The 144,179-nt window shown below is 40.4% G+C and overlaps 2 protein-coding genes across 2 annotated transcripts; both read left to right on the top strand.

Annotated features, from left to right (window-relative positions):
• The first annotated feature begins 38,397 nt into the window (after positions 1 to 38,397).
• Positions 38,398 to 51,322, top strand: LOC115470299 (filaggrin-2-like). Its single transcript, XM_030203341.1, has 8 exons — positions 38,398 to 38,558; positions 39,059 to 39,151; positions 39,768 to 39,860; positions 41,351 to 41,443; positions 44,154 to 44,246; positions 45,285 to 45,380; positions 48,887 to 48,991; positions 51,091 to 51,322. The coding sequence occupies exons 1-8, from the start codon at positions 38,453 to 38,455 to the stop codon at positions 51,144 to 51,146; spliced, it is 735 nt and encodes a 244-aa protein (XP_030059201.1). The 5' UTR covers positions 38,398 to 38,452; the 3' UTR covers positions 51,147 to 51,322.
• Positions 51,323 to 75,712: 24,390 nt separating this feature from the next.
• Positions 75,713 to 107,945, top strand: LOC115471285 (hornerin-like). Its single transcript, XM_030204987.1, has 18 exons — positions 75,713 to 75,864; positions 76,334 to 76,444; positions 76,559 to 76,669; positions 77,402 to 77,512; positions 77,627 to 77,737; positions 77,852 to 77,962; positions 78,077 to 78,187; positions 78,302 to 78,412; positions 79,199 to 79,306; positions 91,167 to 91,264; positions 100,630 to 100,814; positions 101,942 to 102,189; positions 103,618 to 103,728; positions 104,076 to 104,186; positions 104,810 to 104,923; positions 105,042 to 105,152; positions 106,797 to 106,901; positions 107,806 to 107,945. The coding sequence occupies exons 1-18, from the start codon at positions 75,759 to 75,761 to the stop codon at positions 107,859 to 107,861; spliced, it is 2,130 nt and encodes a 709-aa protein (XP_030060847.1). The 5' UTR covers positions 75,713 to 75,758; the 3' UTR covers positions 107,862 to 107,945.
• Positions 107,946 to 144,179: the final 36,234 nt, after the last annotated feature.

The raw sequence follows: 144,179 nt of genomic DNA, 5'->3' as shown, positions 1-144,179 counted from the left end.
ATATCTCTATGATAGTTCATTGTATCACACTTTACAATTTAGCACACGACAGGACTTTGCACAAGTCAGACTTATGTTGCAAAAGTGCCTGGTCAGGACATTTGATGATCCAGTGCACTCAGAACCATTGTCCTTGAATGTTCTATTTTCTATTTTACATTCCAGGTTTTGATTTTCTCTAGCTCATTTAATATGAAAAAATGTTTAATATATTTGCAGTGGACTAAATTTGGAAAATGATTTATTCTAAAAAGTAACCATATATAATTTGCATATTAAGTATGCCACCTTGTCATTTAAAAAAATTAAAATGAGAAATTACATTGGGCAACATCCATTTTACCTTTGGGACAGAAAATAATTAGTGACTATAATTATGTGGGTGATTGCAAACTCCTGTTGGCTCATTAAGGGCTCCACCAAAAAACTCGTAATGCCATTTGACACAGGGTGGAACACTGCATGTGTATATAAATGGCATGCTCATGCAGACAAAACGAACGCCTCACAGAATCACTACTCCTGTTCAGTGCTACTCTACCCATCTAGAGGTAAACATGTCTTCCAAAGGCGGATGGGGTCAAAAAACATGCCAACAGGATGATAATCCAGGCCAAAAGAAAGGACACGAACATGAACGTAAGTTATGTTTAATTATAATTCAATTAATAATGAGGTTTTTTTTATATTGAGAATTTACTAATGTTATGAGATCATAGGAATACCATATTGGGTCAGATCAAAGATCCCTCAAGCCCAATGCCCTGACTCTTAACAGTGACCAGTCCAGGTGTCAAGTACTCTACAAGATCTCAAAGAGAAAATCCTTTCTTTGTTGCTTACACCCAGAGGTAAGAGGTGACTTTCCCTAAGTCTACATGGTAACAATGGTTTATGGACTTGCCCTTCAGGAATTTGTCTAAACCCTTGTTAACCCCAGCTATGCTAACTGCCTTACCACATATTTGGCAACAAATGTCTTAGTTTAATTGTTGTAAATGTGAAACCTATTAGTTTCATGGAGTGTTCTCTAGTCTTTATACTATCTGAAAGAGTAAACAACCATTCTGTTTTTACCCATTCTATCCCACTCATGATTTTGCAGACCTCTGCCTCCTCTGAGCCATCCCATTTTCTAGCTGTTTATCCTTTCTTCAAGAGGTTGCCCTTCACTGTATCTTTTCTAGTTCTGCTGGATAGGGTAACTAGAAAGGCTCAGAGTTCTCAAGGTACAGTTGCACCATGAATCAGTGCAAAAATATTATAAAATGTATTTATTTATTTATGACATTTATACCCCACATTATCCCAGCAACCTGAGTTCAATGTGGCTAACAATGCAGTTAATTTAGACTAAAGTACATAAAACAAATTCCCTGTTTTATTCTTTCCTTTTTGAATAGTTGCTAGCATTCTATTTGCTTTTCATGCCCTTCACCACACACACTAAACTGAGGATTTTCCCTCAAGAGAAAAGGCTCATATTGTATTTTTAACAAAATTCTTCTTGACATGAGGTACATTCTGTGATGCAGTGGCAGTGTGTCACACTGCTGCTATATAGGATATCTGGTAGCAATTCCTAAGCTTAGCACTAACTCAAAGCTACCAAGTTGACCGGTTCCAGGAGGGAGACTTTTTGGCCAGTCCAGTTTTTAAACTTACGTATGATATTTGCAGTCTAATTCTACCCATTGAAACCAATGGTGCAGGTCTCATAATGCATCATGATGAGGTTGGCAGAAATCCAGAACTAGATAACTTAGTGGTTAGTGCAGTGGACTTTGATCCTGGGGAACTGAGTTCAATTCCCACTGCAGCTCCTTGTGACTCTGGGCAAGTCACTTAATCCTCCATTGCCCCTGGTACAAAATAAGTACCTGAATATATGTAAACTGCTTTGAATGTAGTTGCAAAAACCTCAGAAAGGCGGTATATCAAGTCCCATATCCCCTCATTGCAGCTTGAACTGAAAATGCTGCAGAGGAGGAATTTACAGTCCCTGGGATGAAGGGAGTTCTAGGCATTACTGAAAGAGTGACACCTACTGTTCAGACTCAGTTCCAGAGGTATTTATGAGGTCTGTGGCTTCTAGCCCAGAATGGAGCTATTGTAACTTGGCTAAACACAGATAGATTAAACAGGAAGGGTATGTGCGTGTGTGAAATTCCAGGTAGTTCTGAATGATGGGTCCAATATTCAAAAACAAGCTGAGTGCATAAGTTTGTTCTAAGATATGCTCCTTAATTTCTGCTCCATTTTCAGTCAAACTTATGAGCATACATTTTCAACTGAAAACTCATCTTAATTTAGGAGCTTAAATGTTAGGTTTTTAAATTTAGCCCTGCCATTCATTTGTCTATATTTATGAACCTAATTTATGAGTTTAGTGCTGAAAGTCCTAACTTTTTTTCCCCCCTGCCCTAAATCTACCCCTGTTGGCACACACTTTTTATGCTGTCCACTAGGTGTTTAAGGCCTGATATTCAAAAAAGCTGAACTTCTTCATTTAATCCCTCCCCCCAGGGAAATTCAAATGCCCAAAACATGATGTGTGGAATTCCCATACTATTTTACAAGACACTCTGCCAAAAGTGAAACCTCTTGTAAAATAGAAGCAGTGCTGTACATCCAAGCCCCACCACATCCAGAAAAGGAGCAATCTAAGAAAGCTGGACACGGGGAAAAATGTACATTCCCTATCCACATAGACATGGGATAGACATAGTTAGCCACAGGCCCCAATGCTAGCTTTCCCAACCCCACTTTGGTAGCACACTTTCTCCCCACCCTCATTGCACAGCCAACTGTGCTCGATAGCACACACAACCATCCCAACCTCACAGCTCAGCATATCATGACTGCCAGATCCTCAGAAGCCCCCATGTGTGAGCATAAACCAGACATATGGCAGCCTTCCCCTGGGGCCCAAGGCCTACAAAAAAAGCCCTTGAGCATCAAGGTCTCCAATCCCAGCTCCAACTCAGTTCTTGTGCTTATCAGGGGTGCTGGTGTCTAAATGGGCAGGAGTGATGCCTACTCATTCCAGCTTCATGTCATCCAGGCTTTAAAATGGCTGCCAAGATCTATAGAGGTAATATCACAATATTACTGACAGAGGTCAGGCTTCTGGAATTTGTTGCTAAAGAATATGTTAAAAGCAGTTAGCTTAGCAGGGTTTAAAAAAAAATGCTTGGATAACTTCCTAAAAGTCCATAAGCCATTATTAAGATGGACTTGGGGAAAATCCACTACTTATTTCTAGAATAAGCAGCACAAAATCTATTTTACAGTTTGATTTTGACCGGTACTTGTAACTTGGATTGACCACGGTTGGAAACAGGATACTGGGCTTGATGGGCCTTCAGTTTGTCCCAGTATGGCAACACATATGTTCTTATCTAGATTGTCCACAGCGTAGACCAGTCTCTGGATTCCTTTACCCTATTCTAGTAAGAATCTATATCATGCTTGTCCTTAATCAGTTTTATAACTAAATACAAAATTGGAAACATCTCAATGCTACTTTCTCTTCCTACTTGTGCACAGTTTGGGTAAGGGGGTCATGGACTTGATATACCGCCTTTCTGTGATGCAACCAAATGGTTTACATATCCTATGTAGCTACTTTCTCTGTCCCTACTGGGCTCACAATCTAAGGGGCCCTTTTACTAAGCAGTGGTAGGGCTAACGTGCGGGTAGCATGTGCCAAATCGACACTACCATAGGGGTAACGTGGGTGTGTGCCATTTCCCATAGTAGAAAATAACTTTCCTGGCGGTAATTGGCAGCACAGCCACATTGGCACACACTACCTGATTACCGCACAAATAGGGAGTGAGCCCTTACAGCAAGGTTAATGGGTAGCGGTAAAGGCTCAGTCAGTAAACAGCCATGCACTAGTTTTAATTTTAGTGCACGAACATTTACTGCGCCATTAAAAATGCCTTTTTTCCCCAGCTGCGGAAAAAAATGGCCCAGCGCGCACCAAAAACATGCACACTACTGCAGGCCACTTTTTACCACAGCTTAGTAAAAGGACCACTCAGTTTTGTACCTGGGGCAATGGAAGGTTAAGTAACTTGCCAATGGTCACAAGCAGCAACAGTAGGAATCTAACCCAGTTCTCCATGTTGTCAGCTGACTGCACTTACCATTAGGCCACTCCTCCATTTGCTAGTAATTGTGATTTTTTTTCCACATTTTCTCACAAAGTTCCTGTCTCAGAGGATATTTAACTACATCTGCACAGACTTGGGAATCTAATTGTGCCAGACTTGTTGAGAAATCCTTGTTAAAATGGCTCTCCCATTTGACATCCTGTGCTTGCAGTTCCTGAGACTGTAGGGGTTTAACAGAGGGCAAGCTCTGCCAAACCCCAGTGGGCCTCTTTGTTTCACAGTCACACAACCAAACTTCAGGTGATAAGTTTTGGCTGCAGTTTCGTTTTTGGCCAGAAGTGGTCAGACAGTTTCGGTAGCAGTTTCAGTCTCCCCCTTCCCATCTGGATGTACTCAACTTCCCCATGACTAAATGACCTGTCTGTTCAAATGGCATTTATATATCTGGTCTCTCCAAACATTTAAATGCTGCCATTTAGACATAGGGATGCTTCTAAATGAGAGTCTTAGGAGGGAAATTATCAAGGTTAAGATGTGTTATTTTACTGTTAACTAGGTCTCATTGCTTAAAATGGGACCTGTGGTAAACTAGTACCAATCAGTGATAACATAAAATGTCTTAACAGTAGGCTATGTTGTTATAACTACATCCCTTAGTGAAATGTTGAGTCTAAAGTTATGCACTTGACCCTAGTGAATTTTCAAAGAAACCAATTTATGAGAATATCGCTCAAAGTTAAGATCATAAATCCTTTGAATATGAGTGTGAAGTTTTTTGGCATGTTCAAGCAGACAGTACCAAAGTTTCAAAGTATCACAATTCTTATTCTGTTCTGTTTCACCAGAAATCAACAAAGGTAACCAGGGCAGTGATTGTGGAGGACAGAAATGGATTGACGAACCACAGGTTGTTGGCGATGCCTCCTGCCATCACCAAAGCCCTGGCAGTAAGTTTTAATTCATTATAATTGCTGTTTCCATGGAAACTGATTAAAAACTGGTACATAATCTTTGTGGATGTCTGCATTCAAAAAATTAAAAATATTTGAATCAAAGGATTGACACATCTGTGACTGACAATGCAATTTTATTGATTTCATTCAAGATTGAAGGTTCATAGTTTATTTCTAATGGTATGTTTTATGACCCAGGTTTGGCACAGTGATCCAAGATACGGTGGTATATGCTTTATGGAAGACCTACATTCAGAGGCCCTTTTACTAATTTGCAGTAAGCACTAATGCGTGCTTATCGCAGGCTAAAAAGCACTGTAATGAGGCACTCAGGCATCTTGCAGTACTTTTTGGATTGGTGCATGCTTCCCACATGCTAAGAAAAAACTTTATTTTTTAGCACTTGGAACATGGTGGAGAGTGGGTCTGCCTAGTGCTTATCAGTTAGCGCAGCTACATCGCTGCACAATAACTGATTAGTGCAAGGTTAGTGCGGGAGCCCTTGCCGTTTAGAAAATAGGTGTCGGTAAGGGCTTCTACGCAAATGGCCATATGCTAATTGGGAAATTAGTGCATAGCCATTAATGGGGGGAAATAGGAAATGTGACCATTTTACAGCCATGCTAAAAGTACCTTCAGTGTGTGTGAAACCCATGCACTAGTCATAGCGCAGGCCAAAGGGCCCCTTAGTTTGGAAGTCTGGAATTCAGTTCCTCAAGATAGCAATTCTGGTATTGGGGAGGAAGTGAGCCTTAGGACTGTAGTTATCAATGTGGGCTACTGTTCAAGACATGCATTTTTTTTTTACCTCTAACTTGTGCTATTTTAGCACCGATCTCATTTTATGGAATGAGACCTATTTACTAATAACTGGAGTTACTACTACTACAAATCATTTGTATAGCACTACAAGTCGTTCGCAGCGCTTCACAATTGAACATGAAGAAAGACAGCCCCTGCCCAAAAGAGCTTACAATCTAAATCAGGACAGATAGACAAGACAAATAAGGGAAAGGGTAGGGCAGACAGAAAGGACACATCTTAATGGTAGCCCACGTTGATAATTGCCCTCACAGTTATTTCTAAAAGAGTGCCTTATACAGGTTCAGTTTCGGGCATAGGAGCCAACTTTTCAAAATTATTGGGGGTGCTAAGCCCAATGGAAATTACCTCTCCCTAGACACATACAAGGAATTTTCTCAATATTGGGGGTGCTCAAGCACCCACAGCACCCACAGAGTCGGCTCCAATGGTTTCGGGGTGCATATGCACTACAGTAGGTCTCAGAAGGAGTTGCAGTCTGCCATTTCTGGCTCTTTTAGATCTGATGGTTTTGCTACGGGTGAAATGGTTAAAAATGGGAGTGGAGTGGGGAAGGTGAAACGACAGGTTGTTGTTAATGAAAGTTTGTGATATGTTCAAACAGATAATACCAAGGTTCTACAGAATTACAACTCCTATTCTGTTCTATTCTCTCAACAGAAACAACTATAACTACAACTACAACTAGCAAGGGCCATGACTGTGAAGATCAGAAATGGGCCACGCAGACCTCTCAGTCCTCTCATCAGACTATAAGTGACCCAGGCCAAAAGACAATTCAAACCCCTGGATGTAAGTTTTAATGCCTTATAATAATTTTTCCCCTAAAAACCTGTTGCATAATATTTTGAGATCTTAGCATTCCTAAAACTTGATAATATTTTCATATAAGAACAGTTGATTCTGCTATTGACACTATAGTTTTATTAAATTGTACTCTGTCTGAAAGGAGTTTTATTTTACATTGATATACTTACTGATCCAGGGTTGATCCAATGCCAGAGTGTCAAACTGCAAAAAAGGAGACGTATTCATTTTCCAAGCCCGGGTTTAGCCTTTCTGTGCAGTATGAACATGAAGGCTGAATGGAACAGATGCAGTATTACTGTCCCTGACAGGAAGGAAGTGACACCTATTGCTCCCATAGATTTAAGATGCATGTATAGTAGGGGAGTCTTTCATTAAGCAGCAAAAATTAAAACACAATAATGGGTAAATTCTTTAAATGGCACCTAAAAATTGATGTTAAAAAAATGCTTAAGTGGTATTCTATAAGCCGTGCCCGAAGTCTGGCGCAGTTTACAGAATACATGCTTAAGCGGTGAGTTGCACATAAATTTAGGCTTGGCCATTTGCATCAACAAATGTCCGTGCCTAAAGTTACACATGGAGCACCATTATTCTGCCCCGAAACACCCATGACCCTTCAATTTCCACGTCCCCTTTTCTGGACCGTACGTAAATTTTAGGCACAGATCCTGCACCTCACTTTATGGGTGTTGGTCCCAATTAAATCTTAGTGTCAATTACTTGATAAAAAGTCAGTTATTGGCATTAATTGGCTTGTTATTCAATTAAATTGTATGTGTGAACTGGGAAAGCACCTAAATTTGTGTGCATAAATTTTGGTGACCTTTACAAAATTAGGGGGTAAGTGTAAAGGCTGTGTAATAATTGTTGGGGGTGTGGAAAGCAGGTCCTTTACAATTTCTGCACTGAAAAACTTTATTAGTGCACTGAAACTTGGTTGCAATTAGCACGGAGGCACTTACTCCCGGATTCTATATAGCGCACCAAGAGATCTGCACTGAAATCCAGGTGCATTCTATAACAATGCGAGTAACTTAATTGGCTCAACAAGGTAATCAGCTTTGATAACAGCACTTAACAAGCAATAATGAGCACTAATTGGCAATAATTAGAATTTACATGCCCAACTTGCTAAGCGTATTCTGTAATGAATTGCGCCTAAATTCTAAGGCACACAGTTCAAAAAGGGCATGGCTATGGGTAGGGATATGGGCATTCCCAAATTTATATGTAGTTATAGAATATGGCGCAGTAAGCGCAAATCTACGTGCAGGGATTTACGCCACATTTTCATTGGCATAAATGGAGGCTCTGGGATATCAACTAAGCATATTCTGTATATCGTGCCTAAATCTAGAATACGCTTAGGTGGAAATGTTTACTGTGTGGATTTTTTAGGCACCTTAAATAGAATAATGCCCTTAGTGCCTCCGATAGGGGAGATACTAAATAAACCCATGCTAACAGCAAATATGACAGTGCATTGTAAGTACTATCCCCCAGATTCTATATAGCCCACCTAGAGATCTACACCAAAATTGACGCAGATTCTATAATAACGCACGCAACTTAACAAAATTAACAAGCGAATGAGCGCTAATAACAGCACTTAACAAACAATAATGAGCACTAATTGACACTGATTAGAATTTAGGTGCAGAAGTCACTAAGCATATTCTGTAATGATGTGCTCTGAACTTCTAATTGCATGCAGGCAAAAAGAGGCGTGGTTATGAGCAGGGAAATGGGTGTGTTGGTGGCATTCAGAAATTTACATGCCTAGTTATAGAATATGGCCCAGTCTGACCACATCTACACGCTGAGATTTACGCCACATTTTTATTGGTGTAAATGAATGTGTACAAATTTAGGCACTGAAATATCAACTAAGTATATTCTATAATCGACGCCTAAATCTAGGCACCGATTATAGAATACGCTTAGTCAGCATTGATTTCAGTACCGATTTTTTTTTAGGTGTCATATAGAACCTCCCCTTATATGCTAACTGCAGTATGCAGTCCCAGCCTATTCTCCACCTCATTCCTGCCCCCATAATAATATGAGGTTAACACATGAATTGTTGCACAGTGACTGTCATGGGACTGCACAGTAGGTATGCTTGTGCGGTAGTGTTAATGCATGCTAATTTCATGCTTTAACAGCTTGACACCTCTTAATGAAAGGGCTCCTAGGTTACGATAGAGAACTATGGTCTGTGGTTTCTGATCAAAGACTGTTGCTACAATGGATCAGTTACTCAGGAACAGGTTAAAATTGTGGGACAATGTCCAAGCACTTTTGAATAAAGTTTTATGAATGTTGAAGCTGACAGAGAATAGCGCCTCCTACCATTTGTTATTTCTACAACAACAGTGATATCCACCTCATCAACCTCAATTGGAAAGGGTAGCGAATGTGGAGGATCCACACAAATTGAAGTTGAGCAAGGCCAAAACAAAAATCAAGACCATGGCGGTAAGTTTTTATTATACACATTTTTTGTCATTAGAAGCTGCTTTGTGATTTTTGGAGACACTGGCATTCAGAAATGTTAAAAATGTTTTATTGATTATATTGTGAATTTATCTATTTTCATCTAATCTGCAAGGTTACTTATTTATTTTTATTTATATATTTCTAGACTTGGGGGAGGGAGGGAGGGAGGACTCTAAAACCACTGGGGTATTCCCTAGCCAGTAAAGTTTACATAAATATCCACAATAAATATACATGAGGCAAATTTGCATGCATAGTCTCTCTTGTATGCAAATATGTATATTCACTGGAAACATCCTAGAAAACTTGACCAGTTGAGCATTTTCCAAGGACTGCACTGAAAACCATTGTTCCACACCCACGGTTAACCTGATTACTGAGGGGCAGTGCCACACCTTGCTATGTGGGAGACCTGGGTGCAATTCCCAAACTTGGCTTCAAGTCTTCATGTCAGGATAAGAAAACTGTGGAAGTAACCAGGTCAATATTCAGCCCCTAGAGATGAGCATTTCTTTAAACACCGACCGCTGTGTTTAAACCAGCGTTGAATATCTGAATATAATCCAGCTTATTTTCGAACGAGATCGCCGGCCATCTTCCGACACAAATTGGGAGATGAGCTGTGATCTGCTGAAGCCGGCCAAATCGGTATAATCGAAAGACGATTTTGGTCGGCGCCCAACTGCTTTCCGTTGAGGAGCCGGCCAAACTTCAAGGGGGGCTTGTTGGTAGGGAAGCGAAGGCGGGACAGGGGCGGGATGGAGGCGTGGTACGAGGTGGCCAGCTTTGCCCGATAATAGAAAAAAGAAAGCCGGCCTTGATGAGCATTTCGCCGGCTTCACTTGGTCCCTTTTTTTCCAGGACCAAGCTTCAAAAAGGTGCCCCAACTGACCACATGACCACCGGAGGGAATCGGGGATGACCTCCCCTTACTCCCCACAGAGGTCACCAACTCCCTCCCACCCTAAAAAAAAATATATATATATATTTTTTTTGCCAGCCTCTATGCCAGCCTGAAATGTCATAGCCAGCTCCATGACAGCAGTAGGCAGGTCCCTGGAGCAGTTTTTAGTGGGTGCAGTGCACTTCAGGCAGGTGTACCCAGACCCTTATCCCCCCTGCCTGTTACACTTGTGGTGATGAACGTGAGCCCTCCAAAAAAAACCCAAAACCCAGTGTACCCACATGTAGGTTCCTCCCCTTTAACCTTTAAGGGCTATGGTAGTGTTGCACAGTTGTGGGCAGTGGGTTTTGGGTTTTTGGGGGGACTCAGCACCCAAGGTAAAGGAGCTATGCACCTGGGATCAATTTTTGAAGTCCACTGCAGTGCTCCCTAGGGTGCCCGGTTGGTGGGACCAATGCACTACAAATGCTGGCCCATCCCATGACCAAATGCCTTGGATTTGGCCAGGTCTGAGATGGCCAGCCTCGGTTTCCATTATCGCTGAAAACGGATGCCGGGCCATCTCAAATCCGGCCATCTCTGACATTTGGCTGGCCTGAACCGTATTATCGAAACAAAAGATGGCCAGCTATCTTTTTCGACAATACGGTTCGGGACCGCTGTTTGTGGCGCCGGCCAAAACGATGGCCGCCCATATAGGTGGCCGGCGCATTTCGATTATGCCCCTCAATGTGGCCACTGGCACTTATTTGAGTACTGATGATATTCAGACCAGTATCCGGATGCAAACTTTTTGCTGTCCTAACTTTATCTGAATATCACTGCCCTTGAACTGTCCTCCCACTAAATGGATAGTCCGAGGCTGTCTGACTGGATATTTAGTGGCATTATCTGGGTACCCACTCAATATCAGCTCCAGCATTTACAGTCTCTGAAATGAAGTGAGTCACAACTACCACTGAAACAGTAACACCCACCATTCAGATTTACTACCCCTGTTTACCAGACTGTGGGAGGGAGTCATAGTGTATAGAATCCAACCAAACTAGTGGAATGAAGGAGTGGCCTAATGTTTAGTGCAGCAGGTTGTGGACCTCGGGAACCAGGTTCAATTCCTGCTGCTGCCTAATGACCAGCAGTGGGTTGAGATCCTGGGGAACTGGGTTCAATTCCCTCTGCAGTTCTGTGTGACCCTGGGTAAGTCACTGAGGGGCCCTCTTATAGAACGTCGGCTTACCGCTCGCTCTTTCGGGACTACCGCCAGCCCAGCGCGGCCGCCTGCGGTAGTCCTGCCCTGAGTGCGCACCATTTCTGAGGGAAAAAGAAAACCCCTGGAAATGACTTGCATGACAATGACCTAGCGGGGCTCTGTTACCACTGGGTTAGCGCGGGAGCTTTTATCACCACCTCAGTGGGTGGCAGTAAGGATTCCCCGTCATAAGGCCACACAATAAGAGTTCTCTTACTGCATGGCCATGTGTGCCTGGGATCTTTTAACCCGCTGCAGTAAAAAGGGCCCTGCTGCATGGGAAAAACAGCCCCTGATGCCAGCGCAGTACCCTTTTCCCCACAGCTTGGTAAAAGGCCCCCTGGCCCTCCATTGTCCCAGGTGCAATATAATACTAGATTATGAGCCCATTAGGAACAGTAGATTGTAAGCTCTTTGAGCAGGGACTGTCTCTCTTTGTTAAATTGTACAGCGCTGCGTAACCCTAGTAGCGCTCTAGAAATGTTAAGTAGTAGTAGTAGTAGTAGTAGTACCAGTACCTTTAAAAGAAAATTGTAAGCTGCTTAGTCTAGGCAGTATATAAATACTAAAACAAACAAACAAAGATCCAAATACATACTGTGATGACCACCTTACATAGAAGGAGATTAATAATGAAGAAAAACTCCAGGTAGTTGTGAATGAACGTTCTCAAGATATAAAAGAAGAAAAAAGGTCATCATATCTTAAAATCACTAAATCACTCTTTCTATTCTGTTGTGTTGTGCATGTCTAGTTTCAATTGGACATGAACAAGTAAAGAGTGGCCAGCAGCACAATCAGCCCTCGCATCATCAGATACCGTCACAGTGTGATGACTCTTCCCAAAAGAAAGGATTCGGTAATGAATTTAAGATATATTTTATAATAAATTATTTTTAAAACACTGTAGTAATTGCTATTGCAGAGGTTATTTTAACAGCTCCCCCATTAACATTATTCTGAAGGCATATTTATAATTTGTACTGCAATTTTAATAAATTATTGTAGTTGTACCCCTGATGAATACTGGCCATGTAGAATTGATGTTAGATCAAGTTGATAAAATCTCCATGGGTTTTACCCTGGGTTATTTTTTTTGTGTTTTGGATCCTCTTCTCCTTATGATCTGCGTGAATCCATTCTATACCTCTGATTTTCTCTGGATTTTTAATAAACTGCGCATCAAGCACCTGGGCTATTTTTATTATTTTTTTTTAATTTTAAACAATAACTAGACCAATTTATGCCTTGTTGAACTGATCAAACTTTTATATAAATTGATTTAGACATGGAAATGTTCATTGATGAAGGAAAGAATAGTTCAAATTATATAAAACGTTTTTTTAGATAAACTGAAGAGGGATAATTTCTCAGAACAAATACACTTTTATCCACAGATTATTTTATTAGAATTTTGAATTACCGTCCGGCTACCACGTGCGCCCCGGAAAATTTCTGGCACATGGCACTAACTGGGCGGTAATCATCATTCTACGTGTGCTGACGATTACTGCCCAGTTAACGCAAGAGTCTTTACCACTAGGTCAATGGGTGGCGGTAAGGTCTGAGGCCCAAAATGCCTTTTTTGTAGGTGCGCTGAGAAATGGACCTGCGCGCATTGGAGCTGACTCTGTGGGTGCTGTGGGTGCTTGAGCACCCCCAATATTAAGAAAATTCCTTGGATGTGTCCAGGGAAGGGTTATTTCCATTGATCCTAGCACCCCCAATAATTTTGAAAAGTTGGCTCCTATGCCTGCGCGCATCCAATACACGCGTCTACACCAGCGCAGGCCATTTTTCGACGCACCTTAGTAAAAGAACCCCTCAGTTCCTGGACTCAACACATGCAAATATATCTGAGGAATATTTTTTTGGATATCCTAAAAACCAGGGGGTCCTTTTACTAACGTTTGTTTACTGTGCAGGAAAATGCACTACTGCAGAATACACTCAGGTATCCTGCATAGTGTTGTCATCTGTGCATGACGATTCCTACAAAGTTCTCTTGAGCAGGGACTGTCCTTCCCCATATTTAAACTTGTACAGCGCTGCGTAACCCTGGCAGCGCTATAGAAATGCTAAGTAGTAGTAGTAGTAAAAATACTTTTTATATTTCAGTGTTGGGGCATATTTGGGTGGTGGAGTGTAGGCATGCCGAACGCTAATCAATTAGTGCAGCCACATTGCTGCATGCCTACCGATTAGCACATAGTTAGCTTGTGAGGCCTTTCTGCCTACTAAATAGGTGTCATTAAGGGCTCAAGTGCTAATAGCCATACTCGAATTGGGAAATTAGTGTGTAGCTATTAATTGAGGAAATGAAAAATTGGACATTTTGCAGTGGCCTTAGCATGTGGGGAAGCACAGGTTACATTTTAGCACAGGTTAGAAAAGAGCCCCCAGATCTATTGCAGTTCTGAAGAGCTGTTTAGAAACACTTTTATAGACAATGAGGGAAAGGCACCCCCCCCCCCCCCAGGATTTCTTTTTGAAATTGCATCTCTAAATATACTTTTTTCCTCTCTAATATTAATTCCTGATAAAGCTCCTGGAACTGATATATTTCCAATGGTTATTATTATTATTTTTTTTAGCATTAAGGGGTCCTTTTACTAAGATGCAGTAAAAATGTGCCCTAGCACACCCTTACATGGGTCTTTCCAACACACTAAGACCATTTTTACCGTGGCCGTAAAAATGGCTTTTAAAAATTGTTTGCATTATTAGCCATGCACTAATGTAGCCCTTAGCGTGTGACCATTAAAAAATAACATTACCGCATGAGCACTTAAAAAATTGTTACACAGGAAAAGAGGTATCCAGATAAGCAAGAAAAAGTATGATCTGGTATGATTCTACTAATTTTGTGATTCTTGTTCCAGTTGGACAACCAGACCAGCACAAACAACCATGCGGAGGAAAGAAGCACTGAAAACCCACTTAATGCAATCAATATCACGCATGCAAACCTCTGTCTGGGTTTAAACTGCTAATCATGCTTTCTTAAAACTTCAATCTTATAATATTAACTCTGTCACTCCAAATTTTTCTTTTTCATCAAACTTCATCAGGTGATTAAAAACAAGTTTTCTGACACATTAAAGACCTCCTACTGCCTAAGCATAAATGATCTGTCTGCTAGTCTCTTAATACAACTTGTGTTCATTTATTGACTGAATTCTTGGAAATTTCTTGATTCTTATTATCATGATCTATGGTCAGGATCCAATAAACTCCATATACTGGTAGCTGCCTCTAAAGGTTGGTGTCTCTAGACAGAGGTATCTAGGATAGAAACAGGGGGACAAGCTTGGTATGCAGGGAGGCATATCAATTTGACCTGTCCACACATTGCATTGGTTATAAAAAGCAGTATAAGAAAAACTCTCAAGGGTCTTCTCTGTAATAAAGAAACCCCTGGCCAGTTTAAACTAACTAGTAAAACTTCCATGACAATTATCTAATAGCATTATTCAGCCAATTCTTCAATGAGGAGGTGAAGTTTGGGCTCTATACAAGATGGGATAGAACCTCCATTTTTGTAATACACATTACACATCCAGAAAACTTTCCTGAAAATGGGTGCAAAGATAGATAGATAGATACAGATATATGCTCAAATCTGGTGTAACTTCAGTAAGGGCAACAAACTCCTTCCACTGCCAGACACTTTGAGGGAAATTTTAAAACAAGACACTTAGAACATAAGCATTACCACATTGTGACAGACCAAAGGTCCATCAAGCCCAGCATCCTGTTTCCAGCAGTATGCAATCCAGGTCACAAGTACTCGACAGGATCTCAAAGGAGTAAAACAGATTTTATTCTGCTTATCCCCAGAATAAGCAATGGATTTTCCCCAAGTCCATCTTAATAATGGCTTATGAACTTTTCTTTTAAGAAATTATCCATACCATTTTTAAACCCTGCTAAGCTAACTGCTTTTACCACACTCTGTCAATGAATTCCAAAGTTTAATTACACACTGAGTGAAGAAATGTTTTCTATGATTTCTTTTAAATTTACTACTTAGTAGCTTCATTACGTGCCTCAAAGTCTTTCTATTTTTGGAAAAAGTAAATAAGCAATTAACATCTACCCATTCCACTCCACATACCATTTTATAGACTTCTATCATATCTCCCCTCAACCATCACCTAACTTGTGCAACAGGTGTGCATACAAGTTACACCAGTTTTCTAGGAGAACAGTATGCATAGTCTTTCCCTTTAGAAAATTACCCCACAGAAAGTACATGCACACATTTCTCAGCCTATGTCTTTCTTTATATCTACCCGTACTTTGGCAACCCATGTAAAATTGTCATGCCAAACAAAGTTATGTGAATCAGTATATTCCTCTATCAGGAATGCCTACACTCAGGTCAGATAAGCTTGTACACATGCAGGACATGTGGAGAGGTTTTTTTTTTAGAAAGGATGTCCGACTCAGAATATGGATGTCGAAGTCTGAACATCACAAATGGACATTCATCTCACATGTATTTTAAAACAGGAAACAGCCTGTTCTAAACTACATGTGAGATGGATGTCAATGTACTGGAAACATCTGGCATAAACATCCAATTTACAAACTGAAATGTCCAAATGATGAATGAGAGAGGGAGGGGAACAAGGGACTTAGATGGCTGTATGGCAGCATAGGAACATCTTGTCTTATAAAACTGCAACACAGTCAATCATGCAGAGCAATAGCCTAATGGTTAGGGCAGTGGACTTTAAATCAGAAGACCCAGGTTCAAATCCCACTTCAGTGCTTTGCAGCTGCTATTCACCTACTAGGAGGCAACTGCATAAGTGCCACAATCAGTGCTGACCCTGGATATTCAATGTTGGACTATGACCAAAGTTGAATATCTGGTTTCATTTTTGGTCACAGGAACTTAACCAATTAAGTCAATATTATGCATTTTGGCCACAGGAACTTAACCAATTAAGCCAATATTAAGCGCTAAGCGGTAAGTTCCTAGCAGTTAAAGACAGGACTGCTGTTTACGTGGTTCTATTTTACCGCTTAACCCAGCGCTGAATATCAGTGTAACTGGCTATATCGTGTGATATTGAGCGGAGGTAACCAGCTATCTCCCTCTGAATATTAGTGGTTAGCCAGCTAAATGCTATTTAACCAACCAGGAGCCACTCCTGGCCAGTTAAATAGTGCTGAATATCAGGGGGTTTGTGACTTTTTTAAAATTGTGAGCCCTCTAAGAACAGAAAAATACCTACTGTACCTGGATGTACACCACTTTAACAGCCTTCAGGCTTGCAGGTGTCTTATATATTCAGGTACAGTAGATATTTTTCTGTCCTTGGGTAGCTCACAATTTTAAAAAAATAGCGCTAAAGGTGGGTTTGTACCTAGGTCCCTCAGTTCTTAGTCCATTGTACTAATCATTGGGCTACTCCTCAGACTTGCAGGCTGTTCTGTTAAGATTGTCTATAATATCTGACTCTGACTCCCTTGCCGGTTTCACATTCATGTGAGAGGGAAGGAGGCTGCAACCATTGGGGGATTAAGGAGATGTCATGTCTTAATCACTCCAGTGGACAGCCATTCAATCAGCGCAGCTTTCTGTAACCTGGACGTGCCAAGTACCAGGTCTAAATAACAACGTCCATATTTTTAGGCATAGAAATCCCTTCCTCTTCTGTGATCAGAGTTGCACATCTATATTTTGGGTCCTCCATAGTCCTGCCTAGACCACACTTCCTTTGACATCCATATCCTGCCTTTGTAAAATTGGGATTTGGATGGTCATGAAATATGGACATCTCAATGCCAGTTTCCAGATGTGCAAAACAAGAATAGAGCTTTTAAAATAACCAACATAGTCCAGGCAATTTTATAAAACTCTATTTTTGCACATAAAGTACTGTTTTACCTGCCAAAATATATCCTAAAAATACCTTCTTTGTGGAGTAACATAAAGCCTAGCAAACAAGACACTGAGAAGCTGGGAAGTAAACCTGCCATGTCGTAATATAGTTAATTCCGAGTGTTCAGACAAATATAACTCTACCCATGAAAGGGAACATTGCAAATATTATACCAGGCCCTAAAATACCAATATACTTCCTAATGGAAAAACAGACCCAACCAGATCTCTATACAAAAAACTAACATTGGTAAAATATCTCATGTTGGTCACACACACAGAGCATGTGGTCAGCCCTCACCTAATAAGGAATAAAGAACCACAAATAAGAAACATGCAGACAAACTGAAATGGAAACCCAATTCTGCATGCAGTCCAATACTGCAAAAATAGAACTAGAAATGCAATTTTTCCTATCCTGTGGAAAATACATAGATATAATAAATACACAGTCTTTACAAACTAAAAATGAAATGTGTTTCTACCTTTTTTTTTTCTCTTTCTTCCCTACATTCTTCTCTGACATCTCTTTTTCTCCACTTCTCTCTTTTATCTTTCTATCCACTCAAATTCCACCCTTCCTCCTCCTCCACACTCTTACCCTCCAGTCCATAGTCTCCCCTGTTTCTGCCTCTTACTTACCTACCAACTTTCCATATTCCATTCTTACTTGCACCTCAGTCTTCCCATCCTTTTTTGTCTTTTGTGCTAATCCACCTTCTTTAGCCTTTCATTCCTTCACCAGCCCCAGCTACATCACTGCCTCCGGGACCCTTTCTTCAGCATCTTACTCTGTAGCCAGCTTCCTACTTCTCTTCTGTCATCTCTTCCCCTGCTTTCTCATTTCTATCTTCTTTCTCATCCCCTTTCACAGTTCTCTGCCTATCAGCCCCTCTTGATTCTTCACACCATCTCTCAACCTCATCCCCATCTTTCTTTACCCAGTATCACGGCATTCAGCTCATCTAACACACTCTTAGCTATAACTTTCATCCAAATGCCAAATCCCTGGGTACCTACTGAATCTCCTGGTCATTTTCTTCCCTATACAATCCACATTTACCCTCTTAATTTCCTTTCATTCTTTTACCTAATCCACAAATCTCTTCTCTTCAACCCAACCTCTAAGTCCTTATCCTTCCCTCACTCAAGCACACAGCTAATGTCGGTCTCCTTTCCTCAAATACACTCCTAATCCTTGTGCCCTCCCCCTATGTACTACATTACTTTCTGCTTTTCATTAGTAACTTTGAGAGGTCTGAGTAGCTGGAATAAACAGGTGAGAGCAAAGTTGGGAGCAAAGGTAGGCACAGCAGGAAGAGCAGCAGCAGTGAACATGCAGTTCCCAAGATGGGCATAGTGGTGTTGTGATGGAGGAGAGCCTACATGAGTGTGGCCCAAAGAAGGAGGAGTGATTGACAACTATTTCTTAGTTCATGCAGACTATTCCTCTTCCTCCTCCCGTGTACTTTAATGTGAGGTGAATCCTTCAAGGTATTTGTGATCTGGATCGGCCACAGTTGGAAACAGGATACTAGGCTTCATGGACCTTTGGTGTGACCCAGTATGACATTTCTTATGTTCTTGTGGGAGAAGGAAGCATTGATGGCATCTGCAATAACTGAGAAAGACGAAGACGGGAGCACCATGAAACCAGTTCAGGATTGGGGGAAGTAGATATATTGCCTTCCTGAAAATGGGATGCTAAAGGAGTGGCAAGCTAACCCCTACCCATTCTGTAACGATGCCTGTGGGTGGTAGGCACTTGTATTATAGAGCAGAGTATAAAATAGATTGCTATGTTTTGGCCTATTTACACTGTAGTAAAATAGATCATTGCTCACTCAACTACTAGTCTGTCAAGTCCCAATCGACTGGTATCTGGGAAGTGGGGAAAATCACCAGCAAGTGGATTCCCTATGAGGAATTTCAGTTTTATCTGTAGGGTGGAACAATACCTTTCAGTCAGTCAGGATAGGATTGAGTGATCTGTATTGCTGCAAAGAACTCTAGAACTTGAAATTCCAATGATAAATGGGCATGTGTGTCAACCTTAGATCAAGTTCAGCTCATATCCCATGAACTAGTTCTCCTTCAGTAACAGAAGGTCTGGAAAATTTGGTTCAAAAGATGGGGTCTGTTGCAAAATGTCCAGCAGAAACAAGGCTATCCTGATTTTACTAGGGGGAAGTGTATTTAACACACACATGTCAAAAGTACTACTACTACTATTTAACATTTCTAGAGCGCTACAAAGTGTACGCAGCGCTGTACAAACACAGAAGAAAGACAGTCCCTGCTCAAAGAGCTTACAATCTAATAGACAAAAAGTAAAGCATTTAAATTTAAAATATTTAAGCAGTCAAGCACAAGAGAACAGTCACAGAAGGACAGAAGATGTTGAAGGGTGGTCAGTGTGATTAGGTGTAACTCTGGTTGGAGTAGTGGGAGAAGGTGATAGAAGAATAGAAATGGGTGAGGTAAAGTAATGAGCAGGATGCCTCAGAACGCCACCATGGTATGCTATAGTAAGCATGGAGTGGAGGAGTGCAGTGGACTTTGATCCTGGAGAACTGAGTTCAATTCCCACTGCAGCTCCTTGTGACTCTAGGCAAGTCACTTAACCTTGGTGCAAATAAATACCTGAATATACCTGAAGGTAGTATATCAAGTCCTATTTTGCTTTCCCTCACTGCTGCTTGGTAAAAGGGCCCATAAGTTAGAAAGCAACTGAATTTCATCACTCTATACAGCTTTGAACCTGTTCCTGGACCACCCCAATTTAAAATGGATGCCTTCTGGATGTATAGCTACTTATATATAAATTCACGTAAGTGATGGCAATCTTTTGCCACCTAAGTGCTGACCACCTAAATGCTTTTAAATATTGAGCCCCTATATTATAATTAGGACTTCTGATTTTTAGATGTTAACCAATAAACTTTAATAAAATCTTGCCCTACTAATCTACTACATTTCTTTGAAGGGGTGAACGAATATGTGCATAAAGGTGAGCCGGTCGATAGTGTGTATCTGGAGTTTCAAAAGGCGTTTGAAAAAGTACTTCATGAAAGATAGGAAATGGAAAGTCATGGGATAGGAGTTAGTGTTCTATTGTGGATTAAAATAGAACACCACCTCCTAACCAAGGATAGAAAGCAGAGAGAAGGATTAAATGGTCAGTATTCTCAATGGAGAGGGGTAGATAGTGGGGTTCCTCAGGGGGTCTGTGTTGGGACCACTGCTTTTTAACATATTTATAAATGATCTAGATATGAGAATAACTAGTGAGGTAATTAAATTTGTCGATGACACAAACTTATTTAAAGTTGTTAAATCGCAAAAGGATTGTGAAAAATTGCAAGACGACCTTACGAGACTGGGCATCGAAATGGCAGATGATGTTTAATGTGAGCAAGTGCAAAGTGATGGATGTGAGAAAGAGGAACCCGAACTATAGCTATGTAATGCAAGGTTCCGTGTTAGGAGCCGCCAACCAAGAAAAGGATCTAGGAGCCTTGCAGGGGCATAATCGAAAGAGAAGGGCGCCCATCTTTCGACACAAATCTGGAGATGGGCGTCCTTCTCGCAAGATCTCCCAAATCGGCACAATCGAAAGCCGATTTTGGGCATCCTCAACTGCTTTCCATTGCAGGGATGACCAAAGTTCATGGGGGCTTGTCGGAGGCGTAGCGAAGGCGGGACTGGGGCATGATTAAGAGATGGGCATCCTTGGCCGATAATGGAAAAAAAAGGGTGTCCCTGACGAGCATTTGGCCGACTTTACTTGGTCTATTTGTTTTCACGACCAAGCCTTGAAAAGGTGCCCGAACTGACTAGATGACCACCGGAGAGAATCGGGGATCACCTCCCCATACTCCCCCAGTGGTCACCAACCCCCTCCTACACAAAAAAACAAACTTTAAAAACATTTTTTTCCAACCTCTTTGCCAGCCTCAAATGTCATACCCAGCTCCATGACAGCAGTATGCAGGTCCCTGGAGCAGTTTTAGTGGGTGCAGTGCACTTCAGGCAGGCGGACCCAGGCCCCCCCCCCCCCCCCCCCCTACCTCTTACACTTGTGGTGGTAAATGTTGAGCCCTCCAACCCCCCCAAAAAAACCCCCACTGTACCCACATGTAGGTGCCACCCTTCACCCATAAGGGCTATGGCAGTGGTGTACAGTTGTGGGTAGTGGATTTTGGGAGGTTTGGGGGACTCAGCACACAAGGGAAGGGAGCTATGGACTTGGGAGCAATTTGTGAAGTCTGCTGCAGTGCCTCCTAGGGTGCCTGGCTGGTATCCTGGCATGTAAGGGGGACCAGTGCACTACGAATGCTGGCTCCTCCCATGACCAAATGCCTTGGATTTGGTCGTTTTTGAGATGGGCGTCCTCGGTTTCCATTATCGGCGAAAACCGAGGTCGCCCATCTCTAAGGTCAGCGATCTCAACATTTAGGTCGACCATCTCTAAGGTTGACCTAAATGTTGAGATTTGGGCGTCCCCGACCATCTTGTTTCGATAATATGGGTTGCCCCGCCACTTCCCGAGGACGTCCTCAGAGATGGGCGCCCTTAGAGATGGGTGTCCCTGTTCGAAAATGCCCCTCATAGCTGACGATACTTTGAAACCGTCTGCTCAGTGTGCTGCAGCGGCAAAGAAGGCAAATAGAATGTTAGGTATTATTAGGAAAGGAATGGAAAATAAAAATGAAGACGTTATAATGCCTTTGTATTGGTCCATGGTGCGACCACACCTTGAATACTGTGTGCAATTCTGGTCACCGCATCTCAAAACTGATATAGTGGAATTAAAAAAAGGTACAGAGAAGGGCAACAAAAATGATAAAGGGGATGGGACGACTTCCCTATGAGGAAAGGATGAAATGGCTTGGGATCTTCAGCTTGGAGAAAAGTCAGAGGAGGGGAGATATGATTGCCTGACCAATTTACTTCAGTTCTTTGAAGGAGTAAACAAACATGTGGACAAAGGGGAGCCATTTGATATTGTGTATCTGGATTTTCAAAAGGCGTTTGACAAGGTACCTCATGAAAGGCTACAGAGGAAATTGGAGGGTCATGGGATAGGAGGAAATGTCCTATTGTGGATTAAAAACTGGTTAAAGGATAGGAAACAGAGAGTGGGGTTAAATGGGCAGTATTCACAATGGAGAAGGGTAGTTAGTGGGGTTCCTCAGGGGTCTGTGCTAGGACCGCTGCTTTTTAATATATTTATAAATGATTTAGACATGGGAATAACTAGCGAGGTAATTAAATTTGCTGATGACACAAAGTTATTCAAAGTCGTTAACTCGCAACAGGATTGTGAAAAATTACAAGAGGACCTTACGAGACTGGGAGACTGGGCGGCTAAATGGCAGATGACGTTTAATGTGAGCAAGTGTAAGGTGATGCATGTGGGAAAAAAGAACCCGAATTATAGCTACGTCATGCAAGGTTCCACGTTAGGAGTTACGGACCATGAAAGGGATCTGGGTGTCGTCGTCGATAACACACTGAAACCTTCTGCTCAGTGTGCTGCTGCGGCTAGGAAAGCGAATAGAATGTTGGGTATTATTAGGAAAGGTATGGAAAACAGGTGTGAGGATGTTATAATTCCTTTGTATCGCTCCATGGTGCGACCGCACCTTGAGTATTATGTTCAATTCTGGTCGCCGCATCTCAAGAAAGATATAGTAGAATTGGAAAAGGTGCAGCGAAGGGCGACTAAAATGATAGCGGGGATGGGACGACTTCCTTATGAAGAAAGACTAAGGAGGCTAGGGCTATTCAGCTTGGAGAAGAGACGGCTGAGGGGAGACATGATAGAGGTATATAAAATAATGAGTGGAGTGGAACAGGTGGATGTGAAGCGTCTGTTCACGCTTTCCAAAAATACTAGGACTAGGGGGCATGCGATTAAACTACAGTGTAGTAAATTTAAAACAAATCGGAGAAAATTTTTCTTCACCCAACGTGTAATTAAACTCTGGAATTCATTGCCGGAAAATGTGGTGAAGGTGGTTAGCTTAGCAGAGTTTAAAAAGGGGTTGGACGGTTTCCTAAAGGACAAGTCCATAAACCGCTACTAAACGGACTTGGAAAAATCCAAAATTCCAGGAATAACATGTATAGAATGTTTGTACGTTTGGGAAGCTTGCCAGGTGCCCTTGGCCTGGATTGGCCGCTGTCGTGGACAAGATGCTGGGCTCGATGGACCCTTGGTCTTTTCCCAGTATGGCATTACTTATGTACTTATGTACTTATATAAAATACTGAATAGAGTGGAACAGGTAGATGTGAATCACTTGTTTACTCTTTCCAAAAATACTAGGACTAGGGGGTATGCAATGAAGTTACAAATTAGTAAATTTAAAACAAATTGGACAAAATATTTCTTCACTGAACATGTAATTAAACTCTGGAATTCGTTGCCAGAAAATATAGTAAATGCAGCTAGCTTAGCATGGTTAAAAAGGTTTGGGTGGCTTCCTAAAAGAAAAGTCCATAAGCCATTATTAAAATGGACTTGGGAAAATCCACTGCTTATTTCTGAGATAAGCAGCTTAAAATGTATTGTACTGTTTTGGGATCTTGCCAGGTACTTGTGACCTGGATTGGCCACTGTTGGAAAAAGGATACTGGGCTTGATGGACCTTCGGTCTGTCCCAGTATGGCAATGCATATGTACTTATGTACCCCAGGCCAAAAAACAGATGTTTATTGGATAAACACTGGAAAAATACTACTTCCCTTACTACCATCTCACCCCTCTCCAGATTTGTCTTGTATCCGCCACTCAATGTTTGTACCTGGTTTATGTGGATGACTTCTAAGTACAAAACATGCAAATCTGATTCCACCAGAATATATACCTAGCAAAAGCAACTGATTTTTCCCCCTCACGGCACCCTTACTTAGTTGGAAAATTAACACCTAAGTTAGCAAGAAGCTATAGATACAATAATAGACAACTCCTGCTTTCCCTCCCCCCTCATGAAACTATAAGGACCTATAAACATTTTCTGCCTGTAAAACACATTTTATGTGTGAAAAAGGCTCATATAATTTCACATTCAAATACACGCACATGAATTTGCATGCTAACAAGATGGAGTATACAGTACTTTTACACACTTACTCTCTCCTATAATGTTTTGCACACAATTTTACACGTAGCATGTAAAATTAAGGGCACAGATTATTGAATACCTACAGTTCTACATGTAAGTTAATTGACAAATTAATTTCTAATTGGCATTAATAATCAATAATTGGTGATAATTGGAGTTAATTGACTCCTAATGCACTTATGAATACGGTATGGAAAGAGAGGGCAATTAGTAGACTCCCTGACTGCAGAGTCTTAGCTGGTATATAAGGAGATAAATATTTTAGTAGGAACAATGAAGATTCATAAGAACAAATCTGCCCCCCTGTTTACTAAGCTACATTAGCAGCTGCTAGTGCGCTAAAGCTGACACAACCCTAGGGCAGCTTAGTAAACAGGGAGGCTGGTGTACTAATGTAAGGATTTTATATGGAATTCTATAAGCTATTGGTAACCACTGTTCCTTTTGAAGTACCTGTCTTTTAGATTGTAAGCTCCTTGAGCAGGGACTGTCCTTCCATGTTAAATTGTACAGCGCTGCGTAACCCTAGTAGCGCTTTAGAAATGTTAAGTAGTAGTAGTAGGGGTGTCACATGATTCCTTCCCTTAGTGCCCCAAATAACTCTGTTATATTTTTTATTAATTGAAGATGTTTCATATCTTGTACATGGAGACCATGAAGAAGAGAATTGCAATGAGTACATAAATATTGCCACACTGGGACAGACCAAAGGTCCATCAAGCCCAGTATCCTGTTTCCAGTTGGTTCAGTACCAGAGAGTGGGTTAATATGTATAGGGCCCTGTTTACTAAGGCTTGTTAGCGTTTTTAATGCGCCTACAATTAGCATGTGCACTAACCATGTAGGCACCTATATGGATATTGTAGGCGCATACACATTTAACGTGCGAACATGATTAACACGGCTTAGTAAGCAGGTCCCATAGTGAGTTATGGCCAAGATCAAGTATATAGAGCGTATCAGTTTCAACTTTTATGTAAGGGGTCCCCCCACTCAAGAGCTGACCTTACCCTATGATGTACCATACATGAAATGAGGATCTATCATGGGGCTGAGTTTTACCTTGGGTAAAGTACTCATAAAAAGAACCTCGTCCTTCTACCTTGAAGGAAGAAGGAGGAAAGATAATTTGTTTGATAGTTTTAAGGTATTTTGGTTTATGCAGAGAAAATATGTTACACTGTGAATTTAAAATATTGAACTTTTAATTATTTAAAATACATGTTTGGGGAAAAGGAAGTATTGGAAGTTTAGTTAAAGTTCAATACGGTTCTTAACACCTCAAACCTTATGTGATATCTTTTTATTTTTCTTTGAATAAATTCAGCTGAATTTTTACATTAGGATTTTGCTTATTTCTAACCTAGCATTTCACAAAAAAAACAAAAACAAAAAATCTTTTGCCCTTCAATTACTTTTGGTTTCACAAGATCAAGATTCAGAGTTATCTGCGTCAACATCACATAAGTAAATACAGCTTGAACTATGTATGTTTCTTTCTTCAGCTATATCTATTAAATTTCTTGTAATGTGTTGCATCAGGACATCTAAACCTGGACTGTTAGTGTCTCTCTATTCACCCTTTTAGTACCAGAGAGTCTTTAATATATATATAAATGTTTATGATTTTAGCTTCAGTCTCTTTTGGTGATGTCTGTGTGGATGCAAAAGACTTATCTGTGGTTTGTTCAGGCTCTCTTGAATCTTCTTGTAAATGGTAGGTCCCTGCTTCCTTTCTCCCAGGAGTCGATGATGGCAAAGTAGCAGCAGCTGCACCTAGAACCGATTCTTAAAATCACAAATAAAAAGGAAGAAAACTGCCTCCTTATCACTTAATATGTGTGTGTGTGTGTACACCCTATTCTCCAGAGTGTTCCTGCCTCAGCACTGGATACCTAATACACTGTATATAGCTCACTATTTCCAAAATAAAGTCAATTTATTTTCTTGTCTGCTAATTGCTATCTGCCTAAAACTGTATTTCCCTTAGTAGCTTTCAGGTCTTCTGGGTTGACTCACTGTAGCAGGAATTCTCATTCTCACACACAAACCAGTCAGTTATTGATTTCTTAAAATACCAATGTAACAGACACAACCCTTAGAAATTTCTGTGCCAATAAAGACACTGACAAAACAGAACTTCTACCTTTAAAACTATGAATTCTTCACCTTAAAAGTAAAGCACTGCTTAAACAAGTTTATTTTCATAAACACAGCTCTTTTTAAAACCAAAGATTTTTAATACTAACATATAATTAAGATGTTTCCGTCCACTAACAGGAGCTCAACCAACAAATAAACAGCCTCTCACTGAGTCTCACTGTCCCAAATTCATACAGAAGTTTCCCAACTTTCACTAAAGAACTCCCTTTAGAGTACCTTAGAATCAAAGCATAAACTTATTTGAATACTTAAACAAGAATTCAGGAACTCTTTACGTTCACAAGTTCTCAAAAGTCACCCACAAATTGTCAGAAATTCAATTTCAAATGTTCCTAAGCACTGACCTCTTTCTCATTCACACAGTTATTTATCAAATTTCTCACCAAATATTCCAGTCCAACTTGCTTCTCATTCACCTCAGTCTTAAAACCTCCCAGACTCACACACACCCATACCTCTTCAGAGTCCAACTAGTTTCTCCTTGTGCTTTTCCTGAGTGTCCCATAAATAAACTCTGTTCCCATGTGACATTCATCAGCCAATCAGGTACCTTGTAATTACCAATCACTATGCACAGCCCCCAACATTACCAGAATTATAAAGCTTAACATCCAAAACCACTTTTTCTTGATTTTAAACCTCACACATCTCCTTAGAGCAAAATGTGAACTTTTTAAACCTCTGGCAACCCAGAATGGATGACTAGAGTTTTTCACTACATTAGACATAAAAACACCTTTAACAGGTCATAGCACGTTCTAGCCACCTCTGGACACATCAGTTCTCATAGTTTTAACTCTGGCTAAGCTTTAAAACACTTTAAACAATTTAATTCTCAAACAGGTGTGAGTACCAGTCTCCCTGCACCCTTTGGGCTTGCACAGATTTTCACACCATTTCTCAGGTTCTGGGGCTTTTCCTGAAATTCCCCCTTAGTTCCCAGCATTCCCTGGGGCCATTTACTATTTTAAAAAAGTACAATCGCACCTGCTCAATTGCGCAATTGTGCTAATCAAGTTACAATCGTGGCACATCAAGCCTATCTCACTTGGACTTCACTTGCAACACAGGACACTTAAATTTAATAAAATTTTGGCTCCAGAGCCTCAACAATTTTTTAAAAAGAGGCCACTCCAGTCTTGGCTGCCATTTCGGGCCTCTGCTCATGTGCAGCACATGACGTCACTGCCGCATATGCATGATGATATAATTCACATGTGCGGCAGTCCCGCTGAGCTGGCCCAAGGCTTAGGCAGAGCCAGGACCTTTCCTGCTGCAGCCCCCCCTACAAAAACGAGCCAGGGAGGTAAAAAAAAAATGTAACCCCTGGTCATATTAAAGAAGCAGCTCTTAAAATCAATATCATGTCCTGTATATGTATCTCAATTGTACTTGCCCTCCCCAGCCTCTGATTAGGGTGTTCCATTGTTTGTACGGACAGTGTTAGCATCATATCTATGTTATTTGAATGTTTTAATGTGCACTTATTAAGGTGTTTCATTTGTATTGTTATGATAGGCTTAGGAAAAATGCCAGCTTAGTGGATAAAGGATAAAGATAATATCTGCAGCCTACACAAAAAATATGGTGTTGCCATTTTAGTGAAGAGATCTACAGGTATATAAATGCTTTTATAGAAATTAGATTTTAAAGGGAGATGGCTTTTAGCTGTAATGATAGGTGGAGTTAAAAGTAGCAGATTCTGAGAAATGCTGTCTGACAAGAGTCACCTTATTAAGTTCTTTTAATCTCACTACACTAATTTAATGATTCATAACATTGTGATAAAAAATGGAATTGTGAACAGTATCTATGATGTAATTTTAATAGTTATTTGTGCAGAAAATGGGAGCTGCCACCGGTACTGCAGATGGTACCAGCATCGGAGACCTTACAGCAGGCTGATGGCCTTGCAGGGCAGCAGCAGCAGCAAGAGGCATGCTTAGTACAAGTACCCCAGACGCTGATGTACCCTGTTGTAAAATCCTCACCAAGTGCTCATGGAGCATGGCCCGGATGTGCTCTTTGAGAGAGGCTGTAAGAAAAGGCTGGGGCAGTGGGTCACAGACAGTCTGTTGAACTGCTGGTTTCGAAGCAGCTGCCTGATCCTGGCTGCATGGAGACCAGCACATCGGCACCTCCTGTATAGAGGGGGGAGTGGTTCTCCTGGCGCTGATGCTTTTTGGGGGCTGAATCCCTTGGTGCCCTGGAGCTCCCAGCAGTATGCGTCGAGGGGAATCTATGCTGATTCTTCTTGGCCTTCGCACGATGCCAGTCATCGACGCTCCTCAGTACCGATGAAGACTATGTTGAATCCACACATTGTCTTGGTGTCAGGTCTGATGCTGACCCATCCTGGGGGCTTTCCACAGTGGTAAGCATCGAGGTAGGTGGAGACCCACTCAATGTACGCCTACTCCCAGTGTGTGACAAGGGTCTCGCAGTCATGGGTACTAACACACCCAATGCCGGTGCAAGGCTCGATGCAGATTCCAATGCCTACATCAAGGATTTGGACCAGGCTCCAAAAATGTTCTCTTTCTGGCCAGCTGTGTTCTTTCCCCATATGAAGACAAAGAATACAGCGGGTGGTATGTTCAGGCCACAAACACTGAAGGGAATGCACAAAAATGCTGCTGAAAAGCAACTGCAGCAGACACAGTGAGGGTGCTGTGAAACAGCACGTCCTTTCCTCATGGTGGATGGAAGAACACTGCAGATCCCGTGCTCTTGTGGCAGGCGGGAAGGCACTTGTGTATGCACCGTTGGAATGCTGCGCATGCTGTTTTAAAACTGTAATACGCTATCAAGCATTCCATACTGGGCAAAGTAGATGACATCACCCACATGTGAGAATATGGCCTGCTTGTCTTCTGAGAAAGAAGCTTATAATTGGTTTAACATTAGTGCAGGGCCATTAATACAAAAAATAGAAAAAGCCCATTTTTATGGCTGCAGTAAAAATGGCCTTGGCACACAGGAAAAGCCCAAATAAGGGCAATATACCACAGCTTAGTGAAAAGACCCCTAATTTACTTGTTGAAGGGGCAAATGAGTAGAAAGTGAAGTGTGAGATGCAGAGACTGTGCAACTGGGAATTGTTAGATATATGAGCAAATAAGAAATGTTATAGAAATTTGTGAAAGGTGCATTATTACTATTAAAGCTGTTGTTTTTTTTTTTTATTTGTACCCCATGCTTTCCCACTCATGGCAGGCTCAATGCGGCTTAGGTACTTACTTGTACCGGAGGCAATGGAGGGTTAAGTGACTTGCCCAGAGTCACAAGGAGCTGCCTGTGCCTACAGTGGGAATTGAACCCAGTTCCCCAGAACCAAAGTCCACCACTCTAACCGCTAGGCCACTCCTCCACGCAGTTGTTATTTTCAGATCTCCTCTTCCTGCTATTGTTTCATATAGAGTCAGGGTATATGTTTAAAAACATATTTAAATGATTCAGTTTGGTGAATGATATATGAACAAAGGTTTTAGGCCTTCTTCATTTTAGTCTATGCTAACATTACGAATCCATGTCCTACCTCTGCCCTATTTAAGATATTAGCATAATCCAGAAAGTACCTTTAAATGTTCAATAAGGGAGAATGTGAATAACACATAATATAATGGAGATAATAACATATCATGCACTAAAGACTGGGGAGTGTCCTAAAATTGAATATAATTGGGGTCATTTAACTTCTTTAATACATTTTCTGCTTCCATTTTCAAATATAAAATGTTTTTATTCACTTGACTCAACAAGTATCTTTTCCAAGAGCTATTTTAAAGTACTGATTGGGCATGAATTAAGCTTGTAGGAATTTCTTAAACTAGCTTAGAAACCTTTTACTAGGAGAGCTGGAAAAGTACTAGCCCAATTAAAGCATTTGGCTGGCCTGGCACTGAAAGTGATCCGAGAAGAGAGCAAGACTTCAAATACTGATGCTGTATTTCATCTGTGGACAAATGACCTGGCCAACAACAACAAATTTACAGTGCAAAGAGCGTTCCAGAAGCTTGGGGAGGCACTGAAATCTTTGGTTCGGATTGTGGCTTTTTCTGAAGTAATTCCCATATTGGGGAAGGGATAGGAAAGACCTCTCAAAACAGTGGATTTCAATAAGTGGCTTGAGTTTTGGTGTAAAGAAAAATGTTTTAGATACATAGGAGCATGGGGTAACACGTGGAAAAACAACAGGCTGTTCTGTAATGATTGGCTACGTCTTTCTATGATGGGAAAAAGGATCCTTGGGGAGAAATTCAGACAGCATGTTTCTAGACATTTAAGTTAGAAGATGAGGGTGTCAAAAGGAAACATGGGAATTCAGAAAGTCACCCCCAGAATAAACATGATGGCAGAGGGAAAGGTCATCTAAATATAGAAAACCACCTAAACTCACTAAGCACATGGAAAGCAATGAGCACAAATGTTCATAGTCTAGGTAAAAAGGTTCAAGACTTGTAAACCCTAATGTTTGAAGAAAACTTGGATATTGTTGCTATTACAGATACGTGGTTCAATGATTCATATGAATGGGATGTGACTTATACCAGGCTATAATCTTTTTAGGAAGGATAGAGAGGGCCGAAGAGGTGGAGGACTGGCGCTGTATGTGAGAGACAATATCAGAGCGGCTGACATGCGGGGAACCTGGGGAAAGGAAGAAGCTCTATGGATTGTCTTGGAAAGAGAAGATGGAACCTGTATCCACATGGGGGTTGTCTACAGACCTCTGGCACAAATGGAGAAGCTAGACAAGGATCTCATAGAAGATAGTCAAAAGATTGGTATGAAAGGGGAGGTGCTACTGTTGGGAGATTTCAATTTGTCAGATGTGGATTGGAACGTCCCATCTACAGAATCGGAAAGAAATAGGGAGATTGTGAATGCCTGTCAGAGTGCCTTGCTCAGACAAATGGTGACTAAACCCACAAAGTAAGGGTCGATGCTGGATCTAGTGCTCATGAATGGAGGAAGTGTTTCCAATATCCAGGTTGGTGCCCACCTATGTAATAGTGATCATCACACCATATGGTTTGATATAAGTGCAAAGGTGGAGTGTAGATGCCCAAAACTCAAAGTACTGGATTTCAGATGAAATGATTTTGATAAAATGGGGGAATACCTGAAGAAGGAGCAGTTGGCATGGGAAGATTAGGAGAAGTGGAAAACCAGTGGTCAAAGCTAAAGGCTGCTTTAAATATAGTAACTGATCTTTCTGCAAGGAAAGTACACAAAAACAAGAGAAACATGAAGACTATATGGTTCTCCAAACAAATAGCTGAAAAAAATAAGAGAAAAAGAGGTTTTGAGAAATATAAAAGAAAGATCATGGAAAAGATTATCGGATTAAACTCAAAGAAGCGAAGAGGGAAATACGGCTAGTGAAAGGGCAAATGGAAGAAAAAATGACTAAAGATGTAAAGAGAGGTGACAAGATCTTTTTCAGATATATTGGAGAAAGGAGACAAGGTAGGAATGTAATTGCAAGACTGAAAGATAATGAGAATGACTATGTGGAGAGTGAGGAGGTTAAAGTGAACATGCTAAAAAATTACTTCTCTTCGGTGTTCACGGAGGAATATCCTGGTGAAGGACCATGGTTGGCTACTGAGGGAATATCTGGGAATGGAGTGGATACTGAGTCGTTTACAGAAGAAAGAGTTTATAAACAGCTAGAGAATCTGAAGGTGGACAAAGCTATGGGGCCAGATGAGATACATCCCAGGATACTTAGGGAGCTCAGAGAGGTCCTGGCTGGACTTCTTAAAGATTTATTTAATAGATCTTTAGAGATGGGAGAGGTTCTGAAAGAATGGAGACGAACGGATGTGGTCCCTCTTCACAAAAGTGGAGACAGGGAAGAAGTGGGAAACTATAGACCGGTAAATCTCACGTCGGCGGTAGAAAAAATAATGGAGTCCCTGCTGAAAGAAAGGATGGTTAACTTTCTAGAAGACAACGGGTTACAGGACCTGAGGCAACATGGCTTTACCAAAGGAAAATCCTTCCAAACGAATCTCATTGACTTCTTTGACTGGGTGACAAAAGAAATGGATGAAGGCCATGCACTAGATGTAATCTACTTGGATTTCAGCAATGCGTTTGATATGGCCCCCCACAAAAGACTCATGAATAAGCTGAAAGGGCTACACATAGGACCAAAAGTGATGAAATGGATAGGAAACTGGTTGACCAGCAGGTGCAGGGTGGTGGTAAATGGAATCTGCTCAGAGGAAAGGAAGGTGAGCAGTGGAGTTCCTCAGGGGTCGGTGCTGGGGCATATTCTGTTTAATATATTTGTGAGAGATATTGCTGAAAGGTTGGAAGGAATGGTTTGCCTTTTTGCAGATGACACGAAGATAGCCAATAGAGTGGATACCATGGAGGGAGTAGAAACAAAGAGAAGGGATCTCCAAAAGTTAGAAGAATGGTCGAGAGTCTGGCAGTTAAAATTTAATATATTCAAGTCTGGAAGAATATCAGTTAAATATTGCTAAGTCAATTACCAACGTATTCAATAGATCCTTAGCTTAGAAACATTATTAATATATATTTTTTACAATTTTTAATGTGCTCAGTTCTATCCCTTCTTACCATGATTTCCCTTGAGGGATAACTGGTAGAATCAATGGAACCATCACTGCACATTAGGTGTTCCTTCAATATTCACAAAGTATGTACATACTTGTCTAGTATGCTAAACCTCTATAATGAGAACTCACATGTACTGTTGGTCACAAACATAAGAAACATGACAGTAATCATACAATATATTGGGATGACTAAACATTACATAGATTGGTAATATTACTACTACTACACATATTCTATAAGATCTTTATAATTAATTATGCAACCATCCTGTTCCCTTATGATTTCATACATTGATTCACACTTCCCTCATTAAACTCCCCCGTGATATAGTGATAAATAGTGAATAAAGATGAAAATAAACCACTTCCCTGTATGTGGATCACTTCCCACACTTATCTCATTGTCCCCTTGACTCTGGCCGAGTTTTGCTGTTGCTTCTTCAAAAGGGGAACTTAATCTCTCTCTGGTTCAAGAGGGGAACTTAATATCTTCTCTGAAACACCTTGCGGTCAACTGCCACAGTGGGTGTCCAAACCCCGTCCACACGTTGTATGTGCAGGATGTCAGACTCACAGAAACAGAAGCCTTGCTTTTAGATCAGCACACGGCCGCGCTGGAGAAGAGGACTTCGGCTGGCGGGGGTTGGGGGCCCCCACCAGCAAAGGTACTCGATGGCGATGGCGGCGGGGGAGGGTTGGCGGCGGGAGGAGGGGTTGAGAGGGTCGAGAGGGTCGGCGGCGGGGGGGGGGGGCAGGGCCAAATCTATGAGGGCCCATGCCTCCGTGGCCCCACGTAGCTATGCCTCTGCTTAACAGTAACCTACATTACATGTGACCTTTCCACATTTTGGTGCTGGGTTATTGGAATCTGAGTATCCAGATGCTGTTATAGAATAGTCTTTCACCACATAGCTTCTGGGTGCCTAAAAGGAGGCAGCCATTCATAGAATTGCTTCCTACATGTGCACTTGATCCATATACTATGGTGTTGCTGAAGGTAGTAGGTCAAGGTTTGGCTAAACAAATTAGCTGAGATCGCCAGATGTGTTTAAAAAAAGAACTAGTTAGGCCAGTGCTGAGAAAAGTGTCATTTGACCATACTGCATTAAGTAACTGTAGACTGGTGTCTAATATTCTTGCATTAATGTGACTAGCATATAGGCCTGAGCTCTTGATAAATACAACTACACAGGGGTTAACGGTGAAAGGAAGATATTTACATGCAGAGAAGTGTGTAACTTGTTCTCTCCACAGGTCAGAGATAAATAAATGTACAAAGTCACTTCTTAGAATCACAAGTCAACTGTGGCCTGCCCCTGTAGCTCCACGGTGCATGTTTTGTCACCCCTCCACCAAGAAGCCCAACTACCTTGTCTCTTTCTGGAATTCCCACTGTTCCAGTTTCGATGTCCACACTGAGCACCGCTTGGCCCTGACTTCCCAAGTCACACTGTCTACCAGGTTGTAAGACAAACTTGTCCTATCTCAATCATCTTCTGCTCTGTCACTTATGGGGTAGCACTCCCTGCTAAGGCCACTGCTCTTCTCCAGGCTCTGCCCAGATACTGTAGCCCTGCTTGCCACATGCTTGGGTTTCCTCTGCACTTGGGGTCTCTCTAGTCCACTCTGTTCCAAGGCATTTAACCACCTCCCAGTCTGAGCCCCGCCCCTCTGACAGCCTCAGACATGGAAGGTTTAGCACAATCTACCATAAGGTGCCCCAAGGTTGTATAGTAGAAACCTATTCTATAAAGGAATCTAGGTGTCTAGGTTTTGTTATAGACAACTGGCATAACTTGATATCATCATGTCTGATATTTATGTGCATGCTCTTACACCAGCCATAGAGCTGGTGTGAATGAGAGCACCAAAATGTGGCAGCTAACCACGTAACTTACATTATTCTGTTACATGTGTAAGTGGGAGCCCCACCTATATCCTGTTGTCACAACCTTTACATGAGGCTCGAGTTGGATGAGTGCATCTGGTGCGGCACAACAGGCTGGAAGCACTTCCGTGGAGGTGGGGCATGTTCGTCTTTACATCGGGACTGGCGGGGGTGCACGCCTCCGCTGCTCTGTTGCAGCTTCTCTGGCTGCTGCGGTTCTTCTTGAGAACACTTTCTGCTTATCTCTGCAGCTCCTCCTACCACCGTGGCTCTTCTTGTTCAAGGGCACTTCCTGCTCCACCTCCTGACGCCAGACACCGATAGCTCTTTAGCTGGCTCTGTCTTTCTCTCGAGACCTCGGCTACAACCTTGGTTGTTCTTCTGGCTCCTCGGTCTGTCACTGTTTGATTCTGTCTGCCGCCTGTCTGAACCCTAGCCTGGACCTTGACGCTGTCTTCAGTCCGCCACCTGCCTGAACCCTAGCCTGGTCCTCCTATCTGCCTCATGTGTGTCTTTTGGTGCAGCCTGTACCGCCCCTGTTCCAGTTCCTCTTCTCACCACCTGGCACCTTTGTCCATCCAAGTCCTGTCGGCTGCCCACACCCAGGGGCTCAACTGATGGTGAATAGCAGTCACCACAGGTGAAGAATCAGGGTTGACCGACCACTGCTCCTGGAGCAGAACCCACTCTCCTGCCTGGGACACCTCTGCTTCAGGATTGGTACAGGGACTCCCCAAACCTAACACCTGTCCATGCTCTACCCCTGTATACTATTCCTTTGCAAATACATGCTATGTGAGTTCTGGTAGTTTATTTTGATGTTTTCCTGTGTAATAGCATTGTACACTGCATAGATATGAATATTACTATTTAAAGAAGGCTTATTCCCCCAGGTTCAACATAATCAGAATTATTCCCTTAATATTATATGATCCAATGGACTCCAACTACACCTTACTATTTTCTTATTTACTACTGATTAATTGTTAATTATATCCTGTTTCAATGCCCATCGCTGTTCAACTGTTATTTCTATTCTGCCCAATTTGAAAAATTGTAATTCTTGCATTGTAACTTACTACAGTATTATTGTAAGCCACTTTGAGCCTGCAATCAGTGGGAAAAGGTGGGATACAAATGTGACAAATAAATAAATAAATAAATACAGAATATCAATAAAAAAATAAAGAGCATTTTAGGGGAGAAGTTGTTAATATGGGCTATCGTTAAGTTATTGTACAGTTAACTCCAGTTATTAGTAACTAGGTCTCATTGCATAAATTGTGATCTGTGTTAAAATAGCATTAGTTAATGATGAAATAGCACATCATAATGACAGCCCATGTTGATGACCAGCAGCCTTATTTTCGAAGGAGAAAGTTGCCCATCTTCCGACACAAATCGGGAGATGGGCGTCCTTCTGCTTGGGTCGGCCAAATCGTCATAATCGAAAGCCGATTTTGGTCGTCCTCAACTGCTTTCCGTCGCGGGGATGACCAATGATCACGGGGCGTGTCGGAGGCATAGCGAAGGTGGGACGGGCATGGTTAACACATGAGTGTCCTCGGCTGGTAATGGAAAAAAAAGGTTGTCCCTCATGAGCATTTGGGGGATTTTACTTGGTCCCTTTTTTTACGACCAAGCCTCAAAAAGGTGCCTGAACTGACCAGATGACCACCGGAGGGAATCAGGGATAACCTCCCCTTACTCCCCCAGTGGTCACCAACCCCCTTCCACCCTAAAAAAATATTAAAAAAACATTTTTTTCCAGTCTCTATGCCAGCCTCAAATGTCATACCCAGCTCCATCACAGCAGTATGCAGGTCCTTGAAGCAGTTTTTAGTGGGTGCAGTGCACTTCAGGTAGGCGGACCCAGGCCCATCCCCCCCTACCTGTTACACTTGTGGTGGTAAATGTAAGCCCTCCAAAATCCACCACAAACCCACTGTACCCACATCTAGGTGCCCCCCTTCACTCATAAGGACTATGGTACTGGTGTACAGTTGTGGGGAGTGGGTTCTGTGGGGCTCAGCACACAAGGTAAGGGAGCTATAGACTTGGGAGCAATTTGTGAAGTCCACTGCAGTGCCCTCTAGGATGCCCGGTTGGTGTTCTGGCATGTGAGGGGGACCAGTTCACTACGAATGCTGGCTCCTCCTTGGATGTCATCGTTTTTTAGATGGGCGTCCTCGGTTTCCATTATCGGTGAAAACCGAGATCGCCCATCTCTAAGGTCTGCGATCTCAACATTTAGGCAACTATCTCTAAGGTTGACCTAAATGTTGAGATTTGGGTGTCTCCGACAGTATAATCGAAACGAGTGATGGACGCCCATCTTGTTTCGATTATACGGGTTGTCCCGCCCTTTCCCAGGGATATCTTCAGAGATGGGCGCCCTTAGAGATGGTTGTCCCGTTCAAAAATGCTCCTCTATGCCTCTTAGGTGTCATGATAGCATTATTGCACATACATACGCATATACACAGCTGTATGTGTGAAAATGCTATGTTCTAAATATTCATGTGTGTAACTGATATGTAAATATTTGTGCCTAAGTTATAGAATTACCCTTTAACCCCTGAATTCTATAAAAATCAATAAAAATTACATGTGCAAAATTGGGCGCATGCCCAATTTGCACCTGCAATTCGATTGAATAATGAACTAATTAGCATCAATAACTGTCTTGTTATCACAATTATTGGTACTAATTAGATTTAATTAAAATATACATATGTAAATTGTACATGTGAGTTCAAAAAGGAGGCGCAGAAAGGGGAGGGTCGTAAGCAGAATGGGGGCTTTCCTAAAATTTATGTAGTTATAGAATACAGGAGTATGCACCTAATTTAGGTGCAAAGATTTGCTCCATGTTTCAGTTGGTGCAAATGGCTGCGCCTAAAGTTAGGCGCAATTTCCCAGCATAAGCACTATTTTATAAACCATGCCTAACTTTAAGCACAGTTTATAGAATAGCACTTTTTTCTGCATCAGTTTTTTAGGTGCCATATACAGAATTTAGTCCTAAATGCATGCAAGCACATTTCTGTAAATTTGAATGCATGCTCATACATTGGCCTCAATATTTGCAATGGGCTTTGTTTGGAAAATAATTAGTCCCCAAAACAGTAACATGAAGCATTCCATTATGTCATTTCAATTATCAAAATAAGAAATTACACTGCTGATATCCACCTTACCTTTGGGTCAGAAAATAATTAGAGAATTATTAAAATTATATGGGTGAGGTTAAACTCCTATTCGCTATTCAAAGGCTCCACCAAGGCACACTTGATGACCATTCGTCACAGGGAGTAACAGTATTTGTGTATATAAATGCATGTTTTTGAAGACAAGTTTAAAGCTAAAAAGAATCACTCTTCTGGTTCTGTACTGTTCTACACAGGAAAAGACAAACATGTCTTCCAAAAGTGGTAGTGGTGGTAACCAATGGAATCAGCAGACTTCATCTCAACAGAATCAAGGCAACAACTCATGCCAAAATAAAGGACAAAGCCATGATTGTAAGTTGTATTTAATTATCATGCAATACATTGATTTTGTTAAGGATGCAGTATTGATTCTTTTTGATGTAAGATGAAAAGTTTGTTATTTTAAATGATATCCTTCTGGACCTCTGATCTGCAAAATATTCCACTGGCAGAGTAACTGCAATATATTACATTCAAAGAAATAAACATAAAAATAAATAGCATAATGCTATGCGGGAAACCTGGGTAAAATTTGCAAACCCAGTTGATAGCCTGTACTGGGGATGCAGAAACAGTATCATTTATAATTCTTGGAAGGAATGGCCGTCCAATAATCATTGAACTGTGACACCGATCACCCAGATGTGGGGAAGATATATAGAAGGTTTCAAAATAAATAGGGCTTGTGGCCTCTGCCTAAGGATTCTAGCTATGATGGATTGTCTACATGGGAAGAAGTTAAAAATGTGTGAAAAATCCATAATATATTCAAGCAGATTATCATGATTCTTTTTCTGTTTTTGTGCCATCAGATACATCTACAACTGAGCAGGGCAGTGGCTGTGGAGGAAAGAGCTCTCAGGTTGGAGGTGGCTCCTGCCAACAGAATACTCAAACCTCTGGACGTAAGTTTTCATTCATTGCAATACTTTTTCCTTAGAAACTGTTTAAACATTATTGTGTGATCTTTAGAGATGTTTGCATTCATGTTTGCATTTCTGTTCTATATAAGTTTTAATTTATAAAAATATATATTTTTCCATACAAACAGTTTAAAACTGCTGTGTTATCTTTGGGGATGTCTGCATTCATACACACTAACAATATTTTAATACATAGAAAGATGAGTCTATTAAGTGACTATGCAATTTTATTTAATTCCATTCAAGATTAACGGTTAATACTTTAAAGGTATCCTTTAGAATTTAGTGTTGGCCCAAAGCTAGTTTCAACTCCTCTACAAAGTATGAATTTCGAAGTTTTCACTAGTAGCGTTTATAGTCTCTGAATGGAAGGTAAACCCAACAATTAACCTATTGCTCAGATTCAGGAGTCATGCAAATCAAGTGGCCTAAAAATTTGTGATTTGTGGCTTTTGGCCAAGGATTATAAGTACTTGGTTATCCTACAACAAGCTACAAATGAGAAGTATTCTTCAGGAACTTGTGAAATAAAAGGTTTTCTCCATAGTAAGGCTCTACAGAATTATATTTCTTATTCTGTTCCCTTCTATTTTATCAGAAACATCCTCATCTGGCCAGGGAAGTGGCTGTGGAGGACAGTGGAGTGAGAGCTCACAAAGCTCTCACCAACAGAAAGGTCAAGGCTCTAGTCGTAAGTTTTAATTCATTATAATACTTTTTACTTAGAAACTATGGAAACACTTGGGGCATATATCCAGATCTCACAGCAAGCAGTTTGCAAACCACTTACCGCTGCAGTCTGAAATAACCTTTGATATTGAATTGTGGGGCATGCATGGCTCATAGCATTGAATATCCGAATATGTGCATCAATATTCAGACTGGTTTTCAGTTAATTTGGCTTGGCTCAACAGCCTTTTTGAATACTGCAGCTAATCAGCTAAGTTGTAGCTTTGCCCAAACTCTTCCCCCACCCCTTTCCTAACATAGCCAATTAGGAAACTGCCAGTGGGTGGGAGTGGGGTGTGTCGATCCCCCAAACTTAGTGAGACACTAGATATTGGGGTGGAGGAGCAAGAAGCTACTGGAGATTCTTTAGACACTGGTGTAAGATGTTTTTCCAGTGGGATGGATAACTTTTGAGGCATCTTGTTCACATTCTTCCTGATACCCTTCAGTTTCCCCATAATAACAATAAGAAAAAACAAACAGAAACAATTCAGTAACTGAGAAGTTTAGGACATGCCAATCTTGAAGAAATATCCTTGGCTTCTCTTGGGCATCAAAGGGGCATCAAAGGGTTGTGCCCCTTTGGTCACACCCCTTTGGAACACATGCTTGCAAACACACATCACGGTAGCAAGTGTGCTTATTTTTTTGCGGGCCTATCCTTTAGGATGACATCACAGGCTTTCCTTCACCACCGCTCTCCAAGGAATCATCCAGGCCCAAAGACCTCTCACCTCAATTGGCAGGTACCACATCTCTCCCAACTCCCCTTTGGCTCCTGTCTTTACAGATATTTGCATTCACAGATATTGAAAACCTTTGAGTACAATGAAAATTGATTGTGTTAGTGACATTGTGATGTTATTAAATTTATTCAAAATAAAAGGCACATCGTTTATTTTTAATGATATATTTCAAGTTCTAGAGATGGCCCAGTTTCCCAATAAGAAGCTGGCATGTTGCTATGTGGAAGATCTGAGTTCCTTTCCTTTGGATCACTGCTGAGTTATATTTGCGATATCTGCATTCATAAACATTAGCAATATTTTAATACATGGAAAGATCAGTCTATTACTGACTACACAATTTTATTTAAAACCATTCAAGAGTAGAGGTTCATAGTTTAAAGGTATCCTTTAGAATTCTGTGTTGGCCCAAAGTTGGTTCCGCTCCTCTACAAAGAATGAATTTGAAATTTTTCACTGGTAGCATTTATAGTCTCTGAATGGAAGGTAAACCCAACAATCAACCTATGGCTCAGATTCAGGATTCATGCAAATCACATGGCCTAAAAATTTGTGATTTGTGGCTTTTTGCCAAGGATATATGTACTTGGCTATCCCATAAAAAGCTATTAATAAGGAGTAATCTTCAGGAACTTGTGAAAAATGTTTTCTTCATTACAAGGCTCCACAGAATTATATTTCTTATTCTGTCCCTTCTATTTTTCAGAAACATCTACATCTGGCCAGGGCAGTGGCTGTGGAGGACAGTGGAGTGAAAGCTCACAGAGCTCTCACCAACAGAAAGGTCAAGACTCTAGTCGTAAGTTTTAATTCATTACAATATTTTTACTTAACTATGGAAAAGTTTGAGGCCCGTATTCAGATCTCACAATAAGCAGTTTGTAAACCACTTACCGCCGCAGTCTGAACTAACCCTTGATATTGAATTGTGGAGCATGCATGGCTCACAGCATTAAACAATATTCAGACTGATGTCCAGTTAATTCGGCTCAGCTCGACAGCCTTTTTGAATACTGCAGCTAATCGGCTAAGTTGTAACTTCCCCCAAACTCTTCCCCCACAGCGTTCCTAACATAGCTAATTAGGAAACTGCCATTTAATGGAGATATTGAGCTGCATTACACATTTAAGTGCCACTGAATATCAGTGGCCGCCCAGCTTAGCTGTGTCTAACCAGGAAAGACCCTCACCTGCCCAGTTAAACTCCTTTGAATATTGGCTCCTATTTTTTTTAATTTGCATTCAAAATTCTTAAATACATCAAAGTGTAGCGAGCAAGAAAAATCCAAAACTACATTAATGAGGAGTGAGGAGAAAAAAGAAAAGAGAGAAATAAAATTCCAAGCACTCTGCAGTTATACATTTGTACATGATCTATCTTAAACCCAGTTAATAAACTGGTCCCCATTCCGGAAACCATTATCACCTTGCTTTTCTTTCTAAAAAAGACATTCTAACTGACTAGGACCAAAGAAAATATAACTTGTATCAGGAAATTTAACTAAGCACCTGCAAGGAAACATCAAGAAGAAACTTGCACCCACTGCAAGCAATTGTGGTTTCAAGTGCAAAAAAATGATTTTGTGTGACTCTAGCTACATAACTATCACTCCCTTAGAGATCCTATGTAATTGTCCCAAGCTCTCTTGAATTCAGATACTGTTTTTTTTTGTCTCTACCACATACACCAAGAGGTCATTCCATGAATTCAACACCCTCTCAGTGAAGAAGTATATCCTCAAGTTACTTCTGAGTCTATCCCCTTTCATCTTCATCCGATTTTCCCTCATACCAGAGCCTGCTTTCAACTGAAAGAAACTTGCCACCTATGTATTTATGCCACATAGGTATTTAAATGTCTCTATCATATCTCCCCTCTCCTACCTTTTTTCTAGGAAAATTAAGAATACGTAAATTCTTATGTTTCATCTGGTTTTCCGTGGCTTCTAATTGCCTATGTAAAACCAGGCTATCTTTAATTCCTGAAGTCCCCACTGCATGTAAAGTACCATACTTAGTGTTTAATATTTCAAATGTTCTTTCATGTTGGTCAAATTGGCCTTTATTTCTCCAACATTCAAGACTATTTAAGAAGAAAATTTGACACTATTTTTTTCAAAACGACTTCCAGACCATACACTATCTTCCACCTATCCACCAAAGTCACCTCTGCTGGAGGAGTAACCTCCTCTAGAGGTAAAGAGTCTTTCCATACAACAGGTTGAGGCAATTGAGAAGGTTCATTTGATAGTAGTGCTACTCAAGCATTATGTGTGGAAGTACCTGTACCCACTGGACTCAGGGAACTCACCAAGGTACCCTTCCTGTTCAATGGACTCAAGAAAGTTCTAAATGGGAGTGGGGTGTGTCTATCCCCCAAACTTAGTGAGACACCAGATATTGGGGTGGAGAAGCAAGAAGCTCCTGTAGATTCTTTAGACAATGGTATAAGATGTTTATCCAATGGGATGGATATCTTTTGAGGCATTTTGTTGGCATTCTTCCTGACACCCTTCCATTTCACCATAATAACAATTAGAAAAACAAACAGAAACAATTCAGTAACTGGAAAATTTAGGACATGCCACTCTTGAAGAAATATCCTTGGCTTCTCTTGGGCTTTAAAGGGGCATCAAAGGGATAGGCCCCTTTGGTAACACCCCTTTGGACCACACACCTGCAACCATGCATCACAGTAGCAAGTGTGCTTATTTGTTTCCGGGCCTGTCCTTTGTGATGACAACACAGGCTTTCCTTCACCACCGCTCTCCAAGGAATCATCCAGGCCCAAAGACCTTTCACCTCAATTGGCAGGTACCACATCTCTTCCAACTCCCCTTTGGCTCCTATCTTTACAGATGTTTGAATTCATAGATATTGAAAACCTTTGAGTACAATGAAAATTGATTGTGTTAGTGACATTGTATTTATTCAAAATAAAAGGCACATGGTTTATTTTTAATGATATATTTCAAGTTCTAGAGATGGCCCAGTTTCCAAATAAAAACATGGCATGCTACTATGTGGAAGATCTGGGTTCCTTTCCTTTGGATCACTGCTGTGTTATCTTTGTGGATGTCTGCATTCATAAACATGAGCAATATTTTAATACATGGAAAGATGAGTCTATTTTATTTAATTTTATTTAATTCTATTAAAGATTAAAGGTTCATAGTTTAAAGGTATCCTTTAGAATTCAGTGTTGGCCCAAAGCTAATTTCAGCTCCTCTAGAAAGAATGAATTTGAAAATTTTCACTGGTCCCATTTATAGTCTCTGAATGGAAGGTAAACCCAACAATTAACCTATGGCTCAGATTTAGGAGGCATGCAAATCAAGTGACCTAAAAAAATGTGATTTGTAGCTTTTGGCCAAGGATTATATGTACTTGGCTATCCCTTAAAAAGCTGCAAATCAGGAGTAATCTTCAGGAACTTGTGAAAAATGTTTTCTTCATTTCAAGGCTCTACAGAATCATATTTCTTATTCTGCTCCCTTTTATTTTATCAGAAACATCCTCATCTGGCCAGGGCAGTGGCTGTGGTGGACAGTGGAATGAGAGCTCACAGAGCTCTCACCAACAGAAAGGTCAAGGCTCTAGTCGTAAGTTTTAATTCAATACAATACTTTTTACTGAGAATGTGTAAAAATTTGATGCCCATATTCAAATCTCACAGTAAGCAGTTTGTAAACCACTTATCGCCGCAGTCTAAAATAACCATCAATATTGAATGGTGAGGCATACATGGCTCACAGCAGTGAATATCCGAGTATATTCACCAATACTCAGACTGGTGTCCAGTTAATTTGGCTCAGCTCAAAAGTCTTTTTGAGTACTGCAGCTAATCGGCTAAGTTGTAGCTTCGCCCAAACTCTTCCCTCACCCTGTTCCTATCCTAACCAATTGGGGAATTGCCAGTTAATGGAGATATTCAGCTGCACTACACATTTAAGTGCCACTGAATATCAGTGACTGTCCAGCTCAGCAATGATTAACCGGGCAAGACCCTCTCCTGCTCAGTTAAACCCCTTTGAATATTGGCTCCTATCTTTTTTTTTTTTAATTTGCATTCATAATTCTTACATATATCAAAGCATAGTGAGCAAGAAAAATCCAAAACCATATTAATGAGGAGTGAGGAGAAAAAAAAGAGAGAAATAACACTCCAAGCAACCTACAGTTTTATATTTGTATATGATCTATCTTAAACCCAATTAATAAACTAGTCCCCACATCTAATTGACATTCCAGAAACTATTATCACCTTGGTTTCATGTGCAAAAAAAGCTTCTAATGATTTTGTGTTGCTCAGTTTCTCAATATCAAGTTAGTATACTGCTATGTAGAGGACCTGGGTTCTTTTCCTTTAGATCACCTGAATTGGCTGTGATGCAGAGTCAGCTTTTACAGTCTTTGGGCAGAAGGGAGATCCACCTGTCACTCAAATAAAGACATATTCTTTCAAAGTTTGAGTTGCTTGTATACCATGTTAAAGAGAGAATTGTGGTTTGTGTCATTTGGCCAAGGACTGTATTATGACAACTTGCATAAGTGAGTTATAGTGGGGCGCAAAATCCAGTAAGCTGTGAATGAAGGCTCTTATTTTCAAATCACAATTCATATTCTGTTCTGTTCATCAGAAATATCTACAACTGGCCAGGGCAGTGGCTGTGGAGGACAGAGCTCTCAGGTTACAGTGAGTGACTCCTGCCAACAGAAAGGACAAAGTTATGGCCGTAAGTTTTAATTCATCATAACATATTTTTCCATAGAAATTGTTCAAAATCTTTTGTAGGATCTTTGGAGATAGTTGTATTTAGAAACATAGCAAAAGATGCTTTAGCTGAATGAATGATTCCTTTATAGAAAGTACCAGGAATAATCTACAGGTGAATATTCAGAATGGTTTATTTGTTTTAATTTCAGAGTTAACCACTTAAATCACTGCCAGTGAAATTTTGGGGCCTATTAAAATTTCTCCACATAATTCTGGGTGGAACGAGGGGCATTGTAAGGGTAAAACAAAATGCATAGGAGTCGTTTTATAAAAAGGGGATCAACATATAGGCACCAAGAATGTGTATAGGACTAGGTTCTACATTTAGGGCTAGATTCCATATATGGCACCTGAAAATTCCGTGAGGCAAAAATTATGCCTATATTTTATAGAATAGGCTTAAATTTTCACACAATATGTAGAATATGCAGAGCACCTCTCCATATAACCAAATTTAGTTGTGGCCATTTACACCATGTTTTACTTGGCGTAAATCCCGATGCCTAAATTAGGCACAGAGAGGGTGTATTCTATAAAAGCACATGGATTTTAGAAATGCCCATGCCCTGCCTATGGTTACACCCCCTTTTCAGCTATATGACTTAGAATTTAAGCGCACCAAGTTACAGAATACACTTATAGCAAGTTGTGCGTGTAAATCTTAATTAATGCCAATTAGTGCTGATAATTGCGTGTTAACATCTAATTGACAGCGCTGATTAGCTAGTTAACCAATTAAGTTACACACACTGTTATAGAATATACTTTGATTTCTGCACAGAAATTAAAGCACAATATATAGAATCCCGTGGATAACATCTAAAAAATTGGTGCCAAAGTGAAATACGCCTAGGAGTATTCTATAAAGCATGTCTAAATTTCTGTGCAGTTTATAGAATGCGCTGAGCGTCCATTTGCACAACTAAATTTAGTCACTGGTAGTTATGCCAAGTAAAACATGGCGTAAATGCCGACACCTAAATTATGCGCAGACCAGGTGTATTCTATTATCATACCATAGATTTTAGAAATGCCCATGTCCCACTCATTCTATGCCTATGGCTATACCCACTTTTCAACTATAAGACAGAATATAAGTGCATCACATTATAGAATACGCTTAGTTCTGCATGAAAATCCTAATTAATGCCAATTAGTCAATAATTACTTGTTAATTGGAAATGATCAGTGCTGATTGTCTTATTTACTAATTACATTGTGCACACAAATCCAAAATACAACTGGATTTGCACACACAACTTAAGTTTTGCTATATAGAATCCTAGGTATAATGTCTAAACTACTAGTATATATTTGTGTATATTTCCACGAGTGTAAATACTAGTATTCCATTTATGTGCTGCTATAAGATGATACCCAAATGTGATAGTGCATAGTTTGAAGTGGGACATTGTAAATTATAGAATAGTATAATTAATGTGTATTTTATTTTTAGCAATCAAGGCACAAACATTTCCAGTAGCTCTATGGCTACTGTAAGTGGTCATGCCTAAAATATAGGTGTACATTTGTCCTGCTTAACTAGTATTCTATAAAGTCAAGTAACACCACACAAATACATTTTCTAACTTTTTTGGTGAAATTTAGCACTGTATATTCAGCCTTCTGTCAACTAGATAAATAGGCAGAAAATTTCTTTACAGTTACTGTGACGATAATTCTATAGATATATAAATATGACAGGAATGCATATAACTGACAGTATACTGTAACTTACATATGTGAGAGGCCTGCTCATTTTTCCACCTATACCTACTTATGTATATGCTCCCTTGCATTTATGCTCTGTGCCATTTATGCTTAATAACACTTATATACCTCACTGGCACTTTCACAGATAAGTGTACACTTATAAGTGCAAGGTGTCCAGTTACTGGACTGCCCATTGTAAGTAGATAAGTATAGTGCAGCCAATGGCATAGGTAGAGTGGGGCGGTGGGGGCGGTCCTCTCCGGGAGCACGCTGCTGGAGGGTGCAGAAAGCAGCCGCGCACCTGTCGGCTCCACTGGTTCCCTGCTCCCTCTGCCCTGGAACAGGTTACTTCCTGTTCTGGGGCAGAGGGAGCAGGGAGCCAGTGGAGCCGACAGGCGCGCGGCTGCTCTCTGCACCCTCCAGCAGCCAAGAATGCACCCGGGGGGGGGGTTGATGCACCGGGGAGGGGGGTGTCATTGCGCCGGGGGGGGGTCAAGCTGCACCCTGGGGGGGGGGGGGGGACGCCGCTGCACCCAGGAGGGAGGGTTGCGCAGCGGCGATCCACCCCGGGTGGCAGTCAATCTAGGATCACCACTGAGTGTAGCTACACAACAATTTAGTGGTATCTGTAGCAAAAGCCATTCAAATCTTCTCAAAATCCTTCACCAAGTACATTGATCATTTTCTCCATTGTTTAATACTGTTATAGATTGATAAATAGCACGATTTCCAATAATTTCACATTCCCTTTATACTTCTTTCCTTCAATGTTGACAATGCTCTGTAATATTTGGAGCAGTAGGTTAAATACCAGTGTGGCCTGGGTTCAAATTTTGCTGATGTTCCCTGTGACTTTGGGCAAGCCAATTCACTATTTATTGTATTGCCTCAGGTACAAGGATATACCTTCTGAACATAAATATAACTCAACTTGAGTTAATCAATAAATACTTTCTCAAATGAACAGCTTGCTGTACTTTAAATACTTATCAAGATCTACCCATGGAATACAATGTATTTGGAAGGGAAAAAGCTTGAGAACCTTTCCTCCACCACTAATTTTGTACGTCTTAGGTGGCAGGATTTCCTAGGGTCAATTGTCTTCACAAGCTTAAAAAACCTTTCCAAAAACAATTGTTAAAACTCCAGTGGTCTTCAATTCTTATGGATCCGAAAAAACAAACGTGACTTCATTAAGAAACCCCCCCCCCCCCTTAGCTTTCAAATATAAAATGCTATTCCACTTCCAATTACACTGACTGTGGCCAAAGTTTCACCACAAAGACTGTTTTAAGGTGTGTCCATTCATTCAGCATTCTTATGCACTCATTTATTCATGACACTGGTTCCCTCCCCATAAAAAGATGTGAGCTAAGTCTACATATTTGTTTCTCCTGTTTTATGTTTAACAATGTGCTTTTAGATCTGAGGAGGCCTTAATGACCTGGTATGTGTGCTACACACTGCAATATGTGAGACATTGTTGTGATTCTGAAGCTTCACAATCAGGTATTCATCTCAGTTAAGATTAGAATACTATAAAATCAGCATTTGCAGACTCTAAGAGGAAGGGACTCCAAATGAAAGCTGAAACAGTGAAACTTACTGTCTAGATGTAGGATTCCCTTCATGGTAAGTGATAGAGAGAATCATAGTATACGGGGAACATCTAGATATAGCTGTGAATGAATATGCAGATGAGACAAAAGAATAATCGAATCATTCTTTCTCTCTTGTGCTTTGCATGGTTAGAATCAAACACTTCTTCCAAGAGTAGCTATGATGGAGGACAGTGCGGTCAGACATCACAGCACTCACAGAGTGGATCTTATGAATCATCCCAAAACAAAGGCCAAGGTAATGATCTGAAGCTTTATATAATCATCATCATCATCATTTTATAAACAATGTAAAATATGCCATATATTTTTGGACTGATTTAAGTTAAAGAACTTCCTCAATAGTGTTTAATGTGATACAGGTATATTACGTTATTTCCATTGTGTTTTTACTAAATTGTACTCGTACTGCAGAGATCCACATTTTATTTTTATATTTATTTTTAACAAGAGCCTGACCACTTTATACTATGCTAAACCTAACAACCTTTTTGTAAAAGATTAAATGAATATTATTCAGAGAGCCATGTGGAGGGGCATAATCGTATGGGGCCGGCCATCTCTAAGGCCGGCCCCGTAAAGCGACATACCAACTGTATTATCGAAACAAGATGGCCGGCCATCTGTCGTTTTGATAATACAGTTGGGGCCAGCCAAATCTCAACATTTGGGCCGGCGTTAGAGATGGTCGCCATCGGTTTCTGGCGATAATGGAAACTAATGGCGACCATCTCAAACCCGGCCAAATCCAATGGATTTGGTCATGGGAGGAGCCAGAATTTGTAGTGCACTGGTCCTTTTCACATGCCAGGACACCAACCGGGCACCCTAGGGGGCACTGCAGTGGACTTCATAAAAAGCTCCCAGGTGCATAGCTCCCTTACTTTGTGTGCTGAGCCCCTCAAAACTCAATACCTAAAACTATGCACCACTACCAAAGCCCTTACGGGTGAAGGGGGGCACCTAGATATGGGTACAGTGGCTTTATGGTGGATTTGGAGGGCTCCCATTTACCACCACAAGTGTAATAGGTGGGGGGGGGGTGGGCCTGGGTCCGCCTGCCTGAAGTGCACTGCAGTACCCACTAAAAACAGCTCCGGGGACCTGCATAGTGCTGTCAGGGAGCTGGGTATGACATTTGAGGCTGGGATAGAGGCTGGCACAAACATTTATAAAATTTGTTTTTTGGGATGGGAGAGGGTTGGTGACCACTGGGGGAGTAAGGGGAGGTGATCCCCGATTCCCTCTGGTGGTCATCTGGTCATTTGGGGCACTTTTTTGAGGCTTGGTCCTAAAAATAAATGGACAAAGTAAAGCCGGCCAAATGCTCGTCAGAGCCGGCCTCTTTTTTCCATTATCGGCCGAAGCTGGACATCTCTTAACCACGCCCCGTCCCAACTGTGATATCCCGCCAACACGCCCCCTTAAACTTTGGCCGGCCCTGCGACGGAAAGCAGTTGAAGCCGGCCAAAATTGGCTTTCGATTATACCGATTTGGCCGGCTTTAGAAAATGGCTGGCCATCTCCCGATTTGTGTCGGAAGATGGCCGGCCTTCTCCCTCGTAAATAGGCAGGATAGTAACCTATAAAGTTTTCATGGGATAGCAAACATCTTCTGCAATATTTACCTAAAAATGCAAATGTGATCTTGGCTTATCTGCATTCATAAATAAACACTGGAAAAAAATTCTATTTATATTGCCAAGGCTGATAACTTCACCTGTTCCTAGCTGTAGAAAACACATATAATAAAAAGGCCACTTTTTATACAGTAATGGTGACATTTAGTCCCTGCCGGAGGACCCCAAGGAGAGTCTGCAAATCCTTGGTAGGCAGTGGGAAGTCAGAGCCCTTATAATAACAAAAAAAGAGCACCTGTATCTAGTTCCACTTCTCTAGTATGCCATACTCCCTTTAAAAAAAGTTTGCTTCTAGCTTGGCCATCCTTCCTTTCCTATCCTTTCCTTACCATTGTTCCCAGGCTTACCCAAAATATCTGTTTCTCCACTTGCTTTTTCTCTAGATGTTTGACATACAAATAAAAAAATAGAAGGGATTTACACATTGGGACATAACAGAGTTGAAGTAAGAAGCAACTTCTGCATTCACAATTGTCTGTTCTTTTAACTTGAAGCATGTGAATCTTTGCTGGTGGCTCAAGGCCAGGGTTCCTCTCATGTGTATGACGGATGTGATAAATTAATAAATTGCATTAAACTACAAGAAAATATTAATAAATAATCCTTATATAGGACAGGAAGTAATGGGAAGTTGGCAGGGAAGCCTGAGAAAGTGTGATCAGGTATGCTTCCACTAATTCTGTGGCTCTTTTTCCAGGTGGATGTCAAAACACAGACCAGCAGAAACAATGCTCAGGTGGATCAAAGAAGTAAATATGCAACACTGCAATTCCTCTTTCCAGAAATCAGAATCAAGCATGTTACCCTCTGCGTTTAAATTTGCAATCATTCTAATTTCAAATGATTAATCTTTAATATTAGTTCCAAGCATTTTGTCATCAAAATGTAGTAGTTGATTCACATATAATTTCCCTGACACATTAAAGCAATCCTAAAGCATATATTTCTCTGCTGGTCTCTTAATATAAAATATACTTTATTTATTTGGAATTATTAACTGCCTTTATGAAGATATTCACCGAAGACAGTACAGCAGGTAAAGTTTAATATAAAAATTATGGTGTTCAAATATAAGCATAATCAATGAGGTAAACTAGGAAATGGCAAATTGTAACTTAGTAATAGGACTAACATGATACAGTATCAGAAATATACATATTTAACAGTACTAAACAATCATATGATAAATGTCAGTACAATATAAATACAATAATAGACAGCATGGAAGAATATTCAAATAACATAAATATGATGCTGATGCTGTCTTACAGAATGAATGATCTTACTATGTAGTTGAGGAGGCAAGTGCAGTAGAGATATATAGACATGGACAAGATGGATAGTACAAAGTCAATTGGGATAAATAGACGGGTGACTAAACTGAAGGCACATTATATGTACAGTTGAAAAAAAATATAAGGAAGTTATCTAAGTTATTGGGTGTACATCAAGATAGTCCAAGTATAAAGCAAGTGGATAGTCAGTCACCACAAGTATTAAAGGCTTGGGAGAAGAGCCAGATTTTCACCTGCCTCCTAAAGTAGAGGTAGTATTGAGTTAGATGTAGCCCTTCTAGGAGTAAGTTTCAGAGTGTAGGGGCTACTCCTGAGAAGGCTCATTGAATAATAACATCTTCACACCATTCTCACACAAGTTAATGAGGCTCAACGTCATTCAGGTGGGTTTCCTGCAGGAGGGCAATGGTTGCATGATAGCTCTGCAAAACAGTTTTTGTTTTCATTTATTACGTCAATATTTCAAATTATAATGCCAGTTGCACTCATGATCCATTGATCCTAGGACTATATAACATATTTCACCTCCCATCATTACCATATCAACATTTCCAGCAAAGATACGCTCAATAAGATTACAGTGTGATTGGGCTACTGCTGTAACTTGTTCTTGTTGAGCATTTTCAGATCACATATTTGAGATCATGCTTAATAGTCCCCATCTCCTCTCCCTCCCAAACCGCTCTTTCATCAATTTGCTTTCCTAATTAGTGTCCCTGAGTCCTACCCCAATATTCATGTGTATTGAAACAGATCATTTTTATAAACCCCAAACAATACTTCTGATTTCTTGCTTCAAAAATATAGTAACAACAACAATCACTTCAGTTGCCTACTCCCACACCATCATGCTCTTAATCTCCTCATTTTCAGATATACAAATCACACACACAAAGCAATCTGAACTAGCACAATTCAAACAACAAATGGAAATCATTCTCCACATGTAGATTCTACACTTCTAGGCAATTGTTCCATCAGCAATTCTGTTCTCGCTCTCTGACAAAAAGGCATTCCAGCCACCTCCCTCTCTCCAATACATGATGCCATTTAGGAGTGAAGGAACATCTTCTGGAGTCCCAGAGTGTAACTGGATCTAAGTTTTCCCAAAGTCCTGCTTTAGTTAAACATTTCCAGCCCTCTGCTATAGTTGTGACTCGATAAGTTGTTCCACTTATAGTATACAAGCAACAAAGCCCGTTTCGTGAAAAATGAAACGGGCCCTAGGAAGGCTCTCTTCTAAGCGATTTCTCCTCTCTCCCCTGCCCTCCCCTCCATGTCCAGAGATTCTTCCCTCCCCTCCCACCCCATCCCATCCATGTCCAGCGATTCTCCTCTGCCCTGCACTCCCCTCCCCTCCATGCCCTCCCCTCCCCTCCGTGTCCCGTGATTCTGGTCTCCCCTCCATGTCCAGTGATTCTCCTCTGCCCTTCCCTCCAATCTGTGTCCCGCAGTTTTCCCCTCGCCTTCCATCCCATCCATGTCTAGTGATTCTCCCTTCCATATCCAGTGATTCTCCTCTGCCCTGCCCTCCCATCCATGTATACTGCTATGGATTTACAGCCTGTCTCACTGACACAGACTACTCAATAATTACTGTGAATTCTTTTGGATTTGTATTAGGTAAATAAGACCTTTATTAGAGATTCTAAAATCTACAATGATTAAGATATATATACAATGATTAAATCATACAACTAAAAGAAAGCTATAAGACAGATATATACATATTATACATACAACATCACTGGTCAGGAATTTCAGGCCCTTATCTCATCAGCCGGGAAGCCCATTGCAGCGAAAGCCCAGCCTCCTTATGACCAGGAACAAGTCTTTTCTGCGAGATGCGTCCACCCACAGATGAGCCTCAGAGCTCTGCTGCAACAAGCCCCCCCCCCCCTTTTTATTACGCTAAAGCTTATTTTCAGAGCCAAGGAAAATTACAGAATGCTTGAGAATAGGTAAACAAGCCATACTGTGGGAATGTGGTCACATGTTTCCAAGTCCAGGTGGCCAGTCTGAACTCGAAAACAAGAGCCATCCTCTTCTTCACATACCAAATTAATTAGAGCTGTGTCTTATCTTCTGCATTCCAACTTGTTTTCACACAATCAAAGTTAAACAATCATTTTTAAACAGAATTACTTCTAATCACAAATACAGATCCCCGAGTGCATTTGTTGGTCAAGGCAGATAGAGTTGAAAAGCAATCTCTATAATCCTTTTTATTATACCATGTCCAGCAATTCACCCCTCCCCTCCCCCTCCATGGCCAGTGACTCTGTCCTTCCTGCCACCCTGCCTTTAAGCCGTTCATCTTACCTGAGGTTGCAGCAGCGACAGGCTTGGCTCACGTCACCTCCAGCCTTCCCTTGCCTTACATCTGAGTGTCCCGCCCTCCTCTGATGTCATTTCCAGAACCGGAGCCAGGTTGAAGGCGCGGGGGGAGTGAAAGCAGCACGAGAGCAGTCTTCCACCAGCGCCAGCATTCGTTTTCAATGCAACACGTTGGGAAAAAAATAGGCGCCGGCACTGGCGGAACTCCATTTGGGGGAGCGGCCGCTCCCCTGGCACCCACCTAGCTACGCCACTGGACATTTCGTCTTTCCACAAGGGCGGGACATTGAAAGGGAAGGGAACGCTGGAGGTGAGCTGACGTCAGCTTATTTGCATGCTGTTACGAGCCCAATCAGGGAAGCAGAGTGACCAATTATTATATAGAGATAGGACAGCCCTAACAGGAACAACCATTTGTACTTAATCCTTTCTTTCTGGAACAAGGTAGTAACATCTTTCATTTCACGGCGCTTTTGAAGTGTAGTGGAGGAAAGATATTGAAGCAGCTCCAATTACACTCCCTGATAACAGACAGTGCCCAGTGGTCGTGCCTTTTACAACTGTTCCTTTATAGCATAGGTGTGAAGGCAAAGTCTGTTTTAAGTTTAGAAACATTGCTTCCAGATCATTTTTTGTAAGTGCTTCTTCCTGTTTGGAGTGGTCATCACTCTCAAGCTCTGCATCTGAAATTGGGGTGTCTATCATACAGTGTGTCACAGTACTCATGTTCTTTGTGCCACATGTCACTCCAGGCCCATCCTTATCTGCCAATTGAAAGTAATGTTTATTTCATTTGATTTCTTTTGAGATATACAGTGGTGGAAATAAGTATTTGATCCCTTGCTGATTTTGTAAGTTTGCCCACTGACAAAGACATGAGCAGCCCATAATTGAAGGGTAGGTTATTGGTAACAGTGAGAGATAGCACATCACAAATTAAATCCGGAAAATCACATTGTGGAAAGTATATGAATTTATTTGCATTCTGCAGAGGGAAATAAGTATTTGATCCCCCACCAACCAGTAAGAGATCTGGCCCCTACAGACCAGGTAGATGCTCCAAATCAACTCGTTACCTGCATGACAGACAGCTGTCGGCAATGGTCACCTGTATGAAAGACACCTGTCCACAGACTCAGTGAATCAGTCAGACTCTAACCTCTACAAAATGGCCAAGAGCAAGGAGCTGTCTAAGGATGTCAGGGACAAGATCATACACCTGCACAAGGCTGGAATGGGCTACAAAACCATCAGTAAGACGCTGGGCGAGAAGGAGACAACTGTTGGTGCCATAGTAAGAAAATGGAAGAAGTACAAAATGACTGTCAATCGACAAAGATCTGGGGCTCCACGCAAAATCTCACCTCGTGGGGTATCCTTGATCATGAGGAAGGTTAGAAATCAGCCTACAACTACAAGGGGGGAACTTGTCAATGATCTCAAGGCAGCTGGGACCACTGTCACCACGAAAACCATTGGTAACACATTACGACATAACGGATTGCAATCCTGCAGTGCCCGCAAGGTCCCCCTGCTCCGGAAGGCACATGTGACGGCCCGTCTGAAGTTTGCCAGTGAACACCTGGATGATGCCGAGAGTGATTGGGAGAAGGTGCTGTGGTCAGATGAGACAAAAATTGAGCTCTTTGGCATGAACTCAACTCGCCGTGTTTGGAGGAAGAGAAATGCTGCCTATGACCCAAAGAACACCGTCCCCACTGTCAAGCATGGAGGTGGAAATGTTATGTTTTGGGGGTGTTTCTCTGCTAAGGGCACAGGACTACTTCACCGCATCAATGGGAGAATGGATGGGGCCATGTACCGTACAATTCTGAGTGACAACCTCCTTCCCTCCGCCAGGGCCTTAAAAATGGGTCGTGGCTGGGTCTTCCAGCACGACAATGACCCAAAACATACAGCCAAGGCAACAAAGGAGTGGCTCAGGAAGAAGCACATTAGGGTCATGGAGTGGCCTAGCCAGTCACCAGACCTTAATCCCATTGAAAACTTATGGAGGGAGCTGAAGCTGCGAGTTGCCAAGCGACAGCCCAGAACTCTTAATGATTTAGAGATGATCTGCAAAGAGGAGTGGACCAAAATTCCTCCTGACATGTGTGCAAACCTCATCATCAACTACAGAAGACGTCTGACCGCTGTGCTTGCCAACAAGGGTTTTGCCACCAAGTATTAGGTCTTGTTTGCCAGAGGGATTAAATACTTATTTCCCTCTGCAGAATGCAAATAAATTCATATACTTTCCACAATGTGATTTTCCGGATTTAATTTGTGATGTGCTATCTCTCACTGTTACCAATAACCTACCCTTCAATTATGGGCTGCTCATGTCTTTGTCAGTGGGCAAACTTACAAAATCAGCAAGGGATCAAATACTTATTTCCACCACTGTATCCAGTAGTATTACCAAATTATATTTCACCAAAAGTTCACTCATACTCTGGGAGTTCAGGGATAATTTCTTCTTATATTTATGACACTAAGCTGACTAGTATTAGGGCCTGCCTTCAAAACACAGACTTGGCATTTACTCATGGAAACTTACAATCTCCTATTAATGTTGATCAGCTACATCTCAGGCACACAAGGGCAAGATATGGACAATGAAAGGAATTCTATAAATGGCACTCAAAAATGGGTGCTGGAAAAGATAGGCTCTAAGTGCTATTCAAATTCAGGTCTCCTGCTAGTGCTGAAGGCCTGTAAAATTTGTATGAAAACATGGAGTCTAGTCCAAGAGTCCCAGCAGGGAGGTTATCTTGATTTCACTGGGCAGGGAGAAAGGGGCCTGCAGGCTAGGTACCCACTGAAATCATCTCATTGCTCATCTGGACAGCTACTCCTGGACATTTTAGTTGAAACATAATGTGAACAACATTGTTAATAAAATAATTTTAGTCAATTACGTCACAGAATACATTATCATATGCCCCATATTTAACCTCACATTTACATGAACATTGTTATAAAGGACAGAACCAGCACAAAAATTTCAGACCTTTTACTAAGAAAAGGCTTATGTAGTTGTTGGATTTCACACAAAACGTCAGGGAAATATTGCATGTTATGCATGTCCTCTATGCTGCATTCTAGTAGATGCAGCATTTTCACATGATGACACAGTTCACAAAAATGCTTCAAGTGTGTCTGAACTTTCTCTTCCAGCGCACTGGTACAAACCAGCACCGTGTCCAACTGTGGTCTGCCGTCTCTCCGGTAAGCTCTTGGATAGAGTTTTTGTTCTCCCGAATTAGGTCTTTTACTTTTACTCCTTCATTGAGGCCCCTGAAAGTCAGCTCTGGGTTCTTACCATTGGTCATCTTTCGTGGAGAGGGAGGCTCCATTTTTGATTGTTTGACCCTTTTGAGGCACCCAAAACAAAATCCAATTTTGGAACTCACCATCTTCTAAAAAAAACAAACCAAAAAAACCACAGGAACCACAACAGTTTCACCATCTGAAGGATGAATTCAGATCTTAGGGGGTCTTTTACTAAGGTGCACTCACATTTTTACTGCACGCTAAAATTGTGGGTGTGCTTAACATTAGAGATGCCCATAGGAATGCATTGGCATCTCTAACATTTAGCGCGCCCCAAAAATGTGAGCGCACCTTAGTAAAACGGGGGTCTAAATATCTTGGAGGGTCTTTTACTAAGGTGCGCTCATGCTTTTGGTGTGCGCTAAAATTGGTGGCGCGCTAAATGTTAGAGATGCCAATGCATTCCTATGGGTGTCTTAAACCTTTAGCATGCACCCAATTTTAGCATGCGCTAAAAACGTGAGCGCGCCTTAGTAAAATGCCTTTGGTGTCTTGAGATCAAAGGGTTTAGGCAGCCATCTTGGACAGTGTTCACCAGTGCCCCTATACTAAGACCCCTTTTACTAAGGCAAGCTCACATTTTTAGCGTGTGTTTAAGTTGGGGACACGCTAAATGTTAGACGCTTATGCATTCCTATGGGCGTCTCTAATGTTTAGCGCATGCCCAATTTTAGCATGCGCTAAAAACGTGAGCGTGCCTTAGTAAAAGACTACCTCAAAATTTTATAAGTTGTATGAGTAAGTGGCAGCCCTGCCCATTGCCCACCCCTGTGTATGCCTCCTTGAATTTAGGCACGATGGCACTTAGGTGCTCTTATAGAACAGCACTTAGGAGGAATATTGACATTTGCATGCTTATGTGCACACATGCATGCATCAGTGTCGGTATTTTGTACATTTACACACATAACCCAGATTTTATATATGGTGCCCAGATTTGCACACCCAAATTTGGGCATGATCCTGAGATGCATGTGCAAATGAATTGTTTACCAAGCTCAGAATTATCAATAATTGGGTGCTAACACCCAATTATTGAGGTAATTGGCATCCATAAGAATTTGCATACACATCTGGCTACACACTGTTCTATAGGGCAGTGCCCCAAACTCCCACAGTGCATATCTCAAAAGGGACTGAGTCCTGTCCATTTTCCACCCAAGCTCTACTCATATTCATTGTGGATATCCTGAAAACTTGACTAGCAGGGTGTGTACTGAGGATTGGATTCAGAACCCTTGGTATAAATGGAAGTACAGAAACATATAGAGACATTTCAAATGGTGAGCAAATTATTAGATATATGAGTAGGACGTTTGTGGAAAGTTTATTATTGCTATTAAAGGTCAATATATCCTTGTGTTATTCACTTATAGAACTCCCTCCCATTATATCTTATGAAATATGTTCCTTTAAACATATTTAATGAGTTACTTTTGTGACTGAGGTGTGGAGAAATGTGATTATTTTCTTGCTCAAAGTTTGTGCTAACATCAAGCCTTGATTGTACTCTGTGTGATCTTCCACCCAATTCAAGATGCTAGGAATGTCAGGAGAGTAGCTGTGCATGGCTGTTAAGGCAGAATGTGACTAAAGCACAATGTAATGAAGATGATAATGTGTTAAGCATTAGGGATTAGCTTAGAAATGGGTGTAATTAAGGTTATTTAGTTTCTCCAATACACCCAGAACTTCTCAGCTATCATTTTTAAATCTAGGCTACAAATATTTTTTTTTCACTCGACTCAGCAAATAAAAATGTCAAATGTTTTTTTAAAGTCCTGACTGGGTGTGAATTAAGGCCGTAGGGATTTCCTTAACTAGCTCAGAACCCTTTGCTAGAAAACTTCACCTGCTGCTGAGCTGGAAAATTACCAGCCCAGTTAAAAAAAAAGCTGAAGAATAAATAGAAGAGGGAAGGATTGAAGATGGGAGGACAAAAAAATGAAGGCTAAATGGATGGGCAAGAAAGAGAGGAAGGGAAAGCTGAAAGCTAAGTACATGGGAGAAAAGAATTAAAGTGGGAAGGAGGTAAGGAGAAAACAACACTCTTTCCTGCCTGCTGCTGCTATTCTGCCAGGCATTACTGTGTTTTAAAAATGGCAGCTGAGACTCCCTGAGGCAGTCTCATGAGACTGTTAAGACCCACGAGACTACCATGGGAAGTCTCACTCATTTTGAAAACACAGTGGTGCCATCCGGGTAGAATAGTGGTAGTTGGCAGGAAAAAGTGGGGTTCTTTCCTGCCCCTGAAGAAGCCACTAGACCACCAGGGCCCTTCAAATTAGGACTGGGAAGGGCCCACTGAGGTTCGGGGGACTGTAGTGTGCTGTAGGGGGTGGCAGTAGAGGGGCAGTAGTGTGTGAAAGGAGGCAATGGGCAGCAGCTGGGGGGGGGGGGCAGGGGGCAGCAGCTCAGGGCAGGACCCAATGACCTTTACTGTCCGGGGACCCAGATCACTGCCAGTCTGCCCCTGAACACAGATTTGGTATTTACTCATGGAAACCCCAAATCTCTTGTGACTGTTGATAAAACACGTCCTATGTAGAAACAAAGGCAAGATATAGACCATATTGGTGGCTCCAATAAAGGTAAATGAGCAGGAATATTTACAGAATCTAAACTATAGGAACCCTTCCATGAATGGCTGATCCTTCATTTTTTACACTAGTAGATACAGTATGTTCCGACTCTTCTAATAGAAAATAGCTCGAGAGTAAGCACTGCAACTTTGCACATTCAATACTCAGTTTCATTGCCAAGTCAGTTAAATCACTATCCTGCTTATAATCGAACGAGAAAAACGCCCAAGTTCCGACCTAAATCGGGAGATGGACGTTTATCTCACAAAAACGAATAAAGCGGTATAATCGAAAGGCGATTTTTGGACGTTTTCAACTGCACTCCGTCGCGGATGCGGACAAAGTTGATGGGGGCGTGTCAGAGGTGTGGCGAAGGCGGAACTGGGGCGTGGTTATCTGCCGAACAAAGATGGGCGCATTTCACCGATAATGGGAAAAAAGTATGCGTTTTTAGCTAGAATTTAGGACACTTTTCCTGGACCCTGTTTTTTCACGAATAAGGCCCCAAAAAGTGCCCTAAATGACCAGATGACCACTGGAGGGAATCGGGGATGACCTCCCCTGACTCCCCCAGTGGTCACTAACCCCCTCCCACCACAAAAAATGATGTTTCACAACTTTTTATTTTCACCCTCAAATACCCAGCTCCCTGACAGCAGTATGCAGGTCACTGGAGGAGTTGTTAGGGGGTGCAGTGGACTTCAGGCAGGTGGACCCAGGCCCATCCCCCCTACCTGTTACAATTGTGCTGCTTAATGCTTATTAGTCGTCCAACCCCCCCAAACCCACTGTACCCACATGTAGGTGCCCCCCTTCACCCCTTAGGGCTATAGTAATGGTGTAGACTTGTGGGCAGTGGGTTGTAAGGGGGATTTGGGGGGCTCAACACACAAGGGAAGGGTGCTATGCACCTGGGAGCTCTTTTACCTTTTTTTTTTGGTTTTGTAAAAGTGCCCCCTAGGGTGCCCGGTTGATGTCCTGGCATGTGAGGGGGACCAGTGCACTACGAATCCTGGCCCCTCCCACGAACAAATGCCTTGGATTTATTCGTTTTTGAGCTGGGCGCTTTCATTTTCCATTATCGCTGAAAAACAAAAACGCCCAGCTCACACATTGTTGAATAAAACATGGGCGTCTATTTTTTCCCAAAATACGGTTCGGTCCACCCCTTCACGGACCCGTTCTTGGAGATAAACGCCCATGGAGATAGGCGTTTTCGTTCAATTATGCCCCTCCATGAATAGCAACTCTTAAGAATTTACCATACCTAGGCCTATTGCTGAATAAAGCAGGGTTATTAGAAGGGGCAGGCAGTATTGTTGACAATCCAGGTTGCTAAATTGGCGGGTAGTTGCAGGCCATGACGGGGGGGGGGGGGGGGGGGAACGGGACACCATTCACTATAATATCAATAGATTCACTACAGAGCATGCCATGTTCTTAGAGGAGGACTGCCGTTACACTTTTACAAAAATGTATGCCATATGCTCCATCATCACACTGTCTGGGGTGTCAATCAGCCTGTGAAAGTTCTGGGAGAGGGATGCAGAAAAGAGCAACTTTTGCTTCTCTAAGGCACCCTAACAATACAATTCTTGACAGATCATTTTGGATTATCATCAATTTATGTGAACATTTTACTGAAAATCCATATGAAGACTGTTACACTAATCTAAATAGGAGCATGTATTATTGTCTTGACTATCCTAAAATAATTAAAAATATATATTTTAATCATCAATCATAATTTTAAAAAGACTTTTCTTGCCACTATGAGCAAATGAGACTCAAAATTAAAACGCTCGAAGTTCTAGTACTAAAACTAGAGGGCAGTCTCTAAAAGCACTTTCTTGTCAGCAGCAGGGCTGACCATTAGGGTCCTTTTACTAAGGTGTGCCGAAAAATGCCCCGCACTAGTGTAGGTGCATGTTTTGGATGCATGCAGGTCCATCTTTCAGCGTGCCTGCAAAAAAGGCCTTTTTGTTTTGCTGAAAATGGACGTGTAGCAAAATAAAAATTGGCGTGTGTCCATTTTGGGTCTGAGACCTTACCGTCACCCATTGAATTAGTGGTAAGGTCTCAAACATTAATCAGGCAGTAATCATCAGCATGCGTACACTGCCAGTCACCGCTCGGTTAGCACCGCGTGTTGAAAAATAAAAAATATTTTCTGACACACATATTAGAAGAGTGTAAAAAATGGAATTACTGGCCAGGCCAGGCGGTAGTTCCAAATTGGTGCACGTTGGATGCACATGGCTTAGTAAAATGGCCCCTTAAGAGATTAAAAAAAAATTTGAGTCACTTATATGATAACTTGTTATTTCATTTGCTGAATGGTCAAATATATCCATTAATAAAAGAAGCAAGGCTAGGGGAATTCCAGGACTTTTCAAAAACTTATCTGTGTGGAATATTCAGTTGCTAATTGGATTACTTATCTGTTTTGAGACATCAAACCAATAGCAGATCCTGTTGTTAAACAGCATGCTTGTTCATCTTTACTCATGTCTTTGCACCAGCTCCATTACTAAAAATCCATATAAAGTTAAGCAGATAAGATTTCCATTTGGGTCTTTCTTTAATTTCTCTACTGGATTGGGAGTCAACGAGAATAATTCCTTATAATTGTAGCTTATTTAGAGACATTTACGGATTACAAACCAGAAATGCACAGAAATATTTTACTATTTTTTTTTAGTTATATTTGTACCCCACGCTTTCCCACTCATGGCAGGCTCAATGCGGCTTACATATACAGGTACTTATTTGTACCTGGGGCAATGGTGGGTTAAGTGACTTGCCCAGAGTCACAAGGAGCTATGCCTGAAATGGGAATCAAACACAGTTCCTCAGGACCAAGAGTCCACCACCCTAACCACTAGGCCATAAATTTACAAAGACTTCTCATGCAACTACAAATTTATATCATTATCATCAAAACTGCAGAATGACCTAGACCATCTATGGGTATTATAGCTGTGCAAAAGGGAGAAGTTGCTTCTGAGTAGTTTTAGTCTTCCAGATGTGGCTTGAAAACATTTCGCAATACATATGTCAAGAGTTATAGAATCTTACAGATATTCCTCAGGCCTCAGATCCCACTAAAGGGTAGATATATTAGACATAGTACTTACAACTGGAGAAATGTGTCACTCACCTTATAGTAATGGAAAATGTATTATCTAGCGATCATTGTATTACATATAAACGTAGAAAATGATGGCAGATAAAGATTATATGACCTATTCAGTCTGCCCATCAATTCAAACTACTAATCTCTATTGTCTTTTCTTCTCTCTTAGAGATCTTCTGTGCCTGCCCTATGCTTGCTTGAATTTAGATATAGTCTTCATCTCTACCACCTTCACTGGGAAAGCATTTCATGCATCCAGTACCCCTTCTGTAAAGAACATAAGAGCATCCATACTGGGTCAGACCAATGGTCCATCTAGCTCAATATCCTGTTTCCAACAGTGGCCAAATAGTAGCAAGACTTCATGCTACCAATCCCAGGGCAAGCAGTGGCTTCCACATGTCTATCTCAATAGCAAAATATGGACTTTTCTTCCAGGAACATGTCCAAACCTTTTTTAAACCATGATACGCTAACTGATGTTACCACATCTTCTAGCAGAGTTCCAGAGCTTAAATATTTGTTGAGTGAAAAAATATTTCCTCCTATTTGTTTTAAAATTATTTCCATGTAACTTCCTTGAGTGTCCCCTAGTCTTTGTACTTGTTGAAAGAGTAAAAAAAAAATCAATTCATTTCTACTCATTCTATACCACTCAAGATTTTGTAGAACTCAATCATATCTCCCCTCATCTGTCTCTTTTCCAAGCTGAAGAACCCTAACCTCTTTAGCATTTCTTCATATGAGAGAAGTTCCATACCCTTTATTATTTTAGTCGCTCTTCCTTGAACCTTTTTCTAATTCCGCTATGGGGCTCATTTTCAAAAGAGAAAAAACAGCTAAAAAGTGGCATAAATCTTCATTTGGACATTTTTCTCACAAAAACGTCCAAATTGGTATTTTCAAAACCAATTCTTAGATATTTTTCTCTGAAGTCCATCACAAGTGCATTCAAATCACAAGGGGACGTGTCAGGGATATGTTAAGGGTGGGATCTGGGCGTTCCTAACACTTGGACATTTTTCTGCCATAATGGAACAAAACAAAAATATCTAGGACGTTTTGGTCCAGACCTGCTTTATTAATGGATAAGCCACAAAAAGTGCCCTAAATGACCACTAGAGAGAATCAGGGGTGACCTCTCCATACTCCCCCAGTGGTCACTAACCCCCTCCCACCCCCCAAAATGTGATTAAAAGCATTACTTACCAGCTTCTAAGCCATCCTCAGATGTTATACTCAGATCCATTAGAGCAACGTACAGGTCACTGGAGTAGTCTAGTGGTAGGTGCAGTGCACTGCACACAGGTGGACCCAGGCCTATATCTCCCCCCTACCTGTTACATTTTTATGGTGAAAACTATGAGCCCTCTAAAACTCACCAGAAACCTACTGTACCCACACATAGGTGCTCCCTTCACTCATAAGGGCTATTATAGCAGTGCACAGTTGGGGGTAGTGAGTTTTTGGGGGGAGGGTTGAGGGGCTCAGAAGACAAGATAAGGGAGCAATAGTGATATGTGTATCTGAGAACATTTATTTGAAGTCCACTGCAGTGCCCCCTAGGGTGTCCCATTGCTCTCCTAGGATGTATGTGTGGCCAGTATAGTAATAATGCTGGCTCCGCCTACATCTCAATGGCTTGATTTTGTGCATTTTTCACTTGGAAGGTTTTTTTTTTTCCAAAAATGGACCAAAAAGCTAAATAAAAAAGGCACAAAAACATCTAGCAAATAGCCATTAAAAAAGATAGATATTTTTCTATTTTGAAAATGACTTTATTGTTCACTTGAATTTTGGTTGTAATTGGTAGTACTCGGAGGGGTCCCTTGGTATGATGTAACATTTTTTTTAGCATGAAACATGTATCAGTGTGATCATGTATGCATAGCAATGCTGTGATTTTGGCCCCACAAGGTTGCTGGGAGTAAAAGGGGGGGGGGGGCTGTGTAAAGCCCATTTAGAGGCCAATTTTGGTGTGAAAAATCATGTATGCTCTGTTTAATAAGGGATACCTGCCCATACTATAATACATAAAAATGACAATTTCATGATTTCTAAAGATTTGAAGTGACTAATACAGATGCTGATAGATGGATGATGTGAGTTGTATGAATGAAGCATTGCAATAATGCTGTTGAAGCTTGTTTTATTTGAAAGTTGGTCAGAGTCAAAAATAAAATTCCTAAATGCTCTACAGTCAAAATTTCTAGATAAAAGCAAAGTTTAGTGGTTGCTGACCTGTACTAGTGAAGTTCAATACAAAAATGAAGTTTGGAAATATAAATTTAAAGTGGTTTTAAAAGCAGGATTTCTAGCTCTGCTTAAGATACTATCCTGCTTATTTTTGAAGGAGAAGGGTGGCCACCTTCCGACACAAATCGGGAGATGGCCGGCCTTCTCCTAAAGCCGGCCAAATCAGTATAATCGAAAGCCGATTTTGGCTGGCTTGAACTGCTTGAACTGCTTTCCGTCGCAGGGCCGGCCAAAGTTCAAGGGGGCGTGTCGGCAGTGTACCGAAGGCGGGATGGGGGCGTGGTTAAGAGATGGCCAGAAGGCCGGCCCTGACGAGCATTTGGCCGACTTTACTTGGTCCCTTTTTGTTCACGACCAAGCCTTGAAAAGGTACCCGAACTGACCAGATGACCACCGGAGGGAATCGAGGATCACCTCCCTTTACTCCCCCAGTGGTCACCAACCCCCTCCCACCCCCAAAAATTTAAATACATTTTTTTGCCAGCCTCTATGCCAGCCTCAAATGTCATACCCAGCTCCATGACAGCAGTATGCAGGTCCCTGGAGCAGTTTTTAGTGGGTGCAGTGCACTTCGGGCAGGCGGACCCAGGCCCCCCCCTACCTGTTACACTTGTGGTGGTAAATGAGAGCCCTCCAACCTCCCCCAACCCACTGTACCCACATGTAGGTGCCCCCCCTTCATCCCTAAGGGCTATGGTAGTGGTGTTCAGTTGTGTGTAGTGGGTTTTGGGAGGGGATTTGAGGGGCTCAGCACCCAAGGTAAGGGAGCTATGCAGCTGGGAGCAATTTGTGATGTCCACTGCAGTGCCCCCTAGGGTGCCCGGTTGGTGTCCTGGCATGTGAGGTGGACCAGTGCACTACAACTGCTGACTCCTCCCACAACCAAATGCCTTGGATTTGGCCGGGTTTCAGATGGCCGCCATTAGTTTCCATTATCGGCGAAAACCAATGGCGGCCATCTTTAAGGCCAGCCCAAATGTTGATATTTGGCCGGCCCTGACCGTATTATAATACGGTTCGGTACGCCGCTTTACGGGGCTGTTATTACAGATGGCCGCCCTTATAGATGGCTGGCCCCGTTCGATTATGCCCCTCCATGGTGCTTATTTTTAGAAGAGAAAAATGTCTCAAAAGCAGCACAAAGTGCCAGATGGACGTTTTTCATGGGAAAATGTCCATGTTGCTAAAAGTAGCCTCAGCACATGAGAAAACCCATACGTTAAAATGTTGTGGGCCACTTTTTTAGCACTGTTTAGTAAAAGGGACCCTTATTATTTAACAGCAAGGTTCATTTGATTAAATAATTGTATAGAAGGGCATGAGGTCTGGGAAAACAATTGACTGGTTGAGATGGAACTCCAACACTACCTTAGGAAGGAACTTAAGGTGCGTGCAGAGGACTACTGTGTTGTGATGGAACTTAATGTATGGTTGATGAGCTACCTTGTTATCTGTTGGACCAGATGTGGTGAAGTTTTTAATTTTCCACCACAGAAAAGAAACAAGTGGAAATACAACTTCAAAAGATCAATCCAGGACAAGAGGTAAGATGCTCCAAAACCAACTTTATTGAGGACCCAACACGGTCCGTGTTTCGGTTTTAAAAAAAAAACCTTCATCAGGGGTCAATCAGTAGTTGCACAGGAGATATATTGACAGACAAAGGAGCTCGTAATAATGTGGTCTCTTGTATAAAAGGTGTTGCCTCGTACCAACAGTATCAATCACTGTTGGTACGAGGCAACACCTTTTATACAAGAGACCACATTATTACGAGCTCCTTTGTCTGTCAATATATTTCCTGTGCAACTACTGATTGACCCCTGATGAAGGTTTTTTTTTTTAAAACCGAAACACGGACCGTGTTGGGTCCTCAATAAAGTTGGTTTTGGAGCATCTTACCTCTTGTCCTGGATTGATCTTTTGAAGTTGTATTTCCACTTGTTTCTTTTCTATGTTGGACTTTTGTGGAAATTTTTGGACCTTTTTTACGTTTGTAATTTTCCACCAGCTAGTAACGTAGCCCCTGACACGGCTGTTTCAGGGCAAGACATGGCCATGTCAAGCACAGATGTGTACATCTCTGGGATCCTTCTTATTACATCTGCCTTTTGCTTTTATTTTCCTACATTTTATTGTGCACAACTCCAAAGGGGGCATGGCTATGGGAGGGGCATGGGTGAGTCAGAGGCATTTCCAGAAATTAGGTGCAATGTTATAGAATACTTGCATTTGTGCACCTGTCATCAGAGGAGTGCAAGCTTTTACACTAGACTTTGACAGGCATAAATGCTTGCACCCTAAGGAACGAAATGTGTGCTAAGCTCAGGGCTTTTTTTTGAGGGGGTACTTAGGGGTACTGAGTACTGGCATCTTTTCTATTGTCTGCTAAAATTGACCCATGGACCCCAAGATTTAATGAAAGAGCTCAGGCTCTACATACCAATTCTACCTTCTCATAGATTCTGTGACTGGTTGCAGGGGGCCTGGCTATTGTGGGGTGAGTCCCTCAGTGATCACCCCACCCCTAAAGGGTGGCCTAGCTTTGAGTACCAGCACCTTTTTTGCTAGAAAAAATGCACTGACAAAGCTAGTATTCCACGTAGAGCACCCTTTACAGAATACTAGTTCAGCATGAATCATTCCGGCACCTAACTTTGAGCGCCATTTATTGAATCTACCCCTATGTAATCTTTTCCCCTATTCGAGATGTTAGTAATGTCAGGAGAGTAACAGTGTATTGCTAATAAGGCAGAATGTGACTAAAGCACAATGTAATGAAGATGATAATGTGTTATCATTATAAAGCGGGGATTAGCTTAGAAATGGGTGTAATTAAGACTATTCTGTTTCTCCATTACTCCCAGATCCTCTTTGCTGTCATTTTCAAATGTAGGCTACAAATAATTTTTATTCATTTGACTCAGCAAACAAAAATTTCCAAATATTTTTGAAAGTCCTACCTGGGTGTGAACTAAGGCTGTAGGGATTTCCTTAACTAGTTCAGAATGTTTTGCTACATAACTCTACCTGTTGTTAAGGTAGAAATTTACTAGTCAGGCTATAGCATGCTGCCACCAGGCCTTACTCAAAAATGTTCTTACGAGAAGAATTGTAATTTCCAACCATTCAAAAGACCTTACTTTAAATACTGATAAACTGGGTCACAGAAAATATTAAAGACATCCTTAAGATTGTTACAGATAATTCTATTGCAAAATAAATTAGTGACATGCAGAAGTTCAGAGTTTGGATAAGGTAGTGAATGCCTCAAAGAAATAGCTTTTTCTTGTGTTCTTGCAATTTCCAATCAAAGAACGTATCAATTTCAAAGCCCAGACTTTAATCCACAAGATAATACACGGAGGATCTCCGAACTATATGATAAATCTGGTCGACCTTCCAGCAAGAAACATGTCTGTATCCTCACGAAAGTACATCAACCTGCACTAGCCCAGCTGTAAAGGTCTCAAGTACAAAATTTATTATGGATCCAATTTCTCCTTCCTGGGCAGCCGTCTATGGAACGCTCTCCCTAGACCTATCCAAGCAATCCATGACCACCTACCATTTAGAAAAGCACTAAAAACCCATCTATTCAAACAAGCCTACCCAAAAGACCCAGATTAATCTCTTGAACCCATCTACCTTATATATACTGAAGAGAAAATGACATTGACCCAGACTCTATCTCCCACCTTACCTTCCTCTCTCTCTATCACCTGTCTCTACCTAGCTATCCATCCTATTACTACCCATCCATCCTATTATTATGTTATACTTAATTTCCTACTTTACATAACAAAATTCTGTGTTACCTATTACTATGTAAGCTGCATTGAGCCTGCTTTTAGTGGGAAAGTGTGGGATACAAATATAATAAATAAATAATAAATGTTTGTTGAAGTAACATGACTCATGTTAAATTGACTGAAGATAATAATATGAAGGTAATTTTCAAAGAAATCAAGACATATTAAAGCAGATTAAAGCCCTCCTCAACTGTGCTAAAAGAATTGTTGCTCCTCCATGCTGTGTGTAGTCTTTGATGGATTGTGAGATATTCACTGAAGCTGAGACAGTTCTTTCACTAGGAAAAATGAGGCTGTTGCATCAGGTGGAAAAATTTAGCGCTTGGCAACAAGTGTCTCCAAAATACCCAGCTCGCTTTGTTCTAGTTTTATTCAGGAGTAACCCAGACAGAACAGAGCAGTGATTTCCTATGATTGAGACCTAATAAAATTGTTGTGACCCCTGGAGGTACAGAATAATAATATACCTATAGTGAGCTCGCTTAGGTTGTGACCACAAAAGCAGATTTTGTGATCCCATTTAGGGCCCCAACCAGTTTAGGAAGATCGGGCAAGCAGAAATAATGTCTGGTGGTGTGGAGTTACTGCAATGTGCTGACAAATCACTCATATTCCCTTTCCTCTTACCTTTTGAATGACCTTCCAGCTTATAATCGAAAGAGAAAAACGACTATATTTCGACCCAAATCGGGAGATGGGCGTTTTTCTCGCAAAGATGCCCAAATCGGTATAATTGAAAGCCGATTTTGGGTGTTTCCAACTGCACTCCGTCGCGGAAATGAATAAAGTTGATGGGGGCATGTTGGAGGCGGGACTGGGGCGTGGTTATCAGCCGAGGAGAGATGGGCGTCTGTAGCTGATAATCGAAAAAAAAGGCGTTTTTACCGCGATTTTGGGTCACTTTTTTTGGACCCTTTTTTTTCACGAACAAGTCCCAAAAAAGTGCCCCAACTGTCCAGATGACCACTGGAGGGAATCGGGGATGATGTCCCCAGACTCCCCCAGTGGTCACTAACCCTCTCCCACCAAAAAAAACCCAATTTAAAAACTTTTTTCCCAGCCTGTATGCCAGCCTCAAATGCCATACCCACCTCCATGACAGCAGAATGTGTTTGATCCTCTCACAGCCTTTCCCTGGGTCAGATGTGGCTTTCGGGTGCACTACAGGGTCACATCAGCATTGCATTGTGGTGGGTGTAGGGTATTGAGTTCCGTGATTTCATTAGCTTGTGTTACAGTCTCACGATGTTGTTAGTTGGTAGGCTCTTCTCCCATGGTGCTTTCCCCCTTGCCTACTGGGTCAGAGTGTGCCCTGTTGTGTTTCCTGTTGTAGTCCATGCGGTAGTGGCCATTTTTTGTAAGCCAGTTTTAGTTCCCTTTCCTGTGTTAGCCACGTTAGACAACTTAGTTCTTCCCTTGAATGTGGCTGAAAGAGGGCATTGTACAGCATTCTGCCAGCTCTGACCTACTGCTAATCTCAATACCAGGGAGATTCGTTGCCAGTGGGGCACAACCTCTGCAGTTAACTGTGAGTAAACGTGCTTATTCCAATAAAAGACGTTTTCGGAGAGATTAGTCTTCAGGTGTCAACTGGTGTGCCAATGTTATACAGCAGCAACAAGTCCTAGAGGCCTGCGTGTATGCAGGTCCCTGGAGCACTTTTAGTGGGTACCGCAGTGCACTTCAGCCAGGTGGACCCAGGCCCATCCCCCCCTACCTGTAACACTTGTGCTGGTAAATGGGAGGCCTCCAAAACCCACTGTACCCACATGTAGGTGCCCCCTTCACCCCTAAGAGCTATGGTAGTGTTGTACATTTGTTGGTAGTGGGTTTTGGGGGAGGGGGGTTGGGAGCTCAGCACCCTTGGTAAGGGAGCTATGCATGTAGGAGCTTTTTCTGAAGTCCACCGCACTGACCTAGGGTGCCCAGTTGGTGTCCTGGCATATCAGGGGGGACAGTGTACTACGAATCCTGGCCCCTCCCATGACCAAATGGCTCGGATTAGTACGTTTTTGAGCCGGGCGTTTTTAGTTTCCATTATCGCTAAAAAAAACAAACGCCCAGCTGAAAAACGTCCATTTTTTCAAAAATACGGTTCAGCCCGCCCCTTCAAGGACCCGTTCTCGGAGATAAACGCCCATGGAGATAGGCGTTTGCATTTGATTATGCCCCTCGTTGTCTATTGGGAGAGTCCTTGGAGCTGACAGTGGCAGTGACAGCAGAATCTCTAATGGGCTATCACAGTATGTTCCTGCAGCCTCCTTTTCCTCTTCCAATTATCATTCTGTTTCCTGCTCAGAGACAATGATCATGAGGACATGAGGACAGAGGTAGCTATTAGAGACTCCATATCCCACATTGTTATCCCTGAATTGCCACTGATGCAAATCTATTTCATTAATATTTTTTGTGGGTATGCAGAAAACCTGACTGACTTGGTGTGTACTGTGGACTGGGTTCAGAACCACTGCTTTATACACATTTGCAAAATATCTGTTTACAGCAAATTTGCATGTGCAAGTTATAGAATAAGGTTAAGTTGCATGGGTAAATTAATTTAATAATGTACATAAGTACATAAGTAATGCCACACTGGGAAAAGACCAAGGGTCCATCGAGCCCAGCATCCTGTCCATGACAGCGGCCAATCCAGGCCAAGGGCACCTGGCAAGCTTCCCAAATGTACAAACATTCTATACATGTTATTCCTGGGATTTTGGATTTTTCCCAAGTCCATTTAGTAGCGGTTTATGGACTTGTCCTTTAGGAAACCGTCTAACCCCTTTTTAAACTCTGTCAAGCTAACCGCCTTCACCACGTTCTCCGGCAACGAATTCCAGATTTTAATTACGTGTTGGGTGAAGAAACATTTTCTCTGATTTGTTTTAAATTTACTACACTGTAGTTTCATCGCATGCCCCCTAGTCCTAGTATTTTTGGAAAGCATAAACAGACGATTCACATCCACCTGTTCCACTCCACTCATTATTTTTTATACCTCTATCATGTCTCCCCTCAGCCGTCTCTTTTCCAAACTGAAAAGCCCTAGCCTCCTTAGTCTTTCTTCATAGGGAAGTCGTCCCATCCCCGCTATCATTTTAATTGCCCTTCGCTGCACCTTTTCCAATTCTGCTATATCTTTCTTGAGATGCGGCAACCAGAATTGAACACAATATTCAAGTTGCGGTCGCACCATGGAGCGATATAATGGCACTATGACATCCTCACACCTGTTTTCCATACCTTTCCTAATAATACCCAACATTCTATTCGCTTTCCTTGCCGCAGCAGCACACTGAGCAGAAGGTTTCAGTGTATTATCGACGACGACACCCAGATCCCTTTCTTGGTCCGTAACTCCTAACATGGAATCTTGCATGATGTAGCTATAATTCGGGTTCTTTTTTCCCACATGCTAATTGGTGTTACTGATCAATAATGGGCCATACAGGGCTTTAATTGATGCCAATTAATAACAGTTACACATGCTTCTGCATTATTCTAGAAGATGTGCCTACAAAATTTATTGTACGCAACTTCTAGGGGCATGTGAACATGGGAGGGGTATGGGCAGATCAAAGGCCTTGCCTAGCATGAGCACATGCAAGTTATAGAATATTATTATGCAGGTAACTAATATCAGTTAGCTGAGCGCACTCATACCAACCATTGAGCCTAAAATTACATGCATAATTGGACACTTAGGACTAGACTAGAACAAAAAATAATGAGCGCTAAGCACTATTTTATAAATAGCAGTCCAAGTTGGGCGCTGTTTATAGAGTAGCGCTTAGCATCAGGATCTGTGTCCAATTTTGGGCATGAAGATTTACACCAGTTGAAACCTGGTGTAAGCACACAAATCCTAGGAACACCTATGAACTGCCCACGTCCCTCCCATGGCCATACCCCCTTTTCAGGTCCACGCGGAAAAATTTACGAGTGCATATTTGTAGACTCCTGACTAGGAAGATACACACATAAATTTTAATTGTTGCCAACCAGCAACAATAATTGATTATTAGCATCCCATTATTGGTGCTAATTGGCTCATTTTCAATTAAATAGCATACTCAAATTGGGCACAAGCCCAAATTTGCAAGCACAATTTTGAGTACCATGTATAGAATTTGGAGGTTGCATTAATATTTTATAATGGCAATTATGCATGTAATTGCTGATACAGAATTTGTGCTTAGCACATTTCATTGGTGTACCTAACTTTAGGCAACCTTTCTGGAATTTACCCCTATATGAAAATACAAAAATAAAATACATGTGGCGGGGCATTTTTCATATGATGTCTAAAACCAATTTTGGACATTTCGCTGAAAATGTCCAAAAATCAAGTGCCAAACATAGCGATTTTCGAACCAGAGAAATGTCCATCTTTTTGTTTCAAAATGGCCATTTCCTAGATGTTTTGTGCTAAGTGTGGTTTTCTTTTGTGACCATTATATTAAAAAAAAACATGCAAGGGAAAACCACACAAAAACAAGCCATTGGGATGTATGGGGGGGGGGGGGGCAGCATTCTTAGTAGAATGGCCACACAAACAGCACAGCAGAGCAGTGGGGCACCCTAGGGAGACTGCAGTGGAATTAACATAAAAAGTCCCAGGTACACATCTCATCATTGCCCCCATATAATGTATGGTAAGTTCTTCAATTCCTACCAAAAACTTACTATACCCAACTGTAAAACACTGCAATAAACCTTACAGCTGCAGGTATCACCTATATATAGGTAAAGTAGATTTTTGGTGGGTTTTGGAGGGTTCACACTTTCCACCACAAGTGTAACTGAGTGCGATATGGGCCTAGGTTTCCTTTTCTACAGTGCACTAGGCTACTCCAGGGACCTCCTTGCTGATCTAATAGGCCTGTCCATAACATCTGAAGCTGTCATAGAAGCTAGTAAGTACTGTTTCTTTCACATCTTTGGGATGGGAAGGGATCAGTGACCACTCATGCCTTAATTCCTCCAGTGGTCATTTAGGCACCTTTTTGTGGTTTAGTTGTGATTGAACCAGGTCTAGACTAAAACATCTAACTTTTAGAGCTGGACATTTTTAATTTGTTCCATTATGGCAGAAAAGTGTCCAAGTTTTGGGAACACCCAAATTCTACCCCTAACAAACTCTTAACACACCCTCTTGTGATTTGAATGCATTGCTTACGAAACACATAGAAAAAACATCTTAACATGGTTTTCAAAAATAGTGATTTGGAAGTTTTGGCAACAAAAAAAATTGATCTGCTGCTTTATGTCACTTTTTGGACATTTTTCTATTATAGACTTTAAAAAAGCATGTAAAAGGCTGCATTTCAGGCACATGTGCATATGTGGTCACGTATGCGTGTAAATGGGCTTTTTTCACCTAGGCACAATTTTATAAATACACATGTAGAATCAATGCATACTTTGATAGTGTGCATGCACTTGGGCAGAGTGCACAATTACACATCTAGATTATATAAAAAACTATAATGTACACATCTTCTAATGAAATCTAGAGATGTAGACCAGTGCTTGTAAATCTTTTTGTGGCTGTGACCCTTTGATAGGGGCCAAATAAAATTGTGCAGCCTTCAGAGGTACAGAAAAATTATGCACCTATGAGAGTCCACCCAGGTAATGACCCGAAATATGGATTTTGTGACCCCATTTGGGGTCCCAACCCACAGTTTGGGAATCTATGATTTACACCATGAAGAGCTGGGTTTAGGAGATATATAGCTTGTGCCACTTGATATTTATTCTGTGGCAGATAGTGATTTTAAATCTCCTCCTTGACTTCACTTATGGATGCCCCTGTAGTAACAGCAAAATGCCACAGCAATCAGAGGGGTCTATTCCGTGATAATATGCAGGTAAATACTGCTGAATATCAGAGGATGGCCCACTCAATGGGATTTCAGCAGGGGAGCCTCTCCTGCCCACTTCAACCTTATCGAATATGGACCTCATAGTATTCTATAAATTACTTGGGTAAATGTAAGACCTGCTCATGCTCCACCCATGTAAATTCCCACCTGCCAACTACATGCTATTGACGTATGTGCATAGCTGTACAATAACATGTAGCCAAATTATTGTCAGTTACATACGTAACGTAAGTACCTAGTTACACTCATAAATGACTCAAATATTTAAGCAAGTATTTGCGACAACTTTAAGTAGCTCCTAATAGAATTGCCTCCATTATGCTCCTTGTATTTAAATACAAGTGAATTCATTGGTGAAGTCATCTGCATGTTTCTACATGAGTCTCAGTGATTGCAATGGACTAAATCTGGGAAATGAGTCATTCCAAAAAAGTGACATGGTATAATTTACATATTAATCACATCACTGTGTCATGTTAAATAATCAAAATAGGAAATTGCACTGGTTCATGTCAAAAACAATAGAGAATGACCATAATTTTGAGATTGATGCTAGATTCCTCTTTGCTCATCAAGAGCTCCACCAAGGCATGCGTGATGCTGTTTTGGCACAGGGAGCAACACTACTTGTGTATATAAATGGCATGTTTCTGCAGACCAGACCAAAGACTCACCCAGCCACTCTTCTTCTTCTGCACTTCTGTAGATAGATAGAGAAAAAGCATGTCTGCCAAGGGTGGTAGTGGTAGCAGCCAGTGCAGTCAGAAGACAACATACCAACAGGATCAAGGCAACAACTCATGCCAAAACAAAAGTCAAGGCTATGATCGTAAGTTCTATTTTATTGTGATGCAGTGATTGTTGGTTCTGATAGTGACAGTAGTTTTATTAAATTTCCTTTGATAAAGAGGGGTCATATTTAATTTTTAAATATATCCTTGCTGTTCTGGCATTGAACCAATGACCCATTTAAGTTATATTGCTGTGTGGACAACCTGGATTCAGTTTTCAAGCCCAGGTCCTACTCCTCAGTATAGCTTTTATAGTTTCTGGGAAGAAAGGATACCTAGCTATCAATGAAGCAGTGACACTTACTGTTCATATACACTAGGTTCAACAGGCTCTGCAATTTGTGACCCAAGGTTGTGAGCACAATAGCTTGGGTACATGTAAAATCAACAAATAATAGAGGAAAATCTCCATTTAATTGTAAATGGAGGATCATTGTGTGTTCAAGCGGACAGTACCTAAACTCCACAGAATCATACTTCTTATTCTATTCTCTTTTATTTTATCAGAAACATCCATAACTGGCCAGGGCAGTGGTTGTGGAGGACAGTGGAGTCAGAGCTCACAGAGTTCTCAGGTTGGAGCTGGCTCCTGCCAACAGACAGGTCAAGTGTCTGGACGTAAGTTTTAATTCATTGTAATACTTCCTGCTTAGAAACTATTTAAAAATTATTGTGTGATCTTAAGAAATGTTTGTATTCATAGAATGATTCTTTTTTGCTCTATTTCATCAGAAATAATCAAACCTAGCCAGGGCAGTGGCTGTGGAGGACAGCAGAGTCAGAGCTCACAGAGCTCTCAGGTTGTAGTTGGCTCCTGTCAACAGAAAGGTCAAATGTCTGGACGTAAGTTTTCATTCATTATAATCCTTTTTTTCTAGGAAATGTTTTCAAAACTGCTGTGCGTTCTTTAGAGCTGACTGAATCATGAACATTCAAAATGTTTTCAAGCAAGGAAATGTATTTTATTGAAACTGATTTTCTGTAATTTCATTCAGGGTTGAAAAGTTAATCGGTTAACTTTAATATATTTCATAACCTTGGATTGGCGTAATGATCCTCTTATATAAAATCACACTGCTAAGTGAGAGATTGGAGTTCAGTTATTAATCCTAGATTCAGCTCCTCCTGACATCATGAAAATGGTGTGCTGCAGATGTGGTGTGTAGTTTACTGGAAGAAATGAAATGCAGCTATTACTCAAACAGTGAAACCTACTGCTGAGATTAAGGATGCATTAAGATCAGGTTGCTGAAAGTTATGGTTTCTGACTTTTGACTAAGGATCTTTGTTACGATGCCATGATGACAATAAGGAGTACTTTTACTAAGGCACACAAATGGATTTAGAGCGTGTTAAATGATAAGACGCCCATAGGAATTTAATGGGCACCTTAGCATTTAGTGCACATTAATTATTAGTGCACATTAAATCCATTAGTACACCTTAGTAAAAGGACCCCTAAAGTAGGCTAAAAGTGGGAATTAGATTCCAGGAAGACTCATGACATTTTGAAGCAGACAATTCTCAAACTTGAAAGAATCAAATGTCTTGTTCTGTTCTATTTTGCATCACTAGAAATAGGAACAACTGGCCAGGGCAGTGCGTGTGGAAACCAATGGAGTCAGAGCTCACAGAGCTCTCAAGTTGGAGTTGACTGCTGCCAACAGAAAGGTCAAGTGTCTGGACGTAAGTTTTAATTCATTGCAATACTTTTTGCTTATAAAATATTTAAAAATTATTGTGTGATCCTAAGAGATGGTTGTATTCATAGAATGGTCCTTTTTTGTTCTGTGTCATCAGAAATAACCACAACTGGCCAGAGCAGTGGTTGTGGAGGACAGCAGAGTCAGAGCTCACAGAGCTCTCAGGTTGGAGTTGGCTCCTGCCAACAGAAAGGTCAAGTGTCTGGACGTAAGTATTAATTGACCACAATACTTTTTGTTTAGAAACGATTGAAAACTTATTGTGTGACCATAAGAGATGTTTGAATTCATAGAATGATTCTTTTTTGTTCTGTGTCATCAGAAATAACCAAAACTGGCCAGGGTAGTAGCTGTGGAGGACAGCAGAGTCAGAGTTCACAGAGCTCTCAGGTTGGAGTTGGCTCCTGCCAACAGAAAGGTCAAGTGTCTGGACGTAAGTTTTAATTGACCACAGTACTTTTTGTTTAGAAACGATTGAAATATTATTGTGTGACCATAAGAGATGTTTGAATTCATAGAATGATTCTTTTTTGTTCTGTGTCATCAGAAATAACCACAACTGGCCAGGGTAGTAGCTGTGGAGGACAGCAGAGTCAGAGTTCACAAAGCTCTCAGGTTGGAGTTGGCTCCTGCCAACAGAAAGGTCAAGTGTCTGGACGTAAGTTTTAATTGACCACAGTACTTTTTGTTTAGAAACGATTGAAATATTATTGTGTGACCATAAGAGATGTTTGAATTCATAGAATGATTCTTTTTTGTTCTGTGTCATCAGAAATAACCACAACTGGCCAGGGTAGTAGCTGTGGAGGACAGCAGAGTCAAAGTTCACAGAGCTCTCAGGTTGGAGTTGGCTCCTGCCAACAGAAAGGTCAAGTCTCTACTCGTAAGTTTTATTTAATTGCAATAATACATGGGTATTTTCCTATAGAAAGTTTAAAAACTGCTGTGTTGTCCCTGGAGATATCTATATTTATAATTATTGAAAACAATTTTTTTCAAGGAACTGTTTGTATATTTAATTTCACTCAAGATGAAGGTTTCATAGGTTTCTCTTTTATCAATATATTTCATAATCTCGGTTTGACTGTATAACCAGTAACATTATACCAAACAGTTATGTGGGACATAAGGGTTCACCTCCTAATAGGGATGTGAATTTGTTAACATGCATTCAGTTCAATATTGTGCCTTCATAGATTAGTACATGCAAAATTGATTTATCAGTTGTTAGCCAAAAAGTTCTAATGCATGTTTAAAAAAATATGCATTAAATCAAATCTGATATGAACCAAAAAAGATGGCCCAAAATTGAAAAAAAAATCCACAAAATTTTGAAAAAGAGTCTGACTTCATCCACTGCAGACATTCTGAACTTGGAGAGCTACATTGGTAGCATTTATAGTCTCTGGGAGGAAGGGAGGCCCACCTATCACTCAAATAGTGAAACCTACTGGCCAGATTCAGGGTATATGAACATCAGACTGCAGAGAAAATGTTGTTTCATGATTCTGACTAAGGTTTATAATGATGACTTCAGACACCAGAATACATCAAAATGGGGGTGGGGGGATACCCTATAAATTTGGAAGGTTCATGACAATTTTGTGTACACAATGCCAACTTTTCATAGTATCACACTTTCTTTTCTGCTCTTTTCTTACATCATCAGAGATTGGAAAGGGCAGTGACTGTGGAGGATCATGGAATCAGCAGGCCACACAGAGCTCACAGAATCTAGTCAATAATTCATGCCAAAACAATAGTCAAAGCTCTAATCGTAAGTTTTTAGTTCATTCTTTTGCTTTATTAGAAATATTTCATACACTGCTTTGTGATCTTTCATGGCACTGGCATTCAAAAGGAAAATATTTTAATTGCATAATGTTTCAGTTATTGACACTGCAAGATTTCTAATTTATTTTTACTAATATTTTTTAGCAGTGGCATAGCTATGTGGGACCACGGGGGCCTGGGCTTCCCAAATTTCTTCTGGGCCCCTGGTTTTAGGTGGGGGTCCCCAACCCCCACTAGCTGAAGCCTTCATTCAGCACCGGTCTTGGCGCCACCACGTTGCCTGCCCTGCTCGCTCTTCCCCTCACATCCTGAACCCTGCCAGCCAAGGTATTAAATTACGGCGGTGAGGCAGTGGTAAGGAGACGGCGGCAGGGGGACAGATCAAAATGTGCCCCCCCACCTCAGGCTCTGGCCCCCTCCCACCTCGAGGTCTGGCTACACCCCTGTTTTCGAGATTCAGAGTTGGCCTGACAAACTAGTTGTAAAGTGAGGCCCATATAGAAAACATAGGGTTAGTTCCACATGGGTTTAGTTCCCGAACTTGACTTCACATCCTTTTGCCAGTCAGAGTTAGAATATTTTTGGAGCAGCATTTACATTCCCTGAATGGGAACCTGAGCTATCACTCTTGCAATTACACCTACTGATCAGAATAATGGTGCTTTATTAACAGGTTGTGAAGAAGACTCATAGCCAATATCTTCTAGTCAAATATTTTTTATTGTGAAGTTAAGAGTGGGGAAAATCTCCTGGTAGATGTGAATAAAGGCTCTTTTCATAATGCAGCAGACAGGACTAGGGTAACGTGTGCGCCCGGTGGAATTTAGATTTTTGGCATGCGCTGAATCCTGCGGTAGAAAATAACTGGCAGCGCACCCACATTGGCACATGCTGCATGGTTACCATGTGGGTAGCACGTGAACCCTTACCACTAGGTCAATGGGTGGCGGTAAGGGCTCAGGCCGTAAATAGGCACGAACTAGTTTTAATATTAGTGCAGGCCCATTTCCCAGGCCCATTAATATATAGTCTTTTTCACAGCTGTGATAAAAAATGTCCCAGCATGCGCCTAAAAGATGCACCCACACTACCACAGGCCACTTTTTACTGCGGCTTTGTTAAAGTACCCCTGTGTGTTTAGTGTTAAGCTCCTATTTCAAGGGTGACTATGATGGTGGACAGTGTGGTTAGTCATCACAGTGCTCACATGGTGGAGCTTATTGTTCATCCCAATACAAAAGTCAAGATAATACATTTAATATACTTCTTATTAATAATAATAATAATAATAATAATAAAAATAATTGGGAAAGAGTGCACACTCTTTGCAAAAATGTATTTGCTCTTTACAAAAGAGTTCAAACTCATGGTGACATAGCTCCCATAATGAAAAATGCCAGTAAAACACTGACCAAAATGAACATACCCATAAATGACATGGGAAACAACACAAAATGAACATTTTCTGACTGCACACCCCTAACCAGAACTTGAGGTGTGGTAACAATTTCTTCCTCAACTGCCTGATACAGTTCCCATCCAGATCTCACCCATTGTTTTTCTGCTAATGGTGATTTCTGTATGAGCTGCTTATTGAGGAAATGGTTAACTATTACCTTATTAATGAGGAAATGGTTACCTTAACTAATGGTTAAGGTATTGTGTTAACTATTTACACAGGACCACATTAACTGTTAGCAAGTTAATGTAACTTTGTATATAGTCTTCCTATTGAATTTCTAGTAGAGTGGAGGAGCTGCCTAATGGTTAGATCAGAGGGCTGAGAACCTGGGTATAACTTAGATTATAAGCCCACTAGGGACAAGGAAAATGTAACACGCCTTGGAAAAACGTGTGAGTTAAATGATTAGTCAGAATTTCAAACAGTTCTATTCTGAGCACTATAACTAAGGCAGCAAGCCGTGAGAGTTGAACCAAGTCTGTTTAGAATGTGTAAAGTGCATAGGGAATGTTACACACTGCTCAGACTAGGCCTTTTCCCCCTGTCAGTGGTATCTTAACATTCAGAGATATTACTCTACCCCCAGGCTGGTAAATCACTTGTTGAAATGCAACTAAAAATATAATTTACACAATTGGACACAAACAGAGCTAAACTGTTAAGACATTTTTTCCATTCATGGTTATTTTCCGTTCTTTAATGTTCAGCCTGGGAACATGTGCTATTGTGCTGAGGTCTCATCTTGGGTTCCTCATGTTTATGGTGGATGTGATACATAAATAAATAACCAAAGAGTCCTTTTACTAAAAGGCATTAGATTCTGGGCTTAGCATGTCCTATTTAGGAGGTGCTAACCTCCGAATTCTATAAAAATTGCATTTACAAATTTGAGCATTTAACCAATTTCTGTGCACAATTTAATTTTATAACGAGTCAATTAGTGCCAATAATTGGCTTTTTAGTAAGTAATTATTGGCACAAAATAGATTTAATTAGAACTTACATGTGTAAATTTAGGTATACGATCCGCACCTAAATTTTACAAGTGGCCTAAAAAAGGGGGGGGGGGCAAAGAAAAAAATATTCAGAAATAATCCTTATTTATGGAATTAAGTATTAGGAAGCATGTAGCAAAGTCTCTTATTGATCCGGTACTATTCCATTAATTATGTGGATCTTCTTCCAGGTGGATGTCAATACACTGATCAACAGAAACAATGCACAGGCGGAGTAAAGAAGTGAAAATGCAACACTGAAACTCCACTTTCCACAAATCAGAATCAAGCATATTAACCTTTGCATGTGTTTTAAATTGACAATAATTCTGATTTCAAAAACCAATCATATAATTTTAAATCCAATAATTTTAGTTAATTTGTTGATTAAAGACAATTTCTCATTAAATAAAGTAATCCTAATGATTGAAGCATATCATATTTGTCTTCTCATCTCTATCATAAAATATATAATTTTTATACCCCTTGATTTGCATAAAGTTCAAGCCAAGATTCTTTACAGTTCTTAATAGTCATGGAGGGGCATTTTTGATATGATGTCTAAATCTGAATTTGGACGTTTTGCACAAAATGTCCAAATTCCGAACAGGAAAGAAGATCATTTTCAACAATAAAAAAAGTCTATCGTTTTCTTTTGAAAATACTGTTTTGAAAAACGTTTTGTGATTGGGAAATTTTGTTTTTCAGTCCATTTTCAAACAAAAAAATGTTCAAATGCAAAATGCACAAAATCAAGCCATTAGGATTCTGACCACAAGAAAAGTTTCAGTCAGAAGAAATCATTCATAAAGGATAACAAAGTTCAAACTGCTGAAGAATCAGTCAGTTCTATTACATCTGAAAAATTATTTTGTAGGAAGACTAATATTTAAAAATATCAAAACATTCAGAAAAATGAGAGACTAGTGCTTGTTCTGACTGTGGTGCTAACCACACAGGAGTAAAATTATTTTTATGTCCTCAGTGTGGTAAATGATTCATAGGCAAGACATCCCTCAAAGTTCACAAGAGAATCCACACAGGTGTAAAACCATGTACATGTTCTGAGTGTGGTAAAAGCTTCAGAAAGAAGGCATTGCTTGCAGTGCACCAGAAAATCCACACAGGAGTGAAACCATATATATGTGCAGAGTATGGTAGAAGCTTCTGCTGGAAGGGAAACCTCACAGTGCACCAAAAAATGCACACAGGAGTGAAACCATTTACATGTATAGAGTGTAATAAAATCTTTTGTTGTAAGGTAAACCTCACAATGCAGCAGAGAATACACACCGGAGTAAAACCTGTACTGTACTATAGTTACTCAAACATTTGACTACACTTACCCCAGTTTTAAGCCTTTATGGGACCCTGCCAACCCCAATCTGGTATTGATACCACTTGGACTGGATGGTTGGAAAACATGTTTGGAAAATGGAAAAGTATCATACTTTCAGCCTTAACTGCAATAATTGTGGCAATTGGTGTATTTATGCTATGTGGCTGCTGTATCATACCTTGTAGTAGAAGATTAGTGGAACGTGTTGTTGAAACTGATATAAGTATAAAAGATCCTATGGGACAATATGTTATGTATGAAAGAATGATTCGTTGTGTTCCAGAAAACTCTGAAATGTATGCTGATCTTTGATTATGAAAGGAATGACCACACTGAACTTAATGATGCTGTTAATACTAAAACCTAAGGAGAATCCACATGTGTGGAGAACTCAGTAGATCCCACAAAACAGAAAACAATAAACAAAAAAGTGAGAATGTGAACCAGGCTTAACCAAAAAACTGGAACCAAATTTTATATTTAAAACAAACAATATTTATTGAAGTTACATTAAAATGACTCGACACAACGTTGTGTTTCGGCAAAGGTGGCCTACATCAGGAGTCTTGTGTCTGTAATAAAAACCAAAACTTATGAATTGATGATATCAAAATAATCTCAAGTCTCAGTTGATAGTGAAAAACTGGAGACAAAAAACATAGCAGTGGTCTTGAAAAAGACCTTTGGTTGATTGCACCGTTTATCACTGGAGTACAGTTACAGTTACTATTGATAATTCTAATATTCCTAGTGACAATGTTCTTGAAAGTAATGTGTAAATTGTTACCTATGTCTTCTCACTTGCACATGTTTACCTGTAACCATTTTGAACTATTGATACTGGGGGGACACATAACATTATAGGATAACTATTTTGAATATCCTTTTGAAATCATATTTCTCTCTAGCTTCTTGCATAATGACCTATGATGGACACTAGCCACTTTAACAGAATGCTCACCTTTTTTTATGGGATGCAGACACAATGCTCCTTATTGGGGTAGATGTCCAGCACCTGTGAAAGCCTTGCGTTCGCATGCCTTCAAGGGGGGAGCTGTTAATATATGGAACATGCTAGACATGAGCCATAGAACCATAGAACAGACTTACAAAGATAATCTGCTTAGTTGTGTGTTGAGCTAGGCCTCACTAAAGGTCATAAGTACAGTCACGAAGATGCCAGTTACCAAGTGTGACAGATGTTCCCATAAATGCTTGCAAAGCAAGTAGAGAGAGGAAATATATGCAGAATGCTGAGAAACAAAGATATGATTTACTGAAACTTGATTTATAGCTTTTGCTGTTGTAAGGGGAATTTTGTGGTAACTAAGCAGGTGGTGAGAGAAAAGCAGAGCCATGATTACTGGCATATAATGTTGCAAATGAGAATGACCTTAATTATGGTAAATATTAAGCAAGAATTATTGTAAATGTAAAATTAAATTAGTTTCCAGTAAGTGCTGATGATATGGGAAATCACTAATTAACGAGAAATGTGTATCTCTGATGGAAAAGTATGTGATCAGAAAGGTATAAAAGTAACAGTTGTAATCTTTAGTAGTTAAAGAAGTAATGACCGTGGAAACGCTCTTTGTGGCCCGGTTACTCTCTCATATGAGAATTGCTTATGGATTGTATTGATTGACTTTACTGATTAGCTGTACCTTCCAACCAGAAACTATTGTATGCTAGTGAACCTTCATTTGGTAAGTTTAATAAATGCTTATTCTCATATTGCTTAGCTTTCTGTGTCTGTCTCTCCTTCTTTAGTAATTTATAAATCTACTAAAGAAGACACTTCAGGCCTGACTAGAATTGGGTTTGTATTACCTGGAAGAAGGCAGACTGGAGTCTATAATAAACACCATTTACATGTTCTGAGTGTAGTAAAAGCTTTGGTTGGAAAGAAAACCTTGATTAGGACCCAGTCTCCTGCTTGGACCTTGCTGAGCTTAATAGGTTCAGGATCTGTGGACACCAGTGACCAACAACAGAAAATGAAAACCAGTTAGGATGGAGGTGGTAAAGGGATGGCCCCCCAGTGGGTTTGTGTGTGCATAATTTCAAACAGCTCAAAACAATCTCCCCTTTGCTTAAAAAAAAAACAAGGGTGCAAATCTCTATCTAGTATCTGATATGAGATCAGCCAAAAGTGTACTAATTCTCCAGTGTTAGGTCTAGGTAAGGGTATGCTTCCCCGTTCAAGTGTAAGTAGACTAATCCCATAGAGGTCAATTGTGTCTAAAAGAAGAGTACCTGGGCCTGTGGTTAAACTGTCAAGTAAAGGTTCACACAATATAGAAAACCTGAGGGAAGGACTCTAGGCATTATTATCATTAGGACCAGGGTCCCAGCTCAAAGCAGACATGAAAGGGTTAAAATGTTATAACAGTTCTTTCACAAATAGTGGAGTAATACAGGATGTAAATTCTCTTTTTATCAACAAAACTGTTGCTAACAAGGTAGTGAGAATAATGGCAAACAATGAAATACATGAAAAATCTAGAACCATAAGTCCCCAATCATACAGTATGAAGTATGGCTGAGTCAAGGTTTTGTCACAGGTAGTAGACTTCAGATATCTGAATCAGGAAGTATGATTTTTGCAGCTTTACAGAAGCGGCAGACAAGGCCTCAATTTGGAAAAGTCCAGAGTAAATGGAATGCTTCCAAGTTATGTGTGTAAACTGATCTGGAATGACATTAGACAGAGAAATATCTTTGTTAGGTAACGTTGTCTTAAGATATGTTGCCAGTGATTTCTACATACCACCTGACAAACAGAAATTCAAAGGGAGTCAATCCTGTTCTCCCTGAAAAGTGTACATTATGAACAGAAAAAATTACAGTATTGGGAAAATACAGTATTGGGAAAACTGGTATGCTGTGAATATTCTTGTTACCATCCCTCTTGTGGAGTGCCTGATCAAGGAAGGGTACTTCTTTATGTATCTGGAAAAGATAGTTGAAGGATAAGAGGGCATATACAGAAAATGAGAAACAAAAACACGTAGAAACATATGAGTGTACAGCTAGTAAGCAGACAGAAAGCATTATAACTAAAAAGGTAACATAAATTACATAAAAGCATATAACTAAAAAGTTAACATAAATTACATAAAAATCCTGCAATTAGAGCAACAGTGTAGAGTTCAACAGTTCATGCAGTAAATAAATCACACAAATGAGTCCAATGAAATTCTCCAGCCGGCAAGGCAGCTGTAGATGTCACTGTTTGGAGACTAGTCTCGCAGCATGCTTCAGAAGGAGGCCAATGTAGAGTAAATAAAGGCGCATTGAAGGAAATAATAAAACAAGGAAACAGAGCAGAGCAATAAGGGCTTAATAGTGGTTTATAGGCATAAGTTCATAAAGGTCATAGTTCCTAACAAGTGAAACAATCTACTTAATGTCTGGGCAATTCTTAAACAATAATGACATTAGCTCAAAATGGCATTAGCACAATGTTAAGCTCAAGTTTGATACTGTAGGTAAATCTAGTTGAAGTTAATTTGGAATATTAAATCAATTACAATTCTAGTCTATTGCATCATTTACGTACTCAGACCATCAACAACGTACAGTGGACTTTCTAGATATTCTGCCATGTAACTTTCAAACAATATGCACTGGTAAAAAGTACATTGAAATTGCACATGGGCAACTAAAACCTTTTACAATGTAAACATCTCTGTAACCTTTCACATCGAATTACCATTTCTGTAACCGTTCACATAGAATTACCAAGAATGAATGGGAATTTTCATCCACGTGCCTCACAGTCAAACCCCCTACAATGCAAAACACAAATGTAAATCTCTATCATGGTAGCTCCCTCTGGTGGCTAAAATAATAAGGAAAAACAGTTTTCAGATGCAAGTAATATAAAACAAACTGGGAACATGTGCAATCAGATTATGGTAACAAGGTAGCTCTTTGGCAGTGAAAGAGAAGGCAATTTAACAGAAATTAAGGCAAACTAGAGCAGCACAAACAGTGTCAGGCAAAGTACATAAAAAACGAAACAATTTCATAAGGTGAAAGCTTATTTAGGTACAATGTTCCTGGGAGGTATGTTTGTGAAATCTCAGTGACCTAGAATACAGAACATACATAGGTATAACACTATCAAGACAATTAAACACATTTAATATTGCAGTACACAAACATCTCTTGTAATTAAATTTAAAAAGAAGGGAATTTAAACCAATTGGGGCAAACTAGGTGCTGTCCTTGTTCTGGGGCAGTATAAAACATGCTCTTGCAAGGTACACAAAATATGTTAACTTCTTATTAATGTAAACATTCATATAGATTTACTTTTACTGTGAGACAGTGTCTCTAAAATCTCAGCTACCTAAGGTAGAGGGACACAGATATTAATGAACTAAACACTGTAAGTAAAACAGGAACTGCAGGACAAAGTTTAAAAGCATTTAGCATTTGGACACAACAAAAAAACACAGGCAGGAACCCCACAGCAAATCTCACAGTTAATGTCAAAATCCAAAAGTGAATGTGAAGTTTGGAAACCAGTGTAAGAAAAATCAGCTTGAAGAAAAGTCCTGATGAGGCACAAACAAGGTAAAATTAGTTGCATACAATCTTAATAGGGCAACAGTCCAGAAGGACAATGAAAGCCTGTTCGGTTATAAACCTTCGAAGCAAGCTACAACAGAGAAAATGGTTGTCTGTGTTTTTTTATTAGGGAGGAATGCAACCAGCTGGAACTAAGAAAACTGCAGCACAAAAATTAGCAAGCCATCAGAAATATAAGAGTGTAGAAGTTTGCAACTTTGACCAAGCACCCACTATGGTGTTAAATTAGAGTCCAGATCCTGTGGCACATATGGACCTTCCACATAAACTGTAAAGGTTTTTTTTTTTAAGGCAGACCTCGGGAACATCAGTAGGTAGCCTTGAAAAGTAGGAACAGAAAATTCAGAAGAATGAATGATAAACTGTGAACCTAATCTAATAAAATTTAGCTGTAAAAAAGTTCAAATCGGACTGAAGGAAACAAAGCTGCAGCCTTGGCTGACCGATAAAAAATAGAGATCAGGCAAGAAAGAGCCTATAATTTGGAAATCAAAAATTGTATTGCACTTTAAATATCCCTTTGCTCTGCGATTCAGGGCCCTTGAATCCCACAGCAGTTGGAAGGTAAAATGCAATTAAATCAGAAGGGATTAGAGGTGATCAGTCTCTATCCATAAGTTTTGGGGGATTGTTGAGGACACACAGAGTCAGTTCCTGTGTATATGGGACAATTCTTAATCTTCAATCTAATAGCTACAAACTTTTAAACTAGGTATAAAGTGAACGGTTAATCAGGTAGGCAAGGGGGAGGGTATAGGGAACAAACAATTATCCCAAGGAACAGTAACTAAGGGGGATACAATGAGAAATCCATAACAAGCTTGAGGTAATAAAACACTGTTTAAAGGAATCATTGCCGTGTTACAGGACATAATTATCAAGACAAGCAACTGAAGTGTCCCTGAAGAAAGGAAAAAAAAAACTCTGCACACACACCCACAAAGAAAACTGGCCAGTTTGCACTCACGCCCACACAACACAGTTATGAAGGATTACAACAGAAAGGGGGAGGGGGGAAACAAGCCGCTGCTTTAAAGAACAGCATAACCTCTGCCAAGAACCCTTGCCAGGGAACGAAGGAATATAGCTCTGTTTAATCAAACGTACTGGGATACAAAACAGTTCTAGCAAGGAACACAGCCTGTTTGCAAAAAAAAATCCCTCTTTCCCCTACTAAATGACATCACAAGAAACCCGGAGAAAGTCTCACTGTCTGTACAAACACTCCAGCACTTTTTTTCCTCACTGCATTCAAAGGCAAAAAAGAAATAAATGCTGTGACAAAACTCTTAACCGTCTCACAAACAAAACTACAAGAGAAGTAGGGGGCAGGAAGAAAAAAAATCCCTCCTTAGATGTTAACAATTTATGGCATGACATTTTAATATGTATAGATCAGAAACTTTATTGATTCAATAAAAACAAAACTAAACAATTAGAAAAATGAAATAAAATATTAATGATATGTGCTCAGTTTTTTTGGGGTGTATATACAAAGACTCAGGAGTCAAAAAGTAAAACACCTCATGGACATCATAGCACACCCTGCCTCCTCCTAATAAGGGCTGTTCAAAGTCTTTCTTTAAATTGCAAAATAATATAAAGCTGTTACTTAGCTTGAACAGTAAACTTAATCCAGTTGCTTGACTTGCATGGAGACTCTTGGTATAGCTTCCTGGTCAATACAATACTTTTATCGCGCAGCTTATCTTCAAACAATCACAAAAAGAAAAAAAAAAACAGTTTCCTAAGTTCCCTACATGGGCCATGCAGTAGAATGGCGTCTTCAGGGGAACAAAGAGTAAAAGCAACTCTGGGAGGAATGCTCTCCAAATCGATCTATACATATGTGATATATAAGGAAACTGAATCTAATGAAAACCCGATTATTATATTGATGACATTTTAATAGCCTGAGCCATTAAAGGAAAAACAGTAAATATACAAACTTACAGATACTGGCTTTTATCTTGCTCCCACGCCCACAATCACTTACAAGGACTTTCTGCACTAAGGAATCACTGGCACACACTATTTTAAAAGACACAATCTATTTCCTACCCTCAATGAAAGTAGTTGAGAACTAAAAATGAACTTCCCCCATCAAAATCAACATAAAAAATAATACTTACAGACGTCTATCAAAATTCCAGACATGCACCCCTTATGCAGTCGACGCGTCCACACAGCTCACCTGCACTTATGCTAGTGACCACAGCCACCTAGCCTTTTGCAGTGAGATTCTTCAACCCTGCAGGTTCTTCACATCATATCAATCTCCGGAGTAATTCTTCTTATCTTTCTGAGCCAAGTAAAACTTTCCATAACCAGCTGCAGAAATAGCTCTGACTCCTTTTGATTAGTTTAGAGGGCTTTTAAGGCTAATTACAGGGCAATCACGTCCCTGGTCGGAGAGCGCCAAATGTGCTACTTTCTCCCTTCCCTTAGCCCTCACAGGGAGGGGGGAAACACAGGAAAAAAATAATAAGAAAAAGAACTTAGACTCCATTAGGCGCAACCAGTAATTACTTTTATTGGTATCTCACAGAATCAAATACAAATAGTTCTCTCCCTGGAGCAGGTTGTCAGTCAGCAGCTCGCATCCTGAATAACAAAAGACTGCTCAGCTAACACTGTCCCAGACATCACATATATACCGTTGTAAATTACATTTCTCACAAATCATGTGATTTCCCCTAAACTGGAATCAAAAAGTAGCCTGTAACGTATCTCTCCTGACGTTATGTGCACATGCACACTTGGTGGCCATTGGCTAATTACTTATCTGTATAGCGTGCACAACCAGAACAATACCCTTGTGTCCTCGCTCTGTCTATCTCCCCAAATGAAATATTCTGGACATGTTAGGCTCACACTGTATCCTCAGTCTGTCAGAAACTGCCAAGGTTACCTTATATGAAAGGCATGATCTCAGCTCCTGAGAAAAGCACTATATATTGCAATGATGCTAACTTGTTAGGCCATCTTGTGAGAACCAAACTGAGCAAAGTACAGTCCTTAGGCCTTAGCAACAGGCCTAACAGAGGAACGAATATACATCACGTTCCTGCATTCGTGCGCGGAGACCGAGATTGTAAATTGATCCAAAAGAGCAACGTTGGATCAACAGACTGAATACTATAACTCCCGATGGGCTAAATAGTCACATTGAATGGAAAGTCTTTCTGTAAGCACGAAGGTACTATATTATATAGAATAGCGAGTAGAGAGGAGATGGTCTCTTTAAATAGCAGAGCATCCATGATTGAGGGCGGAGAACGGCATCTATTTAAAAGCAGAGCGCTATCTTGTTAATAATAGTCCTCGCAGAGATTCAGACAGGACACGGTACAAGGTGTGGCAGAGAAAAACAGAGACTAAAGCTTTTCCATGGAGTTTCAATTCTCTCCTTTCCAGCAGTTAAAGCTCTTTTGTTATATCGTTATAGGGTACTTTCAGAAAATGCAGAAAACAAGGGATAATGCTCCTAAAGAAGCACAGGCGAAACAGGAGCTCGCTGTAGGGCGCTCCCAACAGTCTACGCCTGTAAAGAGATAAATACCTTGTGTTCTGTACTAAGAGTTTGAGTAAGGATAAAGTATAAGAAAAGTATTCTGATAAGATAAAATTTGAAAATAAAATAAAAAAAAACTTAGCCAGAGGTTTTTGACTCATGAAGAAGCTCACCAGATGTCCATACTTCAGAAAATTGTGTGAATTCTGGATAGCGAAACAATATCAAAAGTGAAAGCGGAGCTCCAAGATCTTTTCCTCTGCAAGTAAAACACAATACATTTGCACTTTGGAGAGTCTTAGCTTGCTTCATTGGTATTTTGAGTGGTATATTATAACAATGCACTTGCCTGTTTTTTTATCACTACTATTTCACAGAGAAGGTATTGAATAATGAGGGAAGGATTTCCTTTGTGCAGAACTGTCCAGAGTCAGTCTAAATGTGCCAACATTGTACAGGTCAGTACACTATTAACCGCCAAGTTCATACATTAATTATGTTCAGTGGAAAATAAATCTGTTGGCTCAGGCTGCTTGCAATGTGAATATTCAATCACTGTTTCATTATTGCTACCAAGTATTACATGTTTTGATTCATTTATCCAGTCCAAGAACAGTCCAATGTTTTCCCTGTCTGAGACTTCAACTGCTTGGGAAAGACAGCTCACTGCTTGTGAGCCTTATTCTTTCTGCTACACTGCACTAACCAGACAGGGAAAACATTGGACTGTTCCTGCTGGTTTCATGATAAGCCCCTGACTCAGTCATTGAGAAGACAAAACATGGCCATGTTGGGCGGTTAGAGGAAAGGTATATGCTGATTTTACCTATCTGCGTTGAATAAATGTTGTTCTATTTTACCACGTACGTCTGCTTTTCTTTTCTGCTGTCTTAAACATTTTGTGGTCAGCCTTTCCATGTATTGTGTAGTTTGATAAATGCCCAGCATAAGGAATTCTAATGGATGGCAGATCAATTGAAAACTCTTTACAGCTATGATCGGACTATTCTGATGTGAACCGAGGAACATTGCTTAATGAATACTATTGTCAGGCTTATTTACAAAGTCAAGTGGATAAGTCTAATCATGCATGGGGAATGTAATCAACTGCTTAAAGACCAATTTCCTTTATGATCAACAAGAAGTAATCAACTTTGGTAACAGCAGGGTAAATTAAAATCTCCAGGAACTAAATTTTGAGTAAGAACAGTAAACAAGGAACATAACTCCACCATTAAATCACAAGGATCCATCTTTTTTGTAACTAGAGGACAATAAATTAGACCCAACATCCATATTTTAAATGAGAGTGCTAAAACTTCAGAACCTTCATCTGCAATGTCTATGGGTCCATAGAATACTTCAAATAAACAGACTTTTCCACAGATAATAAGAGAAATCTTGATAACTAGAAGTATGAATTGAGAAGTAACAAAACGCATTGAATGTTTGGCATGCAGGAGGTTTCCCTTGAGAAAGCTTTTCAGCTAAATGAGACCCCATTGGGGAAGAATGAAATAAGTGCCTGATTTCTTATTATATTGGTTTGTCCAAATATATCTGCACATCAATTGACAGAATTTTGTTGAGCAGAGTTTACAAGAAAGAACAAGAAAAAAATAAGAAGCATATAAGCATATAGAAATTAATAAATCACAGAATGGGGTGTAAGATTTGGAGGTTTTTCTGGCCAATGATGAACAAGGTGTCTATGGCAGTACTAAAACCTTTTGACATTTTCATTGAGGATGACAGACTTTTGAGGCCTTTCCATTCATGTTTTGATTTTAATTAAGTGTAGCATTGACTTTTATGACCACGGTATTATAGGTTCTTAGAAGCCAGCTCTCTTGGTGCTCTGGGTGCTTATGCATCCCCAATATTGGCTCCTATGTATGGATTTCAAAACTTTTGGTTTATGACTTGCTTGCCACAGACTTGAGCCCTATTTCTGGATTGGTGTTAAGTAACACAGTTCAGAAAACATATTCACAATCATTCACCGATAGCCATGTCTTAGTTACACAGAAGGGATGAGATCCTCCCTTTTTGGGTTGTCATTTCACCTTGGCTCATCTTCAAAGTCCAGCTGTGCCAGGTAGAATCTACCATCCATGTTTCCGGTTGCAGCGAGACATGAACACAAGTAACATGTGTAAGGCATATGCACAAAATGCACATACTGGTTTGTAGAGCGCGGGCTTCCAGCGCCGTGCTTATTTATAACATGAAGCCTTCCCAGGATTCTTTTCCAGGCTCGCCTGCCATAATCTCCCTCTTGCGCACATTATATGCATGCACCCTTCCTGCATGAGCGATGTTACAGGGACTTGTTATGCTCCCGGAACAGCTTACACGACATCATTGTGTTTTTATCGATTAAGATACAGACTTTGTGCCAGATAAGAAGCAGCATAGAATTTCTATTAATAATCATTTCAGAAAATAAAATAACCTCCTTCTTATTACTTTAGCCATGGATATTCCCAGCTCCTCATTACTTTAGCCACGGCTTACCTACCTACCCTGTCCTATATGGTCACACAATGAACACACATTTTGAACATTTTCACTTTTTTTTTTACTTTAGCAAACAAAAAAATTCAAATGTTGGGTAGGGGAAATATGTACAAAGGACAGGGGTGGGGTAGAATATATACAAAGGTTGGACATTTCTTTACTGGCATGGGGGTGAGGGTAGGGTTTTCCAATGGAAACAGGGGGGGAGGGAGGATTGGAGTCCTGAGGATGGGGATGGAAGGAATAGGAGAGGAAGAGTGGTCAACAAGGGTGAGGGAGGAAGGAATTGGGGAGGCCCACAGTTGTCATTATTGCTCTGAGGTAAATTGTGTATGGAGAAAGAAGATGGGGAGGGGGAAGGTGCAATAGCCCCAGAGACGGTCCAAATGCTGTCTCAAGAATCACGCGTGAGAAGCATGCCTGTTGAATAGGCACTGGATGACTTTTCAGCCCTTGTCCATCCTAAAAATATTCCTTTTTCTCCCCTCCCTGGGGAAACAGCCTCTTCTTGTTCACTGTAATCAGCTGGGCCAACCAGAGGGCACCCAAATCAGAAAAATGTGGTTTGCGCCCAGGGGGACCCAGTGCACCTTCAATTTCTGACATAAAAACCAACAATGTGCAGCTTTTTTTTACCACCCAACCACCACACACACACACCCGCACAAATAGACTCCCGAATAACACGCACATCATGGAGATATTATGTTGACAGCAGACCCTTAGTTGTCATTGTTGCCCCGAGATAAAAGTGTGTATGGACAATGGGACTGGGAGGGAGGGAGGTGCAGAAGATGACAGCTCCACAAAGTTACTGACAGCTTCAGGCCACCCATTAAATTTTGTGCATTAAAGGTGAGCAGTCCTTTATGTGCATTGCCACAAAATGGCTGTGCATCGTGCGTTGAGCTGATTTCAATGCTAACGAGGTCATAAGTACAAAAGTATTACCATACTGGGAAAGACCAAAGGTCCAGCAAGCCCACCATCCTGTTTCCAACAGTGGCCAATCTAGGTCACAAATACCTGGCAAGATCCCCAAAAAGTACAAAACATTTTATATTGCTTATCCCAGAAATAGTGGATTTTCCCAAGTCCATTTAATAATGGTCTATGGACTTCTCTTTTAGGGAGCCGTCCAAACCTTTTTTAAACTCTGCTAAGTTAACCGCCCCTACCACATTCTCTGGTAACGAATTCCAGAGCCTAATTACACGTTGAGTAAAGAAAACCTTTCTCCGATTTGATCATTGGCATACATTTGCATACAATTCTCAAATGTTTACAAGAATGGTAAAATTCTCACTGTACCCCTTTTTGTATTTAACGCTAAATACTTTGCTCGCTAAACCAACTGGAACTGGTTGAAAATTCACATTGCTGGCCCAGTAAGTTTTGTGCATGAGGACCTCAGATTAGGGACTTCTTTAAGCTTTATCCCCACTACTGTCCCCTGCTGAGAAGCGAGCAAAGATACTGTCACCTCTGGTAGGTGTAAAGAGCTGGGGGGGGGGGGGGGAGGTGAAGCGAGGGGCAACAAAAAGAGGTAATTCCCCAAATTTATCCAGTAGTAGAAAACTGAGATAATTTAGTCAATATGAGCATAATTTATGCTCCTAAATTTATGCTGTTAAATTAGTAGTATACTCTGTGCTCCAAAATAGATTATGCTCCTAATTTAGGAACATACATTTATGAGCATAAATTAGGAGCATAACCTTTATAGAATAAGGACCTAAGGGCTTCTTTTACAAAGCCACAATACCGATTCTCGGTGCAGCAAATGAGAGAAAGCCCATTCAATTTATATGGGCTTCCTCTCATTTGCCTCGTGGGAATCACTAACATGGCTTTGTAAAAGAAGCCCTAAGTTTGGCTGAAAATAGAGCACAAATTTAGGAGCTTATCTTTTTTTGAACATCAGGTCCATTATTTTAAGCCAGTTCAGTTAAACGAGTTTCTTGATGCTAAATATATATATGAAACTTTTGCTTCCTTTTATTATTAATAATATTAATAACCTTGGTTTAAAAATCACTTCTATCAACAGACTAGAAGCAAAGAACACATAAACTTAGATATATTATATTGAGCAACTGATGTTCTCAAATACCATTCCTCTCTCTATTATGCACAAAAAAGCCAGGCTCTTATGGAACTTCCTCAAATCAGTACAATTATAAAAGAGTTCAGGTAACTCACCCCAATCCCGGGGTGCTGCTACTGAAAACGTCTGGTTATTTCATGTGAGCTTCTCATGCTCCAGGTATCAAAAGACAACTAATATTTTGGGACCCCAAGGTTCCTTGTGCCAAACATTCACATACTCTCCCTTAAAAAAATAAATCAGGTTCATTCTCTCAAAATTAAAAAAAAAATCAGGAAAAGCATTTTAAAATCAGACCCTGATAGACAATCAATGCAAAGAGAAATGGGGGGGAGGGGTCAACATTCTCTCATGCCATTGTATTTTGGACCAACTGCTACCTGTGGAAAGCCCAGATATGCCAGTATTTGTGTTACTATCCTTAAGTCCTTTTTTTGACAAATAAGATCATAATTGTTGAACCAACCTTAAGTTCCAGTTGGAAAAAAAAATTCCAATCTGATCATCCCTAGAAAATGCACCAGGAATTACCACCCTTAAATCCTTTACCTAAGCAGATGATCAAATGGGCCTTCCATTCAACTATAGCAGTCACTGATCAAGCATCTGATTGTATCGATTCTGAAGTCAGTCTGTTTGGATACCTTCCAATCTGCAGTAAGAAAACAATGGTACTGGTCTCTGTCTAACTCTGTGAAGTGGGTCCTTCTATCATCATGTATTTTTCTCATATGACTAGCAACTTACGACTGTGTATGTGTGTGAAGGCCTCTCTCTCAGAGCTTCCAGAAGAAGATGTTAAAGTGCATAGGTAAAATGTATAGTCTAACTTGGACAGGAGACATCAGGAAAGCCAAATGAAGGACATCAACAACTAATATGGCATGAAATTAATTTATTGATAGAGATCAAACCCAATGTGCTATATTTTGGTGACTGCCTGCATGAGGGCTTCAACATCCAATGTCAGTGAAGATGTATCTCTCCAGATTGTAAAAGGTGTGAAACAACAATCTCTTCTGGTGTGTATTCTGTAGAAAATTCATGCAACAACTGCCTAAAAGTTCTTACATTTGTCTGCTCACATATTTTAATTGATTATTGTAAACTGCTTAGAAGTGTTATTGATTTGCGGTATATCTAATAAATATGAACTATGAACTACAAACTACACACCTATTCCATACCTAAAACATGATTCTTTTATAAGTGCATATTTCTTCTCTTGGTGGCTTAAATAAGCACTTATTTCTTACTTTTATAATATAGGCCCAGCTAATAATGTATGTATCAATATATCATTTCTATATGTGCACTTGGTGCATAAGATTTATAGAATTAGTCTCTATTGTGTGATTAAAGTATGAAGAAATGTTTGTGCCTTCATTGTGCATCATTTATTCCCCACATTTTTCTTTCATCCTGTTTATGATGTTTGTTGTTATAGTGTGAGTAACTATGGATATGCAATGCGGGAGAATGTGATTAATACATAATATAATGAAGATGGCAATGTATTATGTACTAAAGACTGGGGATTATCCTAAAAATAGGTATAATTGGGGTTATTCAGCTTATCCATTACATCCAAAGCCTCTCTGCTACCATTTTCAAATATAGGCTAGTCATGTTTTTATTCAATTGACTCAGCACATAACTTTTTCTAAGATATTGTGACCACCAAATAATGAGTGTGAATTACATCGCTAATGATTAACTGGTTCAGAATCTTTCAGTAGGAAACTGATCAGCTATTGCGCTGGAAAATTACTCGCAAAGTTAATACATGTAATAATTTAGATTGAAGTTTGCTGTTGGCATTTGGAGCCCTGAAGCAGGTGTTGGTAGCCAAAACTTTAGTAACAGCTCTTAATATGTTGCATACTTAAAAAATGTTTTATATGAGGGAGACAGGAGAAGAAAATGAGATGTTTAAAGTCATGAACTGTGGCCATAGAACTGTGATCCCAAAAACCAGACTGGCATGTGGTCTGCAAGTTGTCTTCTGCTATCCATTGTCCACTTTGCTTTTTTTTTTGTCTGAATAATCTCAGTAAAAATATAGATCCTCTCCAGTCCCAAATATATTGTGAAGTACCTGTAACACAAAGCCTACAAAAATTACTCATGACCTATAGAGCTAATCTAATTTACCATAACACCATTAACTTATTGAAGTAACACAACAAGGACCCTATCTATGAAAATGCAACACAGTACATATTGCAGTCAGACCTAGAACATCAATAATTATTTTTATTTTCAAGGCAGTTTTTATCAACAAATAATGGGCACTGCTATGGGGGCCTCTATGAATCCTGATATAGTGAATCTTTATGTCACCGAATTTTAGAAGTTTCATCTTGTACAACATCCTTTTAATCTGAGATTCACATGTATAAGCACTATATAGATGATAGCTTATTTTTTGGAAAATCAATGTGGACACCTAGCCTTTTTTTTCAGCTGGTTCAATAGCAGAGATCCCAATTTGAAACATGAGATTTCATTTTTATACATCCTTATTAAAAAGGACAGATATCGGTTCACCATAACATTAGAAAGAAAGCCGATGGACAAAAACAACTACCTGCATTATTCAAATTATAATAGACATTTTAAAAATAATTTACCATATAGTCTATTCTTAAGATTAAAAAGATTGTGCCCAGTACCAGAGGAATTCAGCAAACAGTCTAAAACTCTGGCTCAAATATTTTACCACAGAGGTTGCACAATACAGTGTATAGAGAAAGGATACTCAAGAGCTAAAACACAAGCACATTAGGATTTGTTAAAGACCTGTCAGAATAAGAGTACTCCACCAGATTTGGTGTGTACATTAAGATTTTCTTTTATATCATATGATATTCAAAATATCATATTGTAACAGTAGCTCATACTAGAGTTACATACATGTTTTAAAAATATCAAACCTGTAGTCACATACTCCAGTAACCTTAACCTAAGAAACTGTCTGGGTCCCTCTGTTCTATCTTCATATGATATGTCATCTACAACTAACACTGGCCGTGGTCCCTGTGGCTCAAGAAAATGCTCTGTACGTAAGTACTCACTCAATATCTTCACTTTCTATCCATTCACAGGTAAAGAATATAAGTAAAATTTTACTGGCACATGCAACTCCAGTTTTCTGATATATGTGGAGGGGCATAATCGAAAGGGACACCCAAGTTTTTCTGAGGACAGGAGACAGAAATTCTGAGGCAGGGCTGGAGTCAGGAAGACTTGTTGCGAAGGCAGCATGTGAGAGGGCACAGCTGCCTTAAACAGGCCCAGTGCCTGATGTCATCAAAAGATGCCCAGCCTGTTCTCCCACTGTGGGGCCTTGAAAAAGACACTGGTACACACCTAGGCCAGCAGCTTCCAGTATGGATGTCCCAGGGAGAGTGGTGCTCTGAGTTCTGAAGACTTGGCTCTGTTATGGACCCAACCCTACCAAGGTCCACAGGTAAGTCGGGGCACTGGGCATGGGACACGGCCTAGGACACTGACAGAACATCCTTTCCAACCTTCCTCTGTGTAGTCTAGGCTTGGGTTTATTAGGCAACATGCAGTGGAACCTCCTGATGATCAGGGAGGGCATGGACTTGACTCGCTGGTTCCCAGGAGTTTTCTTTGGGTCCATAACCCTTCCAGGCCATGAAGTACTGGAGTCTGCCCTACAGTTCCATAGAATCTAAGATGATATGGATTTCATATTCAGTGTCAAGGTCTATAGCATTGGAATTTGTTGCTGGAAGAGTTCTGCCTTTCAATCTCAATACCAATGGTTTGAGAAGAGACATATAGAATGTGTCATGAATGCAAAAGGTCTAGACACACCTACATTTCCCAAGCCTTGTTTTCTTTCTAGTATCTCCTCTGTAATAAGATAGCGTATTTTTAAAGAAGAGTTTCTTATCCCATTTTTTTCTTTGTGTGTGTGTGCATTTGTAGTGACAACTACCTTTTTTTGTGGTGATATGGATATGTCTTTTGTTACTTTGTGATAGTGCAGGAAGTAATGCTCAGTCTTTCAGAACTAGTGCATATTATTATTCTCTGAACATTATTTACTGATATACAATGCATTTGCTTGGTTTTGGCTCTTATTTATGATATGTCAGTGTTAATGATACATCTATATATAAAATATAGCTGTTTTGAGTTTTTTTCTGAGTGCATTTGCCTTCATTTTTAGATGTTTACCATAAAGCAGTTGTTTAATAGAATATTCTGATATTTTTCACTATTTGTTATTTTTAGTAGCAGTTGGTTTTGTGCTCCGTTTTGTGACTAGACTTTGACAGTTTACCAGGTCAGTTTGATCCTTAATATAGCACTTTTGGATTATTTACTAAAGCTTAGCTTGAGTTTTCTGCAGCAGGGCCCATAGGAATAAAATGGGCCTTGTTGCAGATAACTCGAGATAAGCTTTAGTAAACAGGGGAGTTAAATTCAGTCTCTCTTTTGTTATATATTTTTTAGGTACTATTACCTCTATATTCCTTGAAAAAACGTCCCTTGTGATTTGGGTTGTCCTTTTATTCTTTCAACTTCTCATTCTATTTGCTGGACACTTTGTATTTTGCTATATTTATTCATACACTGTTTACTGGTATTTTTCTGTGGCACATTCCTTTTTCTGGTTCTCATATGTGTATTTTATTTTTACATCATGTATTAACATATATTTTTTATGAAATTATGTGTTCATTATATTTATATCTTTTATGTTATGTATTTATTTTTTATTTTTTAATGTAGATATTTAGACTGAGGCAGGCATTTGTTGCCAAAACATGTGACCGTGTCGAATCCATTGTATCTGTTCTCTTTGGAAATAAAGAGTTTGACTGTACTCGTATTTGCTCTCTGGGATTAAAGACTTTGATTGAACTTCAGAGTCTCACTTGTTCTTGGTTGACCTACATCCCATCCCTACTTTGTTGGTTGGCATTTTCTCCATAGGGAATTCTCCCATGCTGATCAGGTGCTGGTATAAGCTCAAGAAGCCCATGCTCCCTTGTTTGTTCAAGTAAAATATTGTGACCTGATTGTCCATTTGTAATAGAAGCACTTTCAGCATGATTAAATGAGAAAAGGTTAGAATCACAGTGTATATGGCTCGAAACTCAAGATGTGATAGGAATCTTCGTTTGAGGACCATGGTCCCTGAATATGGAATTGTAGTAAATGGCCTCCTCAACCTTGTGGAGAAACATTTGTTGTGAGAATGAGATCTATTGTAGACAGAATGGTGCCCTGTTCAACAGATTGTGAGTGTTGAGCCACCAAGTAAGTCCTTGTTTGATTTCTGGCAATTCAATGATTTTGTGATGTAAACTTTGTCTGTTTTGATCCCATTAACTTTTGAGACCCCATTGAATGGAGCGCATGATATGTCGTGCTATAAAAATGATGACTGTTGTAGCCAACATGTGTCCAAAGAGTTTGAGGAGGGACCTGGTAAGAAAGACAGATCACAGAGAGGAGTTCAAGGGAGAGCTGCTGGTCCTAGAGGAGTGAGGGCTTTTGGATTTGGGAAGAAGGAAAGGTGCTGCTGGACCCAGGGGGAAGGGAGGGATAGAGATCAAGAGGTGCTGCTGGACTTGAGGTAGAGGTAAGAGGGAGAGATGATGGGTAAAAGCAACCCTGAAGCTGACATACTGGCGAGGAATGTTAGTTGAATTACTCTGGTGCATACTGCCAGAGTAATCATACCCCCTGTTGATGTCTCATGTGCCCAATGGGGTACACATGCTGTGAGTTCTGAAACTATATGCAGCAGGATCAATAATGCATGTCAAATTGGCAAATAAAACTGGATATGCCAGTTGCCGTTTAAATGCCTTCAAATACATCTGCAAAGCCATCAGTGGATTTTTATAACAACTTTGATATTAGAAGAGGAATAAATGTAGAAAATGGTTCCCTCATAAAGGTTGACTATGTCATGTTAAATATTTAAAATAAGAAATTACACTGTCTGAGATCCACCTTAGCTTTGGGCCAGAACATTATTAGAGAATTACAATAAATATGTGTGTCATGCTAACTTCCTATTGGCTTATCAAAGGCTTTACGAAGACATGAATGATGCTGATGTGGCAGAGGGAGGAGCATTACCTGTGTATATAAATGACATGTTCATACAGACCAGACCAAAAACTCACAGATCCACTTTTCTTATTCTGAATTACTCTAGAGATACAGAGACAAACATGTCTGCCAAGAGTGGTAGTGGTGCAGGACAGTGCAATCAGCAGACATCATCTCAACAAAATCAAAGCAACTCATGCCAAAACAAAGGACAAGGCTATGATCGTAAGTTCTACTTCATTATGATACAATGATTGTCAGTTCTGTGGTTGATGCTAGAAGTTTGCTAACTTTTCTTTAAGTTAAAGAGGTCACATTTCATTTTTAAACTTAACTTTACTGAGATGGTCTTGAACTAGTTATTCTGTAACAGTATGATATACTGCTATGTTGGAAACCTGGATTCAGTTCCTAAGGATAGTCTTTATGGTTTCTGAGATGAAGGAAGACATATCTGTCTGTACAGCAGTTACAAATACTATCCAGAATCAAAGTACAAATACACTATAGCAGGCCCCAAATTTATATTCTGTTCTATCTATGTTATAAGAAACACCCACAATTGGCCATGGAAGTGGCTGTGAAGGACAGTGGAGTCAGAGCTCATAGAGCTCTAAGGTTACAGTAAATGACTTCTTCCAACAGAGAAGTCATGTCTCTCGACGGAGGTTTTAATTCATTATAATTATGCTTTCCTTGCATACATTTTACAAAGTACTGTGGCCTCAGGGATGAAAGTAGACTTATCTCTGAAACAGTGTCATATACAGTCTAGTTTCAGGGCGTGTGTCTACTTTAGTAGGTCTCAGAAGGAGTTGTAGTCTGCCATTTCTATTTATTCCAGCTATGATGGCTTTTCTAAATGTGATCAAAAATACAGAAGAAACCTGTCTTCGCAAAAAACAATGACAGTCAAAAACAGCGAAGATGACGCAAAAGAAGAAAAAAAGAAAACAATGAAGAAGAACCAAAAATGAACAAAAAAACAGTAGAAACAGGAAAATTCTGAAAAGTAAAGAGTGCAAAATATACTGAAGGGAGAAAAAATATAAAAAACAAAATAATAAATTAAAAATAAAAATCAAAAAGGAGACGACACAAGCAAAATGAAAAAATACTAAATGGATTTATTGAGGTGATATGACTCGACACAGCTGTGTTTCGGCCCAACTGGCCTGCGTCAGGAGTCTGTTACACCAGATAATACATACATGGTGTAACAGACTCCTGACGCAGGCCAGTTGGGCCGAAACACAGCTGTGTCGAGTCATATCACCTCAATAAATCCATTTAGTATTTTTTCATTTTGCTTGTGTCGTCTCCTTTTTTGATTTTTATTTTTAATTTATTATTTTGTTTTTTATATTTTTTCTCCCTTCAGTATATTTTGCACTCTTTACTTTTCAGAATGTTCCTGTTTCTACTGTTTTTTTGTTCATTTTTGGTTCTTCTTCATTGTTTTCTTTTTTTCTTCTTTTGCGTCATCTTCGCTGTTTTTGACTTTTCTAAATGTGAAACAGTTAAAAAAAAAAAAGCAAGGGGGCAGATGAAACTTCAGATGGTTGTGTATAAATGTTCATTATTTGCTCTGCAGATGATTCAAAGGCTCCACAAAATCACAAATTCATAATCTGTTCTAATCTATGTTATCAGAAACATCCACAACTGGACAGATCAGTGGCTGTGAGGGACAGTGGAGTCAGAGCTCACAGAGCACTCAGGTTGGAGTTGGCTCCTGCCAACAGAATAGTCAAGTTTCTGGACGTAAGTTGACGTTCATTATAATAATGTTTTCCTTTCAAACTGTTTGAAAAGTGCTGTTGTCTCAGTGAGGAAGGTAGACTAAAGTTATCTCTGAAACAGTGTCATATACAATCCAGTTTCAGGATGCATATCTACTCTAGTAGGTCTCAGAAGGAGTAGTAGTTTCCCATTTCTATCTATTCTAACTAGGATGGATTCTCTACATGTGAAATAGTTAAAAAAAACAATGTGAGGGGAAAGGTGAAACTTAAGGTGGCTGTGTATAACTATTCATGATTTTTCAAGCAGATAATACAAAGGCTCCACAAAATCACACATTCATATTTTGTTCTGCTCTATGTTATCAGAAACATCTACAACTGGTCAGGGCAGTGGCTGTGGGGGACAGTGGAATCAGAACTCACAGAGCTCTCAGGTTGGAGTTGGCTCCTGCCAACAGAATAGTCAAGTCTCTGGACGTAAGTTGAATTTATTATGATTATATTTTCCTTTGAAACTGAAAAGTGCTGTGGTTTCATAGAGGAAGGTAGACTAAAGTTTTCTCTGAAACACTGTCACATATAGTTCATTTTCAAGATGTGTATCTAATCTAGTAGGTCTCAAAAGGAGTTCTAGTCTGCCAATTTGGGGTACATGAATTTTGGGTTCCGCCATTTGAGCACCCTAATGTTTTGGGCATAGCCAATTGGGCTCCTAAATGTTTGGGTGCCCAGATAGTATATTTTTGGGAGTCTAAGCATTTGGGTGCCTAAATGGTAGTATGTATGGTCAAATTAAATAATGGGCACTCAAATCTAGGTGCCTGAAGTTAGGGTGCACAGCTTGTATTCTATAACAGCACATTAGTGCACCTAAAAGGTATAGGTGCCCAAATGACAGCGCCAAAATGGCAGCACCCAAAAATCCAGCTTTGGTCTTTTCTAGCTATGGTGGCTTGTCTACATATGAAATAGTTGAAAAAAGGGAGTGGGAAGGTGAAACTGCAGGCAACTGTGGATAAATGTTCATGACTTGTTCAAGCAGATAATGCAAAGGCTCAACAAAATCACAAATTTATATTTGTTCTATTCTATGCAATCAGAAACATCCACAACTGGGCAGGGCAGTAGCTGCGGAGGACAGTTCAGTCAGAGCTCACAGAGCTCTCAGGTTACAGTAAATGACTCCTGCCAACAGAAAGGTCAAGTCTCTGGACGTAAGTTTTAACTCATTACAATACTTTTTCCTTGGAAGCTGTTGAAAAGTTATTTTGCAATCTTTAGAGATGATTACATTCATAGAATCATGGTTCTTTTTCTGTTCTATATTATTAGAGACATCCACATCTGGCCAGAGCAGTGCCTGTGGGGGACAATGGAGTCAGAGCTCACAGAGCTCTCAGGTTGGAGTTGGCTCCTGCCAACAGAATAGTCATGCCTCTGGACGTAAGTTTAAATTCATGATCATTGTTTTTTTTTCCATAGAAACTATTTAAAGACTACTATATTATAATTGGGGATATCTGCAATAATTTAGTTTTAAAATTGGTTGTGGCAAAAATAAATAATTCTATAATTGACAAACCAGCTTATTTTCGAATGAGATCACCGGCCATCTTCTGACACAAATCGGGAGATGGCCGGCGATCTCCTGAACTCGGCCAAATCAGTATAATCGAAAGCCAATTTTGGCCGGCGCCAACTGATTTCCATCGCGGAGCCGGCCAAACTTCAAGGCAGGGTACAGAAGGCGGGGTGGGGGCGGGATGGGGGCATGGTTACAAGATGGACGGCTTTGCCTGATAATGGAAAAAAGATGGCCGGCTTTGATGAGCATTTCGCCAATTGCACTTGGTCCATTTATTTTTAGGACCAAGTCTCAAAAAAGTGCCCCAATTGACCAGATGACCACAGGAGGGAATCAGGGATCACCTCCCATTACTCCCCCAGTGGTCACTAACCCCCTCCCACCCTAAAAAATAAAAACAAAAAATGTTTTGACAGTCTGTATGTCATACCCAGCTCCCTGACAGCAGTATGCAGGTCCCTGGAGCAGTATGTAGTGGGTGCAGTGCACTTCAGGCAGGTGGACCCAGGCCCATCCCCCCCTACCTGTTACACTTGTGGTGGTAAATGTTTGAGCCCTCCAAACCCCCCCAAAACCCACTGTACCCACATGTAGGTGCCCCCATTGATCCCTAAGGGCTATGGTAGTGGTGTAGAGTTGTGGGGAGTGGGTTTTGGGGGGGATTTGGGGGGCTCAGCACCCAAGGAAGGGGAGGTATGCACCTGGGAGCAATTTGTGACGTCCACTGCAGTGCCCCCTAGGGTGCCCGGTTGGTGTCCTGGCATGTGAGGGGGACCAGTGTACTACAAATGCTGGCTCCTTCCACAACCAAAGGACTTGCATTTCATCGGGTTTGAGATGGCTGGGCCTGGTTTCCATTATGGCCGAAAACTGACCTACATGTTGAGATTTAGCCGGCCCCAACCGTATTATTGAAAGAAAAGATGGCCGGCCATCTCAAAAATACAGTTGACTCCGCCCCTTTGGGGAGCCGGCCCCGAAGATGGCCAGCCATATAGATGGCCGGCACTGTTCGATTATGCCTCTCAAAGCAATTTATATATGAACATAAGAATTGCTCTAATGGGTGAGAACAAAGGTCCATCTAGCTCAGTATCCTTCTTCCAGCAAGTCGGAAGTACCTACAAAATAGCAAGTTTAAATGCTACCAAATCTAGGGATAAGTAGTGGCTCTCCCTGTGTATTTATTTATTTTATATTCCATCCAAAAACTATAATAGCAGTTTATGGACTTTTCCTCAAAGAGAAAGGACATCCCAGAAAACACTGAAACAGTGTCACCTACTGGAGGTTACTTGCATAGCAGGATGAAAATTGAATCATAGTACATTGTTTCTATCTAGATAATGTATGGCGATAACTGAACCACATAGGAGGAGGTTCATAATGGAGGAAAACTGCAAACTGTAGTGAATGAAGGATAAAGACATGCTACTGAAAACAGGACTAAAGTATCAGAAAATTTATCTTCTTCCTCTACTGTGTTTGTTCCATGTGTTTAGAGTCAAGCATCTCTTCCAACAGTGGCTATGAGGGAAGTCAGTGTGGTCAGATATCACAGTGCTCACAAGGTAGAGCTTATGATTCATCCCAAAGCACAGGCCAAGGTAATGAACATAAAATGTATTTAATAAAAGCACTTACAATAGTTTTAAGAGCAGTGTATAATTAGCTATAGATTCTTTAGATTGGTTGAAATTATGAAGCTTCCTCAGTATTTTTAACCTGATCACAATATTTTCTGGTAGTTAAATGGCAATTTTAATAAATTACCCTTACCTGTTTGGGGATCAAGTTATAATTTTAATGTTGACGTGTCCACTTTATGCTACAACAGACATAACCTTTTTATAAAGTATAATGAAAATAAAATTAGCGAGAAAATATATATAAATAATCCTTTCATAAGAAAGAACGGGCTTCTTTAACAAACTGCACTACTGATTAGTAGCACACCAAAGGTGAAGAAGCCCATTATATTCCCATGGGCTTCTTTGAATTCGTCAAACACAGTGAAGGTGACAAGAGTCAGAACTATATGATTTCCAAAATATAAACAGTTTATTAAAACATCCAATGACTCGACACGGGCCGTATTTCAGCCACAAAGGCATGCCTCAGGAGTCTTAGGTCTGAATGTTTCTAAACTCACTGGCTCTTCAAATAAAGCAACAAATATTAAAATATCATATGCCACTAGCAGTATCTCCTGGCAAAAAGCTGTCACAAACTTGCTGCAATGTGTTGAGACATTGGATGTTTTAATAAACTGTTTATAATTTGGACATAATCTAGTTTTGATTCTTTTGTCACCTTCGATGTGTTTGATGATTTGTGAGCTTGCAAAGGTTCCTGTTCTTCTGTTTCTCTAGCCAACTTTTCTGTGTTCAGCATAACGCTAATCAGTAGCGTAGATTTATAAACGGAGACCAAAGTAATAGAAAGTATATATGGAAGCCAGAAAGAATGTGACTGTATATACTTACAGTAACTTTGTGGTTCTTGTTTTAGGTGGCTGTCAAAACACAGATCAGCAGAAACAATGCACAGGTGGAGCAAAGAAGTGAAAATGCAACAATGAAACTCCACTTTCCACAAATCAGAAACAAGCATGTTAACCTCTGTGTTTAAATTGACAATAACACTTATTTCAAAAGATTAATCTTTAATGTTAATTCCAAAACCTGTTTTGTCAAGATTCATCTTTTCTTTCCACACAATTTTCCTGGAATATTAAAGCAATCCTTATGACTAGAGATTATATTTGTCTGTGCATCTCTCTATACAAATGCATGAATTTCTAAACCCCAGACCAGGGTTCCTTAAGGTTCCTAACAGTCCTGGTCAAATAGATATTGCAGAGAACCAATGGGGTTTGTCCCTCACTGTGCAGGGTAGAAGATTCCTCTCTATGGCTGGTAATGCTGGGTTCCTTTACTACCTGCCTAATATGATATTCAAGTGTAAGTTGGGTATCTAACAGTGTTTTCACATTAAGGGCCTTATTTATATGCACAGGTCCAAAAAGGAGGCACGGATCCTATATATGGGTGACCAGGATCCATTTCTAGTCAGTTTAATTGCTTTGAATTTCTACCCCAAGGTCTATTTTGGTGGGAGTGGGGGTTAGGACCAATGATTACCATGGGAAAACTTCCTCAGGGTTAGTTAAGTTCTGAATTCTTTGTTCCCCCAAACGTGGCCTTCAGATGTTGTTAGTCTGGTTGTGAGCCCTTGGGCCCTGGCCGAGGCCTAGTGTAGGGGTTAGGCCAAGGCCAAGGGTGGGCCGAGCAGGCACTACACACTACCACAGCTACCAAGCCCTGTACACACACATGCAGCAACCAACTTGCACCTCAGAAAAGGGAAGATAGGGCAATCAGGTGAACCTCACAGCCTATCTGGAACCGATTCACTCAGAATTCAAGCATGCGGGCCTCACGGTCTAACTGGAACCGACTCATACTTAGGGAGGGGAGAAAGAGACTAAATGAGGGGTCCCCCATGGGGACCGGAGCACCAGCAACACCCTTGGTGCAGGTAATCAAGGAGAAAGGGAAGCATACACAGAAACACGGCAAGCCGTAGCCCACCACACACAAAGAAAGTGAGGGACTGTAATATAAGATACTGTAGGCAGAGACCCTCAGCAAACAGGGAAAGGAAAAGTCCACAAAACGGAGTTCGGAGCCTAACACACATACCAGCACAGAAAGGGAGTGCTCTGTAATACAGGAGGTAGTACAGCAAAGAAAGGACTGAAACAGTCACAAAGGGAAGACTGCAGTAAACAGATAACTGCCAAAAGCAGAGAAGCTCTGCAGACAAAGGGTTAAACCAAGCTCAACACACAGACAGCAACCAGAGGCAGGGAACACTGCAGACAATGGGTTAATTGGGAGTACAATGAAAAACAAACAAACAACCACCACGGAGAGAAACAAAGGGCAGGACCTGCCAAGCAGAAAATAAACACGGCACAAAGGGAACTCTGATGGAAGGGAAGCAAAACAAACGAACTGGAACAGAACGAGGAGGGACTCACCACACAGCACCAGAGCAAACAGAGAAACCCAGGTGTAGTGAGAAAGGTAATTAGACACAGGCAGGCAGCAGCCGGCAGACAGAGACAGAGCAATAGAAAACTGCAAGCCAGGATAGCACAGAGCTAATAGCTCAGACAGAGCAAAGTTAAGGCTTCAGCAGAATTGGAGAAAATGCCAAAGAAGGGGTTGACGGGAGAGGTGAGCTTAAATAGATCAGACTGACATCAGCTCAGCTCCTGATGGACCAATCAGGAGTGGTTCCAAGCATTCCCCTGTCTGACTAGCTGAATTCTAACAGAATCATAACAGATGTGGTAAAAACAAAGCAAAAAAACTGAAAACAAACATCTGAGACTGAGAAGTGTCCACAGGGATCTGTCCCACCTTTATTACTTCCTCAACCCCCTCTAATCTAGCTTACCCAGACTTTGGTCATTCACAACCTTGGAATGGTCTCTAGTCACTCCTGCCTTACTGGTATTATGGCTCTGACTGACCTGAGTGAGGTAGATTTCTTTTGATGTACAGATTAAAGTGGTAGATCATCAGTTCCCATTGTAGAATAAGCCATTTATAGATAGCAACAATTGTACATATATATCATCTGTCCACAATTGTACATAGATACCATCTGTCCATGAAGAATCATGCATGTGCTAAAATGTACTGGGAAGGGTTGGGTGATGAGAAAGATCCAGGGGACAGGGAGTAATGGGTTTGGCTTCAGTAAATCACATTTTCCAAACCTGAACTCACTCAGCACTGAAGCCTTTAACTCTGCAGCTGATTGAGATACTGAGCTCTGTCTGGACATTTCATCAATCAGTGACTAGTATACCTAAAAAAGCTGAAGTAGAGGTATCTTCTAACTCTATTATTGCCCCAGTTCTGTGGTGCATTCTGCAGATTTGTTCAGTTGAATTTGAATATGGATACAACTGTCATGGCCACGGTCATGCCCAGCACCCAGACTCACCTCCAGGTCTTTGGGAGAATTAGGGATGGGCCCCGTTGCTTTTCTTGGAGCCCCGGTTTACTTTGTGGTTGCACAGGGATAACAAGTTGCTACTCTAACTTGCAGGGGTGTCCAACCACCTGTATAAGCTTCTCCCATCTGAGGGACTTCGCTGCCTGCTGGCTTCCTTAGGTGCACATATGTGCAGGAGGACAACTTTTAAAGGGCCAGCGGCAGGAATTCCAGGACACCAGCTGAAGACATCACTTTTTGTCCAGTTGAGTTAAAGGAAGTTTGTGACTCCCAGCCTTCACAACGGGTTGTCTGATCTTGTCCAAGCATGAGTTGCAGCCTTGTTCTTGATCCTGCAGTGTCTTCATTCTCAGCCTTGTTCTAGTCTCCATTTCAAGTCTGCACTTCCTGTCTTCAGTTCCAGCCCTGCTCCAGTCCCCAGTTCCAGTCTTCATTTCCAGCCCTGTTCCAGTCTCCAGTTCCAGTCTTTGGTTCCTGTCTTCAGTTCCCTGTTCCAGTCTTCAGTGCTAGTCTCATTCGTTCTTTTCCAGTCCCCTGTTCCAGTCTCCAGTTCCAGCCTCATGCCAGTCTTCAGCTCCAGCCTTGTTACTGTACATTTCCTGCTTTTCCTGACAGCCTCATGCCTTGCCTTGTCCAACCACTCTCTGCCCTGACTCTGTCAGGGTGCCCCAAAGGGCTATTTTAAGGTCTGCCTCCTAGCCTAGACTTTGTCAGGCCAACCCCCAAGGGCTCTCTAGAGTCACTCTTGACTAGTTTCTGCTAGGGAGACTTGTCTGTCACCAGCAGGGGCCCTACCTAGCCTTCAAGTTGAATAGTCAGTCTTCTCCCAACTGCAGCCCAAGAGCTCACCTTTCTGAGCAGTGACAGAAACTAGCAAGAAAAGTATGCAGAGCATAGCTCACAGAATTCTTTCCAGCCTCTGCATGTATGTGTATGCATCTATGTTTGTGGCTGAGAGAGGTAATTTTTGGAGGCTGAGCAATTTAAGGGTATGTTAAGATGGTTGTGCTTCAGTTGCACTGGGGGTGGCACAATTTGAAAGGTTGTGAAAAAAGGTTGTGGGGTATTTTTGGGAGGTAATGGTGCATTTGCAGGGGGGACGGGACTGAGAGGGAGGAGTAGTGTTAGGAGGTGGGGCAGTTGTAAATGATAATTTTTGACAGTGGTGGCAGCTGAAGGATTTAGTTTGTGGGAGTGGGGCATTTTGGGGGGTTATTTTTGGATAGTCAGTTGCAGAGAGTAGGTTTTTGGGGTGGGAGAGTTTGGGGTGGTGTGGCAATTGTGAAGTGTAGTTTTTTTGTGTTGAGGACATTTGAGAGTTTAATTAGTTAGGGTGAGACAGATTGGGGGTGCTGCTGCAGTTATGAATGAGAAGTTTCTGTGGGTAGGGCAGTTGAGGAAGGGGGGTTTGGGAAAAGGGTATTCAGGAGAAGGAGGTAGAGGAGTTGGGATAATTTTATGGGGTCAGCAATTTTGGGGTAGTGAGGCAGTTGGGATACTTTTAGAGTCTGGGGCAATATGGAAAAAAGTGATGGCAGTTGCAGGGCTAGCTTTTGGGGTAGAGCATTTGGGGACTGGTGGTACAGTTGCAGAGGATAAAGTGTGGGAGTGGTGAAGCAGTTTAGGAGCAAAGGAAATTAAGGAACAAAATTGAGGCATTTAGAAAAGATTAATTCTCTAACTGCTATATTTCACTGGTGGAGTTTCAACTCTGGAAATGCACCGGGCCTTCTTTTGGGTGGTCGGGTGTTATTTCTCTGAAACCCATGGTCAGATCTGGCCCATTTTCAAATGTGCGTGTCTTTTCTCCATTTTCCCCCATGCAATTTGTATGCAATTCCATTCACTTTTGGACAGTCATTTTGACTCCAAATGGACAGAGAAGACCTTTTGAATAATTCTTTCCAATTTCAACTGTGCTGGAAAGACTAAAAAACTGATGCGTTGACTCAACATCTTCTATTTGTCAGTGAGGACTTTCAGATTATATCTACCATTTAAGAGCTTAAATATAGCATGCTTTGAGGGATTAAGTGGATATGCTGATGGTTGAAATTATATCCATTCTACTGATTCAGAGCAGAGACCAAGGGACTTTCGGTCTGTTGCATAACACTCTGATTCCAGGCAACCAGGCCTGTTTGTAGTAGAGAAGTCCTTACATTGACTGCCTGTAAGTCTTCCATGTATTTTCTCAGTGCTTGGTCAAGTAAACCACGTTAGAAATAGAGTTTGACCTTATTTTAGAGCTAGGATCTAACTCCTTTTGTATAACTAAGACATGGCTATTGATGAATGATTGTGCATTGTTAAATATGTTTTCTGAACTGTGTTACTAAACACCAATCCAGAAATAAGGCTGAAGGCTGTTGTAAGCAAGTCATAGTCAGAAAGAGTTTTGATTTATGATAAACCCATATATAGGAGTCAACTTTTCAAAATAATAGGGGGTGCTAAACCCAATGGAAATTACCCCTCCGTGGACACAGTCAAGTACCCACGGAGCTGGCTTCTATGGACCCATAGACATAGCAGATGAGGGATCTGAAGCTTTAATACTCTCATTTAGGGTTATCCATTTGACTTTGCAAATACAACTGAAAATAGTATTGATTAAACAATATTCCTTGGTTCACATCAGAATCTGTACTTTAGTCTGATCATAGCTGTAAAGGATTTTCAATTGATCTGTTAACCATTAGGATTCATTATACTGGGCATTTAGCAAACTACACAATACATGGAAAGGCTGACCAAGAAAGGTTAAAGACTATTTGGCATGAAAAATCTGCTATGATTACAGAGGAAAGTATTAAAATAATAGTGCCACACTTAGAGACATTACAGAAGTAATTGCCTTACTGAAAGCAATAGAGAAGCAGAAGGCCAATATAGCTTTCTTGTTGTCCACAAAATTGTCACCTAAGATCTTTTTACTAAGCTATGGTAGAAAGCAGTCTTAGCACACCATTACGTGGGTTTTTCCTACGCACTCAGGCCATTTTTACTGCAGTGGGAAAATGGTCAAATTTCCAGGTTTTTCATTTAATGGCTATTTAAAAAATATAGTGTGTGAGCCCTTATCAATAACAATTTTGTAGGCAGTAAGAGCTCACACAATAATCCTACCACACGATAATGTAACTGTGCTAAGTGATCAGCACAGAAATACTCTTTCTCTGCCCCCTGATACATCCCCTACAATAATTTTTTTTCAATTTTTTTATTATTTATTTCCTTATTAATTATATATTATACACTCAATCTGAGATAATATAGCAATTGTAATAAATCAGAAGAAAAAATCCTTATTAACATAAGTAGAAATCTAAATTAATACTATCAACCTTTAAATTTAAAAGTTAGAAAATACGGATTCAAGAAAAGAAATATTTAAATAGTGAAACTAAACGCGGGGTACACTCATGACCCATTCTCTTTTCCCAATCTATCTTAAACAGTGTGTATTCTGTTACTCAACTAATACATTCACATTCATTTCTTCCTTCGAAATCAAAAATTCTTCTAGTTGCTTAGGATCAAAAAATTTGAAATTCTCAGATTGAAATAATATACGACATAAACATGGAAATTTAAGTACAAAATTGGCCACTAGAGCCATAGTTCTGACTCATTGTCAAAAAGGCCTTACGCCTTTTCTGTGTTTCTCTTTTAGTACACGGTTTGTATGTGTAAATCTCAAATTTATTGTGGAATGCCTGAGCACATCCCACAGTAAGCCATTTTAAACTGCAGTAAGGATGCCTTAATAAACTATTCCTCTCCATGGTTGAGCAGAGTTGAATAAAGACCATGTTTTTAACTAATAAATAGGCTTATAGATCACTAGTAAAAAAAAAAGGGGGGGGGGGGAGGAACACCCTTGTCAGCAGCTCCAATGAAACCCTACTTATTTCTGTTCAAACATCAACCTCCCCCTAATTCTATAAAATCTTTGGGCACATGCCCAATTTGCATGTACAATTTAATTGAATAATGAACTAATTAGTACCAATAATTGGGTTTTTAACAAGCAATTGTTGGCACTAATTAGATTTAATTTGTATTTAGACATGTACATGTAGGAACAGGATCCACTCCTAAATTTTACTTGTGGTCCAAAAAAAGGGGGGGGGGTGAAAATGGGAGGGTCATGGGCATTTTGAGGTGGACTGTAGGCATGGTTTCAATTTATGAGTGCAATTGGAGCAATGCACCTAAATTTAGGCATGGGCATTTGCACCACATTTTTGCTGGTGCAAATGGTGGCACTTAATTTACATGCGAGCCCTGCGCTTAAGTGGTAATCTATAAACAGTGCCTATCTTTAATCGTGGCTTATAGAATAGCACTTTTTCGGCACCGATTTTTTAGGCTCCATGTATAGAATTCACCCCAAGTCTAGTGTGATTTATCAACAGAGTTTAGTTGCAGAGTAGTGTAGTCACTTCTCTAATAAGATGGTAGAATTTTATTCCTGCTACTAGTGAATGGGCTGAAAGATGCTTGACCCATGTATCAAGTATATCCTGTACCTTACAGCCCTGTTCAACAGATACCTGAAGGGCGCTAGTGGTCTCTGAGGGGGGCCGCTATTCCCCCACCTGCCAGCTCCACTGTGCTTTCAAAATGGTGGCTGAGACTTCCCACAGTAGTCTCACGGGTTTCAACAGTTTTGTAAGACTTCTACAGGGAGTCTCGGCTGCCATTTTTAAAGTATGGCGGTGCCGGGCAGGGGGAATAGCAGCAGCACAATGGGCAGGAAAGAACGTTTCCCCCAGCAGAGATCACTAGATCACCAGTGGCGCATCTTTAAAGGTAGGACCGGGGAGGGCTGTAGCATGTGGCGGGTATCTGGGCAGAGCCTCTGGGCCCCCTAGAGCCTCTGGGCCCTCAGGCACTCTCCAGTTACCTGAATGGTCAGTCTTCCCCTGCTGCTTGCAGTCTCTAGAGATATGTATCAAGATAGCTGCTGAATGACTCAGAATCAATACTGTTTTTATTGCACTTAGACCCCCTTTAACTAAGGTGCGCTCAGGTTTTTAGTGTGCACTAAAATTGGGCTTGCGCTAAACGTTAAAGATGCCTATGCATTCCTATGGGCATCTCTAATGTTTAGCATGCGCCAAAAACGTGAGCGCACTTTAGTAAAAGACGCCCTTAACCAGTTAGCACCACTGAAAATATTCAGTTAGCGCCCAACTCAGAACCAGCTATTTTGGAGGCATTCTGGTGTCAGAGTCAGCACTGGGCTGGTTAAATGCAGAATGGCTGGTTAAGTGCCCATATTCTGCACTTAATCGGCCAAGGTATCCGCATAAATAGGATGACATTAAAATTCAGTCCAGAGGGCAGCTACAAGATTGCTTACTGGTCTCTGTCATAAGGCCTATGGAGATAGACTTATAGACCTCAATATGTAAACTCTGGATGAAAGACAGGAGAAAGGGGTTGACAGTTATGTCTCCATAGCATTTATATACAGGAGAGTTATAAGCTCAGGAGTAATCTAAGGAAATACTTTTTATTAAAAACGTGGTAGATGCATGGAATAGCCTCCCAGTAGAGGTGGTGGAGACAAAGACTGTGTCTAAATTCAAGAAAGCATGGGACAGGCACATAGGATCTGTTAGGGAGAGGAGGAGATAGTGGATGCTGCCAATGAGCAGACTGGATGGGTCATTTTGCCTTTCTCTGTTTCTAATACCCATACCCTTCAAGTTGTGGGCTCTGTGGACTCTTGAGATAAATTCAGGGGTCTCTAACAAACCACAAGAAAATTATTTCTCCATTTCATTGTACCTTACTGAGATTGGAAACTTCTTTAAGTCCTATCTCCACTCCTGCCCCCCTGCTGGGAAGAGAGTGAAAGATACTGTCACCTCAGGCAGGTGTAAAGAGCTATCAGGAAGCTAGGGAGGGAAAGGGAGGGGCAACAAAATAGTGATTCACCATATTTCTCCACTAGTAGAAGATTCTGAGATAATTTAATCAACTGGTGTTCGATAGTATTTTTTTTAAATCGAAGGATGGGAAGCCTGTGTTAGATAGGAACTGTTTGACCTCCTTGAATCAGCAGAAAGCTCCTCCTCCACATATGAAGTCCATCGAGCCTATTAGTTTTCCTGGAAGTGGTGTTGGGGAAGGAGGTTTCTCCTCCACTCTACTCATAAATATCTTCAATTTAGAGATTAACCTTTCATATGGAAGTTACACTTAAGAATTGCCTCACCCAGTTGAACAAATTCTCTGAGCATACCTCAGCAAAGATTAAGTCTAAAAAATGAGGTCATCAGGAGCTGCTAGGATGAGATTCAAGATCTACAAAGAAGTATGCAGATTTGGAAGCTGTTAATTATGCATTTACTTAGGGAAATACTACCTTGTGTAATAAAATGGAAAATGTATGGACCTATATTTAAAGCTACTTATCTGGGTAACAGGTGCTGTTACCTGGATAGACAGAGCTAACCACTGTCAATTAGTAATTTTCAGTGGCATTATTTAGAGAATAACCAAAAGAGGGTCCAAATCTCCCGCAAAGTGCACAAGCAACCACAAGAAGAGCGGAAGAAACCATTAGTGTCTATGCTCCGTTTCAGATAGCACCAGCGTTTTTGTGCTTATTCTTTCTACCCCGTGCAATTTTGGAGGAACATCTGTATACGTCAATTTGAAGACCCCTGAGGAAGGCTTTTGGCCGAAACACAGACCGTGTAGGGTCCTAATAAAACTATTTTGGTGCTCTTACTCTTTGTGGACTCCAGTCTGGTCCTTTTGGTTTCTTCCGCTCTTGTGATTATTTAGAGAATATCACTGAAAATCACCTGACTAATCTAGTGGTATCTGGATAGGATCGGGGCAGTCTGGGAGTGGAGTAAAAGTGGAGCCAGGAGTTATCATGTTAGTTGCGATATTCAGTTCACTAAATGGGTAACTATCTGGATAAAGATAGGACAGCAAAGAATGTTATATGTTATGACCATTTGAAATATCTGAACTGCTTGAAGCATTCCATGTGCTGGAGCTGAACCATAACACTACAAAGTGTTTTATGATATTTTACCCTTAATTTTTCAACTTTCTGGCCACAAGTTTAGCTATCTACCTAATATATCTATTCTCGACTTTATGGCTTATTGCTTAATTAGTTTGTCTTGTGAATTTGTAATGTAGTGTACTTCTCTGTCTTCTAACCCAGACCCCCCAAAAAGACAGAAAAAATCTCTCTCTCCCTTTCAGCCTTGCTCTGATTAGTAGAGAGGATAGGCTTTTCAAACTGTTTCTTGTCCTTCACCTTGCTGACCCTTGCTGTAGTATTCTAACTTTGTCTACTATACTGTGGATTAGCTCTGCCAGGTTTATTTTCCATTGTGAGTCCTAGGTAAAAAAAAAAAAAAAGCAGCTTTAGTCTTACGATTGGTTCATTTACATTGATGAAACTGCTATAACTCTTGGGAATATTTAGATTTAAAGGAGAAAAGTGAGTTTCCAGCTGAGTTTCATTGTTTTATCAAACTGTGTTATTCCTTGCCCCTCCTAGAGAACATTTTGATAGAGGATTTGGCTGATTCACTGGGACTTATGCTGTCATCAAGAAGGTTTTAGGTACATAGAAGGCTGGGGCAATACATAGAAAAACAAAAGACTATATTGAAATAATGAGCTGCATCTCATTGTGGCAGAAAAAAAATCCTTGGTGAGAAATTCAGACAATATATTTCTAGGTGTATAAATGAGAAAGTGGGGGGGGGGCATATTGAGGCAGGTCACTTCCAGTGGTCACCCCTGGCTAAAGACAAGATGTGATAGTAGTAAAGAAAGCAATGAAATAATAACAATCTTAGCAAACCACTTCTTATCAACACAGCAGGAAGTGAGACCAAACAAAAAACTAAACAGATGATGAGACTGCCACTGAAATGTAACTGGAAGGTGATGACTACAAATGCTCGCAATCTAAGCAACAAAATTCATGATCTGCAAGCTCTGTCAGAGGCAGACTTAGACATTGTTACTATCACAGAGACATGTTTCTTTTTTTTTATTATTCTATTTATTAATTTCAATATAATTAACAAGCATAACTTGTTTATGGAATACAGCCAAAGAAATTATATCATCTAATTAATTAACAAAGAAGAAAAAAAAAATTGTTAGCTTCCTCAGACCACAAAATAAAAAATGGAGGAACAAAGGAATAGAGAAGATTACAAAGTAGAAATAAATTATTAAGGAAATATTCGCTGCATACTCCCAATCAGAATTACTTATTTAGATGTTATTTAAGTTGCTTTAAATCTAAAAAAGATTTTAACTGTTCTGGTGAATAGAAAACATACTTATTTAAACCCAACTTGACATTACATTTGCATGGATAGGCAAGAAAAAAAGAACCCCCTATCTCCAATGTCCTCTTTCTCATTGCCAGAAAAAGTTTTCTTTTTTGCTGGGTCTGCTTTGTAACGTCTGGGTATATCCATATCCTTTCTCCTCCGAAAGGAGTAGTGGAATTTTTGAAGTAGTTTCTCATAATGGCATTCATGTCCTGCTCAAATACCAGAGAAACTATGAGGGTCACCCTGTCAGTACATTTATCCAGAGTTTGTTCTAATAGAGCAGATATGTCCAGATTACCATTTGTTTGCTGCAGATTCTGTTTTTCCCCAATCTTCTCCATAGGATTTCCAATATAATAAATTTTATTTACTGGCGGCATATTTTCAAGGGGAAACTTTAGAATCTCATTTAGGTATCTTTTAAAGAGATCATAAGGAGAATTTCCTAGGAGTTTTGGGAAATTAAGCAATCGTAAGTTCAATCTTCTATTATAATTCTCAATCTGTTCAATTCTGCGTCGAACATCGCCACTATCTCTTATTGCTGCATTCTTAAATTCATAGAGAAAATCTACTTCTTTCTGGATATTCGTGATCTTTGTTGAGGTTTCTGTTTTAACTTGCTCTATCGTTACTTTCAATTCCTCAAATTTTTCATTCATGGCATGAACTTCCCCAGACGTTTTTAGCAAAGTTTCATTCATTCCATTCAACATAGTCCAAATCGAATTTAAATTTACCTCTGGTTTTTCCCCCAAAATAATCTTCTGAGGGCTCGGCAGCGAGTATTGCAGCTCAGGTCCCTCAACTGGCGTCTCTCCAACCACACTTCCGGTGGTGTATGGGGTCGCCCCAAGGGCTGCTGACGCTGCCGGACAAGGAGGAAGCAACTGCGATGGAGGAGACAGGGAGGTTTCATCAACCGGTGGAAACTCCGCTTCTCCGGTGCGTTCCACTATGGTACTACCTTCCCTTGATAATTGGGAGATTGATGTTAAAAATCGATCCAAACTTAGTTGGGTTGGTGTTGAGGTAGCGGAGGGCGAGGGAACCTTCTTCACCACCCCTTTTCTCTTGGTATGGGGCATTATTAAAGGGGGAAAATCGCTTTGCCCAGATAAGTTGGAGCGCTGTTATCCACAGAGACATGTTTCAATGATTCCCATGAATGGGATGCATACATACCAGGCTAAAATCTATTTAGGAATGATAGAAATGGTCATAAAGGTGGAGGAATAACTCTGTATGTGAGAAATGATAGCGCAGTGACTGAAATGCCAGGGACCTGGGGAAAGGAAGAAGCAATATGGATTACCTTGAAAAGAGATGATGGAACCTCTGTCTACATGGGTGTTTTCTACAGACCCCCAACACAATTGGAGGAATTAGATAAAGATCTGGTTACAGATATCCAAAAGGTGGGAAAGAAAAGAGAGATACTATTGCTGGTCGATTTCAACCTGCAGGATGAAGATTAGAAAGTTCCATCTGCGGAATCAGAAAGATCATGGATGCCTTTCAAAGTGCTCTGCTCAGACAAATGATGATGGAACCCACAAGGGAGGGAGCGATGCTGGATCTGGTGTTCACAAATGGGGAAAGTGTGTCTAATGTCTGTGTGGGTACCCACCCGGGCAGCAGTGATCATCAAACTATTTGGTTTGATATGCAGCCACTCAAAACTCAAAGTCCTGGATTTCAAACATGCTGACTTTAGTAAAATGGGGGAATTCTTGAAGAAAGTGCTGATGGGCTGGGAGGATATACGAGAAGTAGAAAGGCAGTGGTCTAGGCTGAAAAGAGCTATAAATATGGTTACTAACCTTTATGTAAGGAGAGTAAATAAAAGCTAGAGGAAAAAAAACCTGATATGGTTCTCCAAGCAAGTGGCTGAGAAAATAAAGGCTAAAGAATTGACATTTATGAAATACAGGAAAACTCAAGAAGAGGAACACAGACAGGAATACCAGATAAAACTAAAAGAAGTCAAGAGAGAGATATATTTCTGGTGAAAGAGCAAGCGGAAGAACAAATGGTTAGAAATGTAAGGAGGGGCGACAAGAATTCTTTCAGGCATATTAGTGAAAGGAGGAAGACTAAAAATGGAATTGTGAGACTGAAAGATGCTAAACAAATACTTCTGTTTTGTGTTCACAGAAGAAAATCCTGGAGAAGGACCACAATTGACTGGTAATGGTACATATGAGAATGGAATGGATTTAGCACCATTCACGGAAAAAAAAGTGTTTATGGACAAAGCCATGTGACCGGATCGGATCTATCCTAGGATATTGAGGGAGCTCAGAGAAGTTCTGGTGGGTCCTCTTAATGATTTGTGTAATAAATCCTTGGATATGGGGGAGGTTCTATGGGATTGGAAAAGAGCAGATGTAGTCCCTCTTCACAGGCCGGTAAACCTCATTTTGGTTATTGGAAAAGTGATGGAAGTGATGCAGAAGGAAAGGATAGTGAATTTCCTGGAATCCAATAAGTTACAAGATCCAAGACAACATGGCTTTTCCAAAGGTAAATTGTGGCTAATGAATATGATTGAATTCTTTGACTGGGTGGCCAGAGAATTAGATTGAGGACATGTGCTAGATGTAATCTACTTAGATTTCAGCAAAGCCTTTGACGCAGTTACTCATAGGAGGCTCTTGATTAAACCTGACAGACTGAAGTTAGGACTCAAAGTGGTGAACTGGATTAGGAACTGGTTGCCAGACAGATGCCAGAAAGTGGTGGTTAATGGAATTCACTCAGAGGAAGGAAAGGTGAGTAGTGGAGTGTCTCTAGGATTGGTGCTAGGTTCGATTCTGTTCAATATATTTGTGAGTGACATTGACAAAGGGTTAGAAAGTAAGGTTTAAATACTTGAATGGTATTAATATAGAAACAGATATTTTCCAGAGAAGGGAAAACTAGAGGACATGAATTGAGGTTGTGGGGGTGGTAGACTTGGGAGTAATGTCATAAAATTCTTTTTCACAGAGAGGATGGTTGATGCCTAGAATACCCTCCCAAGGGAGGTGGTGGAGAAAAAAAACTGTGGTGGAATTAAAAAATGAATGGGATGAACACAGAGGATCTATAATTAGAAAATGAATCGAATAAAAAACAAAACTTAAAGGGTTGCATATGTGTTTGCATATCAAGTGGTGCTTAGATTTCAACTCTGGCTGTATCAACTAAAGCCGGTGCTGGGCTGGCTTATATGGTCTGAGTGCCGCATGTAGCAATCCGATTTAAAATGGGCTAGAGAAAGCTTAGAAGGAAACTCCAATAACTTGGAACATGGGGACAATGCTGGGCAGACTTTTACAATCTCTCAGCTATGGCTTTGTCTTCCCTGATCGCCCCTTTTACCCCTCAGTCATCTAACGGTCCAACCGATTCTTTTGCTGGCTTCTTGCTGTTATTATACCTAAAAAAATTCTTACTATCGTGTTTTTGCCTCCAACGCAATCTTTTTTTCAAAGTCCCTTTTTGCCTTCCTTATCAGCGCTTTGCTTTTGACGTCATTCCTTATGCTGTTTCTTATTATTTTCAGTCGGTTCCTTCTTCCATTTTCTGTAGGATTTTCTTTTAGCTCTAATAGCTTCCTTCACCTCACTTTTTAACCATGCCGGCTGTCATTTGGTCTTCCTCCCTCCTTTTTTAATACACAGAATATATTTGGCCTGGGCTTCCAGTATGGTATTTTTGAACAGCATCCATACCTGATGTAAATTTTTGACCCGCTCAGCCGCTTCTCTAAGTTTTTTTTCACCATTCTTCTCATTTTATCATAGTCTCCTTTTTGAAAGTTAAACGCTAACGTATTGGAATTCCTGCATATACTTACTCCAAGGCTAATATCTAATCTGATCATACTATGATCACTGTTATCAAGTGGCCCCAGCACCATTACCTCCCGTACCAGATCATATGATCCACTAAGGGCTAGGTGTAGAATCTTTCCTTCTCTTGTCGGCTCCTGTTCCAGCTGCTCCATAAAGTAATCCTTGATTTCATCAAGGAATTTTACCTTCCTAGCATGCCCTGATGTTACATTTACCTAGTCAATATCGGGGTAATTGAAATCACCCATTATTATTGTGTTGCCCAGTTTGTTAGCATCCCTAATTTGCGATAACATTTCTACATCCGTCTGTTCATCCTGGCCAGGCGGACGGTAGTATACTTCTATCACTATCCTTTTCCCCTTTACACATGAAATTTCAGTCCACAGAGATTCCAAGATGTGTTTTGTTTCCTGCAGTATTTTCAATCTATTTGATTCAAGGCCCTCCTTAACATACAATGCTACCCCTCCACCAATTCGATCCACCCTATCACTACGATATAATTTGTACCCCGGTATGACAGTGTCCCGCTGGTTATCGTCCTTCCACCAGGTCTCAGAGATTCCTATTATATCTAATTTTTCACTTAGTGCAATATATTCTAACTCTCCCATCTTATTTCTTAGGCTTCTGGCATTCACATATAGACATTTCAAACTATGTTAGTTGTTCCTATTTACTTCATGCTCAGTACTTGACTGTATTAAATTGCAATCTTTTGTCTGTTTTTTATTTTTATTTAAGAACACCTGATCTACTACGGTCTCTTTTGCAACCTCACTGTTTTGGTGATATCTTTAAAAGATACCTTATTCCGAACCATGTGTTTTTGAGCGACTGTTGGCCTTCCCCCAGCCTCTAGTTTAAAAGCTGCTCTATCTCCTTTTTAAATGCCGATGCCAGCAGCCTGGTCCCACTCTGGTTAAGGTGGAGCCCATCCTTTCAGAATAGGCTCCCCCTTCCCCAGAATGTAGCCCAGTTCCTAACAAATCTAAAACCCTCTTCCTTGCACCATCGTCTCATCCATGCATTGAGACTCCGGAGCTCTACCTGTCTCTTGGACCCTGCATGTGGAACGGGTAGCACTTCAGAAAATGCTACCATAGAGGTTCTGGATTTGAGCTTTCTACCTAAGAGCCTTCCAGAACCTCTCTTCCACATTTTCCTATGTCATTGGTACCCACATATACCAAGACAGCCGGCTCCTCCCCAGCACTATCTAAAATCCTAACTAGGTGATGCGTGAGGTACGCCACCTTTGCACCAGGCAGGCAAGTCACCAGGCGATCCTCACGTCCACCAGCCACCCAGCTATTTACATACCTAATAATCGAATCACCCACTACAACAACTGTCCTAACCCTTCTCACCTGGGCAGTAGCTCCTGGAGACACATCCTCGGTGAGAGAGGATATTGCAGTCCCTGGTGTGCTGGTCCTGTCTACAGGATTACTTCCAGCCTTACCAGAGTAATGCTGTCCTTTTAGGAGGCCTCCCTCCTCCAAGGCAGCACAAGGGCTGCCAGATTGGAGGTGGGACTTTGCTACAACATCTCTGTAGGCCTCCTCTATGTACTTCTATGTCTCTCTCAGCTCCTCCAAGTCTGCTACTCTAGCTTCAAGAGAACGGATTCGTTCTCTGAGACCTAGGAGCTCTTTGCATTGAGCACACACATATGACATCTCACCAAATGGGAGATAACCATACATGTGACACTCAATGCAAAAGACTGGATAGCACCCCTCTCGCTGCTAGACTACTGTCTGCATCTTAATATTATAGAGTTGTTTAATTAAAACTTCTTAAGGCACTAGGAATATCAGATGAATATAATGATCTTTTGACTATTATAATTTGTAATTTATTTAGGTTTTGCTTCTTAGAAACTAATTAAATGTAATTCAGACTAATGAAAATTGGAAATTCCCCTCTTGTTGTCTTAATTAGAATAATTGACTATAAATGAAGAGTTGAGCTACAGGTGGGCAGGAGATGGGGGTGAGTGGGTGAGAATAAGGACTGAACTGGGCTCTTCTATGCCTTCTAGAGACTATCTGTTAATGCTGTGGCAGAAACTTCAAGTTTTAAACCTATGGAGACTAGCTAATAAAATTTGCTTGTTTAAAAAAAAATATATTAAAAAATTCTAACTGTGTTTATCAATATCCCACAATTCCTCTTTTAAACCCTTATCTTTAAGCTGTGGCAGAAACTTCACGTTTTAAAACTATGGGAAAAGGCTATGGAGATCAGCTAATAAAGTTTGCTTGATTTTTTATTTTAAAACTCTGTGTTTATCAATATCGTACAATTTCTCTTTTAAACCCTAATCATTAAGTTACCAAGCTCAGATTAAAATAATGTCACTTACCCACTGAGATGTCCTCTTCTCTCAGAACGTCTCACCTTATGAAATATTGAATTCATACTTTATTGAAATATTACATATCTCACTTGAATCTCTTCTACCTATTTCTCATGTGCATTATATATAACTACCATTAAATAAGAGAGCTAGAACAGATTAAAGACAGATGGATCTGATTTGTCCAAATTGAATTGATGTATTGCAATCTCTATGATTGCTTCATTTGTTTTGACTGCTGACAGATGCATTGAACATGTGTTTTTTTTTAAGATGCATTTTGACTCTGTTACAAAGTCATAAGATTAGTATATTTCCTGTTCTTTCTGTTGTTGCTCAAGGTAGACAGAACAGTTTATTCCTTACCCAGGGATTCCTTGTTCCTAACATTTTCAAGAAAGTACACCACCAAGTTTCAAAGCAAATCAAACAAATTGGGCCCAATATTTAAAAGCTGTATGCTCTTTACTCTGAAAGTTATGCTCAGAAATTGGCCTCTCTGAAAAATTAGTAGGGCTGAGTGCATAAATGCTTACACCAAACTTTGCTAAACTATAAAATTCAGAAGCATACAAAGTGTGGTTACTGTGGGAGCTCATAACTCCTATATAATAGGTGTCAGTAAGGTCTCATTTGCTACTGGCCATACACTAATAGGGAAATTAGCACGTGGCCATTAATAGACTAAATGGAGAAAGAGGCCATTTTACGACTGTGCTAAAAGTGGCCTCAGCGTGCTTAGAAAGTCACTTTTTAGTGCAGCTTAGATAAAGGGACCCTTAGGTACTTACGTTTGGCTGAAAATAGAACATAAATAGGGAGCTCAGCTGTTTTTGAATATCAGGTCCTTTATTTTGAACTATTTCAGTCAAAAGAGTTTGTTGATGTTAAATCAGTATCTCCATGAACCTTTACAAGCTGCCTTCTTTGTCCTGGTTGTTGTAGGGGATACATTAGATAAAAGGTTATATATGAAACTTTTGTTTCCTTTCCCCCCCCCCCCTTTTATTATTAATACTATTAATAACTTTGATTTAAAACTCATTTCTATCGATGGACTGAAAACAATGAGCACATTAACCTAGATACATTATAATGAGTAACTAATGTTCTCAAACATTATTCCTCTCCTTTTTACACAAAGTTCAAGTAAAAATAATCTTTCTCTCCATTCTACCTCTTTGAAAAAGCTAGGATCTTATAGAACTCCCTCAAGACATTACAGTTTGTGATAGTCACATCCAGGATAGTTGAGTTAAGGCAGTTTCAGTTTGAAATAAAAGTCCCAGAAGGCATTGCAGGCAATGAGCCAGGGGGTGAGATGAAGAACCCGGACTGGACTCCTTGCTGCAGCTCCTCATTAGTCTAATGCTTAACTCAGCTGGTATGGGTGTGGGGGAAGCTAGTGGAAGGAGAATGATTGGTTGTGAGAGCAGAAGCCAGGGATTGATTAGGCAGGTGGAAAGGAGTCCCAGAGGAGTTCAGTTCAGGAGGAGAGAAGCAGAGAGATAGAGAGAGAAGCAGTTGCAGACTGAAAACCTTTGGGTAAGAGAGGTCCCTAAAGTACTGAAGCAGGCTGAAATCCCTTGGGTGTGAGGAAGTCCCAAAAGTATTTGCAGGCTGAAAATCCCTAAAGTATTGAATTTACAAGTGAAGCTGATGCAGGGTGAAATTTCTTGGGTATGAGGAGTCCCTAGAGTATTGAACTCTCCAGAAGGTAAAAAGAGTAGAAGGTAGAAACTGCTGCTTTGTGATTTAATTGTGATGATGAATTGAATGAGCTGCTTCTATTGGGAATTGAACTACTGTTTATTGTGCACTGGATAAAGAGCCCAGACTGGAGCTGACTGTGAGCCTGTATTGAATCCTGATATGTGCTGATAGCCTACTGCTTAAAGGGGATTATTTGCCACACACTTTTAGGTGGCTTATATGTGTTTAAGATTGAAGGTGAATGCTGCTGTTGGAACTTTGTATCAGGTCTACTAGAAACCTGCATGGAATAAAGTCCTTAAGATTGAAGTTGCTGGTGGACATTGATTTCTTGACTGTACCGGGAGCCTGTGGCTGGAGGAGATTGCTGTATCCTTGGCTGCACTTAGAGGTACCTGCTTACAAGTTACAAAAGCCCTCAGTAACTCATCCTAATCCCAGGATACTGCTATTGAAAAATTCCACTATCTGGTTATTTCATATGGGCTTCTTGGGCTCCTGGTATCACAAGACAACTATGATTTTGGGACCTCAATATCCCTTGTGTCAAACATTCACACACCCTCCCTTTAAAAAAATCTGGTTCATTCTCTCAAAATTTAAAGAACCAGGAAAAGTATTTTAAAATTACACCCTGGACACGATGGGCAATCAATGCAAAGAGAAGCTGGGGGAGGGAGATAATATTCTCTCATTCCTTTCCTCAAGATCAATCTTGTCATTGTATTTTGGACCAACTGTTATTTGCATATATCTTTCCGGGGGAAGCCCAGGTATGCCAGTGTTTGTGTTACTATCCTTAAGTTCTCTTTTGACAAATAAGATCATAATTATTGAATCAACCTTAAGTTTCACTTGAAAGAAACAAAATCCAATCTGATCATCCATAGGAGGTTCATCATTGATCATCACACCTAAAACCTTTACTCAAGCAGACAATTGAATGGGCATTCCATTTAACTATAACAGTCACTGATCAAGCATCTGGTCCTGTCAACACTAGATGGTGCACTATCATTGAGGTCAGTCTGTTTGGATACCTTCCACTCTACAGTATGAGAATAAAGGTACTGGTCCTTGTTTAACTCTGTGAAGTGGGTCCTCTTGCCATGTAATTTTCTAGTATGACTAGCGAGGTTGTGTATGTATGTGAAGGCTTCTGTCTTAGTGCTCCTAGCAGAAGATGTTAAAGGTGGTTGGGAGGCAGGGATAGTGCTGGACAGACTTGTACGGTCTGTGCCACAGCCGGTGGTTGGGAGGCAGGGCTGGTGGTTGGGAGGTGAGGATAGTGCTGGGCAGACTTATACGGTCTGTGCCAGAGCCGGTGGTTGGGAGGAGGGGCTGGTGGTTGGGAGGCGGGGATAGTGCTGGGCAGACTTATACGGTCTGTGCCCTGAAGAGCACAGGTACAAATCAAAGTAGGGTATACACAAAAAGCAGCAAATATGAGTTATGTTGTTGGGCAGACTGGATGGACTGTGCAGGTCTTTTTCTGCCGTCATCTACTATGTTACATACGGCTGTGTTGCGTCAACCTGTTATAATAAATATTATATTTTATTCCAATATACGTCTCACCTATTGATTGGAAAAAGCCTATCTTCCCCCACTCTCCCCCTTTTTTCCTTATTTTCTTTCGTGGGGATTAAGTGTACCTCCACACTCCGTGTGGCTTTCTATTTTAGTTTAAAGTACATAGGTGAAATGTAGAGTCTAACCTGGCCAGGAAGGCCAAACAGCAAAAATTAAAATGGTAGGAAGTTATTGAGAAAGATCAAGCGCAATGTGGCCTGCGTCAGGGCTACAACATCTAATTTCAGTGAAGAAATCTGTCTCCAGATTGTAAAGGGTGTCAAACAATATTCCCTGATTTGTAATCGCCAGAAAAATCATGCAATGAATTTTGATTGTCTACTCCCATATTTTAATTGATAATTGAAAACTGCTTAGAAGTGTTATTGTTTTGCAGTATATCTAATAAATATGAACTATGAACTGCAAATTACACACCTATTCTACACCCATAACAGTATTCTTTTTGAAGTGATTATTTCTTCTCTTGATGTCTTATATAAGCACATATTGCTCACTTTTATAATATAGGTGCAACTAATAATGTATGTATCAATATATCATTTCTATATATTTACTTGGTGCGTAAGATTTATATAATTACTCCCTATTGTTGTGATTGAAGTATGAAGAACTGTTTGTGCTCTCATCATGCATCATTCATTCCCCATATTTTTCTTTCACCCTGTTTGGTTTGTTATAAGGTGAGTAACTGTGGATGTCCAATAAGGGAGAATGTGACTAATACACAATGTAATGAAGATGATAATGTATCATTCACTAAAGAATGGGGATTATCTAAAAACAGGTGTAATTGGGGTTATTTAACTTATCCATTACATCCAAAGCCTCTCTGCATAGACTAACCATGTTTTTTCAATTGACTCAGCATATAACTTTTCTCTAAGAAATTATGAGTACAAAATAACGAGTGTGAATTAAATCTCGAACAACCAACTGGTTCAGAATTTTTTGGTAGGAAACTCACCTGCTATTACATTGGAAAATTACTAGCAAGGTTAATGCATGTAAAAATTTAAATTGAAATTTGCTTTTGGCATTTGGAGCCCTGAAGCAGGTGTTAGTAGCCAAAATATCAGTGTAGCATACTTAAACCTGTTTTGTAAGTAGGACACAATAGATGAACATAAGATGTTTAAAGCCATGAACTGTGGCCATGGAAATGTAATTTCAAAAAACCAAACAACTGTTCTGAAAGTTAATAAAAGGAATGAAGAGGAAGGGGAAGGGGAAGACCTGATTGCTAGAAAACAGTAGACTTTATTAGAAAATATATTAGTTAAAAAGGAATGCCCCACACAGCCGTGTTTCACCCGGGGAGAGTTGCTTCAAGGGTTAAAACATACTGTTAAAACAAACAAAATTAATATATGCATAAAACCAAATCATAAAATCATATAATTATAAATTATAATAAATCAAATAATACTAACATTTAATAGAAAAGGATATTATAATCAGTGCCAGTTGAATAAATAAATAAGGGGCATGTTTACTAAGGTGCGCTGTCCCTTACTGAAAAAGAACAAAAATCACTTATAAAACATTTTAAAAAGATTAAAAAATGTTGAGTTCCACCAATGCATTTCAATGATATCATAGAGGACAACACGGCAGCCAAAACAAAAAACCTCCTAAACTACACAAAAAAAAACTTCATTTTAAGAAACTAACCTTTCTGTTTAGTAACGTTGCAATGCTGACACAGCCCATTCAAAGTGAGTGGGCTGTGTTGGTATTAGTGGCTTAGTAAACAGGGAGGGGGGTGTAAGGGCATAAACAAGGACAATGAATGTCCCTTGTATTATTCATGTACTTAATTAACTTATTAAATACTTTGAAAATCATGATAAAAATGCTGAAAGATGGCCGTCATCAATAAAAACTTGAATGACATCATTAAAAGTGCTTGTTTAAAAAAACACTGATTCATGAAGGACATGTCCTCAACTTTCAAATGACACCAAACAATCTACTTTTGAATACTTTGAAAAATGTGATTAAAAGCACTGAAAACAAAATGGCCACTGTCAATAAAAACAAATATAATCATTAAAAATGCTTATTGGAAAAAAAATATATATATTTAAGTGGGGCATGACCTCAGCTCTTAAATGATACAAAAAAAAATCACTTTTTCAAATTCTTTAAAATTGTAATTAAAATTGCTGTAAACAAAATGGCTGCTATCCTTACAAACAGAAATAACATCATTAAAAATGCTCATTAAAAAAACCCCAATTTATATATTCATGAAGGGCACAACATCAGCTTCCAAATGATATGAAAAAAAATTAAAAGTTTGAACATATTAAAAAATACTCAATTAAAACTGCTTTAAATTGTATAGTATGCACAAGCAGCTAATAGTAATCATGTTTAAGCAAAAGGATATTGAATGAAACACCCAAGGTCACACAATGAAAAGTGTTCTAGTGAACCAGGACAGCTCCCTGGATTTGCAGATCTCTGTTCAATGACCTAGAACACCCTTTCAGAAATACATAAATGACACTATATTTAGAGTCATATTCATCTTCTCACTGTTTCTAAATACTTTATCCAAGAAAAACAATGAGCCAATGATTGTAGCTACAAAACAAAGCATATTATTTTCATCTGATTACAGAAAACCTTTACAAAATGCAGGTAAAATTGCAAACACTGCAACAACATATCTTATCAGTTTACTCAGTTAAATAGGAATTAAATGTTGTCTTTTATATCTTCCTCTAAACTGTATGATTGCATATTTTGTAGTCCAAATATATGAATAAATTGGTTGAAAATCTGTCAATATTCATTGAGACTTATTTGGGTAGGAACAGCTCCTATCCATATAATTCCAACTCACTGGTCAATTCCCAGATTTTCAGCATCATTATACTAATAATTCCAATGAAAATGTGGACAGACTTCTTCAGCACTATCCCCTAAATTCTATATATCATGCCTTAATTTCCATGTGGAAATCAAAGTGTATTCTATAACAAAGCGGGTAACTTAATTGGTTAACTAGCTAAGCAGCACTGTCAATTGGATGTTAACAATCAATGATCTGCACTAATTGGCATTAATTATGATTTACGTACACAACTCGCTACCCCCCCAATTCTATATAGTGTGCCTAAAGATACGCGCTGAAATCCAAGCGTATTCTATAACAACACGCACAACTTAATTGACTTAACAAGACAGTCAGCATTGATAACAGCTCTTAACAAGCAACAATTTACATGCACAAGTCACTAATTGTATTTTGTAATGCAGTGCACCTAACTTCTAACATACGCAGGCAAAAAGGAGCATGGTTATAAGTGGGGAAAGGGGCATTTTGTGGGCATTCTGAAAATTACATGTGTAGTTATAGAATATGACCTTGTATGCCTTGTGTTTTTATGGTTACATGGTGTGGAGTTTGATGGGAGTGGGAGTTTCTGTTGTTGGCATAAGATACTGGCAATCTAACCTGAAGATGCTGTTCTCCCAAAACATCCTCAGATGACAGAGACAGTAGTGTACAGGTTAGAACAGTTGGTTTGCTATGCTTGAAAAAAGAACAATGATGCACTCGTGCCACTGCCCTGTGTACGCTGTGTTACATGGTTATTGTAACTGTGCTCCACCTAAGCACCAAGCTTCACCTCAATAAGAGACAAGGGCCCTCCTTGTTTTAATACCCTGCTTCAACAAGATACTAGGGCCCTCCTTGGTGCTGAGGTGGAGCAGCTTGGCACTGTCGAAGTTGTGATACATTGGAATCAGGTATTTGAGCATTATAGACTGATTTGAGGGTTTGGAGCAGTTGGAATGCCAGCTGAGATTGTCTTGCAATCTCAGATAAATTTTTGGTCACCTTCCATGCTTGCTCATTCAATCATAGTGTTGTTTCTGAGATTTTGAAAAAACAAATTGTGCTTTATTTTCAAAAATTATTTTTGATATGGAGTGGGGTGAAGGTGTTGTAATATCTTGCTCAAAATCCAGTTTTTTTGAAGCAGTGGGTTTCTCTATTTTTTTGGAGTTTTTTCACTGCTGATTTTGTTTTGGATTTTGGAGAGCCAATAAGATGTAAATTAAAGGATATATATTGATTTGATTATTGTGTACAGTCATGACCTGGATGGTTAAGGCTTGCTTTATTTAATGTTTTTTTATAATATATTTCCAATATAACCTCATCCCAATCAATTTTTGGCCTTACAGTAAAATTGATATCTATATTTGGCCTTCCAATATTGGATGTTTTCTGTTTATTCATTTCCTCATATAATGCCCACACGCTAATTTCCAAATTGGTGCATGATCATTAGTGAGCCTTTACCAACATATAATGCTTACATGCTAACCATGTGTAATCAGTAGTGGCGTCACTACCCGATTAGCATTGGGCATGCTTACTCTCTGCCTTCAAACATGCCCTCAGTAGTAAAATATATATATTTTTTAACTCACGTGGGAAACGTGTGCAGATGCCAACACCACCACGGAACATTAACATAGCCCACAATAGTGTATTTTTTGGCAAGGTAAACACGTGTTAGTAATTATCGCCTCTTAATAAAAGCTCCCCCCCCACTATTGTTTTCAAAAGCTTAAAAGTGAAAAAGTACATAGGATATCTAGGGGAAAGGAAAGAATATTAGATGTTGTGAACTGACAGACTGAATAGGTATGGAGGGGCATAATCGAATGGGGGCGCCCATCTCCAAGGATGGCCTGTAAAAAAGCGTTCCCGACCATATTATCGAAACAAGATGGACGGACACCTTTCGTTTTGATAATACGGTCGGAGCCGGCTAAATCTCAACATTTGAGTTGACCTTATAGATGGCCGCCCTTAGAGATGGCCAGCATCAGTTTTCGCCGATAATGGAACCAATGCCGGCCATCTCAAAACTGGCCAAATCCAAGCCATTTGGTCATGGGAGGAGCCAGCATTTGTAGTGCACTGGTCCCCCTCACATGCCAGGACACCAACCGGGCACCCTAGGGGGCACTGCAGTAGACTTCATTAATTGCTCCTAAGTACATAGCTCCCTTCCCTTGGGTGCTGAGCCCCCCCAAATCCCCCCCCCCAAACACACTCCCCACAACTGTACACCACTGGCAATCTAACCATAGCCCTTATGGGTGAAGGGGGGCACCTACATGTGGGTACAGTGGTTTTTTGGGGGGGGGGGGGTTTGGAGGTCTCACATTTACCACCACAAGTGTAATAGGTGGGGGGGATGGGCCTGGGTCCGCCTACCTGAAGTGCACTGCACCCACTAAAACTGCTCCAGGGACCTGCATACTGCTGTTATGGAGCTGGGTATGACATTTCAAGCTGGCATAGAGGCTGCAAAAAATGTTTTTAATTTTTTTTGGGGTGGAAGGGGAGGTGATCCCCGATTCCCTCCGGTGGTCATCTGGTCAATTCGGACGCTTTTTTGAGGCTTGGACCAAGTAAAGTCAGCCAAATGCTTGTCAGGGCTGCCCTTCTTTTTTCCATTATTGGCCAAGGATGGCCATCTCTTAACCATGCCCCGTCCCGCCTTCGGTACACTGCCGACACGCCCCCTTGAACTTTGGCCTGCCCTGCGATGGAAAGCAGTTGAGGGCGGCCAAAATCGGCTTTCAATTATACCGACTTGACCGCTTTTAGGAGAAAAGCGGCCATCTCCCGATTTGTGTTGGAAGATGGCCGCCCTTCTCCTTCGAAAATAAGCAGGATGGTCTTTTTCTGCATTTATTTTCTAAGTTTCTATATTTCAATGTATACCTTAAATATGCCACTAAGGAATATTGAAAAATCAAAGAAGATTACACTGGGGTTTTACACCTTATTTTGGGACAAAAATTAAGAGAAATTTCATAATTATATGAGTGATGCTGAATTCCTATTTGCTCATCAAGGACTCCACCAAAGCACTCATGAAGCTGATGTGGCACTGGGTGGAGCAATACTTGTGTATATAAATGGCACATTCTCACAGACAAGACCAAAGACTCACAGATCCAATCTCCTTATTCTTCATTACTCTAGAGAGAGAGAGAGAGAGAGAGAATCATGTCTGCCAAGGGTGGTAGTGGTGCAGGACAGTGCAATCAGCAGACAACATGCCAACAGAATCAAGGCAACAACTCATGCCAAAATAAAGGACAAGGCTATGAGCGTAAGTTCTGTTTTATTATAACATAGTGATTGTTGCTTCTATTCTTGAAACAGTTTGCATTTGTCTTCCTAAGTTAAAGGGGTAATATTTCATTTTTAAGCATATCCTTAATGATATGGTCTTGAATCAGTGGCCTTGTAGCAAGATGCCACATTGCTAGATAGGAAACCAGGATTCAGTTTGCACGCTTGGATTGAGCTCCTCAGAGTAGCCTTTATGGTCTCTGATAGGAAGGATGATAAAGCTGTCTCTGAAACAGTAACACATGTTATCTATATTCAAGGTGCATAAATAACACTAGGTTTCAGAAGGAGATGTGATCTGCATAATCTGTCCAAAGATAAAAGCTACAATGGTTTGTCTAAGCAGAAAAGTTAAAATTAGGAAGGGGGAGAAGGGGAAGCGGGTGAAAGACCATTGTGTGCATTGGTTTCTCCATTATGCCCTTCTAAGATAGTCAACGTGGACTATAATAAAATAAGCCAGAAAACAACAATATAAGTAGACAATGCTAAGCCTTCATAGGGTTACCATATGGCTCCAGAAAAAGGAGGACGGATTGAGCCAGCCGGGTTTTACTTCCATTGCTTTCCATTGAAAGCAATGGAAATAAAACCCGGTTGGCTCAATTACTTCCATTGAAAGCAATGGAAGTAAAACCCGGCTGGCTCAATCCGTCCTCCTTTTTCTGGAGCCATATGGTAACCCTAAGCCTTCACATACTCACAGTCTGCATTCCATTCTATTCTATGTTATCAGAAACATCTACAACTGGCCAGGGCAGTAGCTGTGGGGGACAATGGAGTCAGAGCTCACAGAGCTCTCAGGTTGGAGTTAATTCTTGCCAACAGAAAGGTCAAGCCTCTGGACGTAAGTTTTAATTCATTGCGATGCTTTTTCCTCAGAAATTATTTTACAATTTTTTTATTGATCTATATAGATGTTTGTATTTATAGAATTATAGTTCTTTTTCTGTTCTATATAATCAGAAACATCTACATCTGGCCAGAACAGTGGCTGTGCAGGACAGCAGAGCCAGGGCTCACAGAGTTCTCAAATTGGAGTTAATTCCTGCCAGCAGAATAGTCAAGTCTCACAGAGTTCTCAAGTTGGAGTTAATTCCTGCCAACAGAATAGTCAAGTCTCTGGACGTAAGTTTTAATTTATTACATTCATTTTTCCATAGAAACTGCTTATAAACTGCTGTGCTATGTTTGTGGATGTCTGTATGCATAAACATTGAAAATGTTTTACTACATGGAAAGATGATTCTATTAATGATATTGCAATTTTATTTCATGGCGTTCAAGGTTAAAGGTTCATATTTCAAAATTTAAAACACGCTCAATATTTTTAATGTGATGATGGCATTTTTCATCATTTACATTGAGGTGTATCCCATCTATTACTTACAAATTGTGTAAAATATATAATTTTAGTTAAATTTCATTCAGAATTAGAGGTTCATATTTTAAATGTATCCTATACAATTCAGTGTAGACCCAATTCTGGTTTCAGTTCCTCTATAAATCATGAATTTGGAACATTGCATTGGTAGTTTTTATAATTCTTAGAAGAAAGGGAAACCCAGATGCCACTAAACAATGAAATGTACTCTTCAGATTCTGGAAGCATGCAAATTGACTAAAAAAATTGAGATTGGTAACTTTTGGCCAAGGATTGTACATAGTAGTACTTGGCTATCCTATAAAAAGTTACAACTGAGGAGCTAACATCAGGAAGTTGTGAAAATAAGTTTCTTCCATAGCAGGACTGTACAGAATCACACTTCTTATTTTGTTCCATTCTATTTCGTAGAAACATCTACATCTGGCCAGGGCATTAGCTGTGGAGATCAATGGAGTCAGAGCTCACAGAGCTCTCAGGTTGTAGGTGGCTCCTGCCAAAAGAATAGTCAAGTGTCTGGACGTAAGTTTTAATGCATTAAAGCAAATGTTCCATAGAAAATGTTTGCTGTGCTATCTTTGGAGATGTCTGCATTCATAAACTCTAATACTTTTTTCAGATGCTTTTATTGGAGACAATTAAATTTTATTAAATTTCACTCAAGATTAATGGTTCATAGTCTATTCTTAATTATATACTTTTATGACAGGATTGGCCAACAATCGCGTAACATCGGGGATTAACTCTTGATCTAGTTTCAGCTTCTCTGAACATTCTGAAATTGGAATGCTGCATTGGTAGAACTTATAATTTCCAACTATCACTCGACAGTGAGACATACTGTTTAGATCAGGGTGTATGTAAATTGAGTGGCCTATATAATTGCAATTTTTGGCTTTTGGCCAAGGATTGTAGTTATGAATACTTGGCAATCCTATAAAAAGTTACAAACAAGGAGCAAACTTTAGCACATTTTGAAAAAAAAAAGAAGTTTTTCCACAGCAAGAATCCATAGCATTTTTTTTCTATTTTAACAGAAACATCCACAACAGGCCAGGGCAGTGGCTGTGGAGGACAACTGAGTCAGAGCTCCCAGAAGTCTCAAGTTGGAATTAGCTCCTGTCAACAGAATAATCAAGTTTCTGGACGTAAGTTTTTATTCATTATAACAGTTTATCCATAGAAAATGTTTCTATAAATGGCAATGTAATATTATATAATTTCATTCAAGATTACATTTTACAGTTTATTCTTAATGACGTACATTGGCCAATGATCAAACAACACTATGTAGGAAACTGAAGATTGGGTCTTTATTCTAGTTTATAGCTTTTCAACATTGGTTTGATATTTTAATGGCATTTACTGTCCTAGAAAGAGAGAGAGAGAGAGAGAGAGAGTCCCAACAATTACTGAAACAGTGACATCTACAGGAGGTATATTTTGCTTCCATCACAGATTGTGAAGAAAATCATAGGGCCCAATATTGAAAAGGATTTAACTGATTAAGAAAGACTTCTGTGATGTTAAACCATGCTGAGTGGGATGGGAGGAGATATTTAATTGTACAGCACTGTTGAATATCTCTTCTAACATTTACAGTACTACAGATGGTGTAGTGCAGGATAAAAGTGAGGCATAGCTTGGATTTACTTGGTTAGTGGCAATATTTAGTCTGCTAACCAGGGGCCCTGTTTACTAAGCCATGTTGCAGGCGTGCTAATTTTTTAATGTGTGTTGAAAATTAGCAAGCACTAACGACAGAGATACCTATTATATTCCCATGGGTGTCTCTATCATTAACATGTGCTCATTTTTAGCACTCACTAAAAAATTAGTGCACCTACATGGAAGGAGATTCAAAATGTGGAAAAACACCAGATAGTTCTGAATAAAGGTTCATGAGGTGTTGATGAAAACAAGGCTGAAGTATCTTAAAATCACACTTCCTACTGTTGTTCTTTGTGTGTCTAGAGTCAAGCTCATCTTCCAAGAGTGGAAATGATGGAGGACAATGTGGCCAGATATCACAAGGTGGAGATTATAATTCATTCCAAAATAAAAGCCAAAGTATTGATATCAAGTTTCATTTCATCTATATTAATGAAAGAAAATTATGCAAAATATTTGTTATATGGAAACTTGATCCCTAGTGGCCATTTTGAACTGGGTACCAACTAGACACCAGGGACATGGGAAGGTAGGCCTGGGGTCTACTGGGATCATGGGGATTTATTCTTCAATGGCCCTTCAGGTTTGGGGAAGGACCTCAGGATAACTGTTCCTGAACCCTTGAAGAAGTGGTCTAGGAGCACTGGACTATGATTTCCTGGAAAGTAAATAACCCCTGCTTTTTCCACCTATAATGTAGCTTAAGACACTACCCGTTATTGCTGGGTTACTACTGCAGCCCTCACCGCTTTCAAAATAGGAGGTAGTATGGGCTCTGGAAGTAAATGGCCGCACAACAACTTTTAAAGTAGTATACTAAAATTTACTGCCTTTATTGGGAAAATGACCTTTTACCCGCTGTGGTAAAAGGTGGCCTCAGTGCTCAGCAGTGGTGCTCTGACACCACTGTGGGCAACCTTTTACTGTCATGTTTTAAAAAGCCCCCCCCCCCCCCCCAAACCAGAATGTTTTTGTAATTATACCTTATATAGGGAATGAAGTATTAGGAAGTATGCAGGGAGCCTGAGAAAATTTGATAGGGTATATTTCCACTGATTTTCTAGTTCTTCTTCCAGGTGGATGTCAAAGCACAGACCAGCAGAAACAATGCACAGGAGGAGCAAAGAAGTAAAAATTCAACACTGAAAGTCCACTTTCCATAAATCAGCATCAAGCATATTACCCTCTTTATTTAAATTGGCAATAATTCTGATTTCAAATCTTTAATGTTAATTCCAAATATTGTCTTGTCATCAGAAATCATCTGTTCATTCTACACAATTTCTCCGATATAATAAAGTAATCCTAATGACTGAAGCATATCATATTTGTCTGCATATGTCTTTGTACAAAACTATGAATTTTTAAAAACCAGGCCTGGGTTACAAGGGTTTCTTTAACAGAAATGGTATACCAAATGTTGCAGTAAGCTTTTTGGGGTGAATCACCAACTGTGTAAGGCTGATCAGCCCCTTCAATAGAAGGTATTAATGACTAATTTGGAGAAGTAGATCTGGGGAGGGAGGTTTTTGTGTGGGTGGAGAATCTTCAGAGGGTCATTGATTGGGTATCTGGTACTGTAGGTGGGGGGAGGGCTTGGACTGGGGTTTATAAAAGTGCCTTTTGGGGGATGGGGGTCCACGCTATATGTTAATATTACTCCAGCTCCTTTAAGACGGTTCCCAGGGATCAGAATAGAATAACGCAATTTGTAAGGTTGTTTGCAATGTGCATTATTCCTTTAATGCAGTACAATGGTACTCACTTTTCTAGGGTTAGTAACTCCTACAGTAAACTAAGCAGTAGTAAAATTCAATATTTTCTCACAGCTTAGGGGCCCTTTTACTAAGACATGTAGGCACTAACGAGCGTCCATAAGTACATAAGTAATGCCACATTGGGAAAAGACCAACAAGGGTCCATCGAGCCCAGCATCCTGTCCACGACAGTGGCCAATCCAGGCCAAGGGCACCTGGCAAGCTGCCCAAACGTACAAACATTCTATACATGTTATTCCCGGAATTGTGGATTTTTCCCAAGTCCATTTAGTAGCGGTTTATGGACTTGTCCTTAAGGAAACCGTCTAACCCCCTTTTAAACTCTGCCAAGCTAACCGCCTTCACCACGTTCTCCAATATGCTTCAGTTTGGAACTACCGCCTGGCTACGTCGAGCCATTTTTTATGTGTGTTTGATAGGCATGTCCGAAAATATTTTAAATTTTCTACAGTGTGGTGCTAACCGGGGGTAATTGGAAAGTGCTGACCATTACTGCCAGGTAAACACGTGAGACCTTACTGCTAAATCAATGGGTGGTGGTAAGGTCTCAGGCCCAAAATGGATGCGTGCCAATATTCATTTTGCCGCACTTCCATTTTCGGCCTGTATATTTTTAGGGTGTGTTTATTATCCCCTGGACAGTGGTAATGCCATCCAGGAAATAATATAGCACCACAAAGCTGCATTAGTAAGTTTTTACCTCTTATATGTGGAGGGGCATAATCGAACGCGAACGCCTATCTCCATGGGTGTCTATGTCCAAAAACAGGTACGTGAAGAGGAGGGACAGACCTAAAGATTCTTGGAGTCACCATTGATCGGCATCTAACACTTGAGAATCATGCGAAAAACACAACCAAAAAGATGTTTCACTCAATGTGGAAACTAAAAAGAATAAGACCATTTTTTCCAAGGATCGTCTTCCGCAACCTGGTACAATCATTGGTACTCAGTCATCTGGATTATTGTAACTCACTCTATGCCGGCTGTAAAGAACATATACTGAAAAAAACTCCAAACAGCCCAGAACACAGCGGCCAGACTAATATTCGGAAAACCAAAATACGAAAGTGCAAAGCCCCTACGAGAGAAACTGCACTGGCTCCCACTGAAAGAACGAATCACGTTCAAAATATGCACCCTCATTCATAAAATTATCCATGGAGATGCCCCAGCCTATATGTCAGACCTAATAGACCTGCCACCCAGGAATGCAAAAAAAAAAAAATCCTCTCGAACATATAAATAAATAAATAAATGGACGTCTTTGTTTTGTTTCGAAAATATGGTTTGTACGGACCAAATGCCATGGATTTGTTTGTTTCTGAGCTGGGCATTTTTTTTTTTTTAAGTGATAATGGGAACTAAAACCGGCCAGCTCAAAAACGTCCACTGCGGTACCCACTAAAAGTGCTCCAGGCCTCTAGGACTTGTTGCTGCTGTAGAACCTTGGCACACCAGTTGACACCTGAAGACTAATGTCTCCGAAAATGTCCTTTATTGGAATAAGCACGTTTACTCACAGTTAACTGCAAATCAGAGGTTGTGCCCCACTGGCAAAGAGTCTCCCTGGTACTGAGATTAGCAGTAGGTCAGAGCTGGCAGAATGGTGTACAATGCCCACTTTCAGTAACGTGGGTAACACATGAAAGGGAGCTAAAAGTGTCTTACAAAAATGGCCACTACCTCATGGACTACCGGAAACAAAACAGGGCACACTCTGACCCATTAAGCAGAGGGAAAAGCACCACGGGAGTAGAGCCTACCAACTACCAACATCATGAGCATTTAACACAAGCTAGTGGAATCACGGAGCCAAATACCCTACACCCACCACAATGCATTGCTGATGTGATTCTGCAGTGCCCTTAACAGAAAAGGTGTCACACTCACCCGAGAGCCACATCAGAACCAGGGAAAGGCTGTCAGAGAATAGAACACATTCTGCTGTCATGGAGGTGGGTACGGCATTTGAGGCTGGCATACAGGCTGTGAAAAAAAGTTTGTAAAGTGGTTTTTTTTGGTGGGAGGGGGTTAGTGACCACTGGGGGAGTCAGGGGAGGTGATCCCCGATTCCCTCCGGTGGTCATCTGGTCAATTGGGGCACTTTTTTGGGACTTGGACCTGAAAAAAAGGGGTCCAAATAAAGTGGACCAAATTCTCGTCAAAAACGCCCTTCTTGTTTCGATTATCAGCTAAAGATGCTCATCTCTCCTCGGCTGATAACCACGCCCCAGTCCCGCCTTCACCATGCCTCCAACACGCTCCAGTCCACTTTGTTCGTTTTTGAGCTGGCCGGTTTTAGTTCCCATTATCGCTAAAAAAAAAAATGCCCAGCTCAGAAACAAACAAATCCATGGCATTTGGTCCGTACAAACCATATTTTCGAAACAAAACAAAGACGTCCATTTATTTAATTATTTATTTATTTATTTATTTATTGTATTTGTATCCCACGTTTTCCCACCTCTTTGCAGGCTCAATGTGGCTTACAATATATCATGGATAATGGAAATTGCAAGAGATATACATTTGGTTTTACAGAAGGATTTTGGGTTACATGGTCATGAAGTACAAGATAGTGGCATTACAGAAGACATTGACAGACATTAGGAATACGAGATAGTAGTATTACAGAAGACATTATCATACATTAGGAGTAGAATATACTGGTGTAAGAGAGACATTGTGAAACAATGGACGTGTTACGACGTTTGTAGGTGTATTTGTAGATATTACATATTTTATTCTTTGTGGTATATCTTTTCAAAGAGATGAGTCTTTAGTAGTTTACGGAAGTTAGTCAGTTCATAGGTTGCCTTCAAATAGTGTGGTAGCGCATTCCAGAGTTGCGTGCTCATATATGAAAAGGTGGAGGCGTGTGTCAATTTGTATTTCAGACCTTTGCAGTTGGGGAAATGAAGATTAAGGAATGTTCGTTCCTGCAACGGAGTGCAGTTGAAGACGACCAAAATCGGCTTTCGATTATACCGATTTGTTCGCTCACGGGAGAAAGACACCCATCTCCCGATTTGGGTCAAAATATGGGCGTCTTTCTCTTTCGAAAATAAGCTGGATAGACTCCTAAATCACTAGAGCTGTTCACTAAATCAAACTAATTCAGGAGACAATAATCAAGAGAAAACAGTGGGTATTTATTACAAGATCATTTGTATTATTAGCAGATAAGTGATATCTCATTTGGAGTACAGAACGTTGTTACACAAAATTATATCTGAGACTCCACAGAATATACCAGTAACATGGACAACAAATTAGTTATGGGAATATAGTACCACAGCTACACATAGGTGTTTTCTGGGTCTGAGTCTTTAATGTTATATTCTACCACTCAAAGCCAATTAGTAGATATAAAAGACTCAAAGCTACGCATGAGAAAGCAATTGGATTACTTGCCAATTCAGTTACAGTTCATTGGTTTCTCATAGGAGAGGGCAGCTTGGCTGTCTCTCTGGCTTGAAGTAGGAAGTACACTCATTTGTATATATCCCTTCAGGATACGGATAATATGACAGTAATCTCACCTGATTGCATCTATATTAATGTCTTAGTTAACACTAATTGGCTATGGTAATAAGTTGGTTAATATTTTACTGGAAAAGCCAACAACAGACCACCTCTTACTGGAAGACAATAAGTCACCCTCTTGCAAGACCATTTATTTCTACATTTTTGACCACATCTTCCTCAAAACACTTTCTGTGACACCTGGTCATCTTCCTGAGAAACCATCTTTGTTCTGCTTCTCAAGAACATCTGTTACCACCATATTGCCATATTCATGCAACTCTGTCAGTTAGACCCCCACCCTTGCATGTTTCTTCTTGCTCTGCAGTGTTTCAACACTGGAGTTCAAGTTAGAGACACAGGCCTGTAATTTTTTCTATGATTTTGGATCATGAACCAAAGTCAGGCCTGGGACCATAATAATAATATTCAGGCCAAAAAAAGCATATTTTGGAGGTGTGCTGAAAAATGAACCTGCGCATGTCCAATACACGCGCCTACAACATCAAAGGCCATTTTTTCAGTGCACCTTAGTAGAAGGACCCCTTAGTAACCTGTTTTCTACAAAATTATTTAACTGAAGGGAGTACTCCCTAAAGACAGGCTGCCTGAACAGAGATTTTCCTCGATGGGTGAATGGAACTTAGAGGGTTTTTCTCATCTACACTCCTGAGAGAGGTGCAAGGACCTGTCTTCCAGGTGCATCCTATATACCCAGCAAAGAGTTTTCCAAAAATGTATTATATTTGCTCTTTGTTGCAGCGAACACATATTTCCCTAGATTTTTGTGAGACCTTCTCTCCTGTCACCAGAACCCTTTTATGTTGTGAACTGGAAAGTTTTAAAGTTCCATTCTGTGGTTCTGCGTACAAGTTCCAATTGATAAATATTTACATAGTACCTCTTGGTTTCCGTGAATTCACCACCTAAGTGACCTAGCAATTCTGAACTTCCTCTTAACATAAGAACATAAGAGTAGCCATACAGGTACAGACCAATGGTCCATCTTGCCCAATATACTGCTTTCAAAACAGTGGCCAGGTCAGGTCACTAGTACCTAGCAGAAACCCCAATCGTGGCCACACACCATACTACCAATCTCAGGGCAAGCAGTTCTTTCCATGTTTGTCTCAATAGCAGACTATGAACAGTTTTTCCAAGAATTTGTCCAAACCTTTTTTAAACCCAAATACACTAACTGCTGTTACCACCTCCTCTGGCAAGAGTTCCATGGCCCAACTATTCACTGAGTGAGAAATTATTTCCTCCTATTTGTTTTAAAAGTACTTCCATGTACTTTCCCATGTAACATAGTTGTGTCAAAAACTGGCAATCTTTCCTAAAGGCCTGCTGAAAAGGGGGGACAAGAGCCCGCACTACCTTTCCCAAGGGTCACAACAAAAAACTGCCTTGAGCGGCCGACCGCCCCATCCTAGAGGCTCCCAATGGCCTCG

This window comes from Microcaecilia unicolor, chromosome 5, assembly GCF_901765095.1.
Source record: "Microcaecilia unicolor chromosome 5, aMicUni1.1, whole genome shotgun sequence".
In the NCBI taxonomy this organism is placed as follows: domain Eukaryota; kingdom Metazoa; phylum Chordata; class Amphibia; order Gymnophiona; family Siphonopidae; genus Microcaecilia; species Microcaecilia unicolor.
Note: the sequence above shows the minus strand (reverse complement) of the source record. Positions and strands in the feature narration are given on the sequence as shown.

What these genes read in the sequence shown, in the direction of transcription:
- LOC115470299 (XM_030203341.1), top strand. Translation starts at nt 38,453, where the DNA reads ATGTCTTCCAAAAGTGGTAGTGGTGGTAACCAATGGAATCAGCAGACT. An exon ending in TAAAGGACAAAGCCATGATT is followed by an intron (nt 38,559 to 39,058) that starts GTAAGTTGTATT and finishes TTGTGCCATCAG; the next exon opens with ATACATCTACAACTGAGCAG. An exon ending in GAATACTCAAACCTCTGGAC is followed by an intron (nt 39,152 to 39,767) that starts GTAAGTTTTCAT and finishes CTATTTTATCAG; the next exon opens with AAACATCCTCATCTGGCCAG.
- LOC115471285 (XM_030204987.1), top strand. Translation starts at nt 75,759, where the DNA reads ATGTCTGCCAAGGGTGGTAGTGGTAGCAGCCAGTGCAGTCAGAAGACA. An exon ending in CAAAGGACAAGGCTATGATC is followed by an intron (nt 102,190 to 103,617) that starts GTAAGTTCTACT and finishes CTATGTTATCAG; the next exon opens with AAACATCCACAACTGGACAG. An exon ending in ATCCCAAAGCACAGGCCAAG is followed by an intron (nt 106,902 to 107,805) that starts GTAATGAACATA and finishes TTCTTGTTTTAG; the next exon opens with GTGGCTGTCAAAACACAGAT.